Source organism: Haliotis rubra, unplaced genomic scaffold, assembly GCF_003918875.1.
Source record: "Haliotis rubra isolate DU_JTF1 unplaced genomic scaffold, ASM391887v1 Scf28, whole genome shotgun sequence".
Lineage (NCBI taxonomy): Eukaryota > Metazoa > Mollusca > Gastropoda > Lepetellida > Haliotidae > Haliotis > Haliotis rubra.
In genome coordinates, this window is record NW_025766891.1 from 2,618,050 (window position 1) to 2,742,716 (window position 124,667).

Below are 124,667 nucleotides of genomic sequence, written 5' to 3' on the forward strand. Positions count from 1 at the left end.
TGGATCATGTATCTCAAGTTTCAGTCTCATCGGCTAAGTAGTTTCGGAAATGATGTTTACAGATGTCGCACGACGACGGACATACAGCCAACGACATAAGCTCATCTGAAGTTTGTCCAGGTGAGCTAAAATATGTCCATGTTCACCATCCAACCAGTGTGCGAAATAGTTTCCAAATTGTACTTACCAGTCGGGCAAGCTATGCCTGAAAGTTTCTAGCCCACAAAATATATCACTAGCCCGAAATTTGAATGTAGACACGGGTTTCATCATTAAGCTGCCAATATGATGAACATTTTTATCAGGCCATATCTGGCATGATGTCGGAGAGAATTATATGTTTTCAAAATCACCCCATGAAAGTTCACTTGCCAGTCGGCCCAGTGACTGTGGAGATTTACTGGCCCGACTGGAATTTTACTATCCACGGACTAGCGGACCAGTGGCTATTTTGCACATTGCATCAAACCAAAGATGTCCGGTAAGTTGCATACGCGTATATATCTTAACATATGTATCTTGCTTGACAGTGTAGAAACAGCGAGGGTCATTATTCAACGAGGGTATCTTTTAAATACGTGACCTGGGTTATTTTTCAATAGCAGCCGGGTAAATATTCAATGTTGAAAGTGAAAAGTGAAAAGTGAGTCCGGGTAATAATTCAATGTTGAAAAAGTACCCGCCGGGTACCTTTTCAACGCGGGTATGTTTTCAATCTTACACCGGCAAACGCACCCTTTTAATACTCACCCAGATATCACTGTTTACTAAAACTACAATGTTATTACACATTGTGTAATAACATCGCATAATGCCGGGCGTATGACGTCATAATGCCTTACGGTTATGGCGTCACAATGCTAATACCTCCGTCACAATGGTATTTGACCTTATAACAGATTTATTACAGTGTAGGCAGTTTCTATCAAGTTATGTTTAAGAGTAATAAACTCATTTAATAAAAATGGCATTACACGGAAGGTCGTTTAGTATCCTTCATGTACACATCTATAAAACCCTTAAAATGTCAAAAATGGACTTCGCAGCTCCGGTCCTCTACTACTTATCAATAAGTAACCTCCTAAAACCTAATTTTATTCAATATAAAGCTCTGAAGCTAGCCCTGGGGACACAGAATGGTACTTCCCATGACACACTCCTCCTCACAGGCATCCCTTCAGCCAAACACAGAATCAACCAAACCACAATCAATATTTGGGCTGGGACCCAACACAACCCCATATTCAAGCACATCAATACAAATTGTAACAACACGAAAACTCAACCGTTAAAAAATTCAAACTCGACCGAAACAAGGCACCATGCCTCACTCACCTCAGCAGTCTGCTACGACTTAACAGTATCCCTCTCTCACCTCCCATTAAATGTTTCATCCACGACAAAGCAACCCCACCCCCGGACACACACACGCCCCACGCCCCACACCCCACACATCCCAATCAAAAATCCACTGACATATACTCTTCAAAACAAGAAACTTGACATAAGAAAAATTTGAATTTTAGGTAAATGTTTGACACAAACCAATCCATGCTGAATACCAACATGTGGGGGAATGGTTGCCGACGACAAAACGTTTCAAACAAGAAACGATGAACAAAAAGGTAACTTTACACCAACTTCTATAGTGTATCGCTAAAACGCACCCTACATGAAATGCACGTGCATCATGAAATTGTGTATCATCCTGAGCTGAAGCCTATGACTGTAGGCTTTAAAAAGCCACACCAGTGGTACTCCACATGCATTGCTTTAAGCCATTATAGACGACAAGAGAATGAAAAGACTGACAGAAGCCCAACGACACAACGCCATCAGCCGTTTACAAGGGCGGGCATCGCAGCATGAGATTGCAAGACACTTCAGCGTGTCCAGACAGACCATCTCAAACCTATGGACCCGATACAACAATACTGGGAGTGTTAATGATAGACCCAGGTCTGGTCGACCTAGAGTTAAAATCGCCGCACAGGATCGTTACATCCGGTTGAGACATCTTCATTCAAACACCACGTCCGCATCATCCACAACAATCCAAATCCCTGGACTGCGTCAAAACTCCCACCAGTAATTGCACAATTGGCTATGGGTATTCGAAGCCAAACATTTTGCCAGAAGACTAGTTTAACGTCACGGCGTTCCCTTCATCAACATCAACGGTTGATGCTCGACCTCACGTTGCACGTGTTTTGACAGGACTTCCTCCAGCAAAACAATGTTCAGGTGTTAGCTTGGCCTTCACGATCACCCGATTTGTCCCCCATTGAACATCTATGGGATACTCTTGATCGACGCTTGCTCCAGCGTATTCCGCCACCTCAGACACTACAAGAACTGCACACAGCACGTCAGCTAGAGTATCAAAACATTCCCCAAGACAGCATTCTGCATCTCCTTTCTTCTATGGGTCACCGCTGCCAAGCTGTTATCGATGCTCATGGTGGTCACACCAGATACTGACATTTTACTCTTTCACTCTGACTAAGTGGCTTTAAAAGCCCTCTGTACTTTTACCAAACACTTTCTGGATAATCATGTTTTTGAAATTTGTAAAGTGATGATTTTACTGTAATTGAGCAATGATATCATGTTTGAATTAGTTGTATGTATTCACTAAGTAAACTTCAAAACAGCATGTCAAGTTTCTTTTTTGGAAGAGTATATATACTACCACATTCATCAACTACCGCAACTCACAGGTACAACAAAAGTATCCACTAACCACAAATCTGCACTATTCCAACTACACAACCATTAACACAGCTGAACTAATAGCTATACTCACAGCACTTTACTTAATTCATACTTTACAACAATCCCGCTTTCTCATTATCACCGACTCACTTAGTGCCATCACTCAGGTACATAACATGCACTCAAAAGCAAATAATGACCTATGACTACTTTTATGTGTAGCCTTCTTAGTGTACAAAAATCCATCTAATTCTATTTTAACTGCTCCCGTATTGCTTTTCAGTACTTCCATTTTTGAACACTGATAAAAACTGGCATCATCACAGACACATTTATACAATTTCTCAATGCAGCCACTAGCCTCTGTCATGAAAACATGCTAATCAACTTATCTCACTAGCCTCTGTCATGAAAACATGCTAATCAACTTATCTCACTAGCCTCTGTCATGAAAACATGCTAATCAACTTATCTCACTAGCCCCTGTCATGAAAACATGCTAATTACAACTGGTGAGAAAGGGTAGTAATAACAAATAAAAATGTCCTATGTTGGTGATTTTGGTGTGGGATCTTGTCCAAAGAAATGTTGTCCTATGGGATTTTGTCTGGCTGGCATTTTGTCCCGTCCCCCTAAAAAATACGACCCTTAATTTTAGCTTCATGAAAACCTATACCAGCAGCTCAGATAGCAGCAAGTCTGTCTGTATTCTTGCTAGTGTCAGTGGTCAATGAAGTTTCTGCTGTACCTATTCCTTCAGTAGGGTGAAAAACCGTGTGTAGGTAACCATCGTGTGATCAGGTAGTAGACTGAAGACCAGGGGGATAGGTGATGGGTCCTTGCATGGGTCTGGCATGAATGATGCAGACCTGGTCCCACAGATCTGGACAGGAGGTGAATGTGCCGTCCATGTACATGGTATCTGCTGACTGCAACACTTCAAGTTGTTCTGTGGTGCTGAAAGCCAGTATCTTGTCTGCATTTCCATCATTAAATAGAAAGAAGGCAAATCGCAGTTTTCCTTAGGTTCAGCCAACTGGTTTAAATAAACTGTTTTAAAAAACTGCTATGGAGAAATATTCAATTGGGACATTCCCATTTATATATGGGTGTTGCCCTTATTAATCCTTAGTCCAGTGTCTGACAATTGGAATGTCTAACTGATGGGATGTCAAACTACTGGTACTAAATCCACTAAATTATTTTGTTTCATGTAAATAGTTGTCTGGTGTGCTATCTTGGGTGACCAATGAGACGATACACCACAGTGAAAACCCTGAAACAAAGTCACGTGGCCAGTTGAGAAACTGCCACAAGTTATAAACGTTATATAACGGGTGGTTAATGTGGTTAACGAGAACCCATATTCAGAGTAAGGCACGTCATCGCCAGTGAGTGAGTGAGTGAGTTAAAATTTAACGTCACATCGGCAACACATCAGCCATATCGTGACGAGAACAATTAATTTTACACATAGTAAGTAATGGTAAACTGTAAAAACCTGTCAACGAAGGACAGTAAAATAACTAGGCATCAGCTTCACAAACTGGGGTGCCGGCAAACGCACTCTTTTAATACTCACCCAGATATCACTGTTTACTAAAACTACAATGTTATTACACATTGTGTAATAACATCGCATAATGCCGGGCGTATGACGTCATAATGGTTTACGGTTATGGCGTCACAATGCTAATACCTCCGTCACAATTTTATTTGACCTTATTACAGAGTTATTACACTGTAGGCAGTTTCTATCAATTTATGTTTAAGAGTAATACACTAACCCCTTTAATAAAAATGGCATTACACGGAAGGTCGTTTAGTATCCTTTATGTACACATCTATAAAACCCTTAAAATGTCAAAAAATGGACTACGCAGCTCCGGTCCTCTACTACCTATCAATAAGTAACCTCCTAAAACCTAATTCTATTCAATATAAAGCTCTGAAGCTAGCCCTGGGGACACAGAATGGTACTTCCCATGACACACTCCTCCTCACAGGCATCCCTTCAGCCAAACACAGAATCAACCAAACCACAATCAATTTTTGGGCTGGGACCCAACACAACCCCATGTTCAAGCACATCAATACAAATTGTAACAACACGAAAAATCAACCGTTAATAAATTCAAACTCAGTGTACCATGGTTTCCCCTTTGGTTTTTGTGTGAACCATATGTTATCGATTTTATTCGTTTGATTACTTTGTCAAAAATACCTGTGGTGAGACATACTCTGATCGCGTTTTTGCAAACATTTGTTACCAAAGCTGTTTCACAGCAAGTGATATGTCTGCAAATTTGATAGTTGCGAATAAGAATACATACGGTCATTGAAGACAGCGGTGTTTATCCACAGTTATCTAGAATATCTATGATAAACATTAGGCAAGTATTTTGAGATTGCAGATTATCACAGATCCATCGCCAGTACACAGAGTGAACGATCTAGACCACTCGGCCACCATGGCTACCACAAAAATGGCAGTTTTACACCTGGTAGTCCAGATCAAGTAATGGGCGGTGGGGGAGCCTAGTGGTTAAAGCGTCCGCTCGTCACGCCGAAGATCCGGGTTCGATTCCCCACATGGGTACAATGTGTGAAGCCCATTTATGGTGTCCCCCACTGTGATATTGCTTGAATATTGCTAAAAGCGGCGTAAAGCTAAACTCACTCACTTACTCCATCGCGTACTTCGTGCACCAATGTGACAAGTGTAATTGGTCACGGTTACCATAGCCGAAGCCATGAATAAAACTGTCATTTAGACAGGCAAACTACCTGTGAGTATTACCTGACAATATGAGTGGTGGAATTGAACAGTCTGCATGAAATGTTTTACTCTTTTACAGGAAAATTAAATTCTTGCTGGTTCCCGAAATACAAATCATTGCGGGACATTTGGGGATGACGGTTTTGACAAAGAATGTTACATACGTTTAAGGCATCAATTCCCAAGAGCATGAGGTGTTGATTATATGCATGTGGTTTTCCTTCTGGTTGGGCTAAATTTTTCTACAAATTACCAAGAACTATACTCTGTATTACACGCATAATAATGGTAAGTGTTCGTGGGTTCTGTTAGCATATCATTTCATATTGAAAGAATAAAGGCCGTGATAAAACGTACCCTTGTTTTCCTTGCTGACGTAACTGTGCCTGTATCATATTCAAACTGCAAGCACAACCAGCATTGGACACTGAAATAGTTTTTCGTCATATTCAAGCAAAGTTTCATACAGAGTGATCGTCTCACTGGTCTAGTGGATAATTCGAATCCCCACATGGGTACAATGAGTGAAGCCCGTTCCTGGTGTCCCCCGCCGTTATATTGCTGGACTATAGCTAAAAGCGGCGTAAAACTAACCTCAGTCACTCCTATTCTAGCACTCCGCGTGTTGTTTTACCAATCTGAATCAAGCATCCTTCAGTACCATAGTAGAGTTAGGAAATCATCCTACATTGTTTTGAAATATGAGGTGGTCAAATGTGTAACAACGAAGCATCGAAACTACGCGAAAGTTCTGTTGGAATCACATGTTAATTTCTTGGACCATTCAGAAAAGGAGTGACTGAGGAACTATGGTTTTAACGCCAATTTTAGAAAAGGTCCAGCAATATCACCACTCTCCTACCCAGAGTTCCATGCGGCAAGCCAGCATAGTACCTCTGCCACAGGCCAGAAAAATGTGACGATTCGTCACATCTTGCAATGTCCATTCAATGTAATGTACAGATTTCTTTTACTCTTTTATTTTTGACGAGTGTACACATCTAACTAAACATCTTTAGTAGAATGGTTTAGTTTCACTGAGAAAATATCCAAAAACATGTAACACTATTTCGATTTGCGTAGCGATTCTTTGTTTACATAGGTTGTACGGCTCCACGTGCTGTCATCGAAGCTGATGGAGAGCAAACGATGCAGCCAGTTTGATATCTAAATATGTACTGTCATAGACCTTACTGTCGCAGTTGTGGAAGAATATATATGTAACAATGTAAAACAATATGAAGAGAGCGCCGAAAAGCTTTCGTGAGTCCAGTCTCTTCTTATTATGAATATGCGCGTTTGTTTACAAACAAGAGAAAAGTCCGGTCGCGTGATATGCAAATTAGCCTGTGGCAGTGATGTTATGTTGGTCATCGCTGTGCCGGAGTGTGCAATATCACGGCGGGAGACCCCAGTGTGTGAGTGACTATGGTTTTACGCCGCTTCCAGCAATATTCCAGCAATATTCCACACCAGGGACACCAGAAATGGGCTTCACACGTTGTACCCATGTGGGGAATCGAACCCGGGTCTTCGGCGTGACGGTTGAACGCTTTAACCACTAAACTACCCCTTGGTCCCTGTTCCGAAAGAGTCACCTTTTGGTATAAGTGCAACAGATATTACACAAGTTTACGATTTTTGTATTTTTATTTGTGACATTTCACAAACATAATTCAACAGTCCGACAAAGGTATATAGCTATTTAAGGTTCAGGCTCATACCGCCGACCTTTCGACCACACTTCACGGTTGAGTGGAAACACAATATCGGCGTCCTGAGACTAGTTTCATTTTGCCAATTAATAAAGGATTACGAGGACAATTAAGGATCAACGAGTTGTTAGAAGAGGATAATCCGGATTGTGCGGATGAGAGCACACCTAATGAGAAGACGACAACAGTTTATATTTTGATCAGTATATTTCCATACTTGACGCACTCATCAACAACTCAGTTGACCGATTTTAACGGGTTTTTTCACACTGATTCATATAAGTAAATACGTGACATTTGTAATAAAGACATCGTATATCCGATGCGTATTCATGATACATATAGCACACATTTTTTCACAGAGATTGATCCACAGATTTTAACCCAAATGCAACAGGTGGAATGCTGAATCACGGACAGTGTTCCTTGTCTCAGCTGGTGACGGATGTCACGCTCCAAGTCCCTGTATTTCTTCTACTTGAAAGGATGATTCTGGCGAGCAGCGTACTGGGCCAGCTTGTTTTCCGTGTTGGCCTGCTCTCGTCACACGAACGGCACGACCTCAAAGATGTTTGGGTGAGCCTTGCCGACGTAGCTCTTCAGACATGAATGCCACCCTTCCAGGTGGTCGTTGGTTCTTGGCCCATCTGAGTTGTGGTGGTTCCATTGTGTTCCACTACATATGTTCACCTAGTGCGACGAGTTCACCTTATCAAAACATCTAGAGTAGATTATCCGCAACCCTAATTACGCCTAATCAGAACCTAACCTTCAAAGTTGAGTTGAGTTTTACGCCGCACTCAGCAATATTCCAGCTATATGGCGCCTAACCTTCAAAGGAAACCGCAGGTCGGCGTCCTGGGACTAGTGGAAAATCGAAAGGTCGGCGTCCTGATACGACACCCTATTTTCAGTGCAGCCTGTTGACTGAATAAACCAAGTGTTTTCTTGGAAATCAATATGATATTAATATCACCCCTTGACAGTTTGCAGAAATAACAACAGAATACAGCTGGTTGATTATTCAAATACATTATGATAAAGAAACACCTTCAGTTATAATGAAGCTGTAACTATGTAGCAGTTGGTTTAAAATAACTCGATCACGGTAATTGCTATCGACATATTGCATTAACCCAGAGTAATTGTATTTATGTTCATATTAATGCATTTCTGGTGGAAAGAAGCATCATTGCCAAGGGATGCACCCTGAAATACGACTGAATTATCACACTCGGTTGGGATTCTGTTTCTCATCGTTTTACAGGTATAACTTCCTGAGTTTGTTTTGAATTGTTAAAATAGTTTTGATCGCAATTCACATGGAGTATTTTTTATGCCTTAATTGCAGTATTGGTCCACATAGCAGGTGATATGATCGGTCTACAAATTGTAATACTGATTATACTATACAGCAACTAAAATGTGCCCCGCTTTCTGGACGGATACAAATACATGTATATGGATGAACAAGGTGTTTATTACAGTGAGAGTGACGCTTCAATGTAGGTTCTAATAGCGTAGGTCTTTCTTACAGTGAGAGCGACGCTTCAATGTAGGTTCTAATAGCGTAGGTCTTTCTTACAGTGAGAGCGACGCTTCAATGTAGGGTCTAATCGCGTTATCAAGCAAACACACCCTCTCCCCCGAACATTTCCCCTCCCCCTGAAATGGTGTTTAGGTGGCATTGGCAATACACAGCCATCTGACTTAAGACATCCACCACGAACCATCCCAAACTTGCGACGTTTTGCAGTCGTGAGTCGTGGCAGTGATGTTCATTATCCGCTGAGGGGCGGTGGTGTAGCCCAGCAGTTAAAGCGCCCGCCACGCCGAAGACCCGGGTTCAATTCCCCACATGCACACAATATGTGAAGCCCATTTCTGGTACCCCGTCACTAGCGACGTCACTAAACGTAGAGCATGCATACTCTACCAAAACATAAAAGCAAAATTGGTTTTCAAATGTATAGTTTATATGCATTATATAAATAATTAACAGATTATAACATATTGTTTAAATTTGGCACACGTCATTGTCATTGACAACGCTTCATCATATGGCATAAATGAAACAGGGTGAAGGTCATCTGTTTTCAATCTCTTCTATGACCCCTTCATGATCATCCATTTGTCACATATGTTGTATTAAAGATTACTATAGTGTTGAAGAGATATCGGTTAATTGAAATTCTCTGAAATGTATAAAATTGATGTTAGAAGTTTATTTCTCAAACCCACAGAAAAAGGTGAATAAAAGTAGCAGCCATCTTGAAAAGTTGCCGAGTCAGTAAAGTTAAATTATGTTGTTACTGCAATTTCTTTGTTACATTAGGTATATATATACATTCTCTCCTTCTCATGTTCCATCCCGTGTCGGAAAACACACGTGATATCTCCAAATCATCATCATCATCATCATCATCATGTTACATTCCCGGGTCCTGAACCACAAAGCCTTCGTAACCTTACGACCTATCGCAACTCTACTCTTTATCACAGGAGTACAAATGGCATAGTGGCATAGTGCATCTATACTCGTGATGCCAGTATAAAATGTTTCTGGTCCAGACACGATTAAATTCAGACCGTTGTCATATAACTGTAACACTGCTGGGTGCGGCGTCAAACAAGAACAATCAAAGCACGGGTAACTCAATGGTTCAGACGGGCGTCGGGGCGGTGGGGTAGCCTAGTGGTTATAGCGTTCGCTCGTCACGCCAAAGACCCGGGTTCTTGGGTACAAAGTGTGAAGCCCATGTCGGGTGTCCCCCGATGTGATATTTCTGGAATATTGCTAAAAGCGGCATAAACTATACTCACTCACTCAATCACTCACTCGTGCGTTTCGTAGACATTCTAATATCGACAAACCTGATTCGAATCACATATTCCCTCTGTATATGATCCCTGGCGATTCAGCTCCACGCCGTTCTTTTCGTCAAGTTCGGGTTTCGGTAGCCGAGTTGGTAAATCCTTTGCTCAAGGATCCGGCTTCGATTCCACACATGAATACAAGGTATGAAGACAATTCCTGTTGTCCCGCTCCATACCCACATCAACATATCAACATATCACCCAAACCAACGCCGTTAAACCTACCCGCTCAAGACATGTACACCTGCCAATCACTGTACATTTCTCAATTCAAGTCACACGTTTTCATACAATAGAAACCGGACACATACATGTTTAGGTCAAGTTCACAATTGATTGTCCCACAACGCTCTTCCCATAAAGGAAACACTAAGTCAATATCCAATGCATTATTGTTGAAAGACTGCACTGCCAGTACGCGATTCAATATTTATTCAGGCTATGAAATCAGCCGCAGAGAGAAGTTGACCCTGGCTCAGTCAATTAAAATACAAGGCACGATGTTAACGCACCTATATTGCACAAAGTAACCGTGAGAACGGGCTTGGTTATCTGGGTGTATGGGTGTTAACGCACCTATATTGCACAAAGTTGAAATGTTTACTTTGTCATTGTGCTTCCACTAAATTAGGGGCGGTGGGGTAGCCTAGTGGTTAAAGCGTTCGCTCGTCATGCTGAAGACCCAGGTTTGATTCCCCACATGGGTACAATGTGTGAAGCCCATTTCTGGTGTCCCCCGCCGTGATGTTGCTGGAATATTGCTACAAGCAGCGTCAAACCATGCTCAGTCAGCCTGTCGGTCCACTGAATCACCGAACACAAAGGAGTGTTTAGAAAGGTTCGCGCTTTGCTGTGCATCGGGATGAGGCAATGTTCGGCCTCAACACTGTTCTACACGAGTATATGTTAGACTAGGTTTACACGTGTGTCTCTGTTGATCACAGGGTTATCTGGTCCAGACTCGATTATTTACAGACCGCCGCCATAGTGCTGGAATATTACTGAGTGTGGCAGAGTCATACAGTGACGTTCTTCCTTGCACGTAATTAATCCTGTCCTCAAGAAATATGGGGGTAGGAAAAGCAAGATTTTATGTCTGTCAACTTCTTTATTGTGAATAACACGACGTTTCGGAGTGTATGCTTGCTCCTTCATCAGGTGAATGGTAGGGAGTACATTGCTTTTCCTATGTACACCATTTCTAAATTCTCGCTTTTCCTATGTAGTCCACTTCTAAATGCCCTTCAAAGATTTAAATATGGGGGTAGTTTTAGCTGAACAGTCGACTCTGCTCTTAGAGAGGGTGGTTCGGGTAGCCTAGTGGTTAAAGCGTTCGCTCGTCACGCCGAAGGCCCGGGTTCGATTCCCCACATGGGCACAATGTGTGAAGCCCATTTCTGTTCTCCCCCGGCGTGATATTGTGGGAATGTTGCTAAAAACGGTATACAACTCAATTCACTCACTCACTCACTCAATGAATATGTCTTCAATGAGGCAGATCATGTCGATCAGTCTCTGCAATACGTTTATAAGCTCTGGCAGGTGAAGAGAAAATTGAAGTCTGGAACTTCTCATTAGTATCTGACTAACCTAATGACAACTGAATCAACCGATAAAATGAGCTGATATGGTTGGTTTTCTCAATGATCTCTGACCCCGTTTACGTGCGTTTGTGGTTTAACGCAGTACTCAGTAATAGTACAGCTATACGGCGGTCGTCTGAGCCAGACAATCCAGTGATCAGCAGCATGAGTATCAATCCACGTAGTTGGGATACGATGACATGTGTCAACCAAGTCAGCGAGCCTGACCACCCAATCCCGTTAGTCGCCTCTTATGATAAGCATGGTTTGCTGAAGACCAATTCCAACCCGGATCTTCACTGGTCCCAAGTTTAAAACTTGAGCGGACATCTATGCTTTAGGAGCTACAAGATCCTCTTGCACTTTGAAAATGTGAGAATTATGTATAAACCACTCTTCATCTACTGTCGCCTAATACGGTGTATCTGTAAGCACACCCATGACGTTCTTATGCGGTATCACGTCTCGAGTAAGAGTGAGTTTTACGCCGCACTCACCAATATTCCAGCTATATGGCGGCGGTCTCCAGCAATATCACGGCGGGGGACACCAGATATGGGCTTCACACACTGTACCCATGTGGGGAATCAAACCCGGGCTACCCCACCGTCCCCGTTCTAGTTTGAAATGTTTTGTACTATCATGTAACTGCATAACTTAATCAAGTTACAATATACTGTTGACTTGGAAACAACATTTTATAAACCAAGCGCCTTCAGACATGTCTTCTTTAACTAGTTGATATAAAGCAGCAAGGTTAAAAGCTGATCAAAGATTTATACCAAGTTATTTGGCTTCTTTCACAACTTTAATAGGCGTGCCATCTAAAAAGTGAATACAACTTCCTTTTAGACTAAGAAAAATTAAACCCGTTTTCGAGGGACCATTTGAGTCACATTCGTAATTGCCCCACTTTTGTATGCCGATTTGTACCAGAAAAAGTCATCCACGAAAAGTCATCCATCTACTGAAAAAGTTAAACCTTTGCAAGGCTATTGATTTTAATACTAAATACAGTTTACTGCCATCGTAAAACGGGATAAAGATGCAGGTCTGCAAAGTAATGGGTCTGTATGATCCCGGCAAGGGGGCACCCGTGAAGAGCCACCTCCTCGTGGTGGGTGCTGGGTAACGCTAAGCGCTCTTCGACCCCCCGTTATGGACCCGGGGGTATATTTGGTCCACCAACCCGTTTGCCGTGGGTTGCGCCCCTGTGTCGGTGGAGGAAGGGAGTCTGGTGGTTGAGGGCACTGGTTCCAGGAACAGTGTTCCTTTGCCCAACACACCACTTCGCCCCTGACTTCACCTAGACTGGTGGTAGAACTGGCCCGGTTCTATCAATCGGCTGGTCACGCCAAGCCCTGTGCTTCAACTATGTACTATTGCACAAAAATATTGAGAATTTTTCCATGGTATTTTTAAGTCTTGGCGAATTTTTTAACACCAAATTTCAAATATACAATTTCATGTATGCTTTTTGCCTAGAGTCGTATGCCCAGAAGGCGGTGGCTCATGGGCCAATCTGGTGGAATGATTAATCTTTTAATTTTTCTGCTGGAGTATATCATCCGGGTATCCTTTGGTGCTGCAAGTCGGAGTTCCGCTTGTTTTTAGCATTGTCCTTGTGATACTCCGGGGTGGGTGGGGAGCTCGGATGACGAACCTTGAAAAATTAACCATGGCTTACGAAACCCCCATAAAACAAACCAAACGTCCACTAGACACTGATCCAGTTGATACTGATCAAAGACTGTCCACGTCCATTGAATACTGGCCACGATTTCTTGTTATTGAAACTGTTGACAAGACTCCATTGAAGTTGAACCCTTTTGTCATATCTAAGGGTATACAGGGCGTTGCTGGTGATGTAAAGAATATTACACGTTTACGTTCCGGTGCTCTGTTGGTTGAGTGTGGGAAAAGGCATCAAGCCACCAACCTTATGAGTACAGAATCGTTTGTCAGCGTTCCGGTCACCGTCACGGCTCATAAAACATTAAACACGAGCAAGGGAATCATCAGAGACCGTGATCGATTGTTCGCAGATATGTCGGAACTTGACATCGTCTCTGAGATGAAAGATCAAGGCGTACTCTATGTCAAACGTTTCACAACCAGGAAAAACGATACTGTTATAAAAACAAATACCTACCTGTTTTCATTTTCTTCACCAAATGCTCCAAAATCTCTAAAGGCAGGATATTGTAACATCAATGTTGACACGTACATTCCGAACCCTCTAAGGTGCTTCAAATGTCAAAAGTTCGGTCATGGCGTAAATACTTGCACATTGTCTGTTGTATGTGCTCACTGTGGTGAAAAGACACATACAACAGAAGATTGTGACAGTAATGTCAAAAAATGTACCAACTGTGAAGGGGATCATCCATCTTACTCTAAAAACTGTCCTGTTTGGAAACATCAGATGGAGATAAATAGAATCAAATTTACCTAAAACATTAGTTTTGCCGATGCCAAAAAACTAGTTCAAAGCTCAGAGCATAAGGAGAGCTATGCTTCTATCACCAGAACACTGTCAGAAGCATCCACTAGAAAAACAAAGTCATCTGCATGCTGTCAGACAAACCTGACCTGGGTTAAATCCGAATCACCTCTGATATTCTCACCTGCAATATCAACCCAAACAACAGAATCAGTTCCTAGTACGTCTCAAAGCCAATGCGAAACATCCTCTGATCTTGACGCATCATCCCTATCGACTTCAAAGTCTACACAGCCCCTTAAAGGCAAAGGTAAGAAGCCAGATTCTTTCAAAAACCTCAGTGGCAGAGCCCCAAAAGGGTCAGAAAATCAAATATGGTTCCCTTGAGGACATGGATGTATCCGAAACTGTCCGTTCTAGGGCGCACAGCTTGTCGCCCAACAAAAAAGTACGGGGAAGATCCCCAATAAATCCCCCCAAAAGATAGTTTATCACAATCATATTATACAGTGGAATTGTAGAGAACTGAGGACTAATTTCAGTGAATTACAACTTTTAGTCCAGGATTTAACACCATCAGCGTTCTGTCTGCAGGAGACCTATTTAAAACAGACAGATGCTTTTTCCCTGCGTTCTTTCAATGCATACCATTGTTTTTCACCTCTGGGTGGCAGGGCCACTGGAGGATCTTCCAACCATAGTCAAACAGAACGTTATCCATAGCCTTGTTGCACTCACTACTAATCTTCAGGCTGTTGCAGTGCGACTAACTTTGCACGTTGCGTTTACATTATACTCTCTCCACATATCTCCGTCTTCGACGTTTCACAAAACTGATCTTCAAGCTCTATATGATCAACTCCCGCAGCCCTGTATTATTATGGGAGATTTAAATGGACACAAGCCACTCTGGGGTAGTGCAAATATAAACGCTAAAGGTAGATTACTGGAGGAGTTTTGTTCAGATAATGATTTATGTATTTATAATGATGGTTCCAACACATATTTACACCCTGGTACAAGAACCTATTCTGCTCTCGACTTGTCAGTCCACAAATTCAAAACTACTAAATGAATTTGAATGGTCAGTCCACGATGACATCTGTGGAAGTCATCATTTTCCTGCTATACTAAAACCTGTAACTCCATCTGATGTACCTCCATCATCAAGGCCGAATTTTAAGAAGGCTAACTGGGCTTTATATGAAACACTGTGTGCTACAAAACTGAAACCTGAACTTTTTATTGACGTTCCTGATGCTATCAACTGTTTATTCTGATGAACTGAATACCATAGCTTATGAATGTATACCACAGTCCTCTGCAAATCCACATATCCGAAAACCATTGTTCAACGATGAGTGCAAACAAGCTAGGAAGGCAAGGAAAAAAGCAGAACATTATTTCCGTCGCCATCCTATGGTGCATAATCTAAATAAATTTAAAATGTTAAATGCTAAAGCGCGGCGTACCTTTAAACAGAATAAACGCCAATCTTGGCAAAATTATGTATCCAAAATAAATTCTCGAACGCCCATGTCCAAGGTATGGAACATGGTCCAGAAAATTAAAGGAACAGGTACTTAATCTAGTGTCCATCATCTTAAACATGGAGATCAATTACTTACCAATAAATCAGATATTGCGAATAAACTGGGTGAAACTCTTGCTAAACATTCTTCATCTTCTAATTATGTGCCTAAATTCCAACAATATCAAAAACAAGAAGAAAAGAAAACTATTGATAACATAACATACATTATCAACTCCTGAAACCAGAATCATGTTTAGAGACGCTCTTACACATTTTTGATGATATTTGGATGACAGGGAAATTTCCTTCCTCATGGCGTGACGCTATAGTAGTACCAATACCTAAACCTGGACGTGATCATACGGATCCGTCCAATTATCGACCGATTTCACTAACACGCTGTGTTTGCAAAACCATGGAACACATGATAAATAATCGACTTGTTTGGTACTTGGAAACTAATAACCTTATAACAGATATACAATGTGGTTTCCGTAGAGACAGAAGTACTGCCTATCACCTAGTGCGTTTGGAATCATTTGTTAAAATCGCTGTAATTAATAAACAACACGCTGTGTCTATCTTTTTTGATCTTGAAAAGGCATACGACACTACGTGGAAATATGGCATTTTAAAAGATTTACATGGCTTCGGATTGCGAGGCCGTTTGCCTCAATTTATAGCTAACTTTTTAAATGACAGACAATTTCAAGTCCGCGTGGGTTCTTCATTACAATCAGGATCAGGTTGTCCCACAAGGCAGTATTTTGTCTGTGACTTTATTTAGTATCAAGATCAACAGTTTATCCAAGGTTTTAAATGATTCAATTGATGGATCACTTTTTGTGGATGATTTTAATATTTCTTGTCGTGGTAAACATATGTATACTATTGAACGGCAACTGCAGTTGTGTTTAAACAAGATACATAAATGGTGTCTTGAAAACGGCTTTACATTTTCTAAATCCAAAACTAATTGTATACATTTCTGCCGTAAATTCAAACCGCATAAAGACCCTGAACTATATCTAAATGGCACACCCATCAAAGTTGGGAAGGAGGCCAAGTTCTTGGGTATTATTTTTGACTCACACTTAACGTTTCTACCACATCTTAAATCCCTTAAAACTAAATTCCTGAAGGCACTTGACTTGTTGAAAGTCGTTTCCAATTCTAAGTGGGGAGGGGATCAAGCTACCCTCCTACATCTATATCGATCACTGGTACGTTCCAAACTTGATTATGGTTCCATCGTTTATGGTGGAGCCTGCAAAAGCAACCTCAAACTATTAGATTCTGTCCACCACCAAGGTCTAAGACTTTGTCTTGGGTCCTTTAGAACTTCTCCCGTTGACAGTCTCTCCGTCGAGGCCGATGAGCCATCTCTTACACAACGGGCACCCATGAAGGGCCACCTCCTCGTGGTGGGTGCTGGGTCACGCTAAGCGCCCTTCGACCCCCCGTTGTGGACCCGGGGGGATATTTGGTCCACCAACCCGTTTGCCGTGGGTTGCGCCCCTGTGTCGGTGGAGGATGGGAGGCTGGTGGTTGAGGGCACTGGTTCCAGGAACAGTGTTCCTTTGCCTTCATTGCTTTGTCAATATTTGACTCGTTTTTTTGGATACACTATTGACCTGGTTTTTTTACATGTGTACTATAATGCATGGATTTTCAAATTTGATAAAATTCGCCTAGATGCGGGTGCCAGACGGCGATGGCTCATGGGCCAAACTGGTGGTATTTACTACTGATGTGTATTATGCCTATATCCCTAGTATCAGACTGTTGGATAAAAAAACAAAGCGAACGCTTGAATGATTCCGAGACTGACTGATGTTCCTCGCAATTCACAATCAGTGGATATTTGCCTAGTTCCCTAGTACTGTAAACACCTGACAAGAACCCAATTATACTGAACCCTTTTGCAGTTGCTAAGGGTATTCAAGGGATAGCAGGTGATGTTAAAAATATCAAAAGGCTGAGAACAGGATCAATCCTTATTGAATGTGCTAAAAGACAACAAGCAACAAACTTGATGTCAATTGATGAACTTGTTGGAGTCCCCGTAAATGTTTCTCCACACAGATCTCTCAATACCAGCAGAGGCATCATAAGACATCGAGACAGACTCTTTGAACATATGACTGAACTGGATATTGTTTATGAAATGAAAGACCAAGGAGTTATTTTTGTTAAAATGTTTACCAGGCGTCAGGGTACCGAAACAATCAAAAGAAATACTGGATATTGAAATTCCAGCGACACAGATATCTGAATCTTCATCTTCTGTGACAAATGAAACACCTACTGTGACAACTAAAACACCTTCTATGACAACTAAAACACTTTCACAGTCATCAAAGGCACATTCTGGAAAAGGACAAACTGTTAAATCAAGGTATTAAACAGATTCTTTTTCTCGTTCTAATCTACCGGGAAGACAACCTAAGGGATCAGATGATCCAATCAAAGTATATAACAAGTTTGGATCACTCGAAGAGATGGACGTCTCAGAAACCGTCCATCGCAGAACTGCTAGTTTGTCGCCTAAAAGAAATGGGCGAGGTAGATAGATCTCCAGTCGATCCGCCTAAGAGATGATTCATTATCAAACATTGATTCAATGGAATTGTAGGGGATTTAAGACAGATTTTAATGATTTACAATTATTGGTCCAGGACTTTAATCCATCAGCTTTATGTCTGCAGGAAACACATTTAAAGCCGACAGACAAAATTAACTTGCGTCATTACAGCTCATATCATTATTTTTCTCCTCCTGGCGATAGGGCCACTGGAGGTTCTTCTATCTTAGTCAACCAGAATGTTATTCATAGCCCTGTTGCACTTTCATCTAGTCTTCAGGCGGTTGCAGTGCGACTCACTTTACACATTGCATTTACCTTATGCTCTTTGTATATTTCTCCGTCTTCAACCTTACAGAAGACTGACCTTCAATCTCTATATGACCAACTACCAAAACCCTGCATTATTATGGGGGACTTCAACGGCCATAACCCACTCTGGGGTGGTTCAACCACAAATGCTAAAGGTAAATTATTAGAGGAGTTCTCTTCAGATAATGATTTACGCATTTATAATGACGGTGCCAAAACATATTTACATCCTGGCACAGGAACTTATTCAGCCCTTGATTTATCAATTACAGACTCAACCCTTCTGAATGAATTTGAATGGTCAGTCCACAATGACCTCTGTGGAAGTGACCATTTTCCTACAATATTGCAGCCTGTGAGCCCATCTGATATTGCCCCATCCTCAAGATGGAATTTTCAAAAAGCTAACTGGCATTTATATAAAACTCTGTGTTGTAACCGACTTAAAACTGAACTTTTTATAGATGTTCCTGATGCCATACAGGATTTTTCTGATGAACTCAAGAAAATAGCTGATGAGTGTATCCCCAAATCCTCTACAATTCCACACGTACGAAAACCATGGTTTAACGACGAATGCAAACAGGCACGGAAGGCACGGAAGAAAGCTGAGCATTATTTCCGTCGCCATCCTATGGTCCACAATTTAGATAAATTTAGAATTTTAAACGCTAAGGCACGACGTACTTTTAAGCAAAATAAACGCCACTCTTGGCGAAACTATGTCTCAAACATCAATTCGCGCACGCCGATATCAAAGGTGTGGAATATGATCCAGAAAATAAAAGGTAAGGGCTCTAAATCTAGCATTAAGCATCTCAAAGATGGAGATGAATTATTAACTGATAAATCTGAAATAGCCAATAAACTTGGAGAAACTTTGGCCAAACATTCTTCCTCATCTAATTATGTACCTGAATTCCAAAAATATCAAAAACAGCAGGAAAAGAAATCTATTAATTTCAATTCAGACAATGGGGAAGACTACAATGAAACCTTTTCGATACATGAGCTTCATACTGCTCTTGAACAAGCTCACGATACTGCTTCAGGAGCTGATGGTATACATTATCAACTCCTGAAACACTTACCTGAATCATGTTTAGAGACGCTCTTATCTATTTTTGATGACATTTGGACATCTGGACAATTTCCTTCATCGTGGCGTGATGCTATAATTGTGCCCATCCCTAAACCTGGACGTGATCATACTGATCCTTCCAATTATAGGCCAATTTCACTAACTAGCTGTGTTTGCAAGACCATGGAACGCATGATAAATAATCGACTTGTTTGGTACTTGGAAACCAATAACCTAATAACTAATATACAATGCGGTTTCCGTAAAAACCGTAGTACCATCGATCATTTAGTGCGCTTGGAATCTTTGTGAAAAATGCCATAATTAATAAACAGCATGCAGTGTCGATCTTTTTCGATTTAGAAAAAGCATACGACACAACATGGAAACATGGGATTTTAAAAGATTTACATGATTTTGGATTACGAGGCCGTTTGCCTCACTTTATATCCAACTTTTTAAATGACAGGCAATTTCAAGTCCGAGTGGGTTCAGCCCTGTCTGACCATTTCAATCAGGATCAGGGAGTCCCGCAAGGCAGTATTTTGTCTGTAACATTGTTTAGTATCAAGATCAACAGTTTATCAAAGGTTTTAAATGATTCTATTGATGGATCACTTTTTGTGGATGATTTTAATATTTCTTGTCGCGGTAAGAATATGCATACTATTGAACGGCAAATGCAGCTGTGTTTAAATAAAATACATAAATGGTGTCTTGAAAACGGCTTTAAGTTTTCTAAATCCAAATCTAATTGTATACATTTTTGTAGACACTATAAACCGCATAAAGACCCGGAACTGTTCCTCAATGGCACTCCCATCAAAGTTGTAAAGGAGGCCAAGTTCTTGGGTTTAATTTTTGACTCGCATCTAACTTTTCTTCCCCATATCAAGTCCCTAAAAACTAAATGCTTGAAGGCACTTGACTTGTTGAAAGTCGTTTCCAATTCTAAGTGGGGAGGGGATCAAGCTACCCTCCTACAATTATATCGATCATTGGTACGTTCCAAACTTGATTATGGCTCCATCGTTTATGGTGGAGCCTGCAACAGTAATCTAAAAATTTTAGATTCTGTCCACCACCAAGGTCTACGACTATGTCTTGGTTCCTTTAGAACTTCACCTGTTGACAGCCTCTACGTCGAAGCTGATGAGCCATCTCTTACACAACGCCGTATAAAATTAACTTTACAGTATATTACAAAACTTTATTCCAATGAGTCAAACCCTGCATATAACTGTGTCTTTAATCCACTATATGAAGATCTGTATAACAAGAAGCCTTCTCTTGTTCCGCCTCTTGGTGTAAGAGTGAAACCTTTCCTTTCTGCTGCTGGCATTGAGCTAGAACATATAGCTTCCTCCCGTTTTCTTTCTTCTCCGCCTTGGCAATTGGTTAGGCCACAAGTTGACCTAACATTAACTACATTTAAAAAATCAGAAACTAATGAATTACAGTATAAACAAGAATTTAGTCAATTAAGAAATAAATATAATACATACAAATCCTTATTTACAGATGGGTCCAAGGATGGTGGCGCAGTGGCATGTGCCACTGTTATTGGATCCCGAACAATATCTTCTCGAATACCGGATAACAGCTCTATATTTACAGCAGAAGCAAACGCCATCTTAACAGCTCTTAAATATATAAATAAACACCGTAAATATAAACAATATATCATCTTTTCAGATTCTCTTTCGTGTCTTCAGGCTATTAAAAATCTTTCTTGTAAACATCCACTTTTATTAGAAATTATTGAATTGTACAATGAACTTGCTACTGGCCAATGCGACATCGTCTTTTGTTGGTTACCCAGCCACGTTGGCATTTCTGGGAACACGATGGCTGATATTGCTGCTAAGGCAGCACTCAACAAATCTGTGACACCACTTCTTATCCCATACTCTGATTATAAAGCCAGCATTACAACATACATCCGCGATCTGATGCAAAAGAAGTGGGACACCCAAGTAGGTATTAATAAATTACATGCAATAAAACCCTATATTGGTTACACCTACTTGGGTTGTCAGTCCAGATTTGAAGAGGTCATTATGCGACGATGTCGCATTGGCCATACCAGATATACTCATGAATATTTATTGAAAGGCGAAGATCCTCCGTTTTGTATCCCTTGTGATGAAAGGATCACAGTCAAGCATGTCTTGCTTGACTGCATTGAATATTCCATCACAAGGGGATATCTATTCAAATCAAAACTCTGAAGAGTCTTTTTAATAATGTCAGTTCTCATTTAATTATTGCATTTTTAAAAGAATTAGATTTGTTGACTGATTTGTAAATAGCTAAATATTTTATTGATTGGTAGTTTATATTAGTAACTGAGATTGTTAGTGGCTGTACCCTCAAAGGGGTTGACGTAGCGTAAAATTAGTGTCCTCCTGAGGGGTACGTAAGTCCCAAAACTTTCAAAGTCAATTTATAGTCCATTGCATTATGTTCACTTTTAATTTTTCGTTCAAAAAAATTGGAGATTTGTTTCTCTGTGTTATTTTACACTCTTTAGGGTTTACTTTCTACAAAAAAACAATGTTTCCAAATTTTTCACTTTCTCTTAAAGTGAATAAAACTTCATTATAGTTGGCACCATGAAGTTCCTTCCCAGTTGTGGAAGCATGATTAGTTGTAGGAGATTACTGCCGTATGAGTTGTCTCCTTTGTGACCCTTGTCCTAAGAAGTCAACATGGCGGTGATGACTTGCAGAAACAGGAAGAACTTGTAGACAATTTTGTGTCTAAAGGATGGTACACAGTGGATATCAAGCATGACTTGAAGGTCAGTATAACAATATTTTCAAGTGTTGACATATCTCTCTATATATTTTGATTGAAAATACTTTATAAAATGTGATGTCAATTAATTCTATCACATGAGACCACTTGCCTCCTTAGCATTATTTTGATTTTTTAGATGTATATGTCATTTCCTGAGTCATTTAGTAGTAAATTGATTGACATTTTCATAGTATTTGACATGCTATCATATAGATAGAATGTTACATATCTGCTTAAATAAGTGAAAAGCAAGTGTTTGGTCTTTGTGCTTGTATGCAACATAGGGGGCCTTTTGGGGATATTCTTTACTTGTTTTGTATATGATGTGGTCTTAAGGCTATTCTCATGATGTTGTATATCAAGTGTTTTATGAAGTCCACATCTCTGACAATATAGAATGTATTTTAATTATTTAAATCCAGGAAACATGGTTTGTATCACCACAATGTTGCCCTTAAAACATCCTCCCTAAAAGGGCCCCTAATATGTTATAATGCAGTCACAGATTTCATTACAACAAACAAGAACAATGTTTCCTTATAGGGTCCTGTAGTGAACCAAATTACAAAATATCTCAATTTTGCAAGATAGTTTATAGTTAAATTTACTTAGGTGTTGTATTTGTATCCTTTAGTGATTACAGTTTATAAAATGCTTATTTTGGGTACTTATTGTGATTATTTGTTAAAGAATTTATACTATTATTTCCATGTAAGATTTTTGACTTGCAATTGATCATAATGTAGTGATTTTACTATAATTGCTTCACATTTTGTCATGAATTCTGCGGTTTTGAAAAGAAGACGTTTGCAAGGTGATTATTTTACAATAACTAATTCATTTGGGTTGATATGACAAAAATAGATGAATTATATTTATATTTTCAGGTCACCATGACAACAATACCACAGCTAAGTCATTGTCGTGGAACAACAAATGAGAAGGACCTTAACTGGAGTTTGTGCATTTTATGTCAAAATGCTACCACTGGCACAAAATCAAACTCCCTCTTGTATCACAATCAAGATTGGAATCATATGACAACTTGTTGGAAATCATACATGAGCGTGCTACTTTAAAAGATGGACCGTACGTTGATATCTGCCAGAGACTTGAAGGTTGCACAAAGGAGACACTTGAATTACACAAGGCTGTTTTGGCACAGAAGCTGCTATTCTAATGCAACAAATAAAGACCAAATACAACGTGCCAGGAATAGAAAGCATAAAACTCAGGATTTTGAACAAATCGCATGCAGCAAGAGGGAAGGGAAAAGAAGGGGTTTGAACACGAAAGTCAGCCTGAGTGTTCAGCAATGCCTTCACAAGATCATCAACATCTCCATTTGACAACAATCTTTGTTTCTTCTGTCAACAGGATGATCAACAGCAGCTTTTCAAAGTCAGGACAGAAAAAGCTGGCTCAACCCTCAGAGATGCAATTGAGATTTCAAGAAATCCTTTTCTGAAAACAAGATTAAACTCTACCATTTCTCCAACTGATGCACATGCCATTGATGTCCGATATCACAAGACTTGTTGGACCAACCATGTTTTCCATGTCCTACGCCAGAAACCAGCAAAGGAAAACAAAGAAAGTAAGCATCCAGTTCAAACTGCATGTATAACTGAATTGATTGATTTGGTGGACCAGCAAACAGCAAACAAGGCTTCTTTATCACTAGGAGAAATTGAGAAAACATATATCTCTATTCTTGGAGGGTTAAAACGTTGGACAAGCATGTGCCTACCTACACAAGGCAGTGGCTGAAGGAAAAGATCCTTTCCGAGCTTCCCAATGTGAAATCTGTCCTTTAACAAGACCGCCGGAAACCTGCTGTGCTGTATTCCCCAAATGCTTGTGAGGAAGAAATGGTCCATAATGCTATTGAGAGAGACAACAGCATGGAAAATATGAAACACATATACCAATCTGCCAAGCTGGTACGCAAGAGCATTGAGGCCTTTCAGAAGAAGATAACAGCAACTTTTCTATACAAGTTACAAGAATTACTGTAGATGATGTTCCTTCTGAACTCTACTCTCTCATTCGTTGGATAATGGCTGGAACAAAACTTGAGTTCAGCAGTGAAAGAAAAGACTAGTACTGTTGACAGAAGTGTACTTACAATCTGCCAAAATATCATGTATGGTGTCAAATCCAGAAGACAGGTAAAATATAAACAGCAAAGAGAGTCTGGAGCATTTAGATTACGTGGAAAGGAAAATCCTCAGGTGCTTGGATTAGCCCTTGCAGTTCACTACAACACAAGAAACAAGATGATCATGGATCTCCTCCAGTGCCCACAACTACTGCATTCTTTACAGGCGTGCTCTTCTTCTAGAAACTTCACTTGCCAATGCTGTTGTTAAAAATACAAGACACTTCAACGGTTTATACGTTCCACCATTTCTTTCGGAAGGTTCATTTGTCTTCTTTGCTGTTGACAACATAGACTTTGCAGAAGACACACCTGATGGGAAGGGAACGACACATGGAACTGTGACTGCTGTCTACCAGAAGGCTGATGCCTCAGGAGAACTGATATCCCAACCCCTGGACATACAGGAAGGCCAAAATCTTACAGTTGCTCCCTATCATACAAAGCTGATCCCCTGCAGAAAACCAGACTTGAAATCTCAGTTATCAACAAATGGGACAAAACTGGACTTCAATAGAGATGGTATTTCAAAAGGCTATTACTTGACACACTTTGGATGGATAGTAGCATCAGTGATGTCCAGAATGAGGGAAGAGAGAGAAGCCAACATGATTCCAGGCTGGGCTGCATACAATTCTTTGCTGTCTGAAAAGCAAGACAATGACACAAGTGGGTGCTTTGCCATTACTCCTGAAGTCGCACAAGAATGGTCAACACTACTGACAGTAATGATACAGGCTCAGAATCTGGAAAGAACTGGCAATTGGAAAAGATCACCCAACTGTTATATCATTCGACATGGCTCTCTATACGAGAAAGTTGTTAAACTTTTGGATTCCAGTCCTGACTTGAAAAGACAGTTTGTGCCCAGGCTTGGTGAGTTGCATGTTGTTATGGCTGCTCTAAGAGCTCTTGGTACATCTATTGAAAATTCTGGAATTGATGATGCCTGGATGGAAGCTGATGTTTTGGTCCAACAACAACAAGACAGATACTAAAAATGTATCCACTACAAACGCTGCCTCCGAGCTCATCTGTACTCTTACACTGCACTGTATGAGTTATCACTTGAGGAGTTTTTCAGGAATAATCCTGGGCTGCAAGTGGTTTACTCTGATTTCACCAAGGAAATTGTCAGAGCCTGTAATGTAGTTGACAAAAGTGAAAAGGCAGAATCCGTGAAGTGTGCAAATTCCAAGCTGCTTAGACAAATTGCCATGGATGATCTAATGACCAAATTTCAGTCCTGGGAGCAAGAGATGTGCAAACATGCCATGTTCAAGTCAATGATGAACTACTTACACCGTGTTGAAGACATTCTCTTCTTCATAGCTGCATCAAGGAATGCAGATCTTAGGTTGCATCTAGAGGCTGGTGAAGAACTGAGCAAACTCTTTTTTGCAATGGATCGGATCAAATACAAAAAGACTGTGGCCCAGATACTTAGCAGATATGTATGCACTGAGGTCAAAGGATCCATACACATGGAATGAGCTGGCTAATGGAAATATATCAGTTTCAAAGAAAGGTATCCCCTTTGTGTCCATTGGAGCTGATCATGCATGTATGAACAACTGAACAGACTAATGAAGGTACACTCTGGTCTCGTTGGCATATCACGGAATGCAAATGCAAGACAGCGTTTTTCTGGCAGCACCTGAGTTGTCACGCTTAGCAAATGAGTTCAAAAGTCAGTTTGATTTTGAAGCAGCTAAAGTCAAGGGAGCATCATGACCTTGCACCAGGTGTTATCCAGTGGGACCATATTGCAGTTGACAAAATCAAGAATGCTATCCTGAGTCGTGGGAATCCTTTTTACTGTTGAAGGGACAAGCTGCAGAATCTGATAACACATGCATATATTCAGTATGTCTCTCAGATACTCAACATAGATGAGACCGGGCAAAAGTTGTATGAAGAATATGTGGCAGAAAGAATCAATGGAACAGTCAGCCTATGGGCGCCAGTGAAGAAGGAAACAACCATCTCTACATGTCTGACAGCAAGAAACAAACAGTGAAACTTCGAGACAAGATTGTGGTCCTGAAAGAAACAAAGGACTTGTATGGACGGCTGATGATTTTTAGCCAGATCAAGCCGCGATATTGACCTGAAACATGCTATAGGGAACTATGAATATACACTGACACCAAGAGCATTCTTTTCCCCGGATGGCATGTTGTTACAATGTACAGACAAGTCAAAACTCATCAGTTGCCTTGAGGAACTGGGTAAAGAGAATCATATGATCAGTGATCCAGAAATGGCCCCTCAACTTGACCAAATTGACTCTGCAGTGTATAGGATTGCTGTAGTTGATGGTATGGTTCTTCTTCAGAAGATGACACAGTTACCTCCTGCAGTGGAGACAGTAAAGGATCTAAGTCAGTGCTTCAATAACCGACTGATGAGCCTTACAAGAGAATTTGATGAAGTCATTCTTGTGTTTGATACCTATAAACCTGATTCACTTAAATGGTCAACAAGGGAAAAAGACGTCATAGCAAGGATCCAGTCCAGTACCAAATAACTGATGAAACAAGAATCAAGCACATCACATTGAAGCGATTCTTATCTCACGACCAAAACCAAGTATGACCTTGCAGAGTACCTAGCAACAAAGACCATGGAGTACAACAAGGATTCATCAAAGCTCTTTCATCACCTCAGCATCGGGTAACACAAGAAGTAACAGCAGCATCAACTTTGAGTCAAACAACCATGAAGAGGCTGACACACTGATGATCTACCAAGCCATCTGTGCATCTCAGCGAAACTCGTGTGACTCTGAACTTGTTTTCTTCTCTCCAGATACTGACGTCCTCGTGCTAATCATAGCAAATTATGATCACCTGCCAGTAAAGACATCTATCTGCATGGCATCAGGTGAAGTACAAATACAGCATATATGGAAATCACTTGGGGTTGAAAAGCGAAGGCTCTGCCAGCCTTCCATGCCTTTTCTGGAGCTGATAACACAGGTAGATTTTCTCGCATTGGGAAGACAACTTGGTTCAAGACGTTTCTAAGAGCCACCGAAGACACTGTTGAAGCTTTGCAGCTGCTGTGTTGTAGAGAAGATCTTGATGAAGAAACCTTTCAACATTAGCTAGATTTGTAGGTGCTGTGTATTGTCCAAAACAATCACCTTGAATGAAATTCCTGAACTCAGATGGTATCTCTTTGCAAGCACATGGCTGAAAGTGATAGGCTCCCTCAACACTTGGTGCCTTGAAACAGCACATTCACAGAGTTCAGATGCAGGCATGGGTATGGGCTCAAGTTCATGTTGCCAAACAAGTCTTCTTGGACCCAATGAGATACGGGTTTCATAGGGATAAGGATGCTCCGCTTAGACCAGTCACCACAGATGTTCTGCCAGCTCCCAGGCTATTCTCAAGATGGTTCGATGCCAGTGCAAGACAGACTGTTCAACTCAGCGGTGTACATGCAAATCAAAGGACTTACCATGTACTGAACTTTGTCAATGCAGTAATCAGTGTGAGAATGAAGAGTCTCAAGTGGAGAAAACAGTTCCTGATGATAACTTTGATGAAATGCTGTAAATATATCTTATGATGAGTGTGAAAGACCTCTCCTTACGGTGACATTGTGGATATATACTTTCATCATTAATGACAACTTTTCGATTGGAGATATGATTACATGTCTGAAATGGAAATCACGATGATATTGATGACTTGCTGTAAATGGTGTTGTGTATTTGGTGCTTATACTGTCTGAAGATTGCAACATCTGAGGATAGACATTAAGCTATCAATTCTGTGACATTGTGGACATTCATCTTCAACCTGTTCCTACGCTTACACCACTGATCAACAAGTTAGTAGTTTCATTGATTTTTAACAGCTAGTGTGGTTATCATAACATTCATAATATTCTTGTTTTATACAGAGCAAAATAAGTATAACAAAATACAAGTGTTTGGGAGTTCAGTGTATAGATATATATCCTAAATAGCTGATATGAAATATGTAATGTTTAGATTTTGTATATAATAACACATTTCCCCTTCATGTATACACATTAACAGTGTCTTTGATACTGGGGTGTATACAAGTAATCCTTAACAGCATAAAAGCTTCAAATATATACTGAAAATAGAACCAGAATTGTACTTTAAAAGTGAAAAAAAAAAGGGTGGCACATTATTGAATGTGGCAGCCATTTTGAAATCCAAGATGGCCGCCAATGGGATGATGGGAAAAATTGGAAACATTGTTTTTACATCAAGTGTAGTGAGTGGTTTAAGAAAATGTATAATGTTGCTAATCTCCAATTTCTTTGAACGAAAATATACTACCCATCAAAAGTTTAGACTTATTTAAAAACACTCACTATATGTTATGTCACTATATGTGGTAACATCGAGGATGACTGTATCCACTAACTTGTGGAAACCAACTACAAATCTTATGCAGATGAATTGCACGAGGGTCATGCATCAAATTTCTGACATGCATGTGCAAATATCGTGCATATTAACTGCTGCGTTTTGGTGTAAAGATTTGTTAAGAATTCGCCAATTTGCACTAAGTTTTATCATTTACTGAACTCATGATAATAATCCTTTCAACGTTACGAATTTGTTTTACAATACATCAGTTCATGTGTAAACAGTACCTTTAAACAGTACGGAATATTTTGCAAAATCTAGTTTAGAACTGTTGACTGAAGTAAGTGGCTACATTTACCTTAGTGAGTCTAAACCTTTGATGGGTAGTATACATAATACAATGGACTATTAAGTGTACCAGGTTTTTAATCGTAGAATATGTGTACTTTTAATTTATGGCTAGATTTCTCTTCTGTCGCCAATGGCTGAAGGGATGGTGTAAAATCCAACTAGGGTCCATGCAGGTAGCAAAAGTAATGTAAGTCCCCATGGTTCCTAGTATGCTGATCTACCTTCAGTTGTTGGCGATCAATAGCCTGTTTTTATATTGTATCGTCTTGTATAGTTCAAATGTTTTAGATTTTGTTACTAGTTTTATATCTCTATCTGTGATTATCTAGTATTTTTACTGTCCTTCGTCGGCAGTTTTTTATAATATCTGTATATATATTCTATTTCAATGTAAAATGTTCTCGTCACGATATGGCTGAAATATTGCCGATGTGACGTTAAATATTAACTCACTCACTCACTTACACAACGCCGTGTAAAATTATCCTTGCAGTATGTAACAAAACTATATTCTAATGAGTCAAATCCTGCATTTCACTGTGTTTTTAATCCTCTTTAAGAGGATCTGTACAACAAAAGCCTTCTCTTGTTCCGCCTCTCTTGGTTTGAGAATTAAAAACCATTCATTTCTGCTGCCGGAATTGAGCTGGAGAATATATCTCCTTCTCGTCTTCTTTCTTCTCCTCCTTGGCAATTGGTGAGGCCAGACGTTGACTTAACTTTAACCACATTTAAAAAATCCGAAACTAATGATTTACAGTATAAACAAGAATTTAGTCAATTAAGTAATAAATATAATACATATAAATCCTTATTTACAGATGGATCCAAGGATGTTGGCGCGGGGGCTTATGCCACTGTCATTGGATCCAGAACACTATCTTCTTGACAACCAAATAATAGCTCTATTTTCACAGCAGAAGCTAACGCCATATTAACAGCTCTTAAATATATAAATAAACACCGTAAATATAAACAATATATCATCTTTTCTGATTCTCTTTCGGGCTTCGGGCTATTAAAAATCTTTCTTGTAAACATCCACTTTTAATAGAAATTATTGAATTGTATAATGAGCTTGCTACTGGCCAATGCGACATCGTCTTTGTTGGTTACCCAGCCACGTTGGCATTTCTGGGAATACACTGGCTGATCTTGCTGCTAAGGCAGCACTCAACAAAACTGTTACACCACTTCTTATCCCATACTCTGATTATAAAGCTAGCATTAGAACTTACATCCGCGATCTGATGCAAAAGAAGTGGGACACCCAAGTAGGTAGCAATAAATAACATGCAATAAAACCCTTATATTGGTTACACCTACTTGGGTAGTCAGTCCAGATTTGAAGAGGTCATTATGCGACGATGTCGCATTGGCCATACTAGATATACTCACGAATATTTATTGAAAGGCGAAGATCCTCCGTTTTGTATCCCTTGTGATGAAAGGATCACAGTCAAGCATGTCTTGCTTGACTGCATTGAATATTCCATCACAAGGGATAACTATTTCAAAGTAAAAACTCTGAAGAATCTTTTTAATGATGTCAGTTCTCATTTAATTATTGCATTTTTAAAAGAATTAGATTTGTTAAGTGATTTGTAAATAGATATATATTTTATTATTGGTAGTTTGAATTAGTAACTGAGATTGTTAGCGGCTGTACCCTCAAAGGGGGTTGAAGTAGCGTAAACTTATTGTCCTCCTGCGAGGGTACGTAAGTCCCAAGACATTTCAAGTCAATTTAAGTGTACCAGGTTTTTAATCGTAGTATTTTTGTGTTTTTAATGTATGGCTAAATCTCAGCATCAACGCCAATGGCTGAAGGGATGGTGTAAATCCAGCTGGGGTCCATGCAGGTAGCAAACGTAATGTAAGTCCCCATGGGCCCTAGTATGGTGATCTACATTCAGTTGTTGGCGATCTATAAGCCCGTATTTTATATTGTACTGTCTTCTTTGACTGGAATATTTTAACTTTGCTCGCTAGTTTTATATTTATATGTGTGATTCTCTAGTCTTTTTACTGTCCATCGTCGACAGGTTTTAATCTTCAAAATGTTTCCACTTTTTATTGTATGGATTGTTTTCGTCACGATATGGCTGAGATATTGCCGATGTGACGTTAAATAGTAACTCACTCACTCACTCACTTCCGGTCAGGGCACAGACAGACAGACAGACAGACAGACAGACAGACAATACTTTATTACTTTAACAGAAAATTCGTTTACAAAATACAAATGAATACCAACATAAAATATGACATTACTAAAAACATAAAAAGAGATAAATATGTGCTTAAATAGAATTAAATGAATAAGATGATAACTGGACATTCAACATTTGTTTAAAATTGCAATACTTTGAGGTACAAAAGACGTTCGAGCTCGTTTAATCTTGGTGATTGACACTGTATAGCGACGGCCAGAAGGTAAAAGCTTATACTCTAGATTTAAAAAATGTGTTGTGTCATTAATGATTTTTTCAGACGTTGAAAATACTTGACAACATTGGCATTATGACACGAAATTGAAAAAATTCCTGAAGTCCATATTTGATTGAAAATTTACAAAATGCTTCAAGAGCTGATAGTGAACATTATCAAGCCCTTTTGCTGCTTCATCACCTTACATAAAGCAGTATGTTTCAGATAATGAACATATTTCATTATAGTCTTCGCGATTGCCTGATTGAACATATATTCTTTTCCTCTCCTATTGTTTCTGATAGTATCTAAACTCGGGTACAAAATTTGATAATGAAGGACGTTTTGCTTAGATTTTCGCCAAATCTTTTTGCAATGTCAGCTGCATTGTCACCGTCTTTGTGATGGTGAACAGTAGATTTTGGATCTTTCCCCTTATCTTTTGTATCATGCTCTGTTGTAGACAGGCCGGAATAGGCCAAAAATGACGTCATCATCGAACACCTGGCTGACCTCATTTCACAGGGGTGTCAATGACCGTGGGATCCGGCGTCACATCATAGCATCACACCATGACATCATGCCACTATTTTGGACCAATCAGCATACAGCAAACTCACTCCGGTGTGACTCACGCTGACTGAGGGGTCAATGACCGCGCGCCCCCGTGGGAAACACATCATAGCATCACACCATGACATCACGCCATCAGTATGGACCAATCAGCATACAGCAAACTCACTCCGGTGTGACTCACCCTGACTGAGGGGTCAATGACCACGCGCCCCGTGGGAAACACACCACAGCATCACACCATGACATCACCCCATTAATTTAGACCAATCAGCGTAGAACAACTATCGGACTGACTGGACCACTGACCACAAACTAGTTTCATCCGGTTTCAATTTTACCTATAAAAAAACCCCTCTGACAGTCAGTTCAAAGTTATCATTTTGTCCTCTTACAAAATGTTTATATTTGCCATACTCAATAACCTTTTCTGTGGCCTGTGGACAAAATCTGTTATCTCAGAGCGCGCGCCGTTGAGGCATGGTGAATTAACAGTCGCAGCCTCCACACATAGACTAAGGCTTAGTCTCTGAATATATATAATTTTGATAGTAACAAACAAGCCCATTTATATTGAAAAGGAGCCCTAGGGAGACCAGAGATTCAGATACTAAGAACATCTGCATTGGGGCTACACGTGCTGGGGTCATTACCAATTAGAAGTCACATCATACAACCATCAGATAACGCTATAAGTGAAAGGCATATTTATTGGCCCTCCTGTTAAGCCCTGTCCTATCTCCATGCTGTCATCACCTCATGTGGGCCGGTCAAGTGCCCCTACTGCCTAACATTTTACTGTTGGGAATCTTGCAGCCCACAATGTCACTTGGACACTAGATGACCAAGGTGCAAGATCTGTGTGGAACACCAACAAAATTATTTATGATTTTGAACTTATCTCCAAATTCAAAAGTTTCGATTTGTATAATATGCGAAGAGGATATAGATAACCACCTGTTTTTAAACAAACTGTTCAATGGAAGTGAAAAGGCCAGCGTCTGTCTTATGCTTGAAGATGTTCTGGGTATTACTAGATACTAGATCATCCTCACTAGATTTCACCTTGCATGCCCAATCACATCAGGAAGGTAAACAGATTTATTTCCGAGATGCTGTGCCTTTTGAATTTGCTTCTTCACGAGAAGGCGACTAACGGGGTCGGGTGGTCAGGCTTGCTGACTTGGTTGACACATGTCATCGTATCCCAATTGCGTAGATGCTCATGCTGTTGACCACTGGATTGTCTGGTCCAGACTCGACTTATTTACAGACCGCCGTCATATATGGAATATTACTGAATGCGGTGTAAACCCAAACTCACTCACTCACTCTTCATGAATGCTAGGTCCCTGCCATATGTTTTACTGTTGAGCAATTAGATAAAAAGAGATACTCAAAACACACCAGAGTTTCACACAATAATCTTATATCAGGAATAAGAAAAATAACCCTTGTTTTAATTACAATTAAATCTTTAACCGCATTTACAATTGGGCTGCTATGTGTGGACCCAAGTCAGACAGTGAAACAATACTTTTTACAACATAACATTCAGGAGGAACCTTTCCCCAAGATTTTGCTTGATTTGTCTCTTCAAGACCAGAAACTGTACACAAGGCCTCCACTATAGCTTCATGTCACCCAATGTGCTTGTTAATTAAGAGTTGACAGATGAAACTGTGAGGCAAGATTCCAGACCACTGGTGAGGATGTTGGTCCAGCCAGCCATGGTAGTTAGATATGTTTACTTTGTAATCCGACCCCCAAAGTGAGTTAGTTTTCTTGCAGATGTTAACAGACCCTGAACCTGAGGAAATCTAGACTTGCTTTATTTAGGGCTTTAGCACAGCAGAGAGGGCTTGGCAGTGGGGAAATTAATGTGGTTCAGGGACTGTGAGACAGACTACCTCCACACACTTCCCTCGTCTCACTCAGCCGAGGTGTAATATGATACCTCCTCAAGTTGTACTCAAAATCATGGGTCTAACATTAGCCTGCCTCACGGTCCCTGACCCATATTATTTTGCCTACAGCCTAGCCCACACTGCAGTGCTAAGGCTCTGAATGAAGTCTAGATTTCCCCCAGGGGTGCCTTGGGCTCCTTGTCAATTTGAATAGGTTTGTTTGTTACTATCAAGATAATACATTCAGAGACTAAACATGAGTCTAGTCTAACATGTGCACTCATTTGTGTAAAAGAAATGATACGGGTTCAGTTCACAGGTTTTATAACACATTTGTTCAATGCAATCAGAGACCATATATTGTCTCTGATGCAATCAGCGTTCATGAAAAGGGTTTGAGTTTGTCTTGACCATCACCAAAACAACCCAACTCAATAGAATTTCAAACGTATTTCAAACTTACCGGTATTCACATTCCATATTTGAATATCCAATCCATATTGTCATTGTATCCTGCCTTGTAATGCGATAAATTTAGGAATCAGGGATGATATTGAGATGTTATACCCAAATCCCATATGTTTGTGATTGTATTGAATGAATCCACCACCAAAACACATGAGACTAATATTGCACCTTCCATGTAAATAGAACATATGTTATATCTGGGATTGTGTCGTGCAAAACACTCTCCCTCTCACAGTGCTAGCAGAGATGCGATCTGGTGACCCACATTTGCGTGTGTGGGACTACGCTGTGGCGGGAGGGGTAGGGGAGGGACGGGGGCACTGCTGTGGAAGAGGGAGGGAGGTTTCTGTCGACAGTTATAGCCTGACGACGTTTCTCGCGAGTGTAAAAACACCCATAAATAAAAATGCTCGTTAGAATGAACACTAGCTAGGGCGTGTCAGCTTTGAAATGTGCGTTCTGGTCATGGGGTTTTTGTACATCATGTTTAGGAATGCAACTTTCAACTTTCTAAAATTCCATCAGGAATGGGGTGTATAGTGTTAGCATGAAAGAGTAATCATAAATGACAACGCACAGGTGTGTATTATTTTCATATGGGTATTTATATAGCACTATAGTCCATACCGCATGCATGCTCAAAGGGCTGGTAACTTTTTCCTTGGATGTCAATCACAGCCATATTACCATTCTCAACTCCCCGGGGATCATCTTGCTGCCACTAGGCGCACTAAGTTAATGTGGCTCCTAACGAGGTATACATGACAAAAAACAAGATAAATTGATTTCATTTTTTTATTAGCTCCGTTTCAAACGAGTAGAACTGCGGGATAGGAGCGCTCCCATAAGTCTACTTTACATCTGTTGTCTTATTACCCTTCCTAATCGTCATGGCCTTCACTCTCTTCATCAGATGTTATGTCTGCATTATCATCTTCGGTCAAGCCTTCGACCCAAGACTTATATTGGTACAGATTGGAAAACACATCATGATACAGATTATTTGTGTCTCCTACTTGTTTCAGTATTCCTTGTGTCTTTGGACCCAACTGCATATGGTACAGATAAGTAATAAACCGGGCATACGTCTCTTTAAACGTGCTCCACATGGATTTGTTCAGTTTGGCTTGAATCGTGTCTTTGTTTAAACCTCTTTTCATGTACAGCTGTTGTTTCTCATCCAAAAAGTCTTTATTCAGCTCACGTGTACGTGAATACATTTGTCTTATACTTTGCTCTTCGAGATCAGCCATCTTTTTTTTCCTGTTGTTTTGTGCGGCATCGTTTAATGATTCATCATCATCATTTTCCATTTCAGGACATTGTTTATCGTGTAAATGTCTTTGTAAGTTGTGGTTATTGCTAAACACTTGACCGCAATAGTCACAATCTGACAGTGTACCTGGTGCCTTCACAGGAGAGAAGTTGTCGTCTTCCTCCCACTTCCTTTTAACTTGGGGTATTCCCGGTGGACCCACTGAAGACTTTACAGGACACCAGTTTCTTCTGTGTTTTTGCAAATCATGCACGTCTTGAAACATGAGTCCACAGTCATCACAAGATGGCATGGTTGGGAGGTTTTCTTCACACGTCTGCTCACGTCGAAAGTCTAACTCGGACTGAATGGTCCCAGTTTGGATGTCTCCTTTTAAGCTGAATGTATTAGGGCAAAGTCGCAAATGGGGAGGTGTTTGGGGTTTTAGATCAACCAACAAGTAACCATATGGTTTCTGGATAGCCCTTTGAAACGGCTCCATGAAACAGTCTGTGTTACCTGGATACATTTGCCTCGCCAAAGTCATGATGGGTTGTTGAACAGAAGCAGATAATGGCAGTTTCTTCGTTGTGTGGGATCCTTACTGAAATACAAATTCTGGTTCAAGGCTATCACTGAGAGATTACGATGATGACTTCCTTCCGCAAACAGATCTGTAATGCGTGGGTCTTTGCTCGCTGTCAACATTAAGTCGTCGAGGATCACCACATTCGCCAAATGGGGGTCCAGAAAGGCATCCTTTTCGAGATCAGAAGGAATGCCTTGATGAAATTCCACATAGGGATAAACATGGGTTTGAATGGCATTATACAAGGGCTGCCATCGTTTGTAGAGCCATATAATACGTTCAGGATAAGGTTTAATGTTCATCCTTTCTAGAAGCTGTTTCACTAAGTAGGTTTTCCCACAGGAGGTGGGCCCTGAGACGATCATGGTGAAGGGATGTTGCAGCCTACATTCTTCCAATGACTGGGTAGTACTTTCTGATGAATGTGGTTGCACTGGTTGCTGCTGCTGCTGCTGCTGTGGTGGTGGAGGAGGAGGAGGAAGAGGAGAGAGTTGTTGATGTGGTCGTGGAGGAGGAGGAGGGAGTTGTTGATGTTTCTGTCTTCTATGTCTCAACATATTGTCTGTCCTGGAAAACGTCTGATAGCACACGGGACACTTTGCTGACTGCATGGTGGTCCGAGTCTAAATGGCAGGGAACCTGTCTACTAGCTGCTTTTATCTAAAAAGTCGTCTTTCGTTTCTTTGTGCGACTCTGGGAGGAAGTCATTATTTTGGCTTCAGTTTCCCCGTTCTCCTGCATCTGAATACGTGCTTTGGCCTGTTGAACGACTTGTTGGGTTGGAGACGTGAGTGCAAACTTGTCTGTAGAAGGGGGTAGGTCCATCTTGACGCCTTGTTTCTCATAATAGATCACATAATCATCCACGTTAGTAAAGGGATTGGGATATCCTTTAGCCTGCAAATAGTAATATTTGGTCCATTTCTTAGGATCGTCCAAATAGGGTCTCCAGTATCTTCTGTTCATTTTCTTGTTCAGAACGAATACTGACTCTCACACAGAGGTTTCAGATGAAGTGTCACTATCACGGGTCCACGGCTAAATGAAGCTAAATCACCGTTTCTGTCCTTTATATAGATGTCTGCTAGCCCTAATTCTAACTCCTAAAAACACGTTGTTAGCAGAGTGTGGTTTCGATCCACGGTCCTCTGGGTTATGAGCCCAGTGCGCTTCCACTGTGCCACTCTGCTCTCCCTTCACCTACCTTTTGTTAGGACTTTTATACACCACATCAACCAATGACAACCAAAACTGATTTATTCTCAAATAGTCACAAATACACACAGTATTGTACAATGAACATCACACTCTTACACATGTAAATCTACATCACTACCATGATGTCATTCTCTTTCGGTTGCTATGCTCCTGATCTAAAAATACCCCTGGGAAAGTGGTTTCCCAAGGTCAGCCCAGTACAAGGTCATTGACACCCCTGTGAAATGAGGTCAGCCAGGTGTTCGATGATGACGTCATTTTTGGCCTATTCCGGCCTGTCTACAACAATGCTCATTTGTTCACATTAGTGTAGGGGAATTTATTTTGGAAACATGATTCATCCAAAACTGAAACTTATTCTGTTTATATACAGCCTTGAAATCTAAATTATGGACTGTGAATATTGGCTGAAATATTGTTTTCCTACGCTTACTGGTCTGTTTGCATTCTTCATGGAACCATGGTTTACGAATATGTGAATTTGCACCGTCTATGTAACAGTGGTCAGGGTCGAAGTGGTGTGTTGGGCAAAAGTGAGTGAGTGATTTTAGTTTCACGCCGCTTTTAGCAATATTCCAGCAATATTAAGCCGGGGACACAGAAATTGGCTTCACACATTGTACCCATGTAGGGAATCGAACGCTTTAACCACTAGGCTACCCCACCGCCCGTTGGGCAAAAGGAACACTGTACCTACTCGGAAGCAGCGTGCGGACCCACCAGGATCCCGTCCACCACCGACACATGGGCTCAGCCGACGGCAAACATGTTGCCCAGTGTGGCCGCCTCTTACCACCAGCAATGGGGTGCTGAGGACCTATTTTGCCTCGGGCCCACACGCACGAGCTATTAACGTTAAACAGCACTCAACAAGAGGAGGTTGCTCTTCGCGCGTGCCGAAAACGCATTTAAGAGATAGGACGAGGACTGACTGACTGACTGAGTTTGGTTTTACGCCGCTTTTAGCAATATTCCAGCAATATTACGGCGGGGGACACCAGAAATGGGCTTCACTCATTGTGCCAATGTGGGGATTCGAACCCGGGTCTTCGGCGTGACGAGCCAACGCTTTAACCACTAGACTACCACACCGCGCCGATAGGACGAGGATTAAACACTATTGTACGGTAGTAACCAACAAACTTCTCCCAGGGAGATTCGGTTCCCGATTCCAATACAAAGACAGAGATGATAATATATTACTAAGAATTAGCTGTTATACAAAATCTGGCCATGATATATTTTCAACTCACATTTAAGTGTATAGTCCGTTTGACTTCATTTTGGACCGATGAATTGCTCACTAACACAAAATATAATAATTGCAACTAAACCAAATTTTGCAGAGTCACATGAAATCGACAGACCAACTCTGATGATTTGTCTCAAAATTTTGAACATAGGAACAGAAAAGTTGTTTAACAAGCGATCATTATTTTGTTGTTACGTTTCGCTATTTCTTACGAGGGAGGACCAATTGCTGGTAGAACAGCCGGGTAATCAACAAGGGTGTGCAGTGCAATTTCAATTTCACACGTACAACTCGCACACCTGGCTGTTCTACTAGCAAGTGGTTCTCCCTCGTATGAAATAGCGAAAAGTGACAACAAAATAGTGATCGTATGTTAAACAACTTTTTTTATTCGGGTGACCAAAATTTTGAGTCTGTTGATTTCGTGCGACTGTGCAAAGTTTGGTTTTGTTGCAATTATTACATTTTGTGTTAGTGACCAATTCATCGGTCCAAAATGAAGTCAAACGGCCTATAATACTACGTGTACTAACGTTTACGCATATGTTGAACCGTCCATGGAGCTGTTTCATCTGATGTGCATTGAATCAGGTTGCCCGTGTGTATGGATTATTTCAACGTGTACTGGCGAGGCATGACCATACATTATAGAACTATACAGATGTCGCAGTTGACGGAGATTATAAAACCTCGGGTCAATACCCGCTAGCTTTTTCTGTACTTTGGGCGCTGATACAAAGGTTTTTCAGTTTGTTTGGTCCACAATTTCAGTGTATTAGGAAACAGCCACACAGAACTTTCATCTGAGAAAATCACATTGTCCCAGTTAAAATTTCTATGCTGTAAGCACAAGTTCAACCTAGCTTCTTTTGTTCAGGTTTCATGATCGGTGATGGAATTCCTCGACTTTTCTGCCAACCCATTGCATGCAGCTCAGTTCTAATTGTCTCCTTAAAGACAGCCACAGTTCCTCTATCATTCATATCCAGCCTTAAGTTTTCTAAACTCCTCCGTTTGTTTTTAGAAACAAGAATACCAAGCCGCCTCCTGTCACCGACAGTCAATTTTCTGGGCCTGCCTGCGCCTCCCTGGTGCTCAATTTCCATATCCATTTGCAATATTTTTCAAAACACGATAAACAGTGGACAAAGGGATGCCTGTTCTACTTGAAATCACTTAAGCTGATCTGATGTCCTTGTTATAATACTCTAAAAAAAATCAACTTCCTCGTCTCTAAATCATCCATACTGAGGATCACTGAAAATGTCGTCGGCTAGCAAGTAAACAAAGGGAGATAACTCTTCACAAACTAATGAAAACGGATTAACGGAGTTGTCTCTCTTGAATGATAGCTGGTCAAGGTTGTTTATACTAGAATTCCAATTAAACATATTCCTAAAATTCTCAATACTTTCTGGTCATACTATATCTGCTGTATCTCCATTGGGACTGAAAATACTTCTCTCCAGTATCATTTTGTATAATTATATTTTTCTGTGGCAAAGAGATAGGCTTCACACATTGTCTCCGCTCTCTTTGTTTAAGTCTCTGAAGGGATACGTTTTTACTGTGCATAATATGATTTTCACGGACAGTTTCCCTCTTTCAGTTAGTGTATGAGTTTTACGCCGCAGTTTAGTTTAACGCCACACTCAGCAATATTTCAGCTATATGGCGGCGGTCTGTAAATAATCATGTCTGAACCACAGAATCCAGTGATCAACAGCATGAGCATCGATCTGCACAATTGGAAAACCGATGACATGTGTCAACCAAGTCAGCGAGCCTGACTACCCCGATCCCGTTAGTCGCCTCTTACGACAAGCATGGGTTACTGAAGATCAATTCTAACCGGATCTTCAGGGGTCTTGCTGTCATGCGTACTGCCTGGCCACCTCACCACTAAGTTAGTACACAACGTGGCAAAACGGTCAATTTGAGTACAACAAACATTGTCACTAAGGTGACATAATCCCCCGCCGCAAATTATCAAATCAAACTTAAAAAGTAATGAAAGTGAAGGTCGTAGTTTAAGATAAATGTCAACAAAAACATGACCAGTCAACCTCTCTTGATATCTTGATCTGTAGTTGTTCAAACGCACAAATATTTTCAAGACTCATTTTGACCTTGACATAAATGTCTTAGTGTATGAAATATGCAAAAATAGTAATAAAGAAATTGCTTATTGAAAAACATTCAAGGGAAGTCTTGAAAGTCTATGAAGAAAATCCAGTGAACTGTTCATGAGATATCTCGCTGACAATCTTAATATGCAGTTTAACATGCTGAAATCTTCAAAGTGTCGCTGTGACCTTGAAAATTAGACGAAGGTCACCAAAATCGACTGGACCTTGCACCTTCCCTAGATGAATCTTGGTGTCAAATATGAAGAAAGTCCAGTGAATGCTTCTTGAGATATCTCGCTGACAATCTTTACATGCAGGCTAACATGCTGAAATCTTCAAAGTGTCGCTGTGACCTTGAAAATTATGTGAAGGTCACCAAAATCGACTGGGCCTTGCACCTTCCCCAGATGAAGCTTGGTGTCAAATATGAAGAAAGTCAAGTGAATTGTTCTTGAGATATTTTGCTGACAAGCTTAACATGCTGAAGTCTTCAAAGTGTCGCAGTGACCTTGAAATTTATGTGAAGGTCGCCAAATTCGACTGGGCTCTGCGCCTTCCCTAGATAAAGCCTGGTGTTGAATATGAAGAAAATCCAGTGAACGGTTCTTGAGATATCTCGCTGACAAGCTTAACATGCAGGTTAACATGCTGAAATCTTCAAAGTGTCGCTGTGACCTTGAAAATTAAGTGAAGGTCGCCAAAATCGACTGGGCTCTGCGCCTTCCCTAGATAAAGCTTAGTATTGAATATGAAGAAAATCCAGTGAACGGTTCTTGAGATATCTCGCTGACAAGGGTAAAACGTTAAAGTCCCCTTGTGACCTTGAAATGAAAGGCAAAGTCACCAAACCTGACTGGGACCTTTCTTTTACCATGATAAACCTAGGTACCAAATATGAAAAGAATCAAGTCAACGGTTCTTAAGATATTCCAATTCGTACGTACGGACGGACGGACAGACGTACGGAGCCTAATACTATATCCCCGCTTCATGCTAAACGGTGACCAACTCGTGTTATTTCTTGGATTGCTTGGTTGGTTGGTGTGTTGTTAACGCTGCACACAGCAATATCCCAGCTATATGGCAGCAGTCTGTAAATAATCCGGTCTGGACCAGACAATCCAGTGATCAACAGCATGGGAATCGTCTATTTCTTGGATTGGTTGGTTGGTTGGCTGGTTGTTTAATGCCGCACTCAGCAATATTCCAGCTATATGGCGGCGGTCTGTAAATAATCCAGTGTGGACCAGACAATCCAGTGATCAACAGCACGAGCATCGTTCCATGCAATTGGGATAGGCGGGACTACTGTTTGGCAAAAACGTACAAAGACCTACTCACTTTATACATGAGTAAAAACAAAAAGAACATGAAAGATTCCTACATGTCATGTATTTGTATTCTATAAAACAGGGACATCTTAAACAACATTCACAAAACATATCATACTCAATATTTCCACACGTCCAACTTAAGCAAAACAGTGATGTTACGTGTACTTGTATAGTCAACATGCCTTCCTATGTATAATGAAATATGTACATACACATAAACGCATAAGGTAATACGTGCATGATTTGAAAGAATCTTTTTTATTATCCATATGAGTTAAAATAGGTGATGATGTATTTTCGATACGTAGCACATGTGTAATAAACCCTAGGGGTAATTTCATTGGCCGACTGAGACAATCACGTGACATCGGAATGCGGGACTACTTTTTTCATTCATAACTTTTTACTACAGATACAATGTTTACTACAACTTCAATCACTCTTGTTTCCTTCGTCTGACACATTTATCAACACTAATAAACACTATATTTCAGCCTTCTGAAGAGTAGGGGGTCATAAGGACCCACTCGCGTAGATGTCATATTGTACTTACAAAACTTGTGCCAGAAAAATGATATTTCCCTCACTCTCTGTAACTCATGTTGTAAATACAGTATGACATCTACGCTCGGGTATTAATACAATATACGGGAAATTGCAAGTATCACTTCCACACAAAACAATGATGACAATCCCTTAAAAATTGGGGAGAACAGGTAGACTGAGGTGCTGCAATATGTGTGGTAGAGTTGCGTCCCTTAGGCATGCCAAAACGATGATTGTGGGTCTCACTCCCAGTTTGCACAGATCACGTTCCATGTTTATCCATCAACTATCAGCCGATTGGCTAGAAAATATCAGCAAACTAAGGACGTTCAGGACATCAGCGTTCCGATCAACCACGAGTGCCAACTGAAAAGGAGGATATAGCCTTTCTCTCACATGGCTGTAAACCTGACCTTGTTACGATCAGACAAAATCTTAATGAACAACACCAACATCCCAGACGGGGTTGTTGTGCCACATTTTGATAACCATCCACAAATCCAATAACAGATGATCATTATTTGTTTTATTTGTATTTCTTGTATCATTTGGTGTAACAGAACTTGAGTCAATCACATAAATAAAATAATGTTTCTCTAACATTTATGTCAAGAAGTATTCAAAAGTTTGGTTTCTTTTTAAGAGCACAATTCATACAAATGTTCCCAAAAGTTACACTGAAGTTCACGATAAATGAGAATATTATTCTTCACCCAGCATTAGATCGGTACCCAGCAGGATGAGATGGTAATTTGATCGTTAGTCTGGAGCCTTTGTGTTCTACACTCTGCAAGGACAGCAAAATGGTAATTTAGCGTAGACTGATCAGTTCTAAACATCAGTTCTCTTGTCAAAGAGAAAGTTCGGGTTCAATACCCCACATGAGTAGACTAAAACTGAACATCTCTGGTGTACCCATGACAGAATATCAGTTCTAAAAGCAGTTTTGATTGTTGTTCGTCACAGGGGAAGCCTGGGTTCAATTCTCTACATGTGTACACTGAGAACTGACCATCTCTGGTGTACCCATGACAGAATATCAGTTCTAAAAGCAGTTTTGATTGTTGTTCGTCACAGGGGAAGCCTGGGTTCAATTCTCTACATGTGTACACTGAGAACTGACCATCTCTGGTGTTCCTATGTCAGAATAGGGCTGCATCAGTTCTAAAAGCAATTTTGATCTGTTGTTCGTCACAGAGGAAGCCTTCGTTCAATTCCCAACATGTTGGATATTTAGCACTGAACATCTCTGGTGTTCCAATGTCAGAATATGGCTAGATCAGTTGTAAAAGCAGGTTTAAACCCGACTCACTCACTAACTCATCACAATGCATGATACTCATGACTATTCATGATCCCCCATTGCCAGGCTTTCACATCACGTTATTCTGCATGGCTGCAATGTGATGTGTTACTATGAACATCTTGCTTTGTTACTCAATGGAATATGTTGGTTTTACAAATTTCAGTGTAACTCTGCTATGTGGCCAGCAATCTTGCTCCTTCATCCAGATCCTGAACAAGAGACATCACCAGTGTTTCTGCTGTCGGTGTCTCTCCAAGCATACCTGGAACAGCAGGCAGTGAATAGACTCGTAACAATCTTAAATAGCAGTAAATAAGCATATTAAGCAAAGGCCTGGCAGTAACCTGTGTCAACACCACACCATTAACTTCTTAATACCCACCTCGACAGCTAACTTCCAAATCCATTAACCTGCAGCAGCTTCCTGCCAAAATATCCACACATTCATACTAAAGAATACAGCATCCCATCCGCACCTGGACTCCTTTACACCCACCAAGACAGCATCCCATCTGCCCCTATTGAACTCCTTTACACCCACCAAGACAGCATCCCATCAGCCCCTATTGAACTCCTTTACACCCACCAAGACAGCATCCCATCCGCCCCTATTGAACTCCTTTACACCCACCAAGACAGCATCCCATCAGCCCCTATTGGACTCCTTTACACCGACCAAGACAGCATCCCATCAGCCCCTATTGAACTCCTTTACACCCACCAAGACAGCATCCCATCAGCCCCTATTGGACTCCTTTACAACCATCTAAGAGAGCATCCCATCCGCCCCTATTGAACTCCTTTACACCCACCAAGACAGCATCACATCCGCCCCTATTGGACTCCTTTACACCCATCTAAGAGAGCATCACATCCGCCCCTATTGAACTCCTTTACACCCACCAAGACAGCATCCCATCCGCCCCTATTGGACTCCTTTACACCCATATAAGAGAGCATTCCATCCGCCCCTATTGAACTCCTTTACACCGACCTAAGAGAGCATCCCATCCGCCCCTATTGATCTTCTTTACACCGATTTAAGAGAGCATCCTATTCCCCTCTATTGGACTTCTTTACACTAACCTAAGAGAGCATCCCATTTGACCCTATTGAACTCCTTTACACCCACCAAGAGAGCATCCCATCTGCTGATATCCGACTCCTCTACCCACACCTACAGAACACCCCATCTGCCGATATCTGACTCCTTCACCCACACCTACAGAGCATCCCTACCCTACCTTACTAATTCAAAGCCACGGAGACATTTTCCAAAAATACTTTTTCATAATAGTTGCCCCAAACCCTGTGTAAAACACTCATGGAGGCACAATACAGATTCCCCATGTGTCTATCCTGTTAAATTCCCTGAACACCACGCTAATAGTCAGTACATCTCAACACAGGTTCCCTATCCTGTATGTTTCCATGAACACCTTCTCTTCCTACCTTGTACAAGCTGGGTTGGTGGTTTCTCCCCTCCATGGTCGAGGACTTCTCGTCTATACAGCTCACCCGACTCCCTACAACCAATGAAATAACATAAGCACATATTCATCTTACAATACAACATATTCATCTTACAATACAACATATTCATCTTACGATACAACATATTCATCTTACAATACAACATATTCATCTTACGATACAACATATTCATCTTACGATACAACATATTCATCTTACGATACAACATATTCATCTTACGATACAACATATTCAATTCATCTTACGATACAACATATTCATCATCTTACGATACAACATATTCATCTTACGATACAACATATTCATCTTACGATACAACATATTCATCTTACGATACAACATATTCAATTCATCTTACGATACAACATATTCATCTTCACGATACAACATATTCATCTTACAATACAACATATTCATCTTACGATACATCTTACGATACAACATATTCATCTTACGATACAACATATTCATCTTACAATACAACATATTCATCTTACGATACATCTTACGATACAACATATTCATCTTACGATACAACATATTCATCTTACAATACAACATATTCATCTTACAATACAACATATTCATCTTACAATACAACATATACATCTTACAATACAACATATTCATCTTACAATACAACATATACATCTTACAATACAACATATTCATCTTACAATACAACATATACATCTTACAATACAACATATACATCTTACAATACAACATATACATCTTACAATACAACATATTCATCTTACAATACAACATATTCATCTTACAATACAACATATTCATCTTACAATACAACATATTCATCTTACAACACAACATATTCTACTCCAAAGAAGTTCAAGAACAATCTAACAGCTTTTCATTAACATGTTTTGAGGAGGGACTTCTCGCATCTTTTTTCAGATTATCAAGCTTGACTGTCCATGTCCTAAACAATGAAAAGTCACAATCAGAGATTCAAACAAAAACGAGTGAGTAAGTCAGTATGGGTTTTTTTTGCCTCTTTTGACACTATTTGATAAATATCATGGCGGGGACACCAGAAATAGGCTTCACACATTGTACCCATGTGGGGAATCAAACCCAGGCCTTTGGCATGGCAAGTGAACGCTTCAACCACAAGGCTGCTGAACCGCCCCTCAATCACATACATTTTTTCCATCAAAAAAACAAAAGATATAAAGTACTTCAAGAATAGTACTTCATCAAATATATGAAGTCCCAATGCAGTGAAACCTCCAACAAGTTAGGCAGTAAACAGACCACCCTACTGGTGTGGTGAACTGTTTACCTCAAATCAAATACAAAATTCATCATGAATGCAAATCCATACAAAAGATGTTAAGCATAAACACAATTTTCCTGTTTATCACAATAGTGCTACAATCTTGTGAAAGTCACACATACTTATCAGCTTGTCAGTGAGTGGTGTTTGCAAAACTTGAACTTCAGTACAAACATCGAGATGATTCTGTATTTAGATTCAACTTGTCACCTACTTGACATTTTTGTTGTATTCAAGAATTTGTCCAGGAAATTTCTTTCCAAAATAGCTGTTAACTTCAAGGATTTTTCCCAAGACAACAGCTGACGTCAAGATTTTTTTCCAACACAATAGTTTAATTCAAGAGGTTTTCAATCCATTACTGAACCATGTCATTATGTATTATTTCTGAAAACACTATTGTTATTCTGTTTCTGATGGAACTCAGAGTGCTGAAAGCGTTTTGGATGACCGGGTTCAAATCCCACATGGGCACAATGTGTAAGCCCATTTCTGGTGGCCCCCGCCGTGATGTTGCTGGAATATTGCTAAAAGCGGCGTAAAAACCAAACTCAGTCAGTCAGTCATGGAACTCACCTGCTGAAAGGGTTCTGGTTAAAGCTCTGGTACCAGATCTTAGATGCCACTGCTCTTGAGAGGAGATATGAGTAGTACTTGGCGCCATAACCAACCAGGTGACCAAATCGTAACTGCCACGCCTAAAATAGTTTGAATAAAGCTTGTTTTTGATGCTGATTTCAACTGTCTGTGTAGATTGGTTGGTTGTATTGTTGTTAAACTCCGCAAATCATTAATATTCAAGCTATATGGCAGTGGCCTGTAAATAATAGAGTCTGGACAAGACAATCCAGTGATCAACATCCTGAGCATCCATCTACTCAATTGGGATACAATGACTTATTTCAACCAAGTCTGTGAGCCTGACCAGCCGATCCCATTAGTTGCCTCTTAACGACAAGCATGGGTCACTGAAGACCAATTTAAACATGTCTCTGTATAGATACCCTAATATTATCGGCATACATATGAGAACAAACATCTACCATGAATACCTTCATGATCTCAACAAATTATGATTTCATAAGAATTCCAACTTACTCAGTTTGGACACTTTTATATGGAAGACGCTTAATGAATTCTTGACTTAGAAGAAATACTGTTTTATTTGTTTGCAAAACCTGCATTAAAATGATTAAGGCTGTAACGATTCACTCGCATATTCAGTGAATCAAACCGTAGCCCTTCATGAATTCAATTCGTTATTCATGGTCACCAGAACCGATTATTAACGAATATTTACGATTGTTTTAAGGGAGCATGTTTTACTTGAACCCTTATGTCCTTTTCCAAAGTGAGATATGCAAGAATGGAACATGTACTAGCATTGCAGTAGCGCAAGTCATGTTAGTTTGCCAAGGCCGCGCATAGTACTGTCGACTATAACTATTACAAAGCAAATTTGAGTGTCATGAGATCACTGGTTATTGCTGTGACAAATTAACACTGTCAACATGGGCGTTCCATATTGTACATCAATCACTTAACTACAATATTGTATTCGTGAATAATTATTCGAATCCGTTACCCAATATTCAGGGTACGTATCATATTCGCCATATAGTGTATTCATTGCAGTCCTAAAATTATCTCATCCAGTATTTTCAAGATTAAGTCATCTTGACAATGTCCAAGCCTCCACCACAAACAAATGGTCGCTTACCGTGTTGTCAATGTAGGGTGTGCCATGGTACTCCGCCTGCAGATCTGCCAGGACCTGTGTCGTGGACCTTCCCAGAGGGTGGGATCCATGGTACACCTGGTCCAGGACAGAGTAGAACACCTGCAGCTGCATCTCCTGAAGAAAATCAAACAGTTCTCAAACTCAACAGTTTGACTGTCCTTCAGCAGACATCTGCTTCTCCTGAAGAAAATCAAACAGATCTCAAACTCAACAGCCTATCCTCCACATAGTCAACAAGATTCTTTAACTGGGCAGTCTGAATTGCCAACCGTAGAAAAACACAACAAGCTGCACCTCCTGAAGAAAGTCAAACAACTGGGCAATCCAGCTCTACTACAAGATCGGGCAACAATATGGTAGGCCTGTACAGTCAGTAAATCACTAAGTACTATCTTTCAGGCCTACTGAGATCTTACCACCAGCCTTCAACTCTCTGTGAAGACATTCTATCCATCTACACAATGGAGGTAGTGTACCTTGTATCAATGAGAGCAATTTTCAAATGCTGAGCTGATTCCAAATTTCACCTTAAATGCAATTCCTATTGTATCAGAGAGTGAGTGAGTATAGTTTTATATCACTTTAAGCAATATTCCAGCAATATCACAGACAAGAACACCGGAAATGAGCTTCAAACATGTGGGGAATCAAACCCAGGTCTTCGGCGTGACAAGCCAATGCTTTAACCCACCCACCACCCCACCACATGAATACCCCACTTAGACACATTATACTGACCAGTCCTTGTTGTACCCATTAATGCCGAGCGACAGGCAGGGACCAACAAGTACCATATTTTAACATCTTTTGGAAAGATGTGGCCGGGGATCGAATCCGCGATCTTCTATTCTCCGGGCGGACGCTCAAACCACGACACCACAGAGGCGGTCTTAACGCCCTGTTACAAGGATCATGTCAGGTATACACATCCTGAACAGTTTTTTCCAAATGGTTCATGTGCGATGAATGACTATAGTTATAAGTCCTACCGATGCAGCATACATTCTCTTGGACAGACACAGATCTTGGATGGTGCTTGGTGCCAAAGGTTCCCCAGTCTTGTAGTGTCGGGCAAATGTTGACAGCACCTACAATGAAGATTGTCCAGTAATATACATGCTACAACTAGACGCCAATCCTCTCAGCTATCCAATATCACAAAGTGAGTGAGTATAGTTTAGCGCCACTTCTAGCAATATTCCAGCAAGATCACGGCAGAAGACACCAGAAATGGGCTTCACACATTGTACCCATGTGGGGAATCGAACTCAGGACTTCGGCATGACGAGTGAACACTTTAACCAATATCACAGACATATGAAGTATGAATACACTATGCCATTTTGAAAGTGGTCAGAAGTAACACGTTATATTTGGGATTACACTTTCTCAGTAAAGCACACATTCTAGTACTTTTGTTGAGTTGAGTCCCATCCGTGATTTGTACTCACACTCTCAGAGTCAGACACCTAATCTCCAGCACACAAAGTCAGCCATCTAACTCACTCAGCCACCACAGCTTCCACAGAATGGAAGTCAGATAACTGGCAGTCTAGACTGCGGACTTTGTGTACCCCTCTGACAAGTGTAAATTGGCACAGCTTCCACGGCTGAAAGCTATAAATACACAATGCCATTTAGAAAGTGGTCAAATGTAACACTCAGAAAGTGTAATCCAAAATATAACATGTGATATAGGTATATACAGTGTGCGGTTTCGTTGGTTTTTTTCTGTACCTTCACCGAGTGCAACCTGGGTTATCGGTTTGGATGCACCATCAAAATTGTGGTTGCACCAGAAAATAATGTCACTGGTTCTAAAAAGTAACATAAATATCTGTTTAGCAATATCAAAACAAATCCTGAGTATCAGATAACGTTCAACAGAACCTGACCCAGGAGGATAAATGATGAATGATTCTGTTTCAATTTTGCCTTAATCAAATCTCAGTTAAATGATTTTTTCTATGTAATTGATTAATGAGTAAAAAAATCTTTATGCTTGTAACAAGTCAAGCGGAAAGAGAAACATATTACTTCCAGTCACTTACTTCCCAATTAAAGAAAAGATGTCAGCTATAAGATGCTGGAAGATATATTGTTACCTGCACCGAGTGTAACCTGTTACTGAAGGTAACCTGCACCAACCATATTTAACATGCACCATTGCAGTATGAAAATAGCTAAATAGCACCCTGATATACTATGCTGGTTTAATTTGTTAAACTCGGTATCTCTGTGCCAAGCAGTGATGGATAGCATGATCTCATGATGCCAGTTGTTTTGACTCATACTGAGTTAGTGAGTACAATATATCTCACATACACATCAACCTTTATTCAAGCAATATTTATCGATTAAGTCTGATCCATATAGTCACCTCGTACAACATGCATTGGTTTATAGTGAGTGAGTGAGTCAGGCTTCACTAGCAAACGCTTTAACGACTGGGCTACCTCAGCGCCCTACATTGGTTTATTGGGACATTTCTGGCCCGGAATATTTAACAGAAATCCATCAAATTACATAAAAATCTAAAGCGGAATTGCTCAAACAAGTGTTCGTTTGTCAGTAGGTCAGTAGATGTCACACTTGGCAATCTTTCATCAGTATGAAGATGTCATGTAAACAAGTGGATCACACAAACCAGTGTTGGACATGCAATCAACCATATCATATTGTTGATGTAGCAGTGGAATGTGAACCCTCGGCTTCTACTGAAGCATCCACTTAATGATGACCATCAGGCAATGTAACAACAAGTACCATATTTTATTGAGTGAGTGAGTTTAGTTTTACGCCACAATCAGCAATATTCCTGCTGTAAGGCAGCAGTCTGTAAATAATCGAGTCTAGACAAAAACATCCAGCGATCAACAGCATGAGCATCAATCTGCGCAATTGGGAACCGATGACATGTGTCAACCAAGTCAGCGAGTCTGACCACCCGATCCCGTTAGTCGCCTCTTACGACAAGCATGGGTTACTGAAGGTCAATATTCTAACCCGGACCTTCACAGGTCCCATATTTTATTGTCTTTGGGGATGACGCGGCAGGAGAATAGAACCCTCAACTATCCAGTCTCCGTGGAAACACTCTCACCACTGGACCATATCATGCTAAGCAAGGTTACCCTGGGGTCAGCTGCAAAGAACTCCATCAGTACCGACGGCACCTCGGCAAAGTCTGTTGAACATCGTGTACCTACAAAAAAAGGGTTGAAAGTTTCTCAGGCACATTGTGTTTTTTATGTCTTACTGAAAATATAGTCACAAGGAGAGAACTATTCTCTAATGCATACAAAAAGCACCATCAAACAGAACTGGGCACACAATGATAGCATGACATTTGTTCTCCAAGGCCCCAGGGGACAGTAGGGAGAGAGAATGAGTGAGTGAGTTGAGTTTTACACGGCTTTTAGCAATATTCCAGCAAAATCACGGCGGGGAACACCGGAAATGGGCTTCACATATTGTACCCACGTGGGGAATCGGACCCGGGTCTTCGGCGTGACGAGCAAACTCTTTAACCACTGGGCTACCCCACAGCCCCTGTAGGGAGGGAGAGACATTATGAATACTTTACTGTACCCGTGACATGTTGGTACTTTGTGCGACCAAGCATAGAGTGCATGGCATGACCAAACTCATGGAACAAGTTCTCCATGGCCCCCGGGGTGAGCAGGGATGGGGATCGAGACTGAGGGGGTGGCAGGTTCAGCTGGAGGACTACCACAGGGAGCTGGTAGCTGCCATCTCGCTTCTCTCGGCCTCCTTGGATTGTAAAATGGCAGTCCTGTCAACAATGATAGCATGAGTTGGAGAATGAATAATTGAAATTCGACTACTTTGACTACTGACTGCATTCCAACAATATTCCAGCAAAATCAGTGAGTTTTTACATGATTAAAAATATCATGGAAAAATAATCAAATCAGGGCAAGACAAACAAGTGGTTGATATTAAGAGCATGGTCATCCCATCCTGTATGATCATACTCAGATAATCAGTCAGATAAGTTAGATCAACCAGTTGGTCTGTGTCTCACAACAAACAAACAGAACTGTCGCTCAGATAAATTGACTGCCTCCGTGTGGTGTAGTGGTTAGAGCATCCGCCCGAGGCCGAAGAAGATCGCGGAGTTCGATCCCGACCTCGTCATACCAAAAGAGCGTTAAAATATGGTACTTGTTGGTCCCTGTCTGGCCTTTCGGCATTAATGGGTACAACAAGGACTGGTCGGCTCGAGTCAGTATAATGTGTCTGAGTGGGGTATTCATGCTTCACTGCGGCATGGTCTCTCAGTGGGCTAGCACTATAAAACCAGCTTAAGTCTGGGCTAGTGCAAGCAGCCTCACACACACATACACATGCATGCATGTCGTCATATAGAGCTAAATATGCTCAAACCGCGGCGATAAAACCAAATTTCACCTTACCTCAACTCAGATAAGTTAGATCAACCAGCTGACCTGTGTCTCACAACAAACAATCACAACTTTAGGTCAGATAAGCTAGAATATAGAAACAAACTTTATGGATAACAACTTCTTTTTATTAGTGAGTCTGGCGTTTCGATACAGATTCTTAATACCGTTGTCAAGCATAAAGGATCATGAAGAAGGGGAAGTGTATATATACTGGGCGTAACAATATAACAAAGAAAAACAACATAATTAACATAATTGGCTAGGCAGAAAGCTGATGAAGCCAGAGAGTAGACAAAGGACAGGCGTGGAAGCCAATGATGTACAAATAATAATGAGATGTTTATACAGCAGAGTTTATACAGTAGATTGGGCTTGGTGGATGAGTGCATCATAAAGCGGATGGAATGAAGTATCTTTGGTCTCTGTTGATGGTGGGCTTTGGCGTTTGATGTGGATAAGCTTGGTGAGCTTAGCGTTTAGTGAAATCTGTTTGGTTGTTGGAGAGAATGGTGATGTAAGACCACTCCATTTGATGATTGGGGCTTGCTTTGATGTGGTCGGAAATGGCTGATTTGCTATCGGAATTGTTGACAGAGGTCTGATGTTCTTTCACTTTCGGGTGTTGATGGGTCGGAAGTTTAAGCCTATGTAGCTCTGCCCACAATCACAGTTTATTTTGTAGATGACACATTTTGGGTTGTTGTTCTTTACGGTGGCGGGTTTTCTTCCATTGGCATGGAGAATGTTGTAAAAGTATGGAGGGCCTGTGCGGAGAAGGTGGTATCTATGCCAGCTTGTTGTTTTAGTAGGCGGCTGATTTGATGTATTGGTTTGCCAATGTAGGGATGGATATCTTGATGGGTGCTGAATCTGGTTTGGGTCTTTTGGTAGGAGGTGACAGGGTTGCAGCCATGGTTCTGTTGACTTTTGGGATGGAAAGTGGTTCACGTTCTCACGAAGACTTTCTTGAGGTTAATGTTCTAGGTTCTATGTTAATTATGTTGTTATGTTCACCTCACCTCAACTCAGATAAGTTAGATCAACCAGTTGGCCTGTGTCTCACAACAAACAATCACAACTTTCAGTCAGATAAGTTAGAACAACCAGTTGGCCTGTGTCTCACAACAAACAATCACTAAAAAGGGACTAGTTGTGTGTTTTTGTAAAGTTTTTGAACCAGTTGATTTGTGTAACTGAGGCCAGTGTTTGCAATACTTTAATTTGCCAGTTGGCCATCAGGGCCTGCTGGTGCCTGCAGGCTTTAAAATCTACAGGACCTGAATGAAATCTGCAGGCCCATTTTGTTAAAGTCAAACCAATAAAAACAAAATAGACTTCACTGTACACAGTTTCACAGTGTTTCTACAAAATCAATTAGCAAAGCCTATGGCGCAGAGAGAAGTTTGTATTTGTTAAAGACTGGTGTTGATATTCCCATGCGCAAAACGCTGAAATACCAGAAACTGAAACTGTAAGTTATCGTAACATGACTGATCATGGATGATTCCCCAACGTTAATAAACAAACAAAATATTGGAAAAGTTTCAGTTGAAAAGAAAAACTGCCAGCCCGATACAATAACAACCGACGCTGGACCTCCGGGTGGGCAATTATGAGTGAGGTGAGTGAGTGAGAGTGAGTGAGTCCAGTGAGTGAGTGAGTGAGTGAGTGAGTGAGTGAGTGAGTGAGTGAGTGAGTGAGTGAGTGAGTGAGTGAGTGAGTGAGTGAGTGGTGAGTGAGGTGAGTGAGTGAGTGAGTGAGTGGTGAGTGAGTGAGTGAGTGAGTGAGTGAGTGAGTGAGTGAGTGAGTGAGTGAGTGAGTGAGTGAGTGAGTGAGTGAGTGAGTGAGTGAGTGAGTGAGTGTGAGTGAGTGAGTGAGCGAGTGAGTTCAGTTCAGTTTACTTAGCACTCTGCAATAGTCCTGCTTTATGGCGATGGTCTGTTTGTACTGTAGATGGTGATGGTTACAGCAAGTTTAGGGCATCGTTACATCCACTTCAATACCAGACATGTATTAGGAATGAGTGTGTATGAGGGTGGGGATGGCTGGGTTCAGGCTACATAGCGTAACAGAATCAAAATATGATACACTTGATAATTAGTGAGCGAGTGAGTGAGTTTTAGCAATATTAGAGGTGAAGCGTGCAGCTCTTACCGCGTTACAGTGCGTATTGCAATACAAGGCCTTCGGTTCGGTTTGTTTCCCTTTGGTAAATCAGATATGATGGTAATGCAGAAAATTGAGCCAAAGAGCCAAAACGGACATTTCTTTGAGAGGCAACTTCTTCTCCAAGTTTCGGTGTAGGTACTAGCATTATACAACTTCTAAAATGCCTCTCAAAGAAGTTATCCATGGTCTGCATGGAGACGTGGCAATTAAGTCCATCAACAAACTCAGCAACTTGGAGAAGCAGTACATCTGATCATCCAACCATTTCACCTTCCTCATGCTTGATAATCATAATCTTTGTTATTTTGAATAAACAAAACTGTCATTTTATGATTTAGATAGCAGTATTGAGAATGAAAACCGAAAAATACAAATTTTTGGGATTGCATTACCAAACCGAGAAGGCAAATACTGCGGTTCTACTAATACTGGGTATACCATTTCAACCCACAGCAGTATTCCAGCAATATCGACCCGGAGACACCATGAAATGAATTTCACACATTGAACCCATGCGTGGAACAGGGTTTCACACAGACTTTGAAAAATGGGAGTCAGGCCTAAAAAAAGCTTGTGGTTCCGATTTCCGACCGACCCTTAATATTCCCGCCGAGAGCCTAACAATTTTACTCACCACATAATAAATTATATTTATTTTCTGACACATGAGTAATGTAAAATATTTTGCAAAAAAAACAAAAACCTACCTACCTACCCTAGTTCTGAAATGTAGAAATCGAAACCATAACATTTATTTTTGGCCTCAATAGTTATTTTGGGGAGTAATTTTCAATATTTGGGAGTCATGAAAATTTTAGTGTAATATTTCGTTGTGTAAATCAAAAGACAAGAGTTTTGCAAAGAATTTGTTGTTTTGTATTGTATTGTCATTGACATGATTAGTTCATAAATTGTATATTTTTCACTGTTCAATTCAATCATAACAAAGTCCAGCATACTGTATACCAGCAGGTTCACCCAGAGTTCACTATCAACATACCTGACATAAATTGCAAGCTTGTTTTGTATGGTGATGTCACAAGTCTCATCCAACATAAGGCCAAAGTATGGACTGGTCTTTATGGCTTCAATTTGCTGTTCTTCCAAAACATGAAAGATCGATTCCTCAATGACATGAGCATTTCTGTAAGTGTTCTACACCATTGATAACTTGTAAATTCATCAAATCTTTAAAAGTATCAGCAGGGATATGTTTTGAACCATGACATAAACAGGAACAATTAGCTGTATTGTTAGTAATTGTCAGTAAACTTACCTCTTGATTATGGTAGCCTTATTCCTGTGGATACACTGAATACAAACAGAAAAACAAAAGAAATTTGAACACTAAGTGGCATAGATATTCCTAGTGGTATACCTAATCTACCCTGAGTTATCTCCCCTTGATCCCAAATGTCACTGTATTGTTCTCCTAAATACCCTTCATAATTTTTCTAAAAACAACACATCTATGACATCTTCTAGGATAATTTCTATGACATCTTCTGGAGGACACAGGGTGGGAACTACTCCCCATAATCCAGAGGTAAGTTTACTAACAATTACTAACAATACATGTAATTGTTCCTAATCATAACATAAACATTCCCTCTGGATTATGGTAGCCTGAATCCCAAAGTAAGGAAGGAGGGTTACCCTTGGAAGATACTACCCTCTATACCACTAGCTGAGAGTTGATTACTCAACCTCCTAAGAATAACTATGAATTAGTCAGCGATAAATAATTTATCTCTAGATTGGTCAGTAGCGGTGAGGGAATACATTCCCAGAGATGGAGAGTCTTCTAACTTCCTATAGTTATGGTTGATATGATAGATATTATGATAATCCTAAAACGCCATAAAATCCGGATTACGATAGATTCCTTTAAATGTATCATGATTCTATCCTAATCTCAAAATATGTCATTAACCTAATATACCTTAAAATTATGACGTCACTTCGGTAACTATGATGTCACTTCCTGTTTGATGACGTCACTTCCAGTAACTATGACGTCTCTTCCGGATCCTTGAAGCAATCCCTAAGGATATTAGACTAATAACCTTCAGATTCCATTATATGTCCCTTCCAGTTCTATGTCGCCACTTCGGTCCTATGATGTCACTTCCAGTGATATTTGACATCATTTCAGAAATATTATGTCACTTCCGGTTCTTGAAGTCACTTCCAGAATTCCTGACCTCTCCAGGTTGAGTATCTTCTAATTCAATCTTGTGATGTTATTTCGGTTATGACATCACTTCGGTCTCATGGCGTCACTTCCAGTTGATGATGCCACTTCGGTATCGAATACAACTAATATATATAGTACTTAAGGTTCCTCAACCCGAACAAAAATATATAGTCCAACCTGTTGCTATCAACCATAGCCGAGAAATGAGAGACTCTGCCCATAATGTGCTCGGTTAGGAGATACCAATGAATACAATGATTCCTACCGTGGTATCTCCGGCTTGCCAGTAGGTTGTGTCTGATCCAATCCTGTAATCCTAGGCTTAGGTGTAACAGACATACACCCACCCACACCCCACCCCTTTATTTCCAGGGGCAATCAGGCAGAGGCAAGGTGCTGCGCCCACTAAAGGCCCCAGTGAGTGGAGACCCTCAAGAGAGGAAGCAACGTCTCTAAGATAGAAATGGATAAAAGTGTTAGATGATTTCCATTGGTGACTGGCAACTACTTGTTCCAACGGAACTGATGACCAAGCCACCAGAGATTTAGCCAAGGCTCTGATAACATGGGGAGATTAAAAGAGTCTTGATCCTGATCACAATATACATAAGATATGTTTTTCTTGAACCAGGAGGAGATAGTAATCTTAGATATCTCTGAATCAACATTAGTTTAGTCTGAAATGAACAATCGGCAAGCGATTATGTCTAAATGTCAGTGTAAGCTGCATCTACCAACATAGCGCTCAGATTGGGCACAAAGTCTTGTCCTTTCAGATCTATCATCTGATATTAACCTTCCCTCTGAATTCATGGATTTAACATCTATAGCATGTAAATCAGATACTCTGGATGCTGTAGCAAAACTAGGAGGATTGCCATCTTAAATGATAGGAACTTGAGAGAAGTGACCTGCACTGGCTCATATGGTGACTCTTGGAGGGTTGTATTACCAAGATAAAATCCCACTTAAGAAAAAAAAATGTAGATGAAAATATGTCCTAAATCTGGAAGGAACTGATAATCTTGTGAAGAAAAGAATGGGATCACACTGAGAGTCCCTGTATGGTGATAGGGGAGTCCAAGACTCCTTGCTCTCCTCTACACTGGATAACTCGTCACTGCTTAGGTGATAGGGGAGTCCAAGACTCCTTGCTCTCCTCTACACTGGATAACTCATCTCTACTTAGGTGATAGGGGAGTCCAAGACTCCTTACTCTTCTCTACACTGGATAACTCGTCTCTACTTAGGTGATAGGGGAGTCCAAGACTCCTTGCTCTCCTCTACACTGGATAACTCGTCTCTACTTGGGTGATAGGGGAGTCCAAGACTCCTTGCTCTCCTCTACACTGGATAACTCGTCGTCCCTACTTAGGTGATAGGGGGAGTCCAAGACTCCTTGCTCTCCTCTACACTGGATAACTCATCTCTACTTAGGTGATAGGGGAGTCCAAGACTCCTTGCTCTCCTCTACACTGGATAACTCGTCTCTACTTAGGTGATAGGGGAGTCCAAGACTCCTTGCTCTCCTCTACACTGGATAACTCATCTCTACTTAGGTGATAGGGGAGTCCAAGACTCCTTGCTCTCCTCTACACTGGATAACTCGTCTCTACTTAGGTGATAGGGGAGTCCAAGACTCCTTGCTCTCCTCTACACTGGATAACTCGTCCCTACTTAGGTGATAGGGGGAGTCCAAGACTCCTTGCTCTCCTCTACACTGGATAACTCGTCCCTACTTAGGTGATAGGGGAGTCCAAGACTCCTTGCTCTCCCTACTGGATACTGGATAACTTCCTTGCGTCTCTACTTAGGGTGATAGGGGAGTCCAAGACTCCTTGCTCTCCTCTATACTGGATAACTCGTCCCTACTTAGGTGATAGGGGGAGTCCAAGACTCCTTGCTCTCCTCTCCTCTACACTGGATAACTTCGTCTCTACTTAGCATCATACAAGGCAGCCTAATGGAACTTATCGGATCTGAGTTGACTAAACAGATTGTGCCATAGCATTAGGCGTAGAAAACTGTCTGACAACAGCTGTAGGCCACACTGGAACAACTGGGTATACAATACAACTGTGATGTTGAATCTACTGCAGAATCTTTCCCAAAAGAATTTGAAGGGTGGAAAACCGAAAGCTATCATCCCATGCCATGAGATGATTTCATAAATTGTGAATGTCAAAGTTTTAATAATTACAAGACCAGGTGTGAGAATCCCTATCAAAAATTGAAGCACTGGCGAGGAAAGACCCATCCCATCAAGCATGATATGGGATTGTCTATTGCTATCCCTAGCCATTTAAGCAAGTCTTAGTTTGACAATATAATGAATATTGGAGATCATTTATCCTGCCAGCGTTATCCACTGAACACAGACTTGCTTGAAATGACGAAATAATTTCCCACAGTCCCTAAACTTCTTACAGTGCCTCTCCAAAGGCAAGGTCACATTCCTCAAGATCCTACCTTGATCAAATGAGAGAATCACTTTTTAATTTGCTGTGATAAACTTAATTCCCTCTGTAAGGCATGACAAAATAACAACACACGATGTTTACACCGTCCGTTCGAATGTATTAGCCGGCCAATCAGCTTCATTCAATCCCAGTAAACCCTATTTACCAACCAATGAAATAAATCACTTTATATTAGCTTCAACATGGTCATGGCATGGCAGAAAGTAGGTCGACCAAATGTCAGATGTTTTTAAAGAACATGGGAGTGATGAAAATATTAAACAGACGACAGAATACACAGCCCAAGATCCGCAAGGAAGTAGAAGATAATAGGCTTGTAAACAATAATGGATGAAATTCTATAACACGCCCTTCCCATGTACAATGCATATGCTCACAATGTTGACATATAACCTTTTATGAGTCATGCTGCCATGAGGCTAGAAAGAGACAATTGAATAAAGTCACCTGCCTGTAGTGAACTGGATATCGGTCTGGTTTCCAAGCAAACAGTATATCGCATTATGCCGTCCGTTATCAGGTTCCTACACTTGTCCTGACTCCCTGAACTGCCCCGCCTCGTGAGGCAGCAGATTGATTTAAACCGTAGCTAGTCTCGAAATAGCCGTGGTGATCCTAATTCAGTAATAATAATAATGATGATAATACTGAAAATTATTGCAAAATCCAACCACAAAGTGAATGCTCAAACATGTACTATAAAGAAATGTTTGAGTTAATAGTGCAGTGAAAGAATGTTATCAACCATGGATGCAGTTTTATAGCAATCTACAGAAATGGTGCAGTGAAAAAAGCGCTTCTCATAAGAAGCCATGGCAGTCTATATAAAAAGTATTCAATAAGAATTGCTTACAGATCGCAGTTGTCCGGTTGAAGGGAATTAACAGTTCACCAAGCTATTCTGGTGCTATGCCGCTTTGACTCTTGTATGTGATACAGAGTACTTAAAACACCTGTACCAGGTTGACTGAAGCCGTGGTCATAGGTAGATTTCGATGCAACTAATGAAAACGAAAGTAGTAGGCTAAGAACTAGGCTCAGATGACGAAAAACTATAGCTTCCTTATACAGCGGCAAGTGTGACAGATTGTCGAGTGGAGAAAAGATGGACAACTCCCTGACTCACTTATGCCAGTCCATTGATAATGTAGACATCTACCAAAAGCTGAGAAATCCTGATTCCGTTTATAAGTGATGAATGGGGAAGAGATGGTTTATGAGTCCCTTCTGCATGTCGCAAAAGGTAACTAATGAGATCGGGAGGTCAGGCTTGCTGACTTGGTTAACCCAGTATGACACCATATCCCAACTGCATAGATCGATACTCCTGTTGTTGATCACTGGCTTGTCTGATCCCAAGTAGATAAATTACAGGACCCATCATAAGGCTGGAATATTGATTCCAGTCTCTGAATCATTTCAAAGGAAGTGAGATGACATAACATATTCCCTTGATTAGCCATAGCATCCGATAAGGATAGATAAACCATGTCCAGGAAAAATGCGCCAACGCCCTCTTGAGCTGTGTCCATTATAACCCGGAGTAAACTTGGAAAACTGGAGGAGCAAAGCCCTTTGACCCGTGGGCTAGACCGACTCCGTTCCTGTCAGCCTGAAGCCCTTGGCTTCTCCCCTGAAGGGGACAGGCCTCCCGCGTATGCCAGGGCATGGTAACCGGCTTTCCAGGTCATAGCACCCCTGGTTTCCGTCAGGTAATGACTTTGGCCCCGGCTCGTGCCATCGACCACCAAGTCATTGTGGCTGTCTGCCGTCTTGCCGAGGGTAAATATGTCTCCTCAATTGCTTCAAAAGCTGGCTAAATTCACCTCATTTCTGAACTCCATGTCCCGTCATGACGGACTTATCCATAGCAGCCTGAATATCAGCTAGTAAATCCGAAATGGCAGACATATCCATGAGGGTGGTTGATTAGATTTTGACCTAGATCTGGATTTAGGCTCAGATTAATAGACAATGAATGTGATCCCTTGTTGGCTTTTTTCAGTTCCCAAGAATTCCGATGATGAAGATACTTACGCTTCCTAGCCATAGAACAAAATTTCACCATAATAAGCCAACTCTCATTTGACATAACAGACCTCTATCTGATAAAAGCACAGCAATCCTTGAAGAATGAGACACATAGAGAGGGGATCGGCGTCCGCGCAATAAACTTCTGGCATTGGAGACATATGTTATGTGCCATATTCATTCTAGTCAAAAGGGTGAGAAATTTTCAAAGTCCGAAAACAAGAAAATATACATAAATACAATATCAAATAGTAATGCGATTGAACGTTAATATGGAATGCGATGTGACTGACCTATTTGTGAAGAAATGAAGACTTGATTGAAAAATAAATCTCACTGATTCTCTGCACGTCATACGTGTGGACCATACAGAAAAATTATGAAGGGTTCTAGGAGAACAATACAGTGATGTCAGGACCAAGGGAGATAACTCAGGGGTAGATTAGGTATACCACTAGGAATAGCTATGACTTAGTGTTAAAATTTCTTTTGATTTTCTGTTTGTATTCTGTGTATCCACAGGAATAAGGCTGCCATAATCCAGAGAGAATGTTTAAATTATAAGTAGTAAGCATTTGTTTTATGTGACCATCAGTCTGGTCACTACCGTGAACCTTGTCTGTCCTTTCTGTGTTTTTGACAGATGTGCTGAAATGCTGTTGAATTTCGTGAATTTTAACTGTGTCAAGGTGATCTTTAGAGTGAGTGAGTTTGGTTTTACGCCGCTTTTAGCAATATTCCAGCAATATTCCAGCAATATCACAGCGGGGAACATCGGAAATGTGCTTTACACTGATCTTTACACACTGAAAATTTTGACTAGCAAATGTAAAGGGGGTGGATTTAATTTTTGCCCGAATGCACATATCACAGGTTCCCCTGGGGAATTAAACCTGGGTCTTTGGGTGACAAGACTAGCGCCCAATCACAAGACACTCGATAATTAAGGATACAAGATCGCAAAAGCAAAACGTTAGAAACAGGAAACACAACTCACCTGGGGTGGTTTTCCTGCTCTTTCAAAGAAATCACAATAGATGTATCCCTGCACCCCATAGGCCTCGTGGACCACAGCCTGAAATAGGATTATTATTATTATAGGACAGAGGTACAGATAAGCTGTGTATCTGCGTAAATTGCGCAATTATTTATGTGTAAACTCAATTCTTATTAAGTCTATTGCATACAAGTATGCTTGAATTTTTGTAAATACTCAACAAATTTGATCTTACATGCATACACACAAAAAATGTTGAATCATAGCTTGCGTACCGGTGCATAGATAAAATAACTGAGGTATATTCAGAGGTTCTATTTCAACACATGAACCAGGCAACTTGCAGTCTTTCTTATCATTTCTCATATTACAGATCCAATCTAAATAACGTAAACTTTGTTATAATTTTACAATTAATGGAAAATTAGGATACCCAATTGAGATGAACACATGCGAGTACATAACTCAATGATCCAAATGTTATCTGCAGCTCTGCATAGGACATTTTTTACAGCACACATGTCCACACAGCTAGTACATGCATAAGGTGCTGGGGTTTTTTCCCTCGATCACTGGATGTCAATCTCAATGGTACATCGTATTATCAATATCATTATCAACTCCCTGGGGTTCATACAACTCTTGCAGCCACTAGGCGCACCAAGTTATTACGTCTTTCCCATCTTTACGGTTACCCATTCACAGCTGGGTGGACTGGGACACATAGTCACAGTACTTTGTCCAAGTTTACTGCACATTGCTGTACTTGCAACTAGGTGTTGGCATGTATTCGTGTGGCCACCATCTGGTCATTTACCAATGGTTTCATGGGTTCTCTTAAGTGCACAGGATAGTGTACTGTACACTAGGGGTTGTGACAACACTGAAAGAGTCTGCACACAAAGTTGACTTCAAGGTCTTAACACCTGGTCACAGGTGGGTTAGATCCCGGCATCTCAAGCTCGCTGTATCAGTCGCCTGGCGCCTTTAAAACAGCTCAACCACCACGCTCCCATAGCGTATGTGTGGACCTGAACCGTCATATATCGTATTGGTTTGTTGATTTGTTGATTAAAGCAGCATTCTAGCACGACATTGTGTGATACTCGATTCTGATTGGTAGAGAGCTCATCAAAACCGTACTTAAATGGCAGTTTAAGACTGCTAATTAAAGTGACCGAATCACCGCGTATGAACACAATAAACTCGTTGACACTTCTGTTTGTAAACAAACATGTCGAACATCGGCGATTTCTACCTCGGCAGCATCTTTGATGTTTTTGAAGTAAAAAGCGAATTGTTTGTAGAAGAATTTCTTGACCCTAATCCCAGTGAAGAAACTACGAAGCTGGAAAATTCGTCAGCAGCGCAAAAGCGGCAGTATTCAAATCGGGTCTTGATCTAGCGGGCATGACGTCGACAACACATGTCGACTCACACGTCCTAACCTGACCGCTTCCATCTCGGCCGTTTCCACTCTCCACCTCTCCCACATAAAACGTGGCATGTCAGGTTTTTCTAAATTGGGAATAGTAGGTGGTTATCAACAATTATTTCCATGAATATAGTTTGCGGCGACTACACTTAGTGAGATGACGGCTTGAATTGGGGCAAGTCGGTTGTCATACAGTAGGGAAGATCAATAATTCGCATGAGAAAAATCAAATAATTGTACTTGCTCATAGTATAAACTGTATTTTTTTTATATATGTATGCTGCTTGTTACAAATACAAGCATACTGGTTCCTGAAATAAAGCGTTTATGTTGTTGAAAATGTCTTATTTTGTTCGTTACACGACCTGTCCCTCAACGGGATGACTTGAAGCGATTTCCAGGACAAAAGGCCCCTTCACGCCTTGTGTTCTTGCGCGCAAACAGTTCGTTTTTAAAACACTTATTAGCGGTGCTAGAATAAAGGATAAAGCTACTCTGTTTTCAATTTTGCGATCCTTCATTGTTCATTTAAGACCGCTAAATGTTTTATTTAAAAGCTCACTCTTAACGCATTCGGTTTTTAAATTACATTTAGCTGTCTTAAATCAACGATAAAGGACCGCAAAGTTGAAAACAGAGTAGCTTTATCTTCTAACACAGCAATGTTCCAGCTATAAGGTGGTTGTCTGTAAATAATCATGTCTGGACCAGACAATCCAGTGATCAACAGCAGGAGCTCTGATCTATGCAACTGGGATACAATGACATGTGTCAACCAAGTCAGCAAGCCTGACCACCCGATCTCGTTAGTCGCCTCTTACGACAAGCACAAGTTCACGGGTTCTTTTATCATGTCGTGGATAGAGTTACGCGATAAACCAACTCGATAACCTTAGCATCACAATCCAAAACAACTGACCAATGATCTTCCAAGAACTACATTTAAATAATCTGTTCATGTATTTCATGGCTAAATACTTCAAAGTATTTGCATCACATCAGTACATTTTGGTTCTTCAGGAGTTAATTCTATTCTAGGAAACTATAGCTGCAAATTGTTAGATGTAACATATGTTATATTTGGGATTACACTTTCACAGTAATGTACAGATTCTAGTACTTTTATTGGGTTGAATCAATATATGTTAGATAAAAACACTTTCTGAATGGTATTGTGTATTCAAATTGTTATACACTATATAAATTAGGGGATGGTTCATGGCAGTGTATTTCTACACTGCAACCAGTAACCTGTTCTAACTTATAGTCCATGCATAGGTAAATCTAAAAAATCTGCTTGTATTTAATATCAACCTCAATCTTTTTTGTTTTTAAATTGCATTTTTAAACCTCAAAAGAAATCTACCTACCAGCAAACCTTTAAGTGAAACTAATTTTCTCACTGAGATGAATAAATATTTTATAAAAATAACTTCGTACCAGTGTTTGCAATACTTCAATTTGCTAGTTCGGCAGCGGGCCATGTTGCTGCCTGCAGGCTTTAAAATCTACAGGCCCTGAAGGAAACCTGCAGGCCCGTGTTCTTAAAGTCTCAGACAAAATAGACTACACTGTACACAGTTTTACACTGTTTACTTATGTCATTATAACTGGTACAACACTGATTCCAGTTGAAAAGAAATGACAGATAATTTACTGAAGGCCACAAGGGCCTGCAAATATTTGAAACTGCCGGCCTGATACAATAACAACCGGCGCTGGGCCTCTAGGCTGGCGATTATTTCGAACGCTGCTTTGTACATCACAACAGAAGACACCTTAAGCCTTCCCACCCCTTTGTGTACTTTGTTAAGCTTACAAAACGTGCATGTGTTTTAAAAATACCTTTATTCTCATTCATACATACAAACGATAATTTCTCGATGTTTGCCTCGTTTCAAACCTGTGGGGCCAAAATATAACCTAATCACATTTTGTCTTTTCAGTGCAAAACTTGATGCCAGGAATGTCTCACCAGCTTATGAACGTCATGTGACCAGCACTCCCCTGGCTGTGTTTTCTGCCGCTGCAAAGTGACGTTGTAGAGGCTGCGGAACAAGTGGTTCAGACCCTCTATGCATGAGCCCAGGGAGAAGAAGGGAGACAACTCTGTTGAACTTGCGTTGCATCTGTTTGAATTACAAGCCAAAAAAATATATTTTCATTTCCAGAAACGGGAAAAATATTTTTCAGGAAAATGTTTAAATTGCAAAAGGCACCAGCTTACAATATGGTCTTTGCCCGTGCAGAGTTTTAAGAAAGCGTACCAATTATTTATAGATATTGTCCAGAATTACACACCACTATGAATAGTCAAAGTAAAAATTGTTGCCATGGAAAACAAAAAAAACCCATAAATCCCTAAATAATAAAATGCACCCCTTCAGCCCCTGACTAATACAAGTCCCAAGTTTGGATAATAACTGTTTTACAGTTTTGATTGCAGAAGCAACACCTAACACTTTTTCAGAAAAATCTAACTTGTTTCCATGGAAACAGGAACAAATTAACTTACAAATAAATCTGCAAATAGCAAAGGCTCAGCTTCAGATTCTGTTTGATATATTTGCAGAGTTTTTTTCAAAGATAAAGAATAGTTTTTGAGATGTGGAAACAAAATGAACCCTCTTACAAGAGTAAGTACAAATGGTTTCCATGGAACTTAGGGGAAAATAATGACAAAAAAAGCAAAAGGCACCCATTTAAGATCTTATAAACCATTTTTGCCTATTTGTGTTGAAATATATTGAATGGAACTGAAACGATTACTGATAGACAGACGATAGACAGACTATATCCCCAGGTGAGGGATGAAAAATCCTACTTGTCAGTCATTTATCATAAATCATATCACATAAATTCAATGCAAATATTTCATGCTTAAAGTTGATACAAAAAAAAAACTTATCCTAAGTCAGTCTGTGGAGTAGAATGGAACTATCGGAAGTGAGTGAGTGAGTATGGTTTTACTCCACTTTTAGCATTATTCCTGCTATATCATGACGTAAAACACCAGATACATGTTTCACACATTGTACCCATGTGCTAAATCAAACCTTGGCGTTATGTGTGACGAGTGAGTGAGTATGGTTTTAGACCGCTTTTAGCAATATTCCAGCAATTTTACCGTAGGTGACACATCAGAAATGGGCTTCACACGTAGTACCCATGAGGGGAATCGAACTCAGGTCTTCAGCATGATAAGCGAACGCTTTAACCACTAGGTTACCCCACCATCCCCTAGAAGCAAGGGCTCACCTCTCCTGTCTGCCAATGGCTGAGTAGTATGGCGGGTCCCAGGGCATGACATGCTGCAACAAAACAGACAAGCACTGTTAATTACAACTTAGAATGCTTAATAGCATTAGGACGCCCATCCATTAGTCTCAACACTTACCCATGAAGATCAGTGTTAGAATGTCTTCAGCACCCCATGTCTGTCATAAGAGCTACTAAAGGGGTCGGGTTGTCAGGCTCGCTGACTTGGGTTGACACGTCATGGTAGCACCATTGATAGATTGATGCTCATGGATCAATGGATTGTCTGGTCCAGACTCAATTATTTACAGACCGCCAATGTTAATGTAGATCTATACCAAACACTAGTATAGAATGGGCACTTCAATGAATTTTGGTGACAGCCATTCTGTCTGGGTTAGCGATACTGGAGATATCTTGAGGTTGTTGAGAGGCATATATGAGTTGGTATTCAAATATAAGACAAAATATTATGGATGTCAACTTCTTTATTGCACACATAACGTTTCTGGGATTTTCCTTGCCACTTTGTCAGGTGAATTGATGAAGGGGCAAGGAAAAGGCCTGAAACGTTGCGAATGCAATAAAGAAGTTGACATCCATAATATTTTGTCTTATACTGGAGATATCTTGCTGGATAAATGAAGATGAATTTTTTTAATGTTGCAGGTTAAATGGAATGCCTTCATATGGAGTAGCTGTAAAAATCACAGACAAATACACTACTGGTTTATAGAGATGTGGTTAAAATTAATGAAAATATGAATTCTACACCCTCACTTCCCGCTAGAAATAGTATGCCAACAAACACTGTTAATATAATCATATTCTTTAAGTCTCTGTAGCATAAGTAGATAGCACAATGTTAGTTTGTTTTTCAGCATCGACAAACACATCTAGGTTCACAGGGATGTGGTTAAATTTACTGTAAATATGAATTCTCCTCTCCAGCTACCAACTAAGTATGTTCACAGCAATATTCCAGTTGTACGATGGCGACTGACACATAAACAAATCTACTCGCCTCTTAGAGTGCCGGGAAGATATAGAGTGCTGGGAAGCATTATGGGTAAGAACTGGATTTCCTGCAGCAGTCCTAACAGACAACCGAACGGTAGTAGTCAGACTTGGCTTATTGGTATCATGCCATTGAGTGAGTGAGTGAGTTTAGTTTGACGCCGCACTCAGCAATATTCAAGCTATGTGGCGGCGGTCTGAAAATAATTGAGTCTGGCCCAGACAATCTAGTTACCAACATCATGAGCATTGTTCAAAGCAACTGGGATACGATGGCATGTGTCAACCAAGTCAGTGAGCCTTACCACCTGATCCCGTTAGTTGCCTCTTACGACAAGCATGGGTTGCTGAAGATTCATTCTAACCCGGACCTTCACTGGCTACATCATGCCACTGTGCCCCTATGACGTGCACTGTTGCTCGTGCACTTGCATGACTGACCCGTGAAGATCCGGGTTAAACTCCACACACAGCAATATTCCAGCTATATGGCAGCAGTCTGAAAATAGTTGAGTCTGGCCCTGACAATTTAGTTATCAACATCATGAGCATTGTTCTAAGCAATTGGGAACCGATGGCATGTGACAACCAAGTCAGCGAGCCTGACCACCCGATCCCGTTAGTCACCTCTTACAACAAGCATGGGTTGCTGAAGACCAATTCTAACCTGGAGGTAATAACAGAAACATGACTCACCAGATCGGAACTTGAGAGTCTCTGCTTGAGGTGAAGAATGTCTGCATAGTCTTTTCCAGCCCTGAGAAAATGGCCACACATGCATAATGTGATACTAGATGTTTTTTCTTATGATAATATTTAAGAAATCTTTCAGTAGCACATAAAAAGTAACACTTTTTGAAGGTCGCTTCACACTAATTGATTGATGACAATGTTTCAGTGTAATGTGAAACAAGTGCATGAAAGAGGTGTTGTTTGTTTGTTTATTTGTTTGTTTGACATTGCAATCAGCTATACTCCAGCTATATCATGGCCACCTATAGATAATCAAATCGGAACCAAACAAGCCAGTGATTGATATCATGAGTACCTATTAACGCAGTTAAGATATAATGACAGACATAAACCATCTGAAATCCCACCCATCCGTTAGGGTTGCTAAAGATCAATTCTAACCATAAAGGAATTTTAAGATTAGACATCTGCAGATAGCGTAATCTGGTTTCTTATACCTGCAGTGGATGCAGTGACGTTAACTTGGTCTGCCTTATGCAGGAACTGGATTTTTGCCCCAGTGAGTGAGGGAGTGAGTGAGAGTTTTTGCTGCTTTTAGCAATGGGGGACGCCAAAAATGGACTTCACGCATTGTACCCTTTGGGGAATCGAACATAGGTCTTCAGTGTGACAGGGAAATGCTTAACCACTAGGGTGCCCCACCGCCCCTTTGCCCCAGTGAGTTTTTTATGTAGCTTAAAGTTTCTATGAATCAGGGGTGGATCCAGATCCCCCGAAAAAAATTCGTGAGGAGCATTTCCCCCTAACCTTTGGACTTCATGATTTATGTGCACCCCCCCCCTGCTCCAAAATCCTGGATCCACCCCTGTGACTGGCAGTGATTCAAGGGTTGAAAAATACCATTGCCTGATGCCCAGGTCGTGTGGAATTCTCCGGTCGGTCAAATAAATATCCACATTAAACTTTACCGTGGTACAGCAGTGCCAGACTACTGAAATGTTTTGCTGTATGTAGTTTGATGATGAAATAAAAATGCAATTGCTACCAATTGATAAAGATTATTTGTAAAAGAAACCAAATTGTTACCGATTCTTATGTGGTCAAGTTTGAAATTTCTCCTTCATATTTTATGGTCAAGATGGATTTTGCAAGTTCACTGGACCTGTGTTCAGTGAAAAAGGTTTTCAGCCCTTGGTGATTGTGTGTTTTTGGAAACGTTTCTACAATCTGTAGAGAATCTGACAGTTAACACTTATCAAAAACCAAGTTCCCATAACATTGGAACTGTAGGTCTAACCTTGTAATCTTAACATGAAGATTCTGGATTTTCAAGTAAATTGCGAAAGTATTGGTCTGTGTTGTCAAACAGTACTGAAACATAGATGCCATTATTCTCACCTGTCTTTCAATTTGTCGGACAAGCTCTGTAAGAACTTTGTCACAGATTCTGTGAACATCAAGAAACATAATATTACAAACAATAAACAAACAGGTCCCGTTGAGACATCTACTCCTTGTCTAAGTTCATAAGACTTGCACTTGAAGAAAAACAAAGCTATTTCACAGCCATTTTCAATCTGAGCCTAAAAGTGGGAATTCTCCATGTTATGAAATTTGACACTGAATAAAGCCCTCTGTCACTGCCATCCAGCCCAAGTGGAGACCCTCACATGAATAAACATCAAACAAACCAAATGTCATATGCACATAACCACAGCTTTCACAGCCACGACGAAGACTGACTGAGTGCTTTCAGGCCTTTAAATATTCCAGCTCACAGATGGACATAACCACACAAATGTTCTTTCACAATTGAAACTGCTACTACAAAGAAAGGTATATTCACATTTAGTGATGAAGCAACAATAATGTTACATACTGTAGTCATCAATGTTCTGACTGTTCAGACAGTAACTATTCTAGACCAGAGACAGAAAACAGGGTCCAACACTTCCCACAATGGAGGCCTTATCAAGGGCCATCAGCCGTCTTCCTAAGCAAGGGAGGTAACTCAGTGTAAAAATCCAGTTTTCCCCTTTTCCACATTAGGCTGGAGTTTCTGAGTTGTAATTTTGCTTGCCTAACGAGTCCAATCAAAACTGCTTGTGGCATGTAATGCAGTGCAGCCAAATATTGGTTCTTCAACCGAGCCACAATTTAACAAACAGGGATTTACATGGAGTCCTGTATTTGAGGGTCCCTGGGACTCATACTCTTAATTTTCAGGGGTTCTGGACAAGAAAATGGGGTCCGAGCACTTAAAGTTTATCATTAATACTGTTATTGTATTGTGTATCATGATCATCACATTGTTACAGTAATTAAATTGCAAATAATACTATAACCAGCTAGAAGCAAACTCAGTGGTAACTTATTGGTACTTGATTGGAATTTTTATAAAAAAGTATTTGGACTTTTTCAGAGTCCCTGTGGATGCTCTAATAATTTTGGTTGCGTCCATCGTCAATTTTTATGAGTATAAGACGCAGGAATTCGCGTCCTGTAAATACCTGAACAAAGGGAGGAAACTCAACTTTTATTGTCAGTTACATCTCTTGTCTCAAGAAGATGCACTCTAGCCTGCAAAAAATAAGCCCTATCACAAAGCCTGACTTGTGTGCGTTTGCTGTTTAACGCCACATTCAGCGAATATTTCAGCGAATATTTCAGCCACATGACAGATCTGTAAATTATCTGGTCCATATGATCATGTGACTGACATCATTTGCATCGATCAACGTATAGATATGCAATGACATCATCAAGTATGTCACGAACTCTGACTATGTGATATTTTTAGTATCCTCCTATGTCAAGCTTGAGTTGCTAAGAAAAACAATAATATTCTGTTATTCATGGCCATAACCACTAGGCCCAGTTTAGTGGATTCTAACTGTACGTCAGCACAGTTTTATTCCAGCAATATTCCAGCAATGACCCTGCAGTCAGTGTAACACCAGTCACCTCTGCAAAGTTGTAACTTCAGTGAAAAGAACAGTAACATTAACTGTTAAATTTAATCAAAATCCATAAACAGAAAACAGCACAAATTCAAGCTCTTTAAAATCATTTGTACCAATTTGTGTTAAATATATTGAACTGAAATGATTACTGATAGACAGACATTAGACAGACTATATCCCACCACATTATATGCCCGGGCATCAGTCATTTAATGTAAATCATATCACATAAATTCAATGTAAATATTTCATAGTTAAAGTTGATATTTCCACTTGCCCAAACAGTATCCTTATCTTAACTTATCATTCACTGTACAACTAACCGTCTGTGGAGTAGAAAAATCGAACTTAAGAGTCTGCACAGACATTTGTCCAGAACTGGGCCAAATACTAGCCTATGAACAAACCGAGATAAAATCCCCACAGACAGAAATCTACCACAACAGCTGTAAATTCCAATATCAAGATTCTAAGATTCTTCAGACCTGGGTTTTCTAGTATTGTGCCCCTCGTGGCTCTGTGAGCGTAGGTTGGGAAACCAACAAGTTGAGCCAACTGGTGTCGTGCATGTAACAACGCATCTAGGATCTCTAACTGGTGGTGGTCGGGATACAGAAATGTTTTATATGCAGTCTCACGCACCTGGAACACAATGATACAAATGCACACCAGACAGATGATGATGATGATGATGATTTGGAGATTTAAAGTGCACTTTTCGACATAATATGTGTTGCGCATATGGACATCAGACAGAGATTTATCTGTGACTTTAAAATAAGTGCCCCTGTCAAACTACTTCTGAAAAATAACTGATTTTGTCTTTGAATTTCTGTGACACGAGTATGTAATTTTTAGAGTAAAATTGATATTTTATACTTATCCTGACTCATGCTCTTTTGCTTGTCTTCTTCTTCTTGCGAACATAGTGGAACACTTGTATCTCCTTATTTGAAGCTCCCTTCAAAATAAAATCACTAATTGGTACTCACCACGAGTTGCTCCCCTTTGTCTCCCCTGGCGGGAAAAGGTGTCGCCACCCTCTGGCCATGTGCTCCACTCTCTCCTGATTTAGCGAGCCCAACACTTGAATTTACAGGGAAATCCAAAGTGTTATGTGGGAGGATGGGAGGGAAGTTACAACCTCATGAGTCAGGATAAGTATAAAATATCAATTTTACTCTAAAAATTACATATTTTCCTTATCCTGACTCATGCTCTTTGCTTGTAGCATCCTACGGAACGGAGGTGGGTAACAGAATACTTTGGATTTATAATTAGTGATTTTGTATAGATATACTGTAATATCCCCACGGAACTTCATGAAGGCTTAGATTTAGGATGTTTCCTGTATAAAGAAAACCATAGGTTATATAAAGCCATTAAAGGGGAATTACATTATGAATATATTGAACAATACATATAAATTATATATATATATATATATAGGTGACTCTGATAGAGGCACTGAAATGACTATATCCAAGTATATGCTTAAGGTTGAATACTTAAGCTGAACATATATACATAGCCCTAAAACTCCGTAGAGTTATAAGCTAGATGAGTATGTATAAAGTACATATTAATCTTGTGAGGATAATATTTTAACGCCTACGAGGGACTGTCAGTTGCTGAGCGAGGACCAGTGGTCCGAAATGGTGAATGCCAGAGACATCTTCTGTAGTGATGTCTCTTAGGTAGTGATTAGCAAATACCATGTTAGATTTCCAATAGCATCCTTCCATAATCGCGGTTCAAGGAACAGTTACCGTGTAGGGCGAGGGTAGAGGCCAGTGCCCTGATCTCATGTGGATTTGATGCTGTTGGTGGGTCCAAGCCTGCTGCCTTGTAGGCACGGAGAATGACAGTCCTTATCCAAATAGATATTGTAGTCCGTGACACTTCTGTTTGATTCGTGAGGCTTAAGGGGATGAATAAACGCTTGAGAAATCTTCTCCTTGTTTTGATCGTCAGAATAAACTTTTAGCCTTACCGGACACAGTGATAGGTCTTGTGTATCTTGTGATCCGAGAATAGAGGATAGCCGGATGTGGAATAATCTGTCTGGTTGACCTGGCAGTTGATTTTTGCAATGAAATCCCATCTTAATCCGAAAAGGTGCTTAAGGTTATGATTGTCATCAAACTGTATCCTCTCGAATCCAGAGCTGAATTTCAGACATTCTTGCTGCTGTGGCTAGCGATAGCAGAAACAATGTTTTCTGTGAGAGAAATTCAAAGTTTGTCGATTCCAAAGGTTCATAGACCTCACTCGTGAGGTGTTGTAACACTACATTCAGATCCCAAGCTGGGGCTGGAACTTCCGCTTTTGGTCCTCCAATCGAAAGCTCGTAGTAAGGCCAGTAACTCTGGAGATCTTGTCAACTTGACACCCGCTCTCATGGTGATTACAGAGCTAAGCGCCGGCAAGATATGTTGATATCGCTTGAACCTTTTTAAATGTTTGTTTTGGCGTAGGTAACACAAATAGTCTGCCACTTGAGGTTGTGAAGCCTCTCTGCTGTAAACCCTTTCTTTGTTGCATAATTTTCAAACTGTGCCACTTGTCGCCGCATAAGCCACGAAGCTGAGTAACGAAGGCAAGCGCGGACTGCTTTTGCCGCCCTGGCAGAATATCCTTCTTGTTTAAACACATTTGTATACAGTCCATACGTGTAGTTGGAACATTGCTGGGTTTCCGCGCACTTGTTTGGTGTGAGGATGAATTAACAGGTTTGGCCGCTTGGGTAGCTCCAGTGTTGGTTGACCCATTTCTTGAATTAGTATGGGAAACCACGCTCTGGCCGCCAGTAGGGCGCGCCACCAAAGTGAGTTGTAGGCTCTGTGTTTGTCTGATTTTCTGTAATACTTGGGGTATTATTGCTGGCGGCGAAAACGCCATGCGCATTGAGGCCTTCCATGATAGACTTAGAGCGTCCGTTGCCCAAGCTTGGGGTCTGGGACTGGTGACACGAATGTCGGTAGCTGATTGTTGAATCGCGTGCTTAATAGGTCTATTAGCGGCGCCCTAATTGCTTGATTATCTGTGCAAAATTTCCCTGTTGATCATCCACTCTGTCGGTGATGGTAGATGAGGCCGAGAGAGCGCCTGCTAGTATATTTCTGGCTCCGGGAATGTGCACTGCTCTGACATGTAGATTTAGATCTTGTATTAAATCGAACAGTTGAAAGCTTAGGTTCAAAAGGTTCATCGATCTCGCTTGAGCCTTGCTTGTTTATGTAGAACGCCACTGTCGAATTGTCTGTATGGATCATTAGGCTTATTTTGTAGAAATGTGCTCCAATGTAGAATGGCGTTGATTACAGCTTTCATTTCTAGACTGTTTATATGGAGTTTGCATTCTTGCTGATTCCATAACCCTGATATCGTGTGGTTGGTGAGATGAGCTCCCCAACCTTGGAGTGACGCGTCTACATATAGATGGGTTTTGTATTCCTGCTCTGCTAAACAAAATCCCTTCGCGAGACATTCGATTTCTTGGTCCACCATAGTAGATGTGGTCTGAGATGTTTCGGTAGACTGAATGGTTGTACATCGCTGAGATGTGCTGATGAGACCTGTAGGGGACGTAACTGTAATCTGCCTGTGACAGTCATGTCTTGGGCTGATGTGAGAAGACCTAGTAGGCTCTGCCATTGTCGCGAGTGGTAACGGAGAGAGTATAGAGCTGGTGGAATGGTCTGTTGTATCTTGAGCCAACGGTCTTCTGGTACCATAATACGGTTGCGATTTGTGATGAATCAATACCTAGGAACTGTAGGTCTTGGCGATGGTACTAGGTCCGACTTATGTAAGTTTACTAACCAACCTAGTTGTGTTAGTAGCTTTATGATGTAATTTAACTGTAGTTTGAGACGCAGTGGATCTTGATCTACTTGTATCCCGGTCGTCGAGGTAAAACGCACTCGCGAGCCCTTGACGATGTAGAAATTTGATAATCGGTTTGCTATCCTCGCAGAATAGCCAGGGGCTGATGATATTCGAATGGGAGTACTTTCCACTGGTAATGTAGCCCTTCTAGAGTAAATCGTAGGTATTTCCTGGAATCGGGATGAATGGGGATGTGCAAGTAGGCATCCTGTAGATCTATGCTGCCCATGTAGTCCATAGGACGAATCATCTGGCTTAACTGAGGTAAATGTATCATGCTAAACTTCGGTGGTTTGCGAGATAGTTCTTGTTGAAAAGCTCATGTTGTAGATGAGTCTGTATTTCTCCGTGGAGTTTTCTTGGGAACTAGGAAAACTGGGGAGTAGAAACCTGGTTCGACGTTTGCTTGATCTATTACTTCTATGGCCTGTTTGGATAGGAGTGATGAAACAGCCTCTTTATCTTTGGTAGTTGTTGCGCTTGTAAATCGAACTTGGGGGGTTTGATTGTCAGCGGAGGCTTGGCCTGTAGAGGGATACGAAACCGTGTTGAATAATGTTGGAGACGTAAGGGTCTTGCGGTGTATTCCCCAGTTTTCCCAGTGTAGTTGGAGGCGCCCACCACTTGAGCTGGTTGTACTGGAACGGCTGGGGTGGAAGACTCCAGTCGCCCGAACCTGTGTTTCAGCGTCTATAATGCGGGAACCTCTGGGTGTCCTGCCTCTTCCTGATCCTCCTCTATAGTTGCCATATGGGCGACGAAAAGAATCTTTACCTCTAGAGCTGGCTATCTTCCTGTCTCTTGCTCTTTGTAGGCCCGTGAACTTAGATCTGCCTGAGTATCTTTGTGAAGTCTGACCTAATGACGCTGGCTAGTGTGTCCATCGATCTAATCATAAGGACTTCCCTGGAATCCTTAGAGACTTCCTTGGCGACCTTGTCGATTTCTCCGTCAAAGATGGATGTTGTCGACCACGGGCTGTATAAAGTGGGCTGTAAAGTTCTCCCCAATTACAGGAGGCGAGGAGGCCTTGACGACGAAGCTAAGGTCAGTGCTGCTGAAACAGATGTAAGATGATCCGTTAAAAACTGCTGATCTTTCTTTTTGCATAAGTAAGGCAGAATAAATCATTCTATCATCTTCCGTCGTGAATCCCGAATCTAGTAATAAGAGTCTCATTGATCGCCCTAGATCTATTTAACCCAAAGAACATACGTCTCGTCATGGTTTCTATATGAGCCAACTTGCGATCATCCATCTTGTAAATCTTGTTCTTTACATCGCTGATGATCTTATAGTTCTCATCGATGTCCTGGGCCTTGTAGAAGGAGTCCATGTTATGCGTGAGAACTTCTTGGCTTGAAAGTTGGGCAGATGTGGTATCTGAACTTTCGTAGCTTTCTGGAAAGCTGCATCTAGGATTCTGTGGCACTGCCGCCGCAATCGGTTCGATCGGTAGAGTGATTGCATCTGGATCATCTTCCTTCATCAAATACGCCTGAGCTGTATTGCCACTTTTAGATGGTGATGTGAGATCTAGGTTATTGACCATCCAATACCGTATTATCTGCATCAGAAAATATGATTCCTCCATCATCCTCAAAACCATCATCATTAATAAATTGTAGATGCTCTTGGGACTGGCGTGTAGCTGTCTGTATATCTGATGAGGTTTGTGGCGATCTAGTTGACTTGTGCGGCTCTATGTGGAGATCTGATGGGTGATCGAACCTGGTGATGAGCACGGAGTGGAGATCGTCTATGGGATGATCTTCTCGGAGACTTGTGGGTGAATGTTGATAGCTTCGGCAAGCTCTTCGGCAGTCCCTCGATGTTCTTCTGTTAGACGATGAAGATCTGAATCATATGTCCTTCTCGCGAATGCCTTCGCGAAGCTTCATTTGCGTCGGTCCGTGGATCGATGATATGATGACCTTCGCGAAGGCTTCCGTGATGTCTGATGGTCTGAGTCCATATCTAGAGATGAAATCGGAAGATGGTGATGATCTCTCCGCCCGCGAAGGCCTTCGCCGGCTGTACATCTAGGTCCTTCGTCCAAGGTGGTGCGGACTTCCTTCCGGCGAAGGTGACATCGTCTTGGCTGCTACGTTGACGGGGTGCCTCTGGGGTGCTGTCATTGGAGCCTTCGCTGAAAAACCTCTCGGACCCTGCTGCGCGGTTTGTAGTGGTCCTCCATGATGTTCATAATCTGCCGATCATGTCTTCTGGGATGATCTAGACGAAGTCGCCGCGCGTCTTTTCTGCGATGGGGTTCACATCAATGACGTCTGACGTCGGTGTAGAGGCATCAGGCTGCATGGAGATCTCTGCAGAAGTCACAGTCGCTGACACTGACGTCGGCTTCTTCTGCCGTAAATCGGGATGATTATCGGCTGATCATCGTAGAGGCCCAACTCTGCTGCTGGAGCGATCTCGGCTGAAAAGTTCTTGCTGTCTTCGTGGAGATTTCCCTTTGGAAGTCTGCGCTGCCCTGGGTGTCGCCTCAATCTGCGTTGAGGCGGCGATGAGGCCCTCTTAGACTTAGTCTGCAATGACGGGATGTCTGGGGAGGCCGGTCGTTTCTTCGAGGTAACGGACTGCGTCCCACGTTCCTCTGCCGCCAGGGGTCTCTAGCAGAACACCAGACGGGAGAGGGTCGATCGCTAGCAGCTGACTGGAAGGAATATCTGGACTCTCTGCCATGTTTTGCCCTTGTTTGCGTGATCTATCTGCAGCACGTCTTAAGACGCAAAGATGATATTTATTAAATGCAGAATGAGATAAATTAATGCAGTAACTGCAACGTGAATTAAGCGCAGCAGTAGAACAACTAGGGCATATTACATGTGGATCGGAGGCAGAAAAAGCGTAATCTACAAATGCGTTACAGATTTTCATGAGCGTAAAGCTAGCTGAACAATCACGCGAATACACGTGAATAAACAGTAGAAATCACGATAATTAATCAATACAAATAGTAAAGGATACTAGCTATACCTCTATAGTAACCTATGAGAGGTAAAAACTAAGAGATTATCAAAGGATATGTGTGTAAGGAGACACAAGGCGCTCTCACATCCTGCTCACTGGGCGAAGAAGGAGAGAGTGGAGCACATGGCCAGAGGGTGGCGACACCTTTTCCCGCCAGGGGAGACAAAGGGGAGCAACTCGTGGTGAGTACCAATTAGTGATTTTATTTTGAAGGGAGCTTCAAATAAGGAGATACAAGTGTTCCACTATGTTCGCAAGAAGAAGAAGACAACCAAAAGAGCATGAGTCAGGATAAGGAAAAATAAAGGGCTTCACTCACTGTGCTAATGTGGAGAATCGAACCCGAACCTTCAGCGTGACAAGCGAACACTTTAACCACTAGGCTACCCAAAAGCCCCTGTCATTGTTACAAGATCTAGGGGACCAAGAAGCTTTGTCATTTTCTGTTGTACTATTCGTGTCAGGGTACTACAGAACACTTTCCTTTCTGAAAGTAAAGTCATGACAAGGACCATTTATGATTTTGGACACAGCTGAAGGAATTTTGAGACTAATAAAAGGAGACGATTATGGTTCACTCACCACGTCGCTGTAGTGGTCAGAGCACAGGCCCGTGACAGAGATGTTGTCGCCATCAACGTTGAAACTGTAACATACACAAGTGGTTATAATACTGCCTGTGTTCAGTATCTGTAATAGAAACAGACTGATAAATTGATATTCTAATATGAAGACGTCCCTAAATGACACATGCGGTTCTGAGGAGATCACTTGTACGGTGACATCCAACATTCAGAAGCCATGAAGATCCGGGTTAGAATTGATCTTCAGTAACCCATGCTTGTCATAAGAGGCGATTAACGGGATCAGGTGGTCAGACTCGCTGACTTGGTTGACACGTCATCGTATCCCAGTTGTGTAAATCGATGCTCATGTTGTTGAACACTGGATTGTCTGGTCCAGACTCGATTATTTTCAGCATGATACAGCGGAAATATATCTGAGTGAGACGTAAAACAACAAAGAAAGAAAGACTAAACTGGGATAAGGAGTAAATCTGGGATTCGAACCCAGGGGCATAGGTTTCTGTCAACCACAAGGATACTAGATGCCAGCTGTATTACTCACCAATATCTAAGATTCTGTGGCAGTTTATCTTTAGGTACGGAGGATGGACGATGTGTTCGCTGAACAAAATAGCTCCCTAGCATCAGGATGTTTTCGTTCAGCTTCACAAACTGCTCTCTCTGAAACAGTTACGGAGTGAGTCAATGTTGCTGAACCTATAGTCAGCAATATTCCAGCAAAATTTCAAATGCTACAAGCAGAATGGGCTAAGCAAAACAGTGGTTGATAGCATGAGTGAGTGAGTATGGTTTTACACCGATTTTTGGCAATATTCAAGCAATATCATGGCGGGGGATACCAGAAATAGGCTTCACACATTGTACCCATGTGGGGAATCGAACCTGGGTCTTCAGCGTGACAAGAGAACACTTTAACCACTAGGCTACCCAACCGCCCCCTGATAGCATGAGAACTGCTCCATGATCTAGTGACAGTTTCCAGTCATAGTCATTAATTACTGCTTGTACGAACCAAAACATTGTCTCTTTGTAAACAGGGCAATAGTTAACTACTATTGTTATACAATTATTGATTTTATTTTCAGAGTGAGTGAGTGAGTGAGTTTAGTTTTATGCCGCGTTTAGCAATATTCCAGCAATATCACAATGGGGGACAGCAGAAATGGGCTCCACACATAGTACCCAAGTGGGGAATCAAACCCGGATCTTCCGCGTGACAAGCAAACTCTTTAACCACTAGGCTACCCCACCACCCTTTATTTTCAGATCATCGCATGATTTATTGACCTTGGACAGATAGTGTTTGCCAAACTGAAACTGAAGTCCATAAATGTTGCAGTATTTGAAACAAAACTGAGATGGCTATGATGTTAAGATTGATTTAAGATTACATCTATCAACCTTCTGGTCTGCCACTGTTCGGAAAGAGGGAAGCAACTCTGAATCAGCAATGTTACAGTAACGTAGCGATGCCTACGCGGGATGTTACATTATGGGTGTACTATGTTTAGCCATGTCTGAGGTTAACATAACATTGTGTAAAGTCGTGTGCAAGTGACAGTTCAACCAATCAGATGAAAGGAAATATAGTAGTCATATAATAAAACTTATAATTATCATAAAATAAGGGTATAGGGCAAAGTGAAGTTGGCATAGCTTGAATTAAATTTTCCATGACTGCCAATAAGCTAGATGTATCGTTGAGACGGGCTAGATTTCTGACGGATGGTCTAAATTTACTGCTAGCCAGCCTGATAGTCTGGTAAAACAATTAGATAACATGTTCCATACATGGTTAAACCCATTTTGGGCTGGTAACATTTTGAAGTTACCAGCCCTGATGTCTGGGTTTGGGGCTTATTTCATACACTGAATAGTCTTTTACCTATAATTCAACACAACACTACCTTGTCAGCTGGTAAGTGAATCCCGCTTTGCTCAAAGTCAAACATGAAGAGCTGGGCCACCCTGTTGTCCACATCGTCAGTGGGGACGGAGTCTCCATTGTCTATCACAGACTTCAGGGCCTGGTGGAGGCTAGTATCAGTGTTGAGTCTGCAACATAGAGGTCAGGTGAAATTGGATTTAACGTCGTGCTTGAGAATATTTCGCTCATATGATGACGTGCATGCGTGTGTATGTGTATGTGAGGCTGCTTGTACTAGCCCAGACTGAAGCTGGTTTTATAGTGCTAGCCCACTGAGATACCATGCCACAGTGAAGCATGAATACCCCACTCAGACACATTATATTGACTCCGAGCCGACCAGTCCTTGTTGTACCCATTAATGCCGAGCGCCAGGCAGGGACCAACAAGTACCATATTTAACGTCTTTTGGTATGACGCAGTCGGGGATCGGACCCGTGACCTTCCGCTCTCCGGGCGGACGCTCTAACTCTGCAACATAGACGACGCAAATACAACCATAAACACCCCTCTCAGCAAGATTCCAGCAATATCCCAGCGGCATTCACCGCTTTACGCAATATTCTTAACTTAGTGACATGTTATTCCCTGAAGTGAATGAGTGAGTGAGTGAGTTTAGTTTTTACGCCGCTTTTAGCAATATTCCAGCAATATCACGACGGGGGACACCAGAAATGGGCTTCACACATTGTGCCCCTGAAGTGAATGAATAACGCAGCACTCAACAATTTTCCAATTTTCCAGCTATATGACAGCAGTCTGTAAATAATCAAGTCTGGACGAGACAATCCAGTGATCAACATCATGAGCATCAATGTACAAAATTAGGATACAATGACATGTGTCAACCAAGTCTGTAAATAATCAAGTCTGGAAGAGACAATCCAGTGATCAACCTTATGAGCATCAATGTACAAAATTAGGATACATTGACATGTGTCAACCAAGTCAGCGGGCCATAGTCGCCTCTTACGACATCCAAGGGTTGCTGAAAACCAATTCTAACCTAGGTTTCATGGGTCAGTGAGTGAATGATCTTGTTTGGTTCAACACCATCTGTAAAATATTCCAGTTATTATGCTGTGGTTATCTTAATTCAGGAAGGACCAGTGAAGATCTAGGTTGCAATTGATCTTCAGTAACCCAAGCGTGTCGTAAGAGGCGACTAACAGGATCGGGTGGTTGGGCTCGCTGACTTGCTTGACACATGTCATGGTATCCTAATAGCATAGATTGATCCTGAATATGAACAACGAGGAGAGTTCTATGGATATACAACTTCTTTAATATAACATGAGCGATGTTTCGGTGTAGATACTAACACTGTTATCAAGCAACTGATGTACAATACTAGAGGCAAGGTATATATATACATAGTAAAGTTGAACAGTAAGTGAATGATGTTTTCACAATTAATGAGGTTGATGTACAAGGTTGGAGGATGTTTACACAAGAAGGTAATTGTTACACAAACAGAGTAAGCTATGGGGGATTACTGGGAGGAAGCCACAGTCTAAGTAAACATAGACTCGTTACACTGCTATACTGGGTCTAACAAAACCATGTGGAAGGTCACGTCAGGTAACCTTTGAGAGACCTATGACAGTCCAATCAAATGCGAGACGGCCGAACGGATTGAACCAATCAGACAACAGCTACTATTTTAGGGGTTCGGAGGGACTTACGAAATGGATTTTCTCTTGCCTGTTTGCCAACACTGATCAGCCAACAAACGAAAATTGCATAAAACACAGATATTTGCCGTGCAGTATACACGCTTTGGGGTTTCTGGTGACATGGCTATTATTAGCTAATATTTCAGCAAGCTGACATGCTTGAATACTGACAAAACGCTATTTTCAGCGACTGTTTACTCACTGCTGTCGCGTGCCTCACTAGGAACCGATCGTACGGAAAATAGCATTCAGAATCGTTCGGTACAAACGTTTTGGAGGTAAAAGTTCAAAAGGTATGTGCGAATGTCAACATTCACGATTTGGTAAGCTGTGTTCTGATTGGTCAATTGAAAAGGTTATCTGACGCGACCTTCCACAAAGTTTTGTTAAACTCAGTATAGCAGTGTAACGAATAATACTGAGTCTAAGTTTACTGAGACTGGAGGAAGCCAGTGATATAGGAGACAGGAATATAATGGAATTAAGATTGCTTGGTGATGGGTTGGTTGTAGGCAGTGGGGATGTAATATCCTTGGTCTCCTTGGCCGGTTGGAGTCTCTTGATGTGAATGGCTTCTAGTAGCTTTCTGATCTTCTAGTGGGTGTGATTACTGGTGAGTACATTGATGCTGTTCCATAGGATGCTGTTGTCTGGGTGAGCTTGGGTGTGGTCAGAGATGGCGGATTTGGAGTCTTTCTTCTTCACAAGCTACTAGAAGCCATTCACATATCCATAGAACTCTCATAGTTGTATATCCATAGAACTCTCCTTGTTGTTCATCACACCAACTTCTAAATGCCACTCCAACAAGTGTGCTCATGCTGTTAATCTCTGGTCCAGATTTGATCATTTACAGACCGCCGCCATATAGTAAAACTAAACTCAGTCACTCACTAACTCACTTAAATTGGGAGTGATAAAGGTCTCAGCTGGTGCTATGGTGCTGACAAACTGACAAACATAAACAGGGTTAACCCTGTTTCAAACTCAATCGTGTGAAGCCCATATCTGGTGTCCCCTGCCGTGATGTTGCTGGAATATTTCTAAAAGCGGCGTAAAACCAAACTCAGTCAGTCAGTCAGCCAAACTCAATCATAGGATCTGCAAGGGAAACAACTCTGCACAGGTAGTTGCTGCACCTCTGCCAACTGGTCCCCTCTTACCTGGCATGTTACCATAGTTACTTAATTTCCAACTGGTCTTACTTTTCAACAAGTCCCGACAGTCCAACACAGGCCTCCTCTGCAGCCATGGAGTAGTCCTGATCCGGGTGAGACACTCGCACAAAGTCCGCCTGGCAATCAGGTCAAAACAAGGAATATTTGAAAATATGTGAGTGAGTGAGTTTATTATTTTTATGCAGCGTTAATCAATATTCTACCAATATCACGGCAGGGAATACCAGAAATGGGCTCTACATATTGTACCCACATGGGGAATCGAACGGGGGTCTTTGGCATGACGATCGACCGCTTTAACCACTAGGCTACCCCACTACCTCTTGAGCATAAGACGTAAATGTGTAAGTTATCTGAATGCTGAAATCAGCCATCAGCATACGGAATAGCCATACAGACGATCTTATTGTGTATGTATCTTTGTGCTGGCATCAGCCATTAACACAAGAAATAACTACACAAAAGATCTTATTGAGGGAAAATGTTTGCCATCAACACAAGGACAGAGTTGCAGAGTTAAACACACATAATATATGTACAGTACACAACAGTTTTATAATTCAACAATCTTCAAACAAGATCTTACCCATGATAGATATAGATGATCTTAAATTGGTTGGTTTGTTGTTTAATACTGCAAACTAGCAATATTACACCTATATGGTGGCGGTCTGTAATAATCAAGTCTAGACCAGATGATCCAGTGATCAACAGCATGAGCAGTGATCTACGCAATTGGGATAAGATGACATGTGTCAACCAAGTCAGCTAGCCTGATCATCGATCTCATTAGTTGCCTCTTACTACAAGCATGGGTTACTGTGAAGACCAATTCTTACCTGGATCTCCATTGGTTAAGTTCTTAAAATGTTCTTAAAGTTCCTGAGAATTAAAGTTGTCTATAAATAATTTAGATTTTGATTCATCTACCTATGTTATTTTGTTTCATTTGATGGTTCTCCCAATCTTTAGTGCACATGCTGATCTGTAAATGAGAGAGTCTTGTGGGAATAAAATGTTCTATCAAGCTCTTTGCAATTAGGAATTTCTAAAAATATCAGTAACTTGTCATTCCTTGCTGGTCATTTGTTCATTTATTCCATTTTTTATGTTTTATTTGTTTTTAAATTGGCCACTGACTTAAGATGAACATTCTTGGCCAAAGTCAAGTCATATTCCCACAATTTGCCAATGTTAACATCCAACATTTGTAGCTTGCATGTAAGGTGAATGTATTAAATTCAGCAACACCTTACAAAACGTTTAGCCTTTTGTACACATGTGTAAGTAACTGATATGAATAAACTAAATTTCAATGGTAATAGCAATAATTTCCATGCAGTCTGACTGACTGACTGAGTTTGGTTTTACTCTGCTTCTAGCAATATTTCAGCAATATCACGGTGGGGGACACCAGAAATGTCATACAGTTTGAAGTCGTAATGACATTGGCACTTGTTTCTGTTCTGTTTAGGTTTGGTTGCAGCTGCTGGAAATTTCAAAGGTGCCAAGAAACGAAATCCAGTGAGATGGGATTATAGCCGCTTTTATAATAATGTAGAATATTTACAACACTCCTTTCCAGGCTTCATATCCTACTCAAAGTGCACAAGTATACTCTGATCATTATTACCCTGGATAACTCAAGCTTCCCACTAGGCCCTGGAAGGTTATAGTCACATGACATATCCCACCCGGTACCCATTTTCTGCTGGGTGAACGGAGGCAATTTTGAACAAACTCACTTGCCTGAGGTGAGACCACCTGTATAACACGTGCTTTGTTGTGGGGCAGGACTGAAGTCCCAGAAACTCTCTGGAGTCAGATGCCAAACTTGGTCACCTATTCAAGCACTCTCCATGTCCAACATAGATTTGAGACGTGAGCTCTATGCACAGGACTACACAGCACCACTTTTAACAGTATACCAGTAGTGGTGGTGGAATTGGGTTTAACGTGCTTGAGAATATTTCGCTCATATGACGACGTGCATTCGTGTGTATGTGTATGTGCGGCTGCTTGTACTAGCCCAGACTGAAGCTGGTTTTAGAGTGCTAGCCCACTGAGATACCATGCCGCAGTGAAGCATGAATACCCCACTCAGACACATTATACTGACTCCGAGCCCACCTGGTCTTTGTTGTACCCATTAATGCCGAGCGCCAGGCAGGGACCAACAAGTACCATATTTTAACATCTTTTGGTATGACGAGGTCAGGGATCGAACCCGCGACCTTCCGCACTCGGGGCGGACGCTCTAACCACTACACCGCGGAGTTGGTAGTATACCAGTAATATTACAGTATGTTTGGTGGATGCAGGACAAAATCCAAGTGATGCAGGTCTCAGATATTTACCACTTTGGTGAAAGACAAAAGCACTAGAATAAGACTCAGGGCTCCAGATAAGGGCTGTATTGGCGCATACACGGATACAAATATACATGATACGGTAAGAATCTTTTTCGAAAACGTAGCAGATACACACCACAGCAATGGTGTGTTGTCTTGGTATCATTTATAGACGTATTTATCTGAAAAAGTATTGTTTTATTGTTTATTGACCTGTTTATACAAGAGTAGCAATGTTGTGGTGCATATATGAAACAAAACACAAGATTACTGATATACCATTAAATTCCATTCAGAACTCTAACTGTACACTTAAGATTTTCCTGTACTCCTATATTGAAAAAATAAGGTGTACGTACTCCTGATGCTGAAAAAGTATCCGGAGCCCTGAGACATGTACTTCAAGCTATCCAAGGGAGGCAACTCTTCACAGAAAATTGCAGCGCTAGACAGCTGGGCAACACATGCCCTGAATGAGATCTAGAGATGTTTGCTCTTAATTTAATTATGGGTAAGAAAGAGAATAACCAACTCAAAACTTGGAATTTTCTGGTATCTCTTAGCTACAATCACTAGGCATCTACGATATTAGTTACCTCGGGTAAACGGAAACTTTTATTCCTCCCAGCTCATTGATTACTCTCATTACAACCCACGGCATTTATCCCTGATTGTAAACCAAAAGTCACTGTGTTGATTAATCTGATAGGCTGAAAAACGTGATCAAATGGTATTCGATTCCCGGAAATTCACTGCGTATTAATACATACAAACATCGCTCATACCACTGTATTGTTACGTCGTCGGGCTGGCGGCGTCGGTTCCAAATGAATTCCTGTGCTTCAAATACTCAATAACACCCGGAAATTGGCCAACACATGATGTTTATCTCCTAATTTAGGTCTGGACATGCCATTGCTAACACCTTACATGAACTATTACGAAGAAATAATCTGAATTACGCACACTTTACTCAAAGTCATGTCTATTCATGGGATGCTTCCAATTATGTTGAGAACACTGTTTTCATTAGTAATCCTGGCATAAGTATGTCACCAAGTGATATTGAAATACTGCTGATATCTTTCAGACTTTTCTTTTCATTTTGACTCAAAACTAGTTTTCCAATATATTTATTGATAATCTACTAATATCTAGGTAAAGATTATGTATTTCTATAATCCATATTGAAAGCAATACCTACAATTAACCCATGCACAACCGGCATGTGAAGGTCCAAGTTAGAATGAACCTTCAGTAACCCATGTTTGTGGAATATTGCTGAGTGCGGCGTAAAACTCACTCACTCACTCACTCACTCACTCCAACTCATTCCCATACAGGCACCCATCCAACTCATTCCCAATCCAAGCACCCATCCAACTCATTCCCATCCAAGCACAGATCCAACTAATTCCCATCCAACTAATTCCCATCCAAGCACCCATCCAACTAATTCCCATCCAAGCACCCATCCAACTAATTCCCATCCAAGCACCCATCCAACTCATTCCCATCCAACTAATTCCCATCCAAGCACCAATCCAACTAAAGTACTGTCGGAAATGCTAGAAAAATGCTTTTTGACTTATATTTAAAATTCAGAGGTATTACAGTTACTTAAATAACAAATATCACTTCAAGAAACATCTACCTAATGTAGACCGAGGGAATAAATTTTGAGACATGCTCTAAAATGTGTTTTTACTGATGAAAATACCAGAAACTTAGAAAAATAAGGGGTAGTTGGACGTTATTTGAAACAAACATTAACTGCCTGTGTTACGTCATCAGCATGCACGGTATCGACAGGTGAAATTGACACCTGAGCACACGCTCGCGGCGAGGGGTCATCTCAATAGATGTTTTCTGCGAAATGTTGAATATGTGTACGTATAGTTTACGTATCAGTTACGTAAGGGATCATTTGTGTATGTGTGTTTGTTTTGAAATAAACATACGAATTACTGTACTTTGGAAAGAATCCTATCACTTGTTATCTTATCGACTGATTTAATAAATGTTTTGCATGTCAACAGTATATTTCATTGAAAAAATATGGATGTCATTCGGTCAGTTTAATCTAGTTGTGAACATTGGCCAAAGATTTAACGAAGTCACTGGTGTAGCTTCTTGAGAATATATATATTTTTCTTCTCATAAAGTTTGTAGACCGCCCGTCTAAGCACTCCCTTGTCAAAGTTGTCAAGGATGGTTTTACGTCCCGGTTTTGCATTTGAGACGGTCCCTGTCTTGTCTGATTCGTTTACAATATTGTAAATTTGTTGGTAAGACATGCCAACAGCTCTACAAGTTCTGTAATAAACCCTTTCTAAACTAATGAAAGTTTTATCTCTGTCTTTTTTAAGCAGAAAAAAACTATAAACCTTTGCAACAATCGACTGCAAATCGTTGGCCATAGTGGACGCTGTGATAAAGATGTGCATGCTTGACGGGAAACTTGATATATTGACAACATAGTACATTTATCACCTTTATAACGATATTAAGGCTAAAAAGTATTTTCCTAGCATTTCCGACAGTACTATAATCCCCATCCAAGCACCCATCCAACTCATTCCCATCCAACTAATTCCTATCCAACTCATTCCAATCTAAGCACCCATCCAACTCATTCCCATCCAAGCACCCATCCAACTCATTCCCATCAGAGCACCCATCCAACTCATTCCCATCCAACTAATTCCCATCCAAGCACCCATCCAACTCATTCCCATCCAAGCACCCATCCAACTCATTCCCATCTAAGCACCCATCTAACTAATTCCCATCCAAGCACCCATCCAACTAATTCCCATCCAAGCACCCATCCAACTCATTCCCATCCAAGCACCCATCCAACTCATTCCCATCCAACTAATTCCCATCCAAGCACCCATCCAACTCATTCCCATCCAAGCACCCATCCAACTCATTCCCATCCATCTAACTAATTCCCATCCAAGCACCCATCCAACTAATTCCCATCCAAGCACCCATCCAACTCATTCCCATCTAAGCACCCATCAAACTAATTCCCATCCAAGCACCCATCCAACTCATTCCCATCCATGCATCCATCCAACTCATTCCCATCCAACTCATTCCCATCTAAGCACCCATCCAACTCATTCCCATCTAAGCACCCATCCAACTAATTCCCATCCAAGCACCCATCCAACTCATTCCCATCTAAGCACCCATCTAACTAATTCCCATCCAAGCACCCATCCAACTAATTCCCATCCAACTAATTCCCATCCAAGCACCCATCCAACTCATTCCCATCCAAGCACCCATCCAACTCATTCCCATCCAACTCATTCCCATCTAAGCACCCATCCAACTCATTCCCATCCAAGCACCCATCCAACTCATTCCCATCTAAGCACCCATCCAACTCATTCCCATCCAAGCACATATCCAACTAATTCCCATCCAAGCACCCATCCAACTCATTCCCATCCAACTAATTCCCATCCAAGCACCCATCCAACTAATTCCCATCCAAGCACCCATCCAACTCATTCCCATCCAACTCATTCCCATCCAAGCACCCATCCAACTAATTCCTATCCAACTCATTCCCATCTAAGCACCCATCCAACTAATTCCCATCCAAGCACCCATCCAACTCATTCCCATCTAAGCACCCATCTAACTAATTCCCATCCAAGCACCCATCCAACTAATTCCCATCCAACTAATTCCCATCCAAGCACCCATCCAACTCATTCCCATCCAAGCACCCATCCAACTCATTCCCATCTAAGCACCCATCCAACTCATTCCCATCCAAGCACCCATCCAACTCATTCCCATCCATGCATCCATCCAACTCATTCCCATCCAAGCACATATCCAACTAATTCCCATCCAAGCACCCATCCAACTCATTCCCATCCAACTAATTCCCATCCAAGCACCCATCCAACTAATTCCCATCCAAGCACCCATCCAACTCATTCCCATCTAAGCACCCATCCAACTCATTCCCATCCAAGCACCCATCCAACTCATTCCCATCCATGCATCCATCCAACTCATTCCGATCCAACTGAATCCCATCCAACTGATTGCAATCCAACTGAATCCCATCCAACTGATTGCAATCCAACTGAATCCCATCCAACTGATTGCAATCCAACTGATTGCCATCCAACTGATTGCCATCCAACCGATTCCCATCCAAGCACCTACCATGTCTGCGACCCGACAGAGTGTGTCTGACAGCTCATCAAACACCACCACCATCTTGCGTGTCCTTTTCGGACTGGTTGCTTCTTCAACCAGTTTCTCCACGTCATCACAGGCTCGCTGCTGGAGGAGATAAAACCCTCTGTAGTCTGTCAGTTCTGGGATACAAAACAGGCCCTGTAATATGAAAGGACAACTGAGAATCATACGTAATACTAATCAACACTGACTTATTTAATACAAATTCAATAGAAAGATACATTCAGATATCAAAGATGAAAAACAAATGAGGGATACATAAAACAAACTGAACTACAAGAGAACTGCTCCTAGTTTGTGAACTCCAAAACTTAATCTGTTACATTTCAAAACCATTTGCTTTCTCCTGTTAATTTGTTTTCGCCAAGTAAATATTATTTTAGCAATGAGAGCGCAACAAAGGCTTTAACCAAAGGACAACTGTAAATTCAAACTTTAAAACGATAAAACAATGAGAATTGACAAGGCTTTTTTGCCAAATACATGATGTTTGCAGATGGTAACGGACATTTCAGTTGTAATTTTCAAACTTCCCTGGAACCAGGTTTAGGTCTCCATGACTCAGTTTGAACATACGCTGTGACTTGCCACATGGTACTGGTTCATAAACCTTGCACAAAACCTCTGTGCAACACTGTCCTCAGTTAGTGTCGTCCAAACCGGTAACGTACATTTCGGTCACGTACATTTCACACTGGATCAATTTAACCATTATCCCACCAGCTAAAATCGACTTTGAATCAAAACTTGGGATTCTGATAGTCTATGTAAGGTACATAAACATAATTAGCCTCACAAGATTTGTTAAGTTATTCTTGAGAAGAAAAAGGCAGTAACATACATTTCATTGTTAAAATTACTCTCAGATTTTAATTTTGGTATACTGTATATAGCAATTTTGAAATGATGTGAATTTGTGAATATCCTAAAACTGAGTGAGTTTAGTTTTACGCCACTTTTAGCAATAATCCAGCAACTTCACGGCGGGGGACACCAGAAATGGGCTTCACACATTGTACCCATGCAGGGATTCCGAACCCATGTCTTCGGCGTGACAAGCCCACGCTTTAACCACTAGGCTACCCTACCGACCCAAATATCCTAAAAGAAATGACTGCCATCTTCATATCTGACAGGCAAATGAGTCTGGTAAATAACTAATTTGGCTGTAAAGGAATCGCAATCTGAGGGTAGCGTACATCTGCAAAGGTTGGGACATAGAAGAACTGAAGTCTAACCTTGGAAGAAATTCATCGAGATTTAAAACAGTTGCTTGTATGTGAAGTGTACATGATGGTAATAAAGGAAAAGAGCACAATGAATTTTGAATGCAGCTGCAATAAGACCAGACCATAGTAAAGTTGGTGTACTTCCCGGTTGGGACAGTAATGTACATTTCATTTTCACATACTCAAAGCCTTATTTCAGAATGACTAGTGCACTTATGAAGCTGAATGTTTTGGTACAAGTTGCATAGATCAAACCCTTTATTTACCACACACAAAATCATGCAAAAGAGTGAGTGAGTATGGTTTAACGCCGTTTTTAGCAATATTCCAGCAATATCGCGGCAGGGAACACCAGGAATGGGTTTCAGACATTGTACCAATGTGGGGAATCGAACCCGGGTCTTCGGCGTGATCATGCAGAAGAAGTTTATGTTTGTACATATGACAGTGGGACATCATTTGGACCTGCTTATTGGGTTTCAGTTAAAATGTACATTCAAAATGATGGAGTCCTACCTATTCAAGGGAGGCAACTCTTCACAGAAAATTGCATCACCTCAGATACATGGGCTACAACATGCCCTGAATAAGATGTAGAGAGATCACCTTCAGTATCTAAGCACCACATATTCATTCAAATCAGAATTTTAGAAATATATATTTATGTCTTTTCCGGATAAAAACAAACAGAGGTAGCCCTTAAGCAACATACTCAAGAATAGCAATTTTGACAGCAAAGTTTTAATGGTTTAACAGTATCTGCAAATACTCTTTTGAAATGATATGTATTATAATGCACTTTCTGTGTAAATGTTCAGGTGTATTGGGTAAAACATACATTTTGTCATTTCATGTATGGTCTAATTTACAATCCACACAGAAATTCATTCACAAATGATGTTTCCCTTGCAACTTTATTGACAAACTAGCAGAAACTTTGGTATCATGATTATAAAGTGGCAGTGACTGACAATGCTTGGCGCTACAGGATCTACATTAAGAATTTGAGTCAATCTCTGTTCATCACTGGCAGACACTTTAGCAACACCTATCACAATACAGAAACCTTTATTGCAAAAGTCAGAGCTGGAGACATTGACACTTGTGTCAATCACAGAGATGCCAATCGCAAATTGTTGCAATTAGGAATCTCAGCTCCCTAAAATAGAAAAATTAGGAATTTTCCCAACAAATTAGAGATCCCTATAAATTGCTGCAGTCAAGGAACGAAACTTGTCAATGCCATTACACATAGCAATCCGTACACAACTGCCCAGATAGCATTCAGACATTGGCCCAACGTTGGCAATGGTTTTGCCAACATTGCCAACGCTGAGCCAACATCCGAATGCTATCTGGGTGAAACCGGTTTGCAGTACTTGGCTGCAGTGTTTGTGAATGTTCCGTGAATACAGTGACGTGGAATTTATAAGGCAGCCTACTTAACCTCCAGATTACTTTTGACCGCCTCCGTGGTGTAGTGGTTAGAGCGTCCGCCCAGAGAGCAGAAGGTCGCGGGTTCGATCCCCAACCGCGTGATACCAAAAGACGTTAAAATATGGTACTTGTTGGTCCCTGCCTGGCGCTCGGCATTAATGGGTACAACAAGGCCTGGTCGGCTCGCCTCGGAGTCAGTATAATGCAGTTCTACTATTACCGCGGTTTACCGTTTCACCCCTAATAGCAGCGCGACAGTCACATGCAGCATGCACAAAAGCTTGCGAGTAATGAACTCTTGTCACTGAACTTATAAGTTGTTCGTTATGTTTTGATTGAGAGCAGCCACACTAACAGGTTGCAACTTGTCAAGTCAAATAAGGGTTTCTATAGTCAAATAATGACTAAAACAAGTTAAATAAGGATATATTGTTGTAAATAGTGCCATTAAAATTATTTCATGGGTTCATGTAAGTATGGCGTAACTTTGAGTTTCAATCAGTAAACAGGCATGAATATTATTTTTATTGAATCATTTTTTAAAGACTTCCACTGCTTAACCTTGGGCTGTTACAATTCACTCAACGTATTCTGAAATACCAGTACTACTTACTGCATTTCCCCTTGTGAGGCTGAGATTGAGAGCTTTGGTGGGTTTAGCATTAAACGCTGAAGCCAAGGGGGACCATTTGGACACCCACCTCCGTCCCAACCTCTGGGTCAACTGACCCAGCTTGGTGCACAGGGGTCTCGTTGCTAGAGCCATTTCACTTCCTGCATCTTAGGGATCATGCTGATAATTCTGGAAAAGAAAAAAGATATAACTGAACAAGAAGATGTGCCTGAGTCAAACATAGGGCCTCATCCAGCTAACTTTTACTGGAGAGAAATCTTGTAGTTTAATGTACATAACCTTGTCTTACTTCTAGTTGAAACGTTTGGCAAATGAGGGCCTCAGTTCCTTCAATATACAGTCAAGCACTGTTGTGTCGATATTGTGTCGACCAAGAAAAAAATATCGAGTTATCCGAACTTCGAGACATCTGACCAGGGCATATCATCACATATCCTTATGAAAGAAAACAAAACGTTTTTTCAGTATGTTTTGATTTCGAAACTATCATCCGTTATCAGTAGTGTTTATTCGTAACAGTGAGTACTTTCTAGTTAATTCCTTCTTAATTAATCCTAATTAAATAACAAACAAGTGACACCTTCAACTCAATTAGCCCTAATTAGTTTATATTACCGCATCCCTTTGATTCGTCACCTTTAATGTTTTAAAACACAAATTTTCCATCATTATCAAAGTTCTTTTCTTATATGGGATACATTTGTTGATTTGAATATTGATATCAACTGTTCTCATCACGATATGGCTGCAATATTGCTGATGTGACGTTAAATTGTAACTCACTCACTCACTCTTGTATGGGTGCTTTAATATCAGCTGATCTTTGTTATAACTGATGATAATAAAAATGAATGTTCCACAATAATGACCTGCTTGGTCAGTTTTCATAACTTCTAGGGCAATTTTTATAATATTTTACAAATGGGTCCTAGTCAAAATCTCCACATGACAAAATGGCAACAAAATGTCCAAGTCAAAATGGCCCCAAAAAGTCAAAATGGCCACAGCGAAAAGTCAAAATGGCCATAGAAAAAGTCAAAATGGCCACACATTATTTTTTTTATTCTTTAATATGCCTAACATTTGGGGGTTTTTATATCAAGGTGTAATAATGACAAAAGAAGTTACATCAGACAAAACTTGATGTTTATTACACGTAAACAAATCATATTTTCAACAAAAAACAAATTTATATGTATGTTCTTTTTTCATGTACATGCACTTTTTAACTTTTTACTTTTACAAGACAGATAGACAGTATTATTAAATCTAAATACTGTCTATTACAAGACACCCCTGCAGATCCCTGTTTTCAAGTCAGAAACTTGATCATTCCAATGCTCCAGTCAGCTGGGCACACAAGCGGAGAAGTTCTATGGGGCTCAGCTTTCCGTCCTAGTAGAGAGGCCAAGCTGCGAAAACTCCTCCTGGTTACGGGTGGCTGTCTTTCTGGTGAATTTTCCCAGCTTGCCATCATGGAGGAGTCTCGTGTGAATGTCGACCTGGCGTGCCTCCTAGTGCAGAGCTTTGATTAGCTTATACAGACCGAGTGTTCTCTCCCTATTGCAAGAGTTTATTCGCCGGTTCCATCCTACAACACAAATACCCACATTTTAAGTGTTATTCTTCTCACTGTCAATTTTCAATAAACTTATATGATTATAAGAGTTTAATTCAATAAATATATTTTATAATTCACTGATTTACAATGTATAATTCTACAATTTATAATTATTTACCTGCTGACCAAACTCTTGACATTTCCTCCAGATGGCCTGGGTGAAGTGAACTACACAGCCATGGACTTTCACATTTGGCAAAACTCGGGCTAGGGCCAACCAGGTAGCTGACTTGAAATCCATTTTAATATGCATCCAGTTTTCAGATAATACAAATGTCAGGCATATTATAAAATAAACAAGTGTTTGCCACCGATATGGCAATGTCCCCCGCCGCTAAAGAATGGAATATCTATATTCACTACTTTTTATTTTTTGGTCACATAAAAGATGCCTGAAATGACTGGTGTCTGCTTAATCACCCAATGTAGGCTGTCAACATAATTGAAAACATTGGGTGCAATGTGTTATGAGATATTGCGTTTAAATAAGTTTGAAAAGGGGTCAAGTGTCGTTGTGACCTTGAAGGTAAGGTCAAGGTCACCCAAATTAACTGGTGTCTGTGTAATCCCCCAATGTAGGCTGTCACCAAATTTGAAGACATTGGGTACAACAGTTCATGAGATATCGCGTTAACAAGAATTGGGACGTACAGAAATGTTTTTAGGTTGTATTTTGCCCCACATACACTTCATAAATCGTCAAAAGCAAAATACTTTTAGTATTTAGCAGGAATATTACTTTGACTGGTGATTTTATTTTAAATTTTTTTCCCTCCTGCCCTCAAGTTTTCTGAAGACAGAAATTCATAAAACAAGAAATAGAATTGGCCTGGCATAATCATTAAATTTGATGACTATTCACGAACAAACATGCGCTCAACAGCATAAAGCTATGCGCATTGTATTCATAGTTTTGTATTCCATCACTACGGTTAATATTACTGTAACCTGTCCAGGAATAAAAAATTTTATCTATCGTGAATGTAATGAGACATACTGATAAATATTTGTTGTATATATAAATAAGCAGAATAATTTGTATGTAGAAAATAAAATTCCTGCACTTTAAAATTTAGATATGAAAATACATTGCTAATTAGAAAAAACTGGAAAAAAACCCTTAAAATTCGTGATTACATTTAAAATGTATACATTTCGATTATAATCGATAATTTTTCACAACAAGTCCTCCGATAATCGATAGTACATTTGGTTTCCAATTCCCCACACTTCTTGAACCAGGTTTGATGGCATTGACAGTTCAGATACACATTTTGTTTGTTTGTTCTTCAAAGTCGCACTCAGTAGTGCTCCAGCTATATAGCAGCGCTTCGGAAGTAATCGAGTTTAGACCAGACAATCCAATGATCAACATTATGAGCATCGATCTACACAATTCGGATAACAAATCAGCAAGCCTGACCAACCAATCCCTTTAGCATGTTTAGTAGCCTCATATGACCAGCATGGGTTGCTGAAGACAAATCTTAACCCAGATCTCCATGTTTTTAGATCTACATACTTTGCAATGTGTGTAAATATGGGATTGTTATGCAGACTTCACTTTCTCAAGGAATGGTAGCCAATAAGAGATGCTGAGATGATCGCTTTAGCAGACTTTACTGCTAGGTGCACCTGTGACACATATTTTCATGTTACGGGTTTTCAGACTCTCAAGAAACATTCAATGTTTTTCCCCAATCACCATGACTGTGAAACATATCTGACCAACTTACTAAAGAAAGGAATATGTTATTTACACACAATCATTCAAGTATGTGCAGCACAAGACACACTGACGCATGACATCAGAAAACATTTATCATTCAAGGGATTCAACGATTAACAAACAGATGAACAGATGAGGTTATCGGTAACCTCAGCTACTGCTTGTAATGTTTGTTCCTACAAAGACTTGGTCCTTCCGGGTATCCATTCTACAACAGGTGAAACTGAAAACCCCTCAATTTTACAGTGTCATTGAAGCTCTGTAAACAATTTGAGGAGTTCAAACAGCTGTGATCATGCATGTTATCATCCCTATGTAGTATGAATGTCAAAACTATCAGATCTTGGCCAGAGCAGACATATAACACATGGCTCAAAATAAATGATCTTGCGTATGTTTAGTGTGACACTGAAACATTCACAAGTGGATCGATATAATCCTGCTTCTGACTGATGACACTGAGTGTCTATTTTGATATTCATCAAGTTTGTAAACAAACCTACGGAAGAAAACGGAAGTCATGCGTCCAGATCGTCCTCTCGCTATGTCTCCAGAAGTAACGTCGATTCTCGTCATAAGCAAGTGTCATGGCGGCTGCTAGGTTGCCTCCGCATGTTCTAGAGACGTTGTTTTCCTATTTGGACATATCCGATCTTAGAAATTGCTCTCTTGTATGTAAAAACTGGTATAAATTTTTAAACGACGAAAATAACGATGTATGGAGGTTACACTGTGTGAGAAAATTAGCAGAAGAGGCCTTGAAATCGGATTTGTTGAGCAATGTTCCGACTTACAAAGCCAAATTACGTGCGTTTTATCACTCTTGGAATCCAAACGACTGCTCAAGAAACATATATGTGAAGCCAAACGGATTTACAATTCATCGCAACCCAGTTGCACAAAGTACAGATGCCGCAAGGGGCAAGATCGGCTTCAGGACAGGTCGACATTGTTGGGAGGTTTGGTGGGAAGGGCCACTCGGAACGGTAGCGGTGATCGGTCTTGCCACCAAAAACTCTTCCATGCAGGTTCAAGGATATGTGTCGCTAGTAGGAAATGATGATCAAAGTTGGGGATGGAATCTTGTAGATAATCATTTAATACATAATGGAGACAGCCAAGGAAATTATCCTCTATTGAACAATGCGCCGAAATATCAGGTATGGGTTGGACGTATGTCAAGTTTCATTCATAAATGACCAATGTTAAGTATTTACCAATGTTTGTGTTGCTTTAACTATCTATTGCAGCATTGATCTTGCAGATATATATTGGGAGGGGCCAATATTGGTTAGTCATGTGCCTTGTGTTTGGTGTAGATAAGGATTATACAACAGTGTCATTGACCTCATTAAACACTTCCTGAACTGGCTAAAGGAGAGGAGAAGTAATGTCTTACACACGTGACTTTCATTCATAACATATATTTGGCACATGCAAAAAATGTAGGCCACTTAAGTTTAAGGTGATTTCCTGCATGGACCGAGATTATATCTTATGAAATGTTTTGATGATTCAAAAGTGTAAATAGGTTAGGCATGTCAGTAGGACAATAAATCTTAATGCAGTTTTATGAGATTACCATCCTACTGGATTCAGTTTATAATGCCAAAAAAAAATGAATTTGTAGAATTGTTCACATCTCAAAGTCAAACGTGTCAGGTTTTAAATAGTCAATTAATGTAGTTTTTCACATTCTCTCAAAGCTAAACAGAATAAGATTTAAGCAGCCCAGTACATATTTTCAAAGAGTAGAACTAAATGAACATGAAGATGTTTTGACATCCCATGGTAGGTGAGCTGAAGTGAAATTGGGTTTTACATCGTGCTTGAGAATATTTTGCTCATATGATGACGTGCATGTGTGTGTATGTGTATGTGCGGCTGCTTGTACTAGCCCAGACTGAAGCTGGTTTTATAGTGCGAGCCCACTGAGATACCATGGCGCAGTGAAGCATGAATACCCCACTCAGACACATTATACCGACTCCGAGCCGACCAGTCCTTGTTGTACCCATTAATGCCGAGCGCCAGGCAGGGACCATATTTTAATGTCTTCTGGGCGGTGGCTCTAACCGCTACACCACGGAGGGGGTCCCCCTGGTAGGTAACTACTGATGCTAACGTTACCTTGTTTACCATATACATTAGTTCTGAGCAAAGGCAAAATCTGATGTTGACTTGGTTGACACATGATATATTATATCCTTATTGTGTACATCAATGCTCATGCTGTTGATCACTAGTTTGTCTCGTCTAAACTCGATTATTTACTGACCGCCACCCTTATAGCTGGAATATTGCTGAGTGCAGCATTAAACAACAACAAACACAGACTCAAATATTTATTGATTCAAAGCTTGTTGATACTGGAAGCTCTCCCAACTATGAAAGTGCTTAGTCATTGTCATTCAGCTATTTTCCCAAAGGTCCGCATGGTCCTTATTGCTTACTGCTTAAATGATGTTTCATTACAAGAGCATGCATGCACACACGCACACACACACACAGTGTAAATTGATAAGACTATTGTCAACCACTTAGGAATCCCTAGATTCAAGGACCGCCTCCATGGTGTAGTGGTTAGAGTGTCCGCCTGGAGTGCGGAAGGTCGCGGGTCAGTGTCATTCCAAAAGACGTTAAAATAGGGTACTTGTTGGTCCCAGCCTGGCGCTCGGTATTAATGGGTACAACAAGGACTGGTCGGCTCGGAGTCAGTATACTGTGTCTGAGTGGGGTATTCATGCTTCACTGCGGCATTGTATCTCAGTGGGCTAGCACTATAAAACCAGCTTCAGTCTGGTCTAGTACAAGCAGCCGCACATACACGCATGCACGTCGTCATATGAGCGAAATATTCTAAAGCACGACGTTAAACCTAATTCCACCACCACCACCCTAGATTCAAGTATTACTAGAGTAAACCTCATCATTCTCCAGGACCATGTGGGCACATGTGGCCCAGTCATTTAACATGTCTAAGGTGTTGCAGTTCTCTGTGCAGAGTTGTATCCCTTGTCAGAAACCTTTGATCATGGTTTCCAATCCTGGATCACTCCAATTGTTTCTAGGTTTGTCAGTACAATACCTATCAAATTTGTAATCTTTTGAGCCCTGGATGACTTCAGGTTTTCCTCCCACCTTACTTCAGGCCCCAATTTCTCGAAACAAACTTAAGTCAAGGTTTTGACTTAAGTTAGAGTTTTTACTCAAATTTGAGAGAACACAGAAAAATGCATTTCCAAGAATAAACTGAAATCAATATTAACTCAAACATAGTAGACAATTTGAGTTTGGTGGATCAGAGGATAGATTACTTACGTTGTTTGTGCTTTTTTATTTTGAAAATGTAGTTGAGTTAAAAATTCAGCTGTTTAAAAATTTCAAACTCAGTTTGAAATCTAAGTAAAAACTTATGTTTGTTTTGAGAAATCGGGGTCAGGACTCTGCCCACATCATGCTGAGACCCATGAAAATCCAGGTTAGAATTGGTCTTCAGTAACCCATGCTTGTCATACGAGACAACTACCGGGATGGGGTGGTCAGGCTTGCTGACTTGGTTGACACATGTCACCATATCGCAATTTCATAGATCAGTGCTCCAGCTGTTGATGACTGGATTATCTGGTCGAGACTCGATTATTTACAGACCACCACCATATAGATGCAATATTGCTGGGTACAGCGTAAAACTGAACTCTGTCACTCACATCATACTGAACCATAACTTAAATACTGATCACACTGACGATTGAGTGAGTGAGTGAACTGAAGGTTCATTCCAACCCGGACCTTCATGGGTCTGACGATTAGAACTGCATGGTATTATGTGTATACTGCCATATTGCAATACTCCTTTCAAATTGTAGACATCGCAGTGTTTTTCTAAGAACTGGTATACTGGTAAATAAAAATATGTGAAGTTTTGAGGTTATTTCTATGGTTTAAGTTAAAATAGACAAAAATATCCCATTGTGATTAATTGACAAAACAATATACTGTACATACAATAAATTTATGGAAAAGAAAATACAATCCCTCAAAATCACATCTAAATTTGAGATTTTTGTTATCATAACCATAACATTTATTTATAGGGCTTAAATGTGTAGAAAAGAGGCTCTGCATGTACAGTTAATGTCACTCATTGTCAAACACTGTACCTATCAATTTATCCCAATACGTATGTAAAGATCTTGATCACACTGAAATTGACTAGATTGACATCCATTGACAGGTAATGTAATCATCAAACAGACTGAGTACTGTCACTACATATGGATTTCCTACCCGCTGAATCTAGGTGATAGGATAGCCTAGTGGTGAAAGTGATTGCTCATCACACCAAAGACCCTGGTTCTATCTCTCACTTGGGTAACATATATGAAACCCATTTCTGGTGGTGTCCCATGCTGCAATTATGGTGAAAATCAGCATGAAACTAAAAGTATACCCATCCTGAATTACCTGTGTGTGCATAGTAGGGCTGTAACGAATACACTATGTTGCGAATATGATACGTATCACGAATATTAGGTAATGAATACGAATAATTATTCATGAATACAATAATGTAGTTAAAGGATTGATGCACAATATTGAATGCCAATGTTGACAGTGTTAATTTGTCTCAGCAATAACCAGTCATCTCATGACACTCAAATTTTGTATGTAATAGTTATAGTTGACAGTAACATGTCCGCCCTTGGCAAACTAACATGACTTGGGCTACTACAAGGCTAGTACATATTGCATTCTTGCATATCTCGTTTTGAAAAAGGAAATAGGGTTCAAGTAAAACACACTCCCTTATAAAAATTGTAAATATCCATGAATATTCGGTTCTTATGACCACGAATAACGAATTGAATTCATGAAGGGCTACGGTTCGATTCACCGAATATGCGAGTGAATCATTACAGCCTTAGTGCATAGATAGTAATTTCACGTACTGACGGTCTCACTCACGAGCGCACGTACATGGCGCACATGCACAACCCACCAGACAACAACAGCCTGGTCAACATTTTGTATGAACATAGGCTATTTTGGAAACATAAACTTACTAGAGGGACCAACACAACAGATCCATGCTTTAATCTCATATGAATGCATGTTTTCAATTATTGGCTAGAGCAACAGTGGTTGGATATGTTTTTGTGTCCTGATGCTAAAATGACTCTTAGACCGCTGTGGTCATTATTAATCAATGTCCCTTGAGGTCTTAGATGCCATGGCTGTAAATCAGTTTCAGTATTATGTCGTTGTAGTCTCGGTTCACGGGAATATTTCTAAAACTGTAAAAGCAGCGTAAAACCTAACTCACTCACTCACTCAGTAAAGTGTCAGGGTATGTATGTTGTCATGGAAGGAGATCACCTTCAGTAAAGTATCAGGTCATGTAGGTATGACGGTTGTCATGGAAGGAGATCACCTTCAGTAAAGTGTCAGGTCATGTATGTATGACGGTTGTCATGGAAGGAGATCACTGTCAGTAAAGTATGAGGACAAGTGGGTATGTCTGTTGTCATGGAAGGAGATCACTGTCAGTAAAGTATGAGGACAAGTGGGTATGTCTGTTGTCATGGAAGGAGATCACCTTCAGTAAATGTTGGTGGTCAACACGGTCAATGTGCAGGTCATGTATGAACACTTCACGCCCTGCTGTATAACACTGCTCACAGTCACATGATTCCTGACAATTCCGTGGAATGTAACCATGTGATCAAAGCTAAATAATTGCTATGAAAACTGACTCAACAAAAGAGGGGTGTTAGTGAAATTTCTTTTGACTTCTTTTGACTTTGTGGGTCCCGATTCACAAAACGTTTGTAACTTTACGACCTATACTTTATCATAGGCTTACAAATGTTGTGAACATTTTGTGGATCGGGCCCCAGGTCACTTAATACTGAATGACAAAAACAAGTTATCTGAAGCTCAGTAATGTTGTTTTTTACAAAATATTCCTGACTGGCCTTCAGGCACGGGGATCTATCAACTTAGACTTGATTGCTAGGGCTGCGCAATATAACTGGTATTAACCGGTTCAGACATGAAAACGATACGTATTGCGATACGCTGATCGAAAACCGGTATTTTGACATGCATTCGGAAAACTTCGTAACACTCGGAAACCTTGATGATCGTGGTAATGGTGGTGGTAATGATCGTGGTGAAAATAACATTTAAATATTATTATTTTGTCATTATTAAAAGTTTTTATGAAAGCTTAATCAACCATAGTGATTTTGTTGTGTTTTTGCTTTATAAATAAAGAGTTAACTTGATTATAAGTAGTTTATTGTTTAAAAAAACTTCTTGCAATACATATTGCAATATATGCTTTCGCATCGCAATATATCGCAATATGAAACTTCTCTGCAATACCCTCCCCTATTGTTTGGCACCTTAGAACCAGGAATTTTGAAACCTAAAAAGTAAATATGTTTTCTTCAAGAAATGAAAAAGGTAAATATTTGTTGCTCCTTCATAGCTGGGTGTCTGAACGACTGGTGAGAAGGAGCCTGTCAAGAGATCATTAAGTGTATTTACATAGAGAAAACAGTTCTGAAGTGAGGTACGCATGAAGGAGAGTACTCCTGCATCTGCCAAGCAGCTGGTTTACAGATATCCCATTCTTCCAGGGAAGTTTATGAAGTAGTCCTGTCATCAGTGGTTGTGGCCTGGCCTTGAAGGGCTTGAGTTGAAAAGTGTTGTTCCTGAAGATGACTTTTGCAGACATTGTTCGAAATTGAAGATCCTTGATGTCTTCTATGAAGTCTATGCTATGTGAATCTACAGACATGTTGGGTCAAAGTTTGGTCAAGTCTGTCAGTGATCTATCAGAATCATTTATATTAAAAATGATACTTTCACTGACATATGAAACAGGTATTACAAGTAATCAGCCTTAGGGTGTAGGACAGGTGACATGATGTGCACCCCAACAAGAGGAAGCAAGCCAGCAAATGATGTTACACCACTCTTTCTGATGCAAAAGTGTGCATCACAGGAAATGCATACCTGTCAACTCTCACGCATTTGGCGTGAGTCTCACGCTTTATTGACAAATGTCACGCTCTCACGCCTCCAAATAATAATCTCACGCATATCTGGTAGACAAAAATAATTTCAAAATTTATACGCATTTTCGTTCGTTTTTGCGCGTAAAGTTGAACATTGAAAGAACGCCTGAATGAACGAAATGCTAAAACGATGTTTATGCGAATGATTCGGCTTATTATTATTTATTAGCATGCATCTTTTGGTGTCAAAGTAATGCCACCAGAAGGCTCCAAATGCTCCTGAAAATCACTAAACTTCATTTTCGGGGGCGATGGGCTTCGCCCCCCCCAGAGACCCCCAACCAGGGCGTCGCCCTCGACATGACCCCCGCTGGACCCCGGCTTATTTTTTCATTTTTCAGTCTCACTCCAAATCATCTTTAGGGGTTGACAGCTCTGGAAATGTATTTTGGATAACAAAGTTTCTGGGTTAGCAGAAAGATAATCTCTGTTAAACCAACTTCAGTGTCACAGATAGAACCATACTGAGCATTTTTCAGCCAGTTGTGAAAAAATGAATAATTCACCTGATGATGTTACTGAAAATACTTAAATGATCAAGCAAAATCAGGGATTACCTTGAGTCCTGTACTTGAGGGTCCCTGGAACTCACTCTTAATTTTCAGTGGTCCTGGGTCTAGATTTTGGAGGCTCTCTTAGCGCTAAGATAGTCGTAAGTTAATGTTAACGTATGGCACTTACGACTATCTTAATGCTAAGCGAGCTTCGAAAATCTAGGCCCTGGGCTACAAAATGGGGGTCCCAGACATTTAAATGGTATTATTAATACTGTGTTGTAATATTGTTGTAATTCACTTACTGCTATTGTATTGTGTATCATGATCATCACACTGTTAAGTAATTAAATTGCAAATGATACCATAACCCAGCTAATAGCAAACTCAGTGATAACTCATTGTTACTTGATCAAAATTTTTACAAAAAGCATTTGGACTTTTTCTGCGTCCCTGTGGATGCGCTAATCAATTTCTTTGTGTCCATTGTCAAATTTTATGTGTATAGGATGCAGGAATTTGCGTCCTGTAAATCCCTTCAAAATTTAAACTCAAGTTCGATGTGATATATGTTTATATCTTTTGGACTGTTGGGTTTTTTTCAATTTTACTCAGGTTATGGCTGCAATATGTATTGATCAATTGATATTTAGCTCATGATTATTGATCTCTGATCAATATGATTAGCCACTCCAACTGAGCATTACTGCCAATGGACTTTAGACCATTGTTTTCATTTACTCTTCAAATCTTGAACATGTAAAAAAAAATCCTGTTTGTATGTTTCAGGTTGGCGAGAGGATACGAGTGATTTTAGACTGTGAAGACAATACGTTAGCTTTTGAAAAAAATTATGAATTTTTAGGTGAGTCCTTTATATCATGTTAATTCGACTCCCTAATTTGGGCACCAGAAGCCCATCTCTGTGAATTTGAATTCCTGTTTGCAAGGATCATGTTTCTAAGTTACCTTACCTTTGCATGTGGATTTCAAGAAATTTTGTTAGTGTCCTCACTTGGTGATTTCAAGCAGACATACCGCAGTAAAACTGGAATACTGTTCAAAAAGAGCAATAGCATTAAACCTCACTCACTCACTCACTAAAAGTACCACTTACTCACTCACTCAACAAATGTTACTGAGATTGGCATAAATCAACAAACAGATGAAAGTCCCTAAATTCTCCTAAACCATTTCATCCATTTCTTGCTATGCCTTCGCGGTATGCGAAGCAAAGCCTTTTGGCATGATTGTTGATGCAGACGAACATTATCGTTCGATATGCGAAGGGACATAACTCCTTTAATTTTTATAAAAAGAACTTTTCATGATAATAATAATAATTGAATTCTCAAAACGAGTTGGATTTCAATGTCAAAGGTCCTGGGCCCCGTTCCACAAAACAACCGTAGCACTAAGATGATCGTAACTCCCATCCTTTAACATAGACTTACGACAGTATTAGCGCTAAGATGATTGTAACTCCCATACTTTAACATAGACTTACGACAGTGTTAGCGCTAAGATGATCGTAACTCCCATACTTTAACATAGACTTACGGCAGTGTTAGCGCTAAGATGATCGTAACTCCCATACTTTAACATAGACTTACAACAGTGTTAGCGCTGCGATCGCTTTGAGGAACGGGGCCCTGAACTGTCAAGGTCATCCGTACTACCTATTGGAATGTGGTGAAATGGATTCATACCATTTGTGAAACTTTAGAGTAAAGCTTCATATGCATTGGCCATAGATCAATCAAAAGTCTTCAAATTTATCTGAAGGGTAATAATAAATACTGATGATTGTGTCTTTGTTTCAGGTGTAGCTTTTCGTGGTTTACCAGACACACATCTTTACCCTTCTGTATCAGCTGTGTATGGCAACACTGAAGTCTCAATGGTTTACCTTGGTCCGCCGCTGGATGGCTGACGATGTGCTTGTGCTCCCAGGGGAGCCCTACAGACTCTGCAGATAGTGATTATTATAAACTGGGCTCCATGTGCCCTTAAATTCCATTCTTATCAACTGATTGTCGATGGATGACAGAGTGCTTGTCAAGAAGCAGAAGAGAATGTTATCATCTTGTCATCAAGGGCCAATTTGGCTCCCGAAATACCATTCTATTCACATGACCAGTGACAAATTGTTTTTCGTCCTAGAGCAGTGGATGTTCACATCATCAAGGAATCAGAGTGAAAATTCCATTTTTATCATAACCATCAATTTGGTGTTGCTTGTCAAAGAGCTGTGTAAAGTCCACATCTGATTCTCAGCTGACCAAAACAATTCCATAGTAACATCAGGGGACATCTGCCGTCTTGGCAGGAACACTGTCAATAGTGATCGTCATGCCATGTGTGACAGGCTCATATATTCCAGATGTGTCATTATGTGAGATTATTGTCTTAGAAGTGTTGTTGTCACGGCATCTGATTCTATTGATTCATTGTGGGAAATTTGTTTATCTATTACTAGGTTAACCTTGCTTTTGACATCTGTTTTCATAGAGGGGCGGTGGGGTAGCTAAGTGGTTTAACCGTTAGCTCGTCACGCCGAAGACCCAGGTTTATTCCCCACATGGGTACGAGGTGTGAAACCCATTTCTTTTGTCCCCACATCTGTACCATCTTCGATCTGGTGTCCCTGCCGGTAATATTGCTGGAATATTGCTAAAAGCGACCTAAAACCATACTCACTCAATCACTGTTTTCATCGTAGTACAAGGTCCATAATTCAGCATAAGAACCTCATGGCCATTGTTCCATCATCTTAGATTTTGTGTTTCAATATACCAATGGCCAATAAGTTTTATTTCAAAACAGCCACTAGTCGTGTCGAAGTAATAGTTAGTTTGGTTCAATGTATGTTTCCAAATTCATTATAAACAAAAATATATTTTTCAAAACTGTTGCCAGAAGATATCCCAAATCTTCCCTTAAGTGTTGATGAACCATATTTACAGCATTTGTGTTGATCAAAATAAACTGATTGAGTATGATATCCTGCATGCTACTCAGTCATAGCTTTTGTATCAAAATAACATGAGCTCACAATAGCAATAAAGTCGTTGTCAGACTTGCCTATCCTTACGATTTTGGCATAAGGCTTACTATTTTTGGTGCAAAATTTCAACCTTACGATCATACTGAAATTCCTTACGACTTTACAGAGTCATTTACGGTACATAAAGTACTGAAAAATAGAAGTCGAATATTATAAAAAAATAACCTTTGCATCTTCCAGTGCTGGTAAAGTTTATTTCAAAGTGAAACACTTTAACAATGATAATTAGATTGGCACCACCTTTGACTATTAAACACTATATTAAGATTATAACCAGCTATGTTTTTCCTTTATTTCTTGACATTAACATGTCTTACTATCAAATACACCCACCTTACTATTTTATTTAGCTGATCTTACTATTTTTTTTAAAAGGGGGTAGGCAAGTCTGCATTGTCAATTCATGTTGAAGAGACATTCCTTAGGTTAATTATATTAAACATAAATGACTGGTAATATGGTCCAGTGGGTAGAGGTTTTGCCTGGTTATGTTGTACCCAAAGACGTTAGAGTAGCAGTCAGCATTTAGTGATTAAAACAATTACTGGCTAGCTCAAAGTCTGTGTACTGTGTCTGAGCCAGGTATCATTTTTTGCATAGGGCTAGCATTTCAGAACCGGCATTAGCCAGAATGAGAAGAAGCAGAGGGACACAGACATGTATACACATTGTGATATTAGTGTAAGAAGCGTGAGCGGACCCATGAAGATCCGTGTGAGAATTGATCTTCAGCAACCCATGTTTGTTGTAAGAGGCGACTAACGGGATCAGGTGGTCAGGCTCGCTGACTTGGTTGACACATGTCATCGTATTCCAATTACGTAGACCTATCTGATAATGTTGATCACTGGATTGTCTGGTCTAGACTCAATTACTTTATACTGTAATATTGCTGAATGCTGCATTGGTAACACCAAACAAACAAACCAATTGTTAGCAATGTTTGACCCTATGTCCATCACATTGATTACAAGATGAAGATGACTTCTGAAACAGCACTTTGTGGTCTCTGGATATTACAATGAGGCTGCGATTTGATACATGTCCCAAACATATTGATGAGAAAACTATTCAATGTGGCATTAAAACAAATGAACTGACTCATTTTGTCCCAGACATCCTTTTGATGTTGAGTTTGATCACAGAACTATTGTTTATTAATTCATTAAATGCTGATCTAAAATTGTTGCAGTTGATTGGAACAACAGTAGTAGATGACTTAGTTATTTAGAACGCTACCTGAATAGATGACCTGAATTAATAGGAACAGTACCTGAGTAAAAGACCTGAATTAACTGGAATAACACCTGAGTAAATAACCTGTAACTGGAACAATACCTGAGTAGATGACCTGAATTAACTGGAACAACACCTGAGTAGATGACCTGAATTAACTGGAATAATACCTGAGTAGATGACCTGAATTAACTGAAACACCTGAATAGATGACCTGAATTAACTGAAACACCTGAATAGATGACCTGAATTAACTGGAACAACACCTGAGTAGATGACCTGAATTAACTGGAATAATACCTGAGTAGATGACCTGAATTAACTGAAACAACACCTGAATAGATGACCTGAATTAACTGGAACAATACCTGAATAGATGACCTGAATTAACTGGAACAATACCTGAGTAGTTGACCTGAATTAACTGGAATAATACTTGAGTAGATGACCTGAATTAACTGAAACAACACCTGAATAGATGACCTGAATTAACTGGAACAACACCTGAGTAGATGACCTGAATTAACTGGAACTTGTTCATAGAGGCACCTCGTACCCATCTTTATGATTCAAAAGTGACTGTTGATATCTCTGTCCACATTCATTCGCTTGCTCTCCCAAATGATAATTTATATGTTTGACTTGATCAGAAAGTGACCCATAGCAGCATAATATCCAGCATACAAGGAATGAGAAGAGGTATTAGCAGAATCCTGAGGTTAAGGTGGAAAAAAATGTACTCTGTTGCTGTCCTTTTCTGTTTCTGTTATGTTGGAGTAGTCTCCCTTTGTTCAGTAAATGAATCCTGGTTATAATCCCTTGGTGATGAATATTAAACATTAACCAGCTTATGAGAACTGTTTCTATCCATCTTTCACATGACACTGTGCGCAAGAAATTAACAGGCATTAATCTAAAGTTAATTGAAGTGTTTCAAATTGTTTCTATTTCAAGTTCACATCAAAATTAAGGCATTATGGGAACCTTTCTAGTCCTAAAATTAGGACTCGTCAACAGACCATTTAAGGAATGGATTTCCAGTCATCTCAGGCAATGCATTTCGAATTTGCATTCCTTAGTTTTACCCCATCCCATTAATTGTGAATTCAAATCCAGGATTTCCCAAGGGTATGATGTTTGGTTGGTCTGCACCATACCCATGATTGCTTGTTTGTAGTAAAGCTGTATACTTCCATCTTTCACACTGAACTTTTAACTTTGCAAAGATCGATGCTCATGCTGTTGATCACTGCATTGTCTGGTCCAGACTCGATTATTTACAGATCACTGCCATATAGCTGGAATATTGCTGAGTGTGGCATGAAACTAAACTCACTCACTCAATGAAGTTATAACTGAAATACTGTTGAAAGCTCTTAAAACACATGACCTTCTCTCAAAGCAGATCAGGGGCGGTGGGGTAGCCTAGTGGTTAAAGCCTTCGCTCATCACGCCGAAGACCCGGGTTCGATTCCCCACCATTTCTGGTGTCCCCCTGCCATGATGTTGCTGGAATATTGCAAAAAGCGGCGTAAAATTAAACTCACTCACTCTCTTATTCAAAGCAGACCATTACCAAACCATATTGACCAAAGAATAGCATTGTGTACCCAGTGTCTCTAAACACATGATTTTATCAGTCAGTTGAACGTTTGTTGAGGTTTTGTGAATTTTTTTACATCAGTAAAACGACATGCCATATATTTGAACTTGTGATGGAAAGGAACGCTACTTGTGAAATAAACCCATTGGAGAGGCAAACGCGGGGGATAACTTTCACTAAAGAGTTATCTTCCTTTGTGTAGTTGCCCTGCCTTTGAAATCAGCTACAGTTTCAACTCAATCTGGAATAATCTGCAGTTGAAACATATTTAATATCACAAAAGCAATAAATGATATCTTTTGGGTGGATTAGACTGTCCACAAGAATAGATTTTAAGTCTTTGCAAGGAACATTTCGAGCAAATTTCGCTGAAACGACACAAGTTGCCTGCTGTCTCTCATGGTGGATAAGATAGTACTGACAGATGTTTTCACACAATTAATGATGTTTTTCCTGCTGTGTTTCTATGTTCTGAGCAGACCTGGTGATAAAGGTCTGTTCCTGTGTGATTTCCTTATTTAAGAGGAGGTGTTCCAGCTACTATGGTCTCCAGTCTGGAATAAGGTCTGTTCCAGAATAGATTACCAAATTAACATGAATGCATTTTGTGGGCGTCTTGAAATGTAAATTTCCAAGGTAACTGGACGAGAGCAAAATGTGTCTGAAATGACACATTGACAACACATTCCTGCATTGTTACCACATTTTTTAAATATGTTTTAGATATTTTGCTTGAAAATGGTCCAGAAAATTCACAGAGTTGACTCCAAATGAGAATAACTTTTTTCAGCCACACTACCTGGATATTGCTGGAATAATTCTAACAAATCCCTGAACTCAAAAAACATCTTTTCGGCTTTAACAGTTCTTGTCCGTGAACCTAGACATTGGAACACCTTCTCCGTTTTACTGTCATCTCATTATTGTAAATGTATCCTTTACATATTCACTGGACTTCTTGTCAGGATTGACCTTGAAACAGGAAGTTTGTATTATATTGTCAGCTTGATCATGTTGATCGACCGTGTATATTTTATATTTCTAAGTCATAGTGTTTGTGTATGCCAATCTGAATGACATCTGCTTAAATAGTCAAGTGCTAAATGGTGTGTGTGTTGTTTTTATTAACGGAGGTCATCCACTGGAAAAAGAGATGGCTCTGAGTTTTAGTCCTATACCAGCCTTTCTCAGGTTATTCAGCACCTCAATAGTCTTTTGATATTATCACTTACATCTGTATCAGTTTATGGTCCCCATCCACAATAGGTTTGTAAAGTTACAATCTGTCGTAACTCTATAGGCTGTCTGCACAGGACATCGACCCTTGGGTGAAATGTCACTGTTTAGTTATGGAAAAAGGCCAACGTCCTGTCCATTTGACCTGTTACCAATTAACCGGGGTTTAAATAGGACAGAAATAACCCAGTGTTTTCCACAAGGCGATTATGCGCTTCAGAGCACAGACAGCAGGAGAAAGTACTGTATTTCGTCCATTGTATTTCGTATACGAAATCATCCCACATGATGTAGGTGAGATGCAGTATCTGCAAACTCGCTGGTGCTGATTTGTCTACTCATAAGATCATGTCTTAGGTCATCCAGGCGACGTTCCAAGTCCCTGTATTTCATTTTCTTCAATGGACGTTTTTGTCCACCGCCAAACTGCAACAGACAGATTCAGTGTGAGTCTGCTCTTTAGTAAGAAATTTGATAATTTAAAAAATATTTGGGTGGGCCTTTCCCACCAATCTTTTCAGACTACAGTGTGGCCCTTCTAGATGGCTGTTGGTGTAGGGGCCATCAGAACTGTGGTGGTTCCTCTGGGATCTATGGAGGTCACCTCGATCCAGTAGCTGGTGATGTAATCACTGATGTCTCGGCAGCGTGGGTTCTTTCCTTATATATCCAAATTGAATTAAATATGTTCATCATTGTAAAATCCACTCTTATATAATGACATTTTGAGTGAACTATGTTCACGCCTTACGCGATGCTCTCATTATCAAAAATCTTAAAATAACACTTACTAGCGGATTAGCGTGACATGAGCAACACCTCAACGTCAAAGTTTACCGTGCTTCGACTTCGTGTCCATAGCGAAATTTCGAAAGGTCGACTCTTTGTCTATAAGCCCTCTAATTTATGATAGGCTTGGGAATGTGGCAGTGCTACAAACGTTTGGCGGATCAGGACCCTGGCTTTCCTCCTGCCTCGATCAGGAATACTCACTCAAAAATATTAAATCTTATGTCAAGGAAATCATTATGCAAATACAGTCAAATCCCGATGAGTCGAATCGCTGGGGACCAAGTAATAAATTCGACTTATCGATGTATTCGAGACAAAGGTATGTCTATGAGGGTAGAAAAAAAGATGATCCAGTCCTAATTCCTCCGCCTAAGCATTTGTTTATCTAATGATTTCCATATCACTAATAGGGGCACCTTAACAGTTCCAGTCTGATTAGCACAGACAGTGATTTCCGTAAAATACACACACATGCAGGCTCAGTCATTCTCTCAAACACACCTCTGCAGAAGCGAGGATAATATGAAATTTCATTGATACGTTTTAAACTAGGAGAGCTTCATACATGGCTGCACCTTATGTTTTAATCGTTATGTTTACACATTATCACAGTAGTATTCAGTTATCCAAGCAATCGTGTGCTAACACCATGGTGTCACAGTGATATATCACATATCCCGGTTAGAACTGGTCTTAGCAACTCATGCTTGTAAGACGGAACTAACTTGTCATTTGAATCCCATTTGCACATATGGTTGCTCATGATGTTGAGCACTGGATTGTCCGGTCCAGACTCAATTATTTACACACTGCCACCACATCGTTCGAATATGGTTAAACAACAAACCAAACTATCATGCAGTTAAGCAGAATGACTGTAATTACAGTAAGGACAATCAACGAATACTTGCTAATCAAGGCCTTGGAAAGCCAAGGCAGAAACAAGAAGTTGATAATAATAAATCTCAGTGTGTATACTAAATGGACGAAAGTATGCCTTGTGCTGCACAGCCAGATCGATACTGATCGGATTTAAGGGGCGAAATATTTATACTGAAGGATACTGGTAGTCAGACATGGCTCTGATTTATATTCTATTTGCTCACACCTAGTCACATACATAACTGTCTTTACTCCTTGGCTAAATGTAGAGATAGCATGAAAATCAGGTGATATGATACACCTGGCCTTCTCACCCATACTGTATAACTTAACCATGTTGAACTCCAGTGCTTGTCACCATCCATTAGACCATGTGGCCAATACTCATGCAGTAATATGAACAGGTGGACACTGTTTCAACAGTGGGTTAACCTTGTTTGTTTTTAGTAACCTGATATATTCTGTGGCTAGTTCTATATCAGCAAGAATGTCTGGAGGGTGGGAGGTGTCATAGTAATTAGTGGATACCACTTTACTGCTGCTCAGAGATCCCAAAAGATGAGGACTTTTCTAGCATTTGGGCTAGGACTATCTTGGCAGTCATTTCTCCAAGACCTTCCCTCTTCTATGGACATGGTGTGCAACAACCATCTTGGTAGTCATTGCTCCAAGTCCTCCCCTCTTCATCTATGGACATGGTGGGCAACAAATACAACCATCTTGGTAGTCATTGCTCCAAGTCTTTCCCTCATCTATGGACATGGTGTGCAACAAATACAACCATCTTGGTAGTCATTGCTCCAAGTCCTTCCCTCATCTATGGACATGGTGTGCAACAAATACAACCATCTTGGTAGTCATTGCTCCAAGTCCTTCCCTCTTCTATGGACATGGTGTGCAACAACCATCTTGGTAGTCATTGCTCCAAGTCCTTCCCTCATCTATGGACATGGTGTGCAACAAATACAACCATCTTGGTAGTCATTTCTCCAAGTCCTTCCCTCATCTATGGACATGGTGTGCAACAAATACAACCATCTTGGTAGTCATTGCTCCAAGTCCTTCCCTCATCTATGGACACGGTGTGCAACAAATACAACCATCTTGGTAGTCATTGCTCCAAGCCCTTCCCTCTTCAGTGGATGTGTGCAATGTTTACACCCGTCAAAATGAATAAAAAAAATTAAGCAATGTCTCATTCGTCACTACTCGCCCCTTTCCGTAACCTCCAAGAAGACCCGTCCCCATCTCGATGCTTCAACTTCACTTTATTCTCAATAGACCACCAATGGTGGTATAAGAGTACATATTACACACATCAATTATTACATACAGTTAAAATGGCGGCGGAGTATAACAATATATACTGAACAACAAAAGTTTAGCACATTATTGTAACATTTTTTTCAAAAGAATGATATGAGACAACATACTGAAATTTTGCCCAAACGTGAACACATGATGACACACTTGAGTGTCATCAAACTTTACTCGATTGTTGGACCGTTGTAAAAACCAGGATGGTGCACGTGCATATCGTGTTTATGCCCATCGGCAGAAAAATCATGCAAACTGGGGTGTATAAAATGGTTGACATGACACACTGGAGTATCAGTGTACAGAAACCGCAAAGAATTGGTCAGTTTGAAGCATGGGTCGTCGCCAGAAAATCAACGCAATGAAGCCGTCGGACGACTACGTGCTGGCCAGCAAGTAAGAGACGTCGCAAGGCACTTCCAAGTGTATCACAGCACAATTTTTCGTCTGCTGCAACGGGTCCAACAAACTGGCCAAGTTAGAGACCGACCATGGTCAGGAGGGCCTCGTTCTACCACCCCACGGAAGACCGCCACATTGTGACGTCATCATGACGACACAGGTTAACAAGAGCCCCACGTCTGGCCAACGAGCTGCGGCAAGCTATCGGTACACGGCAAGCAAGCTGCGGCAAGCTACGGGTACACGGCAAGCAAGCTGCGGCAAGCTACGGGTACACGGCAAGCAAGCTGCGGCAAGCACGTGGAGCCCACACATGCTATTAACTCGTTGTTGTCATTTGGAACGTTTCCCACCTACCCTACAATGTGTAACGTCAGCTTGACGTCCTGGATTGAACATGTCTTTTGACACTTCCATTGTGCTGTCAAATGGTCACTCTATTTCTATGCGTAATGAATTATAGCATCAAGTGTGACTTGTTGAAAATTTAATACAATTTCCGAAAATGTGCTAAACTTTTGTTGTTCAGTATATTATAGAAATCAGTTGTTGGTATAACAGGTCTATTATCTAACTTTTGTTATTGTAGAAAAGATAACATATACGATCTTTGCTAGTTTTTTTTAAAGCAGTATGATCTGAAGTAGTAACCAGGATTCTATAAGATACAATGTTTGAGCAATTTGGTTGGTGTAAATTTTCTTCTAGATTCATTAAAACCAGGACAGCGAAATATATAATGGAATTCGTCTGCAATTGCTGGCGAGTCACATAATTTACAAGTTCTATAATCATTATTCCAACGCCCCGTCTCAATTGGTAACCAATGATTGGGTGTTCTGAATTTTAATAGTGGATAATAAATATATTTGGGCAATAAGAGAAAGGCATCAAGTGATGGTAGGGCCTTTATGGACTTAAAGTATTGCCCCTTGGGGCTTACTTCTATGGTATTCCTCCTCTCTTGAAAAAATTGATCTTTTAACCTACTTTCTACCATATTTAGCAGTCATGTTCTACTAAAATTACCTGGGAACATGTATACATTACTAAGCCCGCATGCTTTTAGGATATTTTCAACAAATTTAAGCCAAGACTAGGAATGATCAGTTACCATACTATCTAATGACATGAAATTATTGATTACCTGCAATAATTTGACTTGGGACAGGGGTGAGGTGAGTTTATGCCAATAACTAATAACTCTTTTGGATACATGAATGCTGATAGGATATCTTCCAAATTCACCATATAAGAAATAATTAGGTATAGACATTCTGAGACCCGAGGCTAATTTTAAAAACTTCGTATGTACGTTTTGAAGTATATTTATTTATCATTACCCCAAAGTTCAGAGCCATACAACATGATAGGTAAAATCATGTAATCAAACGCTTTAAATACACATCAAGTGGTAAGTCATTGTTTCTTGTCATTTTCAATAACAAAAACATACATTTCTTAGCCTGTGTAGCTAGTACATTAATACCAACAGTGAACTTTCTATTTTTGTGAAAATTAAACCCCAGGTAGGTATAATTGTCTACTATTTCAATTCCTTCTGCGCCACAGTGAATCGATAGCTTATTTACTCTACACTTGCCACTTCCAAAAATAACAATTTTAGTTTTATCACTATTTACAGTCAGTCTCCATTTATACAATATACATGGAAATGGTCCAGGGACCTTTGCAGGGCTGACCCTGAGGTAGCGAATAGCACTGTGTCGCCTGCATATAGAAGCCAATCATACTAAGGCAATGGATACCGTCCTCGTCAACGAGGTGTTGAATGGGTTAAACACGATATGTTTGTTTTGTTAATTAATTAATGACCATCAAACAATGTTGATTCACCGCCAACAAGATTTATGTATACTGTACCGCTAAGTGGCTGAGCTGACACTGAGTGAGTTCGCTAATTGGGGGTAGTAAATCAGTTCGCTATAGCCGTTAATTCGCTACTCACGAGTTCGTTATTCACGTATAATTTTAATGATATTATAAAGGACTGTTGACGGGACTTTTAAATTTGTTCGCTATATCCGTTTGTACGCTATATCCGTGTTCGCTATATCCGTTTGTACGCTATATCCGTGTTCGCTGTAACCATGTTCTACTGTACCAGCAGTTGTATATAGAGTACTCGTTATGTGCGAAAATACGACAAACCAATCAGAACACGCGTAATGACTGCAGTGCTTTGATCAAAATAACCCTGAGTATTTAAGTCGTATATGACATAATGTAATTTTTTTTAAAAACATCATGAAAAATATATACCTCCAAATTGAAAGTACAAAGATCTTAACTCAACAGAATTGTGTTGCCAAATGTGAAGATTTTAATAAGGATAATGCCATGGACGGTGACAGATTCAAAACCGCACTGACTGACTGAGTTTGGTTTTACGCCGCTTTTAGCAATATTCCAGCAACATCACGGCGGGGGACACCAGAAATGGGCTTCACACAGTGTACCCATGTGGGGATTCGAACCCGGGTCTTCAGCGTGACGAGCGAACGCTTTAACCACTAGGCTACCCCACCGCCCGCGTTTGTTTAGATATCAGCTCTCATGGGGTCCAGTTGGGTGTATTTCTGACGATCTTTCTTGCTTGCCCTCATTTCGCCTCCACCTCATATCGCCTACAATATATCAAATGGTTAATTGCATCACCCCTATTATATGAATGGGCATTGCCTATCTAAGGCTGTTAACTAAGCTAATCTGTAATGGTAGATGCAGCACTATTGCAGAACACATCGTGTCTACAACTCCTCACAGCCATCCCCTTGTAGAGAATGAAGAACGTATCAGACTCCTTGGTCGACTCAAGTAGCGTTCTCTTGTACATCAGATATACAACGCAGAAATTGATCAACTTGATGAAGAAGTAGCTGCGACCGCCCCTTCTTTTGCCAGCGTTCAAGCTACCCTGTCCAGAAACAGAGGCAAGACCATTCCACAAGTTCCAGAAACCAGAGCAGCAAACGTGGAAGGACCATGGACACAGACAGAACATGGTGGAGACTTTCTGTGCATCAATGACGGATACAATGACAGACTGCTGGTGTTTGTAACCACTGAAATGCTGCAGATCATGAGTGACTCTGACAGTTTGTTTATGGATGGTACTTGTTTGTTTGTCCTAGCTTGTGGCTCCCTGATAGTTCTGTGAGGGGTCCCCTGTTTTATTCGCAAGCTTTGTGGCGCCAGGTGGTTGAGAGAGGTCTTGTACGAGATTACACGAACAACCCAGCAGTTCAGTCCCATGATCGAGTGAGTGAGTGAGTTAAGTTTTACGCCGCACTCAGCAATATTCCAGCTATATGGCGGCGGTCTGTAAATAATCGAGTCTGGACCAGACAATCCAGTGATCAACAGCATGAGCATCGATCTGCGCAATTGGGAACCGATGACATGTGTCAACCAAGTCAGCGAGCCTGACCACCCGATCCCGTTACCCATGTTCGACGTGCCACTTCTCCCACTTGACCAGGTACAGGATGCATGGGTTGAGGTGATGGAGCAGGGACCTGATGGTCAATAGATTGGTGATTTCAACTACTATATGACCAGTACATAGGTAAATGACGACGCTAGATACCCCAGCCACATTTGGAACCAACACGACAACACCGGTCCCCGATCCAACAACCATCTTTAAGGGTTCCACAATGGACTGAAAAAGAAAATGCGCCGATCACATCCTAACATCTTCCAGTTCTTAAAGGAGATCAAGAAGATTGAAAAGGCAGACAGACGCTCCAGGAGACAGACTGATGTTGGATGAGCATGCAAACCCCGAGCTCGTGTTGACAAAGGGACGAGAGAATTATGAGACCTAAGACACAGCTCCTCGGTGGAAGAAAAGCTGTGATGTAATTTCCTGACGCCGTTGGACATGTACTATAGCTACAGTAACATTGAACAAGGCAATGCCATCATTGTAATACTATAGTACCCATCAAAAGTTTAGACTCACTTAAAGCACTCACTATATGTTACGTATATATATGTCCCCGAACTTTGGGGAACCAAATGCAAACCTTTTGCAGATTAATTGCATGAGGATCATGCATCAAATTGCAGCGTTTTGGTGTAAAGTTTTGTGAAGAATTCGCCAATTTTCACTAAACTCATAACAATAATCTTTTCAACGTTGAGAATTTGGTTTACAATACATCAGTTCATGTGTAAACAGTACCTTTAAACAGTATGGAATATTTTGCAAAATCTAGTTTAGAACAGTTGACTGTGGCTACATTTACACTAGTGAGTCTAAACCTTTGATGGGTAGTATATGATGTAAATGTCAGCTATTAAACAATGTATCATGTTATATTAAACAAGGCAATGCCATTATTGTAATAATATGAAATGTCAGCTTTTACACAATGTATGAAGCTTCAAGATTATCTCGACCCGTGAAGACCCGTGAAGGTCTTCAGCAACCCATGCTTGCCACAAAAGGTGACTATGCTTGTCGTAAGAGGCGACTAACTAGATCGGGTGGTCAGGCTCGCTGACTTGGTTGACACATGTCATCGGTTCCCAATTGCGCAGATCGATGCTCATGCTGTTGGTCACTGGATTGTCTGGTCCAGACTCGATTATTTACAGACCGCCGCCATATAGCTGGAATATTCCTGAGTGCGGCGTATAAATTAAACTCACTCACTGAAGATTATCTCCTGTGTTTAACCTTGTTTTTAACTCATTATTTTAGAGCACAGTAACACAGCACTTGATTGATGTGCAGTAATGTGTAAATTTGTTTTGATAAGGGTTTAGGCGAAATGAAACCGAAATGAGGACGATTTACTCCCGGAATGGCGGCATGTTACGGTTGCTGAACTAATCCGTTGTTGTTTAAACTATGTGGGCCGTAACAAATATCCATGTACGATTTACAAGGGGTGATACATGTATCACTGAAGAAAATGAAAAAAAACAAAACAAATCGATTATGGACAAATAAATGGCATTTTATTCTTGCAGAGCAATCCCACATAATGAGACACAGTATCGTGGTACTGGTCTCGACTGATATGTCCATCAACAAGCTGGTGTTTGGCAGACTCAAAGGCGTTGTCGAGAGCCCTATATTTCTTCTTCTTAGGAGGGACACGACCTCCAGCATTCAGTTGCATAAGAATTATTTGTGTTCTGGTTGTGTTGTGCTCCTGTCACGGCAGGACAATGAATTTGTAGAGGTTGGGATGACTTGCGCCACACTTGTAGAAGCTGGAGTGCCATCCTTCTATGTGGTTGGTGGTTCTGGGGCCGGTAGTGTCGAAATGGTTCCACATTGACCGATCTGCAGAATATACCCACAGTTCTGTCACGTAGTCGGCGAAACTGCAAATTTTGGGATTGTCCAGATTTGACCACATATCTCCACATTGCCTGAGGAGGGGTAAAGAAGATGCACGTCTAACAAGCATCTGGAATTGTTTATCAGCATTAAAGTCAGTCACATGTTTTAGAGTCTGCACTTTCCCCATATACACTGCCGAAAGTGGAAAAGGCAGCCCTTCGTGTCAGTGTTGAACACTTGTCAGATGGCATTCTGTGCTGCTGGTTCAAAGTCGGTGAATACCTGTGATGGGGCCACGATAACACCCACTTCTTCTGCTTTCTCTTTAATGTATTTCCTTGACCTTCTCTACATACGCGCATTCTGATTGGCAGGGGGAATATTTCTCCCGGACATGGCTACGAGAGGGTTACGAGTCTACTTTCAGGTTACGGAAAGGGACGAGTAGTTGCGAATGAGAACATTCCTGACCAACTCGTGTTATCCGGGACAAGCCGAATAGCGGTTACGGAAAGGGCTGAGTGGTGACGAATGGATGAAGGAGAGTTGGGTGCTGTGGTACACACGCAAATGCCAAGCAGAAGGATCTCCAGCTGTATCTGTGGCAAGAGTCATATAGAATTTGGTAAGGGCAACAGAATCATTTCTTGGTTATGTTGAAAATACACAATTAATACTCGATACAGGCGAAGACACGATTAGAATCGAATCCCAAATTGTGTAGATCGATGCTAATGATGTCAGTTACTGGCTTGTTTCGTCTGCCAATTGCTGAGTGCGGCGATGAAACCAAAAACAAACTACTAATTCCAAAGTGTGAAAGAGACTTCTGTGAGTTTACGCCGCTTTTAGCAATATTCCAGCAATATCACGGCGGAGGACACCAGAAATGGGCTTCACACATTGTACCCATGTGGGGAGTCTAACCCGGGTCTTCAGCGTGACGAGCGAACGCTTAAACCACTAGGCTACCCCACTGCCCCGAATATTTTTCAAATGAGCAATATAATATTGATTAAATAATAGGTCTTCTTCCATTCTGGGTGATATTGTTTGGGACCCAAATTGTTTGATTGTTTAGGAATTTCGAAAAGGATGATTTTGTTCACAACATGTTATGGATTTCGCTCAAACGCCAATTTCATGCAAAGGTTTTTCATGACGGGCACGTGAATATGGTTGGGGTAAAATTCGAATATTATAGTGAAACGTGTCATTGTGCTGCTGTACATTTCACTGATAAAACCCAGATTGAAATTTGTTCTGATATTACTTTAAACGCACTTATACGTTTTGGTTTTTGGGTGTTTTGCTGGGTTCTTTTTACTTGCTTTAACGCCAGGAACGGCTGGGTGCAGTTGGCATGTTTGAAGTAGGAACAAGACAGAGCATTGTGGCACAGCACTTAACCTTTCACTGTCAGTAATTAGCAGATGACATCCACAGTAACGACGGACAAATAACGTTGTGACAGACGCCAATCTGGTCGACCAAGGGCGACAATTTGCACTCTGTAAGACCGTTAAATCAGATTGACTGTGTTACGAAACCGTGGTCAGAGTGCCTTTCAAATTGGGCGTGAAATGAAATTACACAAGTGAAACTTGCATTCTTGACGTGCAAATGGTTTCTCAACATCGACGGACCGTGACAGTATCGTATAACATCGTTGGTGTCAGAGTGAGTGAGTTTAGTTTTACGCCGCTTTTAGCAATATTAAATAAATAAAAATGTTTTAATTCATTTTTATTTATTTATTTATTTTATTCTTTCTTTATTTTTTTATTTCATTTTTTTATTTTATTTTATTTTTATTTTATTTTTATTCATTTTATTTTTATTTATTTATTTATTTTTTTTTTGGGGTTTTGTGTTTGTTTGGGTTCTTTTGGGTGGGGTGGGGAGTGGGGTGATCACTGTGACTGGCAGAGCATCACATTCATGGACTTGTCACTAGGCACGTAAAGTATATTTCCCCATATTTTTCCGAGTGTATGAGCTGATACACCTACAGTTTGACGAGGAATGCCTCCCAAGTCAAACTGTAGGTGTATCAGCTCAATACACTCCGAAAAGTATGGGAATAAACTACTTACACTTCACTTTGAACGAATGATAACGGACGTTTTTATTACTGACATTGTCAATTTATTACTGATATTGTCAATTTAAAATGTTTTCAAAACCTTTATTGGGCCCCATCAATCAAGTCATACGAATTCCGACTCATCGTTGTATATTTCATGTCTGTTCCTATCGCATGGTTTGCTGGAAGGCGTATCCGTCGCGTGATTATGCATGCATTTCTCGTGCAGGCACGTGTATTTGTCCTCACGTGGTTTGGGTGTGGTAACTGTAAACGCCATTTTGAACCTGGCTGTGAGAGGGTGCACACTCCTGATCCGGTGTCTGTAAATGACGAGCACCTTATGTGGTACAAACATGTTTTTTCCGTTGCTGATTCAAAGGGATTGTTTAATTATATATTCTCCTATAATTGCAAGATTTTGGGGTTGCGTGCAGCCGATGAACATTGCAACCTTGACCTGGAACAGCTCCGTTACGATGAAGGAGAATACGTTGTATTTCTTGGACGTAGGGATCCTAGTCTGTTTTAAAATATTGCCTCCAGTGAAAACACAAGAAAGCCAGTTATAGACATACTGTTCAAAATAGATTTTATTTTTAAAAAATATCATCACATACACGCATTGTGGTAAAACGACTTCTTAAGTGTTGAGAATTTACTGTTAAAATGAACCAAAGGGGTAACTCTTTCATCTGTCTGTTATAGTGGGCGTATTCACTCACCGGAAAAAAAGAGAGAAAAAACATAATAAAATACTGAATTCATGCAATTTATATTTCCATTTGTAAGTTATGAACACCCCTAAGCAAAAGAAATTAGCCTGACTGTCATAAAAGTATTGTTTTAGCAATAATAAGAAAACACCTAATTCTTTCCAAACATGTCCATGGTCTACCACTGTAAGGAGCTCATGGGCGTCTGCTACACATATATATATGATATATGCTGACAACTATTGATGAATGACCTGATTATTATTACAACTTAAGAAATTAAAGAATATTTAGATTATTTACACTCACCTCTTATAAATTTCGGTCGGCTAGACGACATCTCGGTAAAAGATGATATGTGATGACAGATACGCAACTTGTTCCTTTCATTCTATCCAAAGACAGCTTGATCCACATCTTCTGTTGTACTAC

At 40.5% G+C, this 124,667-nt stretch overlaps 2 protein-coding genes and 1 long non-coding RNA gene across 4 annotated transcripts; 1 reads left to right on the forward strand and 2 right to left on the reverse strand.

Moving 5' to 3' along the window:
* Positions 1 to 42,496: 42,496 nt before the first annotated feature.
* Positions 42,497 to 98,548, reverse strand: LOC124281138 (mitochondrial intermediate peptidase-like). Its single transcript, XM_046717166.1, has 20 exons — positions 98,497 to 98,548; positions 94,623 to 94,811; positions 91,308 to 91,481; positions 84,784 to 84,872; positions 81,883 to 82,030; positions 80,517 to 80,635; positions 79,971 to 80,034; positions 72,992 to 73,148; positions 70,942 to 70,990; positions 69,547 to 69,607; positions 67,834 to 67,886; positions 66,551 to 66,704; positions 63,141 to 63,218; positions 52,428 to 52,632; positions 51,971 to 52,041; positions 49,826 to 49,924; positions 48,816 to 48,950; positions 47,672 to 47,793; positions 45,754 to 45,827; positions 42,497 to 44,563 (listed from the first exon to the last, which is right to left on the reverse strand). The coding sequence occupies exons 2-20, from the start codon at positions 94,773 to 94,775 to the stop codon at positions 44,475 to 44,477; spliced, it is 2,094 nt and encodes a 697-aa protein (XP_046573122.1). The 5' UTR covers positions 94,776 to 94,811; positions 98,497 to 98,548; the 3' UTR covers positions 42,497 to 44,474.
* Positions 98,549 to 98,555: 7 nt separating this feature from the next.
* Positions 98,556 to 109,407, forward strand: LOC124281139 (F-box/SPRY domain-containing protein 1-like). Its single transcript, XM_046717167.1, has 3 exons — positions 98,556 to 99,153; positions 106,365 to 106,440; positions 107,399 to 109,407. Exons 1-3 carry the CDS (start codon positions 98,581 to 98,583, stop codon positions 107,506 to 107,508), a joined length of 759 nt encoding a protein of 252 aa, XP_046573123.1. The 5' UTR covers positions 98,556 to 98,580; the 3' UTR covers positions 107,509 to 109,407.
* A 415-nt stretch (positions 109,408 to 109,822) lies between these two features.
* LOC124281140 lies at positions 109,823 to 110,352 on the reverse strand. Of its 2 annotated transcripts, none has more exons than XR_006899854.1 (3): positions 110,328 to 110,352; positions 109,981 to 110,061; positions 109,823 to 109,949 (listed from the first exon to the last, which is right to left on the reverse strand). It is a non-coding gene; the product is annotated as an uncharacterized LOC124281140 (long non-coding RNA). The 2 variants fall into 2 exon arrangements; XR_006899855.1 differs by lacking the exon at positions 110,328 to 110,352 and adding an exon at positions 110,124 to 110,224.
* Positions 110,353 to 124,667: the final 14,315 nt, after the last annotated feature.

What these genes read in the sequence shown, in the direction of transcription:
- LOC124281138 (XM_046717166.1), bottom strand. Translation starts at nt 94,775, where the DNA reads ATGGCTCTAGCAACGAGACCCCTGTGCACCAAGCTGGGTCAGTTGACC. An exon ending in CACATGACGTTCATAAGCTG is followed by an intron (nt 63,219 to 66,550) that starts GTGAGACATTCC and finishes ATCCTATTTCAG; the next exon opens with GCTGTGGTCCACGAGGCCTA. An exon ending in AAAGTACCAACATGTCACGG is followed by an intron (nt 52,042 to 52,427) that starts GTACAGTAAAGT and finishes CTTTTTTTGTAG; the next exon opens with GTACACGATGTTCAACAGAC.
- LOC124281139 (XM_046717167.1), top strand. Translation starts at nt 98,581, where the DNA reads ATGGCGGCTGCTAGGTTGCCTCCGCATGTTCTAGAGACGTTGTTTTCC. An exon ending in ACAATGCGCCGAAATATCAG is followed by an intron (nt 99,154 to 106,364) that starts GTATGGGTTGGA and finishes TGTATGTTTCAG; the next exon opens with GTTGGCGAGAGGATACGAGT. An exon ending in AAAAAATTATGAATTTTTAG is followed by an intron (nt 106,441 to 107,398) that starts GTGAGTCCTTTA and finishes TCTTTGTTTCAG; the next exon opens with GTGTAGCTTTTCGTGGTTTA.